The 103,858-nt window shown below is 44.4% G+C and overlaps 2 protein-coding genes and 2 pseudogenes across 19 annotated transcripts; 3 read left to right on the top strand and 1 right to left on the bottom strand.

Annotated features, from left to right (window-relative positions):
- Positions 1 to 11,512: 11,512 nt before the first annotated feature.
- On the bottom strand, positions 11,513 to 44,566 carry ANKRD13A (ankyrin repeat domain 13A). The gene is made up of 15 exons (XM_047827438.1): positions 44,228 to 44,566; positions 34,034 to 34,166; positions 33,084 to 33,208; positions 29,635 to 29,680; positions 28,338 to 28,481; positions 26,839 to 27,028; positions 22,953 to 23,019; positions 21,497 to 21,578; positions 20,593 to 20,654; positions 19,772 to 19,902; positions 19,105 to 19,262; positions 18,280 to 18,393; positions 15,920 to 16,080; positions 14,299 to 14,366; positions 11,513 to 13,579 (listed from the first exon to the last, which is right to left on the bottom strand). Exons 1-15 carry the CDS (start codon positions 44,321 to 44,323, stop codon positions 13,384 to 13,386), a joined length of 1,773 nt encoding a protein of 590 aa, XP_047683394.1. The 5' UTR covers positions 44,324 to 44,566; the 3' UTR covers positions 11,513 to 13,383.
- On the top strand, positions 27,534 to 27,602 carry LOC125149733 (uncharacterized; annotated as a pseudogene).
- A 2,606-nt stretch (positions 44,567 to 47,172) lies between the features above and the next one.
- GIT2 (GIT ArfGAP 2) lies at positions 47,173 to 99,275 on the top strand. 18 transcript variants are annotated; one of them, XR_007145827.1, is made up of 21 exons: positions 47,173 to 47,363; positions 51,552 to 51,685; positions 53,200 to 53,312; positions 54,179 to 54,284; positions 56,280 to 56,366; positions 56,480 to 56,610; positions 58,775 to 58,869; positions 67,168 to 67,213; positions 68,339 to 68,390; positions 71,720 to 71,792; positions 72,045 to 72,142; positions 73,169 to 73,280; positions 77,625 to 77,767; positions 79,842 to 79,991; positions 83,678 to 83,926; positions 85,522 to 85,611; positions 89,583 to 89,665; positions 90,251 to 90,439; positions 95,157 to 95,220; positions 95,934 to 97,162; positions 98,434 to 99,275. XR_007145827.1 is itself a non-coding variant. In XM_047827964.1 (20 exons), the coding sequence occupies exons 1-20, from the start codon at positions 47,312 to 47,314 to the stop codon at positions 96,144 to 96,146; spliced, it is 2,277 nt and encodes a 758-aa protein (XP_047683920.1). In that variant the 5' UTR covers positions 47,173 to 47,311; the 3' UTR covers positions 96,147 to 99,275. The 18 variants fall into 18 exon arrangements, 17 of the variants coding, with proteins under 17 accessions (XP_047683920.1, XP_047683922.1, XP_047683919.1 ...); XM_047827964.1 differs by having other exon boundaries at positions 68,342 to 68,390; positions 95,934 to 99,275; XM_047827966.1 differs by having other exon boundaries at positions 79,842 to 79,946; positions 95,934 to 99,275.
- On the top strand, positions 73,503 to 73,560 carry LOC125149732 (uncharacterized; annotated as a pseudogene).
- Positions 99,276 to 103,858: the final 4,583 nt, after the last annotated feature.

Raw genomic sequence — 103,858 nt, 5'->3', positions numbered from 1 at the left:
TAAGATGTTCACAAATCACCAGAGTATAAAGTACAATGAGCCGAGCATCAGAAAGTCAAGGGTGTGGGAATTTGGAGGTAGAAATTACTACATTTAATTGTAAATGGTCTGCTGTTTTAGTACTGTACAAATATATGTAATGTTACTAAGTGGAGAAAACAGGCTATTTTCAATATTTTTATTGTTTTTCTTCCTCCTCTCGCCTTTTTGCTTACTCAACATTCAACTGGGGCATTTGGGTAGCTCAGTTGGTTAAGTGACAGACTTCAGCTCAGGCCCAGATCTCGTGGTTCGTTAGTTCAAGCCCTGTGTCAGGCTCTGTGCTAACAGCTCAGAGCCTGGAGCCTGTTTCAGATTCTGTCTCCCTCTCTCACTGCCCCTCCCCCTAATAGTGCGCTCTCTCTCTCTCTCTTTCAAAAATAAATAAATAAACATTAAAAAAAAAGATAGTGATGACAACTATACAGAAGAGAAGATGGGCTTGAAGAAGAGTGAGTGTGGAGGCTGTGTCGGGGGCTCCAGAGAGGGCACTCTGAGGAATGCATATCTGGGCAGAAGACTCAATGGTGGACAGTTGCCTGCCATGCACATATCTCAGGGAAGAGCAGTACAGGCAAAGGGAACAGTAAAAATCCTGATGCAGGAACAAAAAGAAGGTCAAAGTGCCTGGGGCGTAATTACACACAATATATTCTCATTAAACAATTGCTTATTCTCTTGTTTTTCTCATTCTTTTTTTTGAAGGGAGTGTAAGTTCAAATTGAAATGGTTAAATGATAGGCAGCCAAGAAAGATGAAGCTAGGCATCCAATAACCCACAAACTGTTAGACTACAATGACTTTCAGGGTTCATTTAATTTTTTAAATAATTTTTAAGTGTATTTATTTATTTTGAGAGAGAGAAAGTATGAGTGGGAAAGGGACAGAGAGAGGGAGAGAGAGAGAATCCCAAGCAGGCTCCGTGCTGTCAACCTCTGTGTCTATATAACCGTGAGATCATGACCCGAGCTGAAACCAAGAGTCAGATGCTTAACCAACTGAGCCACCCAGGCGCCCCAGGGTCCATTTTAAACCCACTTTTCCAAGACGTATTTTCGAGAATAGTAACAGTCAACATCTCAATCACTTATAATGTATGATGTCAGTTGCATGTATTATCTCATTCAGTCCTCTAGCAACTCAGAAGCAAACTCTCTTATAGATCATCCCTATTATCTCAGACACTGAGATCCACAGAGGTAATCTAGTGGTCAGCAAGACAGAAATTGGAAGTCTTGTCACTATGCCGTACTACCTCTTTCTACTTTTAAAGACATCAGGAACCCATGGATATTAGGATGGGCTGATTGACTTTCCATGAAAAATGAGTTAGGTCCCTGATCTTGGCTAAAGAGAAGCTTTTTCCTTCCTTCTTTCAGGCAGAGATTTGTTGCATACCCTACATTCCAGCAGTTCCCAGGGCAGATATCTACAAAGGAAATCTACCAGCCTACTGGCAATATGCTTAGCTGATGCCTAAACTCAAAATTGTTATTATTATTGTCATTATTTTTTTCTTCTTATGGTATCTGTCACAATTTTGAATTATATAAGCCTCCGTGTGATTGGTGAATATCTGTCTTTTTAACTAACGTGAAAGCTATGAGGTCAGGTGAGTGAGAGGCATGTACTATTTTTTGTTTTGTTTTGTTTTTTTAATAATGAAGACACTCCCCTTTGGGATCTCCTGAGTTTGGATTGTTAAGCTTAAGAAAAAAATAATCAGATATTTTACCAGCAAAAATGAGTTTATTTGGGATTAAAAGAGAATGGAAATTCAGGATATGCAAGCTATGGCAAAACCATAGACAAGTCCAACAAACAAAGGAGGGAAACTTATGGCCAAGAGGAACAAAGTTGGGAGGGGTTATTTTGAAGGAAATTCCATTGGAGAAAAGCAAGAATTCAGGGCAATGACAGTTTCTCATTGTCTGGGTTGCATGGGCTAGTCAATTTATTGTAGGAGATGCAATGTATATCTTTTCCTACAGGGGCCTGGAATTGATGATTCTTTCCTCTGGAGGATTCTTCTGTTGGGTCTGTAATTGACAGTTCTTCCTATAAGTGACATTAAGTGGTGTGCCTCTCCCTTTCTAGAAGCTAGAAGCTTCCCCTTCTAGCATGCTAAGTCCGTTTTAACAAGGTTTCTCTTTATTAATTTTCACAGGATAGGACTACAGAGAGTTGACAGAATGCTTTTCCATCTCTTTGCATTGTGAGGTAAACAATGGTAAACTGCAAATCAAGCCTTAAAAATGAGGCCAGGCAGTGCCTGCAGTGGTAAAGCCTCCAGATTCAGAACTATATATGGGTCAAAGTCTAGCTCTGCGACTTACAAAACCAAACACTTAACTAAGCTCTGTTTCCTCATTTATTCAGCAAACATTCAGAGAACGTACTATGTTACTAGTCTAGGCTCTGGGACAGAGCAGCGAGCAAGAATGAAATCTCTGCCTTCAGGGACCTGACATTCTAGGAGGGATAGCAGGTACTCAGAAAATAATAAAATGTACATTGAACGCATTAATGTAAATGGGGATGAGTTAAGAGGGATGCGGGAGAGAGAGGGAACAAAGGGAGGGAGAGTGTATGTATGTTGAGTGAGTGGGAGAGTTGCAATTTTAGAAAAGGATGTCCAGGTAAGGGCTTCTTGAGAAGGTGGCATTTGTCAGATGGCAATACAGTGTCTATTTCTTGGGCCTGTGGCGAAGATCGAAAAAGAAAATGCACAGAGTCGTTAAAACAAACAAACGAACGAACAAAAACCAAAACAAACCAAAAAACCTTCGATAGACCCAAAATGGACACAGCAGACTCCTACGTAACCCGCGTGGGGCTCACAAAAAGGGGAACGTTGGTCACAGCGGAATGGTGATCGAGGTGGACGCTGCCCCAGACGGACCGGTGATCCCGCAGAAAATTGGCCCCGGGCGGAAACGCTCGCCAAACGGGAATGCTAATCCCGTAGGAACCACTTGCGACAGGGCTACACTGGGCCAGGGATTTATGGTTACCCTGGTAACGGCGTGCGCCGAGTGGCCGGAAGCAGCGGCGGAAGGAGGCGCGAGGGCGGGGACGGAGGCGAGGCTTTCGGCGGAAGTGAGCTCCGCCGCTTCGAGCCTGGGAAGATGCTGCATCGTGTGTGGCGGTGGCTGTGCTTCGGCCTGGGCAGCCTCCTGGCCGGGCAGGCGGAGGCCCCGAGCCCCGTGGAGCCGCCGGAGCGGAGCAGGCCGTATGCCGTGCTGCGTGGGCAGAACCTGGGTGAGCGACCGCGGGCTGGCGGGCGGCGGGGGCGGGGTGTGAAGGTGCAGCTCTTTTCCGAAGGCTCCGCGCCCGGGCTGGTACCCAGTGGGCTCTCCCTGTGTGCTGGTTGCATGAATGACCTGGGAGTCGAGCCCCCACTTTTCTGGCTGCGCGGGCCCAGGCTAGACAACAAGGGTGACTTAATGAGAAAGGTAAGGAGGAGTGCAGCCCTGTTTTACGGATCAAAGTGAAATTCAAAGAGATGAAGTTAATTGCCTACGTTTACACAGCTAGAATAGTGGTATTGGAAGACAGTGTATCCCCCTCCCCTCCCGTCCTGCTTTTCGAGCGTTTTCGTTATGCCCCTTCACTCTGAAGAGCCAAATTAGTACCTGTTTTCGCTAACCTAAAGAAACCCGAAGAGGATTAAAGGCAAAAAGTGGAAATAGCGTTGGGCAGGTTTTCTGCAGTGCACACCTCCGAGCAGCGGGAGTGGCACCACCAAACTCCTTCCCTGGAGCTACGCTCGGCATCTTAGCATCAAGCCGTTATAGCTTTGAGATGTGTCTTAAGGAATCGGAAAAGTCTAAGACAGGTTGTTTGGGGGTCTGGGAAGCTCAGACGTGATTCCGTGTAAATTAATGGTAATTGCTTTTTCCCTTCCCACTATTTCTGCTTACTAAAGATTTCATAGGCACACTACCTTCAGAGAGCAGGAGAAACTTGTACTAGAACCTCGGTTTTGTGGAGCTTGAAACCTACCTTTTGGGAGGAGCTCTAAAAGACACACACACACACACACACACACACACACACACACACACACACAAACATACATAAATACATGTGGCTGGCTTTGAAAGGGGTCCTGAAGCTTAAAGCTTGGCCGACTTCTGCCAAGGTCAAAGTCCTTCCTTTCCCACTGTACCTCATGGATACATCTGTATCTCTATGCCACAGAGAATCATTTTGGGTTATCTTGACTCCTCATGAATTCATATTGAATATATGTATCGACCACTTACTGTATTGATACATTCAGCATTCTGTCACTCAGCATTCTCCTGAGTGGGTTCCACGTGCTCTGTGGCTTAATCCTTTAGAACAGAGTTTCTCCACCTGGGTACTACTGACATTTTGGACCAGATGGTTTTTGGTGGGGTTTGGGGGAGGCGAGGCCCACTGTCCTGAGCACCATTAGGGGCGCCTGGGTGGCTCAGTCAGTTAAGCATCTGACTTTGGCTCAGGTCATGATCTCATGGTTCATGAGTTCGAGCCCCATGTAGGGCTCTGTGCTGACAGTGCAGAACCTGCCTGGGATCCTCTGTTTCCACCCCCCTCTCTTGGCCCCTCCCCCACTTGCACACTTGCTATCTTTTTCACTCTGTCTCAAAATAAATAAACTTAAAAATATTAAAAATTAAACAACATTAAAAAAAAAAAGACGTTGAGTGGCATCCCTAGCCTTTACCCACTAGATGCCAGTTGCACACCTGGCTCCTAATGAGGATAATCAGAATATCTCTGGACATTACCAGATGTCTACTGGAGGCCAGATCCCCCTGGTTGAGAAGCAATGCTGTAGAACAATACTGTTCATGGAGTGGTCTGCAGACCAGTGGGTCCCCAAACCACTTATCTGCAAAGAGAGGACTACAGAAATTAAGCGTTTAGAAATTTAAAAATTTGACATTGTTGCAACGTCCAAGCAAGTAGAGACCAGTCCCAGGTGTCCCTGGACTGTAATGCTTTGCAGGCAGAGGGAGCTGCTAAATAGTCATGCACATAGTAATGACCTGGGACAGGCTAAAAGTTATAAAATCTAGTCCTTTACCACAGATGGTTTGAGAAACACTTCCCTAACAGTCCTGTGCAGTGGGTATTTTTGTTCCCCATCTTTTCAGAGGAGGGAACAAACACAGAGAGATTGTATAACTTACATTAAGATCACACAGCCTATGATCTACATTGGGATTCCCAATCTGGGAACCCAGTCTGACCCCAAACCCTGAATTCTTGACCACTGTGCTATGTTGCCTATTCAGGGCATAATAATGGCTTTCAATTATAATATGCATGTTATATGTCCACACTGTTGCTGAGTGCTTTTCATAGGTTAGCATAGGTAGGTTTCAAGAACCCTGGTGGGGTGGGTTTTATTTGCCACGTTTGATAGATGTAGGAAATGAAGCTGACCGATGGGAAGTAACCGTAAGGAAGGACCTAAATAGTCTTAGGTTCTGCCTGCACCTGCCTGTGTTCGGGCAGCTAATACCATGTGCAAAGTGTGAGAGAGGTAAAAAGATGAAGAATAGAATTTGTCAGGCCCCAAATGGATCGCTGTCCAAACGGATATTGTGTAGCTAACAATTCATTATTTTAAAACAGTTTTGAGATTCCATTCTCCACTTCCAGTCACCTGCATTCCTGCTTTTGGAGTTTGTTTTTTTTCCAGAGCGCTTCCAAAATGTAAAATGCAAGAAAATGGTTTAAATAGAATAAGGCAACCTAGGTTCAGTTTCAGTCAAATTCATGGAATTCAAGACTTTGAAAATAAGGGCAGGTATTTAGGTAACGAGGCCTGTTTTTGAGATATGACTTTTAGCTTGTATAAGTTGTAGGTTGTCTTTGTCACCTGTGTCTTTTCTTCCCCTTCCCCCCCTTGCATAAATATATATATATATATATAGAGAGAGAGTCAGCTTTTAAATAATAACTGGGTTCAGTGTGGGGGCATTTTTGTAGGGATCACAAATACCCCCACATTACTGACTTAAATAAAACTGTGGTCAAATCTTATTTTTTCAGTAGCCACAGTGGAGAACAACCATGGTTAGGCTCCAACTGGAACCTGGCATGGGCCCACATATTTAAAAACAAATGTACATTTGCTTGGTGAAGGTAACATTTTGAACTCTCCAAAGAGCTCTGAGGTAGTCACACAAATGGGATTGCCCTTTCTTTCGCTGGGTTGCTGGTTACGTTAATTATTTTTAAAATTTTTCTTTATTTATTTTGAGAGAGAGCAAGAGCATGATGGAGAGGCAGAGAGAGGGGGAGAGAGAGAATCCCAAGCAGACTCTGCATCGTCAGCACGGAGCCCGACACAGGACAAACCGTGAGATGGTGACCTGAGCTGAAATCAAGAGTCAGACACTTAACCAACTGAGCCACCCAGGTGCCCTGGGTTATGTTAGTTTAAAGCCCTGGTTCTTATGTCTAGTACTGTACCGGGGCTCAACCCAAGTGATGAGTTGGAGGCCCTATTTCTCACTGGAGCTCCTGGAGATTTTAGATGTGAAATTTGCTCTCCAAAATGTAATAGGTTTGTGAACTTAGTTCATTGCTTCTTGGCTCAGAAGGCCTTTGTCAAGACTCATCTAGAGATTGAAATGCTTCACTCTTTTTCATCTCAGTTTTTACGAATGACTTTCACGTAGTTGGGCGCCTGGCTGGCTTAGTTGGTTAAGCGTCAACTTCAGCTCAGGTCATGATCTCACGGTTTGTGATTTCGAGCCCCACATTGGGCTCTCTGCTGTCAGCACTGAGCCTGCTTGAGAACTTCTGTCCCCCTCTCTCTTTGTGCCTTCCCCACTCATGCTATCTCTCTCAAAACTAAATAAACGTTAAAAAAAAAAATGAGGGGCACCTGGGTGGCTTAGTCGGTTAAGTATCTGACTTCAGGTCATGATCTCATGGTTCGTGAGTTTGAGCCCCATGTTGGGCTCTGTGCTGGCAGCTCAGAGCCTGAAGCCTGCTTCGGATTCTGTGTCTCCCTCTCTGTCTGCCTGTCCCCTGCTCGTGCTCTGTCTCTGTTAAAAATAAATAAACATTAAAAAATTTTTTTAAACTTAAAAATGTGGTTGGGCTCTCTGCTTCTGTTCTTATGCCCTATAATCAGATGGTTCTCCGTATAGCAGCCAGAGGGATCTGTTTTCCCTGCTGAACCAGATCATGTCATTCTTTACGTAAGGTCCTCAAAGTCATCTTAAATCCCATGTTGCCTTCATGGTCTACAAAGCCCTGCGTGAACTGGCTCCAGCCTTCCTCTCACTTCATTTCCTGCCTTTCTTCCTTCCCCTTCAGCCATGCTTGCCTCGTTCCATTCATTGGCTTTCTGGGCTTGTGTGGCCCTCAGGGCCTTCCCTTGCTGGCCCTCGGGGCCGCAGTGCTCTCCCTGCAGGTCTTTGGGTGGCCAGCTCCTTCCTTCATCGTGGTCTGCCATTTGTGTGTCACCTTCTCAGGTCCTCTCTCCACCTCCCTCCCTGCTGTTACCCAGCCTCTACCCGTCACTGTCGCATTCCTTTGAGCCACGTGAGATGCTCTTATTTACGTTTTCTCTCCCACATACGTGGAAACATCCCCAGAGAGAATCTGTTTGTGTCCGTCTCCCACACACCCGGCACAGTGCCTGGCACCAAGTGGCATTTGATAAATCATCGTCCGTGAACGGATGAGCTACAGAAGCTGGAGCTGCCGCTAGGAGGTAACCTGTCTTCCTTTTGCAGTGTTGATGGGAACCATTTTCAGCATCCTGCTGGTGACCGTGATCCTGCTGGCATTTTGTGTCTATAAACCCATTCGGCGTCGGTGACAGCCGAGCAAACCAGTTCTTCCACGAGTATTTGAGAAAAGAATAAATTGTGTTGCACGTGGGTCATTGGAGAAGTTGGAATCAGCACCTTCCTGCTTGGAGATGACCTTCAGTCTGGACTGTTGTCAAATGTGAAATGATTTAGAAAAAACTGGCAGTTATTTTTTCCTAACACTGTAATGCAAATAATTGGGTCTGCTTCTCAGTGTTTCTTTTTGTACCTGGCTGCACTTACACTTGTTAACAAGGAAGACCTGAAGCTCCAGGTTTCCTGTAGAGATGAGAAGACAGTAACTATGTGAGCAGTGTTAAAACCACACTGGGAAGGTCTGAATGTTTGAAAATACTCATTAGAAGTAGACTTAACACGTAGACATTCCCTTCTTAGAAGAACCATCTGGTCACAGTGGGGTTAAGAATCGCATATGTTTTTAATCACACTGAGTTGGCCTAGAATGCTCCGGTTGCAGAGCAGTGTCAGCTGTGGGGAACTTAGGCCGTCACTCCTCACGCTGCATCGACTCTGCACTCAAATGCCCCCGTTCAGGTCAGGGTCACGTCACGTAGGCCTGTGACCGCACGCACCTTCGGCTGGAAGGTTCTGAGTTAGACTGGAAACGTTACTGGTTGGTCTATCTGAAAAAGAGCTCCATCCCACCGAAACACATTGATCTCCCTTGGGCTGCGCTTAAGTCTTTCTAGGTGGTGGCCTAAAACTTGTGGCAGCTTTGCAGATTTGGAACCTAAAAGAAACTCAGCAGGAACTCTTTTTAGCCCAGGGTGAGGGGGTTCTCAACCAACAGCGTGTGTTCATTGTAGGAGGCAAAGTGGCAGGTGGGTGTGTGTTTGCACAGATTTAATTTCAACCTCGAAAACGCTGCTATTTTGCACTGTTAGACTGGATTTTTTTTCCTATTGAAATGATACAAAGTGGTTATCAGTATTTATTTTAAGGGTGCTAAGTTTAATTTTTTTATTAAATTGAAATGCTTACCTTGTACTTCAGTCACAGCACTGATTTTTTTTTTTAATCTGCACTAAATGTGAAATAACTAATGTGGGATACTGTAACTGTTTGACTTAAGGATTTTGTTTGTAACCCTGACATTGAGCCATTGAATGTTCACTGTTGAGCAAAGTGTCAATTAAACTAAACCTTAACATGCTGTTTTCCTCCTAGTAATTATTTCCCAAGCGTCTAAATTGCTGCTGTGCATTTGAATCCGATCTACTCAGGGAAGCACCGTGAAGTTGAATTTTAAGTTTATGTGTAAAATAAGACAGCTGCCCCAAGCCAAGGTATCATTTCAGAAGACTGGGCCGTAAGTAATCTCTCAGGCTGGGTTAGGGGTCAGAAGACCTGGATTCTGGTCCCAGCTCTAATTACAGACAGGCTTAACTTCTCTAGAGCCTTGGTTTTTTCATCTGTAAAGTGATGTGTACACACTTTATCTTTCTTAATTGTGGTGAAGATCAAATGCTGTGAAACCAATATAAATAAGGAGGGGTCACCACTTTGGCCTGTCCTATAAAAGACCGTGGTTATTGACTGACTGCAGTGGGGAGGAGTAGGTGGGATTCTGAGACTGGCATTGACAGTTAAGTCCCAGAAGTGCACACCCCCACCTCATCTGGAGCGCCGTTTTGATATGCTGCCTAAAAATGTGTAACAATTTTTTGGATTTTAAAGGGAAACAGTAAAAACTTGGTAGGCCCAGGGTGCCTGGGTGGCTCCGTTGGTTAAGCATCCGACTCTTGATCTTGGCTCCAGCCCCACATTGGGCACTGCACTGGTGACTCAGAGCCTGCTTGGGATTCTGTCCCTCTTTCTACCCCTTCCCTGCTTGCACATTCTGTCTCTAAATAAATAAAACTAAACAAACAAAAAAAGAACTTGGTAGGCCCATAAACCTTGTAGCCTGCTGTTTGTTTGCTCAGTGATCACTAGGCAGGTTACAGTAGGATCATGTTCCGGTTTTCTGAAACAATCTTGCAATAGTTCTTCCACATACAAACCCAAACCTAGCCTACACCTTCATTCCAACATTACCATCTGTTCAGTATGAGACTGCAAGCTAAAGTTAGAGGGTAATCTTTATCGAAAGAGGCTTATTACAGAGTAAGGATACAAATCTCAATTCTGGGGGAGAGCGAGTTTTACCCAAAACATTCATGCACGAGAGACTGACCACTAGTCCTTTACGTGGAATTATTTTACCTTCATCTCTGGTTATACAGGGTGGGGAGGTAGCCCAGACCTCCCAAACTGAACAGTGCCCTGAATACCTACCGTATACCCAGATGAGCAATGTTCACTTCCTTTATACCAATCATAAAAATGATTTCTCTTAGTAAACAGTAGTTTTATTAAAAAAAAAAATTTTAACGTTTGTTTATTTTTGAGAGAGAGAGAGAGAGAGGAGACACAGAATCCAAAGCAGGCTCCAGCTCTGAGCTGTCAGCACAGAGCCCGATGCAGAGCTCAAACCCACGAACCGTGAGATGATGACCTGAGCCGAAGTCAGACACTTAACTGAGCCACCCAGGCGCCCCTCATCTCAACTTCCTTTAAAATGGAGATTACTAAATCTGCAAAGCGCTGCTCGGGATTTAGGGACTCTGGAAGATTTAGGAGTATATTACATTTTTTCCAGCTGGACCTCAATCTTAAATCCACACATTTCCAGGCACAGGCCTCGTGTGGATTCTGAAGCCCTTCACGGCACTGCACATAGTCCCGTGGGGCTGCTGTCATGCACTTTGTCTTTGAGGTCTTCCACGTTCAGCAGGAAAGTGGTGGTTTGGCAGGTCTCTGTCCCCTGGTGTCACGTACACACTTAGCTTCCTCGACAGATCCCTCACGTTACGCGTGCTCTGGGAACAGAGTGTCGAGCACTTTGTTGTACTTAGCTCCTAGCACTGTCTTACGTGCAGAAGTTGCTCGGCCGGGCCCCCTAAGCTTTAATGAACCTAAAGGTAAACAAACCATTAGTCTTTTAATTAAATAATCCAGCTACTACCTCTCATGACTGACAACTAAGTTTTCTTCATGGTGTCCCTCCCCCCACAACCCCCCCCCCTCCCCCTTGGCTCAGTGTTATTTTACCCCCAGAAGCAGAGCAGCTCCTTCACATCTTCTGGGAAACACCAAGGCCTCGTTTCTGGAACCCAAACATTTTTTGCCGGTCACCGCCCTTTTTTTGTTTTAATCGCAACATAATTAGGTGTAGGATAAACCTGGAAGCCCCCACCCTCACCGCAACTTGTGAGGACAGCCTCATGAAGCATTTCAGCTTCAGAGGGGAGAGCGGATTCATTCGGTCACATGAGCGATCTGATGTCAGCCTGGCTCCCCGCGCTCCTGGAGGGCCGGCCATCTCCGGCAGGCGGACTGGGGTCTGGCAGCAGCCCCGGCACCAGCTGGCTTTTTAGTTTCCTTCTGAAACGAGTAGCACTCGGTGTGTGGACCGTACGACCCGGGTGGGAAGGCTGGGAGGGGCAGGTCACCTTTGTCACATACTCTTGAGTATCGCGAGGCATCCTCGTGCTCCGGTCACGTACGTAACAGGAAGTGGGAGCGACCAGAGAAACCGTATGAAAAGGAAAAAAAAAAAAAGACTCCAAGGCGGTCTAGGATATCGTACGAGCACCCTCTTGGGAAGCAATCTTTATTTGCATTTTACGAGAGTGGGCACGTAAATGAAACACGCTGCAACGGTGGACACACGCTCAGTCCCTTTTTAACTGACTTCCTGGGGAGCCCAAGACCTCAGGAAGCACAACAATGGAATGCAAACACAGAAATTACTGATGATTCACCGCAGTGAGTAAACGAGTAGCTATTCCCAAGAAGCGTCTTCACGCAGGGAAAACGCTAGGTGAACGGGAGTGCCAAGCTGGGTCTTTGAAACGAATGTGACACTGCAGTACACTGGCCTTGTGTGCAGACAAAGAATCTTGGCCGGACCGTGACAGACAAGGCAGATGGTTATGTGGAATCAAAAGCACGGTTCTTTGTGGCTAAGAACGTTTTACTGGCAACGCTCACTGTAGGATACAGACGTTCACTCTAACAGTAGTCTATGTCTCCCTTCCGATCCCTAAAGGAGCGCAACAGATAGGAAATAGATGCAGAACGAAGGGGGCTGTTGTTTACCAGGGCATTTCAGTGCAGCCTGTGGGGACGAAGAGGCGGGCCAGAGGGACGGTGCCCTCATCTCTGTTCCCCTGGCTTCTTCCGTTGTGTTGTGCGATGGTTATTTACAGAAGGGTCAGATAAAATCGTTAACTACTAAAGGTATCCAAAAAAGGCCTGAGAAAAATCTGGTTAAAATGTATAACCTTGTATTGCTACTGATGGGAGGAGTTGTTTTTACATCTTTAAAAATAATAAAAAGATTCTGTTAAAAAATATATTTATCCAGAAAGATGCTGACCTGAACTCTAAAAAGCGATGCGGAGTCATCATTTTCCCTTTGGAACACAGAGCTACTCTTCTAACTGCAAGTCTACCCCTTCCTCTGTAGTGAGCCCAGGCCCGCGGGGGGCCGTCCTAGGCCTCGACGTGGAAATCTTTCACGAGGGAGGGCGTGGAACACACCTGGTTTTGGTTCTGGGCTGTCCCGCTGTGTTGGCCAGCCTGCCCCATTCAACAACAAGCCTCAGGCTCTCCTAGCTGCTCCTTCAGGGCCAGGATTAGCTGCCTTGGATTTAGCCTGGAAGATCCTGCTCTCAAAGGAACCGCCTTTATAAATTCAACTCAGACCCCTCAGTAAGTGGAGTGAGGTGGTTTGAAACTATTGGTAATTTTTAAGGCTAAGGCAACATCCGTGGTCATTTGTATATCCTAATGTGATGCAAATAGCCCTAATCTAAAACCTGTCCTGTACATGTCTCCTCTTTAACTTTAGCTGGGGGTGGAAGGAATGGACAAAGGTGGAGAAGGAGGAGGAACAGTGATAGTGTCCTAGAAACCCTGTATAAAGGTAAAAACAAAAGAGTAGATCGGCACAGATTATCCATTTCTTTGGTGAACTGTAAAGAAGCGTCTCATAAATTCTCATAAACCACGCTCTAAAAAGGCTGCTGCTCTCATATATAAAAGCACCCTGACTCTGCAATAACTTGTTTTGTTATCACTCCTTGGTAAAAAGTAATCTACAAACTCGCGGGGATTGGGGTTTTTGTCTAAAGCTGGTAGTAAAAACGTGACCTGCAAGCCAATACAGCTAATGGAAAGTGACGATGCTCTCCTCCCCTTAGCCTGGAGATGGGGCCTGCCGGTCCCCAGCCCCTTTCCAGGGGGAGGGTCGTGGGTGGGCCCGGGAGCCCCTGGTCTTGCACCTCTGAGTAAAGAAAGGGCAGCTGCTGTCTGCCACATACGTGCGAGGCTGCGAGGCGCAGGCCCTCGGCCCCGGGGCACTGGTGACGCAGCACTGGCGCGCAGCTCGCGCGCAGCTCGCGTGCAGCCCAGAACCTCCGCTGGGCGTGGCCGTGGGCACAAAGGTCTATTTGTCAGTCAGAGACAGCTGTAAGACCTGCTGGAGCTCCGCCTCCTCCTCCCGCAGCCGGAGCTCCCGCTCCTCCAGCTCTTTGGCAGAAAGCTCCATGGCCAGCTGCAAGTCGCTGTCAAAACGGCTTGTCTCGCTCATAGCACCAGGGCACAGGCCTTCCGTGCTGGTGAGGAGGCTCTCCTGGATGGCCCTGCGGTAGAAGGAAGAGGGGGAGGAAGACCGATCAGCAGCAGCATCTACAGTTGACCGCTCACCGAGAGCACCCCACGCCAAGCATCTGATCGGCACTGCACGTGCACCGTGCCATTCAATCCCACAGAACCCTGGAGGCGTGGGTGCCGTGTACAGGGGAGAAGCCTGAGGCGCAGAGAGGTAAAGAAACCTGCCCGAGATCACCCAGCTACTAAGTGATGGGGTGAGGAATGGCACTTGCTCTCTTTTAAATCAAAACCCAAGTTCTTCAACAGGCTTTCGTTTCTGCCTGGAGTATGTGAAAATACTTACAGAATAAAGGTTTCCAGTGTCTACCACCCCCTCCTTTAAAAAGATAATCTACTTGTCTCTGTAGCTGTTCCCCAAAGCCTCATCGTTTTTAAAATCGTATAAACTTCCCACTGAGGGTTTCTCAGACCCTGTGTAATCATACATTCTTTGTAGAAGATCAGACCGATCAAAAAGCCATTAACTAGGCACCTTTCTGCCAATGGCACTGGCCTGGGACTAGTCCACAAACAACTCTATCAATGGTTCCTGGAAACAAGGCTACCAAGCGTTTAGAAGTACTTCAGCGAGTAACTGCTACAAGAAGAAGCAGAAGAGCCAACTCTCAAGTCTCTCCTGCCAGGCAGGATGCTGGCACCAAGTGCCTATGTCCACCTGGGTGTAATTACTAAGAGTCATGCCAGTCACCTCTCATACTGGGCGTCATAGGCATGTGTCTGGTTGATACCTCCATTCGAAGCTGGTCCTGAAAGTTCCTACAAAAAACAAACGTGATGGACATGAATACCTCCTAGAAGGAACAGGTGTCGTACCGATTAGGAAATGGAAGTGGCAAGAACAAAACTGGAAATGTTGACATGCCCATTATTGGTGGCACTGTGCGAAAAACGAAACAGGGACTTGGGTCATCTCAAAAACGACACCTAACTGTCAGGTGGCATATGGTATGCTGCTGTGATTAACACCCACAGCCTCTCATACTTGACCCAGAACAGTCTATCAGAACAGCTTTGGGCAAAGTTTAAATGAACAAAGCAGACAACTCCTTTAAGCAAGGTGACACTACCTAATTCAATATTTGTCATCTTTGACTCTGGCTGCTCCCCTTTGCAAAATTTATGCTCAACAAAGGTTTATGCAGGTATTAGGGGGAAAAATAAGCTCACTATTTGAGGGGAAGGAGAGCGTACTGGACTGACCGTGATGTCCAGGCACTGAGTCTTCTCCCAGGAGGCCCCACAAAGGGAATATGCTGGCCGTGGGTGTGGTCCTTGGCCCAGCAGCAACTGAATGGTTCTAAGAATGGAGCCATGGGAAATGGACGTGGGTAGGGCTCACACTGCCCAGTCTCTGAGTCTCCAGAATAAAACCAGAATGCCAAAAATCTGAGCTTGGACACTGGAGCGTTGAGAGGGTGCCCCTCTCAAAGCTTAGCCGACCTGTGAGTGCGGGGGCTGGGGCCGCTTCACCACGGAATTTCCACTCTGCAAACATGCTGGACAAATGATGGAAGGAAACAAGAAACCAACGAACAGACAGGCTCCAGGAGCCCAGGACACGCCAAAAGGTGGTGGAAACAGAAGCAGTCTGGACCCCAGCAGTGTCAAGGAGAGCCACGGGGGGCAGGGATGGAAGGACTTGATGTTGGGCGAGGGGACCACACTGTCGGGATGGAAGGACTGATGTTGGGCGAGGAGACCTGGGGAAAGACTCACCTGAAAAGACAGAGGGCAAGTGTTCTTATGCTGGTCTGCCCTATCCTTAGCTCCACCCTTAGCTAGGCACTCTGCCACAGTTTGGGATTATGCCCCTTACGATGCAATAAAACATTTGAGCAAAAAACAAAATTTAACAAAGAATCAGCCACTGTTTTCATCACACACTTACTGAGCGGCCACAACAGTGTGACTGGTCTGCCATGGGGAGAAAGCTGGGATTTAAATCCACATGCAGTCTTATGAGACCTACCAACACATGGACGATATTCCAGAAAAAGTACAATGATGTGAACTGGCATGGACTTACGGTTTCAGTACTAGAAAATTAGCACACTCCATCTGACAAATACATGGTTATTGGCTGCATGGGTGAACCTGGAAGGAAAGTCTATCGGGAGACATCCTGTGAATGCTCCTAACGGGGGCTGTGCAGATGGTGTCATGTAAGATGCTTTTGTGGAAGACCAGGTGCAGAAAATATCTCTGTAAATACCGTGACTACACCAAACTCTCGTTATGTAGGGTGAGTCTTCCGAGTTAGCTAAAACTGGAAACCTCCCCTTCCCTGCCATTTGTTCTGATAAAGGCACCTGGCTCCTGCTGGACTCCAGTAAACTCTGCTGGATGGCAAACTGCATTATCTCGTAATCTTCGTCTTGTAAATGCACATTTCTGCCATTGTCTTGAACGTGATAAGATTCCGGGATTTCAAAAACAGACTGATCAACCTCAAAGTTTGTGACCTGGGAAGCTGAAACACAAGGGGTGACAGTCCGGTGCCTGAATCAGTAAAATGAAGTTCCATTTTACGTTTATAATTTAAAATTTAAAAAAAATTGTTTTTAATGTTTATTCACCCTTGAGAGACAGAAACAGAGCGTGAGTGGGGGAAGGGCAGAGAGAGAGAGGGAGACACCGAATCTGAAGCAGGCTCCAGGCTCTGAGCTGTCAGCACAGAGGCCGACGCGGTGCTTGAACCCACAGACTGTGAGATCATGACCTGAGCTGAAGTCGGACTCAACCGACTGAGCCACCTAGGCACCCCCGTTTATAATTTAAAATTTATAAAAACATTTTCAGTTAAAAAAAATGAGAGAATTAAAATGATTAAAATCAAGGCTTGCTACTATGAGAGATTTTGAGGAAGAAAAACCTTGACAGAGAAAAGTACCAAAATACCGCCTTTTTGTTTTTGTTTTTATTTTAGTAATAAAATTAACTCATAGTCAAGAAAAATAAAGATTTCTCTCTCTCTCTCTCCACCCACTTTCTCTTATTTCCAAAGTCCAGAGGTAACCAGTGTTTACTTGTATGTCTTTTGAGGAATGCAGTGCGTATATGTGTATACTCAGTCACATCAAGATCTCTTTGTATTTTTTCCTTTTTATGAAATATGGTAAACACATGAAAAAAGTATAGGTCTGTAAACTAAAATAAAAAGATAATAACATGTCTATGTATCCCTCAACTAGCCCAAGACACAGAACACTATTTTTTTTTTTTTTTTTTTTTTTTTATGAAATTTATTGACAAATTGGTTTCCATACAACACCCAGTGCTCATCCCAAAAAGTGCCCTCCTCAATACCCATCACCCACCCTCTCCTCCCTCCCACCCCCCATCAACCCTCAGTTTGTTCTCAGTTTTTAAGTCTCTTATGCTTTGGCTCTCTCCCATTCTAACCTCTTTTTTTTTTTTTTTTTCCTTCCCCTCCCCCATGGGTTCCTGTGAAGTTTCTCAGGATCCACATAAGAGTGAAACCATATGGTATCTGTCTTTCTCTGTATGGCTTATTTCACTTAGCATAACACTATTTTTTACACAGTGAAAAAAACCAAAAACAAATTGTTATGTTTCTATAAACTATCAATGAGTAACTAGAAAATAAAATTGAGTAAATAATCCATTTACAGTAGCATCCAATGGGGCGCCTGGGTGGCGCAGTCGGTTAAGTGTCCGACTTCAGCCAGGTCACGATCTCGCGGTCCGGGAGTTCGAGCCCCGCGTCAGGCTCTGGGCTGATGGCTCAGAGCCTGGAGCCTGTTTCTGATTCTGTGTCTCCCTCTCTCTCTGCCCCTCCCCCGTTCATGCTCTGTCTCTCTCTGTCCCAAAAATAAACGTTGAAAAAAAAAAAAAAATTTACAGTAGCATCCAAAAGAATTTGGATGGAAGGTAAGGGAGCCTAAGGAAATTTTGGGGGGTAACAGAATTATTCTACATCTTGATTGTGGTGGTGGTTACATGGGTACACACGTTTGTTAAAATGAACTGGGGGCACTGAACTAGGGGCACCTGGGTGGCTAGTTGAGCTTCCACCTCTTGATTTTGGCTCAGGTCATGATCCCAGGGTTGTTGAGGTTGTGCCCCTCATCAGGCTCTGCACTGACAGCACAGAACCTGACTGGGATTCTCTCTACCCCTCCCCAACTCACTTTCCCTCAAAATAAGTAAATAAACTGTAAAATACATAAACTAAGGGCAGCTGGGTGGCTCAGTCAGTTAAGCGTTGACTTTGGCTCAGGTCATGATCTTGAAGTTCTTGAGTTTGAGCCCCGCATCGGGCTTTCTGCTGTCAGCACAGAGCCAACTTTGGATCTGCCCCTCTCTCTCCACCCCTCTCCCGCTTATGCTCTCTCTCTCTCAAAAATAAAATAAAATATACATTTTTAAAAAATGCACTGAACTGTCACACTTAAAGTGGGAGCATTCATACACCTCAATAAAGTTGGGTCTTAGGACTATGCTGTCTTTTTAATACAAGTGGGGTCATATTCTACAAGTTGTTTTTTCACGGACTCTAAATGAAATCTAAACTTTTCTCTCATTCAGAGCAGAGATCTACTTCATAAGATACTCCAATGTCAAAGTGAATAATTAGTTTATAATAACTGAATGTGTGTGTGTGTGTGTGTGTGTGTGTGTGTTTTAAATCACAAAGCCCCAACTTTACCTGAATCCACCTGGGTCCCCTCCACATTCTGAGATCCAGTTTCTTCAGCAGTGCTACAGCCATTGACGTTTCCAAATGTAATCCGTGCATTTAAGACATGAAACAAAGGAATTTCTAACAAAATAAAAGCTTTTATAAATAAACTTTACGCAAATAATAACAGTAGCCATCATTTCCTGAGTGCTTACAGTGCTAGTAAATACTTTTTATAAGTCAATGTCAAATACTTTTTATAAGGAGGACTTCCCTAACATGACAACCCTCCCCGATATACAGATGGGGAAACTGAGATTCAGAGAGGTTAAGCAACTTTTCCTAGATCACAGTGAATAAGTGATTGAGCCGGCATTGAACAATGTGTCACAAATACGCAACTGTCCAAAATTTAAGTTCCTTACAAGTTGTATGTGTTATATATGGTGTTAGGCATTCCAGTGCGGGCCCTAAAACATACTGATGGTGTCCACGGTCTTCCTCAAGAAACTATCTGATCTGATGCTTAACTTAAGTAAGGTTTGACATGAAAACAATAAAGGTGTCACATTTTTGTGCCTTTTTACATCTGTTAGCATCATCGGTAAATAGAACTGGTGGCTGGGGGATCTAATTCTGACATGCAAAAGAACCAAGAACCATGACACTTCTCCAGCCGTGGTAAGCGAGAGGGTAACTGTGTCCTGCTCCATCAGGTCTGCTACCTTTGCCTGATCATCTGATCAGCTGCCGCCTGCCACCTTTGCCTCAAATGCTCCGAAGCCCGGAAGCACATCCTGTCACCCACAAAAGCCTACAGATGCTCCGGGGTTTCCAGATGGTAGACGGTACCTATCTTGACAGGAAATCCAGGTGGGAACTCGAGCTTGATGAAATCTCTGAGCCGCGCAAAGTGAGCGCTGGTTCGGGCCATGAGGTCAATGATGGGGACGACCTGCTCCACGAGGGACAACGGAAAGTCCTCGCACATCCACAGCATCGCTTTAAACCTGCGGGACCGACCGACACAAGGCTGAGGCCGTCGTCCCCAGAGAAATGGGACCGCTTCTACGCAGCCAGCTAGACAACACCAGCTTCCTCACTGCCCCGTCTGCCCAGTCACCGTACTTCTCTTAATGCGGAGCAGGGAAGGGGCGAGACCCGTGAAGAATGCAGATCACCGTGCAATCTGGCAATCAGGAGAAACGGCCTGCCCTGTGACCTCCCCCTGCAGTAGTCTGAATTGACTGAAGAAGCTGATAGCTGGTGCGATCATTTCATTTGATCAGCTGAAGCTTGTTGGCAGCAAAAAACACAAGGAATTCTTACATCCCATCTCTATTCTATTTGGAGAAGGGCTTAATAAGAAGATGGGCAATCTACTGTTAGCTTTTATCAGGTGAAGTAACTTCAAATTATGTTTAAAGGAAGGGGACACAAAAATGACAACAGGACACCAGGAAACAGCAGAACTTCTGAGACAAGAATCTGTAAGCTGAAAATGGCTGCTGAGTCTTACTTTTGCGTTCTAATCGTGAGCTCCTTCGGCCTTCCAATGTCCCGGTCTTTCAGATCAAACTCTTCATTAAAGTATTCATCCGGCGTGATGGCCGTGGGGTTGTTGGCGGTGGCACACTCTGTGGTGAGGTCCTGCCGAGCCAGAACTCGGGGGAATTAGAAATGCCAAATGGTGCTCACAAGTGGAGGCCTACAGCACTCAGCCTCTGAGGCGGACACGTTAACCAACTACGGATCAGGAAGTTCTAGTCATTTCCTCTCCCCTTTTCTTTCAGTTACTGCGCTGAAAATCTATAAAGGCATTATGTAGCAAGCCTAATGGGTTTCCCCGTGTCAAAACATTTCTCCACTCTCCTTTGCATTTTTATCTCCTGATTATAGAAACAGAGAGAGAAATATCTGACAGCATGGAAGATCTGGAAGGCATGGGAGTTTAAGTTCCAAATCTGTCATGCTCTCGCTCAGGACACTGGAAAGGGAATCTCATTTCTCTGACCCTCTGCGATCAACTGTACCAACTTCATGTAGTTAGAAAGGATCAAGTCAGAAAATGTCTGTGAAGGCACTCGGTTGAAATAAAAAGTCCTGAATCCTGTTTAAGTTTACAGATGAGAAGGCACCTTCTACAGTCACGACCCTCCTCTAAAATTTTTACCTGCAAGATTCATCTAATTCTCTTCTAAAAGAGTATCTCGAGTTCTGGCTTGGGAGCGCTCTTCAGCATTGCAGCCAGAGTGGCCTGTTCAGGATTCAGTAAATGCCATCGCGGCACAGAAAAGTCATGTCCTTTGTTGAACCTGAGAACTCGCTGCTTCCACTTACCCCTTGAGCACCAAACTGGTGTTCCACGGTTCCCAGCAAAGACTCCAGGGGGTTCCTGTCCGCTACAGAAGGGGGGAAAGGTTTAATGTCTAATATTATACCTTACTTGTGACTACAGAAAGAGATTCTCATGCTATCTTAAAGTTTTGGATCCCAGCTACCTACATCAGGAAGTCCATTTATGGATAGGGTGGCAAAATCATCCACAGTCAACCATCGGCTAATTTATCCCTTATAGGACATACTTTTTATCAGGGTCTCTAACCTAGATGAACAACAGCTACAAGAAGTAAAGCAGAAAAGCAGCAAGAGTTTGGATTCAGGAGTGAGGCTGACTGGGCCGCAGGGTCCTCATCTGTCAAACCAGAGTCCTGGTGGCAGTGGGGGCGGCGAACAGTAACTGAGCACTGGCCTCACTGAGGGAAGGTCTCAAAGGTTTGCGTGAGGGAGCTCATCTCATCCTCCCAAGCACCGCCGTTTCACTGCTGAGGGACCTGAGCCACAGAGGGTGCAGGTAACTTCACAAGGCCACAAGACTGGCCACCGGTGGGGCTGTGCGAGAACAACCACGTATTGGCAATGCTTTGGCTCACAGCCCCGGTTCTGTCCAAATCTTTCACGGTGAGAGTTTGGACTAAATCACTCATTCTGGTGAGAACTAGTCTCCGATATCCTTAACTACCTTCCCTGCCTTCTTGTTTCTTCGGAAACGATTCGCCTGAATGGCTTTAACTCCCCTTGAAGCTAACTACAGGTAATACCTTCAAGAACAGGTCAGTCTAAAGGAGATTTTTGTAAAAAGGAAGTTAGGGCTAGGATTAGCCTGACCTGATCATGTTAACCCCTAAAATGAACGAAACCAACAAAGGCTCTCTCTAGCCTAAGGAAAAGCGGGGAGAATTACCTTTGTATCTCTTTTTTTCTTCCTCGGTCAGGTGTTCCGTCCGGATTTTGGTTATCACACTCACATTGTTTACTGTGTAAACCTTGGGAGACGTGTGCAAAAGAAAACAGTGACACAGGGAATCAAAACTCAAAAAATAAGCATAGCAAGAGCAAGAATGCTGAAGCCAAAAAATAAAGAAAGAAAAGAAAAGAAAAAAAAAATTCCAGCAAAATAAAAATGAGAAATGGTTGACAATCATTAGGATCCCTCCGAGAAAATATACAAGCTAATCAACTTAGAAATGCATCAGCAACTACTTGGCATCTCTGACAGTTTTAAAGACCGAGGAGTAAACGGGGCAGGGACGGGCTGCATCTCCCTGCCTGCCCTTTGTGTTGCTAATCGCTCTCAAACAAATGTCCCGATACTGAGGCCTCCCGGCTGGATTTCTAGCGCTAAGGCACCCAAACTGGCCCCACGTACTTCTCTGCTGATTTGTGGCGATCTTATAATAGGACGGACTTAGACAGCCATCTGCTGGGCAGAAGGAAAACGGAATGAACACAAGGTTCTCTCTACCTGTGAGGCTTCAGAGGAAACCAGCGAGTCACTACTTAAAAGGGATTCCATCGATGGACAAAAAATTATTTTCACCGCCAGAGTGAATGCTCTGTTGTCAAGGTTGACTGAGAAATTTGGGGGTCTGGAAGATCAAATCTCACGGTAAACAGAGAATTAGCTGTATGCCATACGTGGATTCCCAACGTTCAAAGACTGAGGAAGCAGCGGAACGACTGTGTCTAAATGTGTCTCGCTGAGCATGACGTAAGCCTCTTTGCCCCCTCCGAGGTCACCAGAGGATCCTGCGGCACCGCACTCCGGCATGGGAGCCATCAGTCCCTGCTGTACTGCAGGGCTAACGGAAGGCCAGGACACAGAGGCGTCCCAGCTAACAAGATGCCAGATGACTCGACTGACAGTTGTCTGCACTATGACAACTACGTTCTTAACGCACTGATGTCATGTAAGTGGGTGTCAGGCCACTGGTTCCAATTAGGCTGACTAGGAAAATGGAGGCTCATTAAAGCTACTTTACTTTTTTTTTTTTTTTTTAACCCACTCAGGTTATTAAAAAAAAAAAAGAAAAAGATCAACATGCAGGTTTCAGTCTAATCCTTTCTTTTTCTGCTTAAAGAATTAAAGCAACAGTCACTCCTCTGGGGACAACTGGCACCCGTGTTCATTTCTCTACGACATAGTTTCTCTTTTGGCATACCTAGGGACCTCCTCAGGACATGCGAGCCCATTTTCTGCACATCAGATCAGATACAAATCCAAGTGAGAGACACTAAGCAGCATTTTTTCCCCCAGAGCATCTCCACGGCACAGATGCATGAAAAAATCTGAACAGACTCCTCATTTGCATAGAAGCTAAATAGCTATATTAAATCTTATTTTAAGAGTTTCCTTTTACCTTTGCTTCGTAACCATTAACAACTTCTGCTTTATCTGTCCTCCAGCCCCAGAATCCGGATTTAGTTCTGATAAAAAGTGAACACCACAAATTTCTACATGTACAATATGCCATTCAGATTTATCCCTGCAGCCTTTACAGTTTATTTCCCCCAGCTTAAGTTGGTGAAGGACACTTGGAGATTACGGTCCTATTGTCCACAAAAGGATGCTCTCAGTGACAGATGGCTTAAGTAGCCCCACCCCCTCCCACTGTTACTAATCAGCTCGCCTCACCCCTGGCATAGAAAGCCTCCATTCTTGGCGTCTTTACAAAAACTGCCAGCACAGGCGACAAAGGTGGTGACATTGACTGGACAGCTGTCCTAAAGAAATGAGTGAAGATGACCAGCGTCGAAGGGCTTGCCACGAGGTGGTATCTGGGTCAGAGCATTTATCCAGATCACCTTAACTGTGGATATGGACATCAGTGGCTCTGTCCCCATGAGCAGCCGCATCTCAACTGAGGAATTCTTAGAACAACGAGGCACAGACCATCCTGCTCCTCAGGAGAGAGCGGGTGGGGCAGGAACTCCTCACTGTGGCGAGCTGCTTGGAGAAGCCATTAATGCCTGCGAAACGGCTTGGGAGTCACACGTTTTACCAGGTTTGGTGCAGCAGGGGAAAGGATGTTAAAAGCAGTTTTCCAGCCCAGACAATGACTCCAGGTCTGTAGGACTGCTATTAAAGTAGCCTAGCATCCCAGCAGCAACGACAGCACTGCTAAAGTGCCTGAAAACCCAGTTATTCGACTCAACATACTCCTGGGGAAAAATGCATTTAGGAACCAAGAGCAGCCAAGAGGTTCTGGTTCTTTTTCAAAGCAGCGCGTCCTAGGAAATACTACCACTCACAGGGAAGCCCTGACAAGCCTGGTCTGCCCTTTTGTCTAGGACATCACATCCTAGCTCCACTGTGACTGCTGCACTTGGCCCTGTGTAGGACAACTGCCTGCCTTCCACCCTGACCCCAGAGGAAAGTGGGGACATCACGCAGGAAGCTCCGGGAGCCAGCAGATTGGCCAACTCACAAAGATCCGTGTGATTTACGTCTTGTGTTTCCAGTTTCATTAGTCCAGACAGGGCATACAGAATTTTATGTGTATGTTACAGCTCATCAGAGAAAGGAAGGACCAGGGCTTTAATTTTCCAAGTAGTTGTCCACAATTAGTGCAGCATGACCCACGGAGGGAGAGAGGGAAACCCCAAAGGGATTACACCAAATGCTAGCTTATCTCCACTTTACACTTCAGAAACAAAACCACAATCCTGGGGGCGGGGGGCAGGGTCCACACTGATTAACAAACCAGAGTCCCCTCTTAGCTTCAATAATTGAAAATCAAGATCGTCCTTTTATAGTTAACAAAGTCAGTCCTCGGTTCCTTGCCTTTCACCTAGTCACTTGATATTCTGGCCTGGGAAAGGACTGCTTTCTGGCACACGGTCTGCCGAGGTACCAAAGGATGACTCCATCTGCCCCGCTTCATCCCGTGAGCATGCTGGGGAGACGGAGCCGCCCCCTCTCCCTGGAGACCACTAGGCTGCTCACTCCTTTGCATCCGCTCAACTGGCAATCCTGGCTGCTCTGCCTCCCTTTCCATCCCCACGCTGACAGCTTGGTTATTAAATTCGGCATCCTATTTTAAGCCCAAAATTCTAATAACTCCTCAACCCTTGATTAACTTTATGCACAGAGGCATCTGAAGATGACAGGGCAAGACCCAGCTCCCCCTCTGCATTTTTACCTCTGCCCTTCTCCGCTGAGGCTGCCACACCAAAAGCCGCTGAGCAAGCCCTGTGGCTTGGAGGCTGCTATGCAATTCAGAGAGAGGCTCTGAGGGTAGCAGAGAATGTTCTGTTTTAGGTTGCCAGAGCATACTCTTTCAGAGAAGAGAAAAACCCAGACTGCAGCCAGAGGGGACATACTGGCAGGCCAAAAACTCATGCAGGAAGCAAGCATCAAGCTCTCAGCAACAGATCAGAAGAAAGAAATGGATGAAAACGACTCTCCTAAGAGAGCACACCTTCCGAAGTCAATCAAGCGCATGCTCCCACCTCCAGTAAGAAGGAGGTGTGCACTTTCTCTACCAGCAAATCTCACACTCAAGTGGCTCAAACCCTTGCTCGATGCATAAGCAGCTCACTGACTGCATATACTGAGTTCTGAGCACCACAGAAAAAAAGCAGCTGTTTTCCAGAAATCCTCTCTCAGAGACCCACTGTCAGTTGCCAAAGGAGGTTAACCCGAACCGTCTGAAGAACTCGTGACCATACAAATCCCAGAGGTGCCTCAGCCCTCAGTAAAAATGGGAAGTGCCACCGTTTCCCATTTGCCCTCCGTGGGGTAGCCGCCAGTAATCGGCACACGCTTTGTAAGTTACATGTCAGAACAGTGACTCTAGCAACTCTGCCGATGACCCAGAGGGAACGGCGGCTCTCCTCATGGCATCGTAGAGTCGTGGGGGCTTTAGCAACATCATCTCGAGATTCACTCCTTTCTTTCTTTCAGGTAAGGAAGCAGAAACGTGGAGAGACAGAGCCACCTCCCCAAAGCTACATGGTTACTTAGCAGCCCTGCCAATGGCATTCAGTCCTTCCAACTTCCACCTCCGCAGCCGGGCCGTGGCACTGAGGACGGGCCCTGCTATTTCCCAGCTTTACGAACAGAGCCCTTTGCTGCAGGGGCCCTCCCTGTCTACAGAGGGGTGTGCCGAAGCCTGAAGGAGTCTTCCCGAGATGCTACCAGGTAAAGCCACGGCCTATTCCTGACAGACAGCTGTCACCTGGCAAGGCTGGGGTGCCAGGAGCCTGCCTCCCAGGGCTACCGCTGCCAACACAGCAGCAGTACTGGGACACCACGTGGGCTGGCATTTGGCTTTCTCTTCTACTGCTAACAGATGCCCTAATTCCACAGCTCCATCTAAATCAGAAGAAAAAGGGCACTTGAGTCTTATGTTTGACTCAACAGAAAAGTTTGTCTCACTAACATATTTTATGGAAACAAAGAAGAAAAGAAAAAGAAAAAAAAGAGGAGAGTTAGTATATTCATTAAGAGTAAAGAAAACCTAGATCCAGGATAATATGTGTCCACGTTAGCTCAGGTTATGCTGCTTTGGTTTACAGAGAGCTGGATGTGACATCCTAGGCAAACACTCAGGGCTCTTACAGATTCCCTCAGCTCAGTGCGTTCTGTGGGGAAATCACTCAGGCTAATAGCTCTGACAGCTTCCGCTTCCCTTACATTCCGAACCTCTTCATGCCTCTGCAGGGCTCAGAGGCAGATGACCAGAGACAGTGTTCTCATCCAGGTGAACCAAGGCACAAACCTCTCCAGAAGCTTCTTCTGGTGGAGTCTGGAATAGAACTGCAATCCCTCCAGACTCTTGGCTCTAAACTATTAGGCCTCACAGGGGAAGAGAACCACATTTAACTATATGGTAAGTGTGGATCTGACTAGTATCAGTACAACCACAATCAATACTGGGTCAATTCTAGCTTCCAGAGACTCGCAAAGCTCCATGGTCTGGGACTAGGGGGTCTTGTGGGTCCCCAAACACCAAAACAAAAATAAAATTCAAGTAAAATCCATTAGAAAGGGCCCATAAAAGAGTACGAAGATGTTTCTCCAAGACTTAACCAACGTTAATGTCTATAAAATGATCTATGAAAGAGGATGTCAGCTATGGCTTCTTTTTGGTTAGAACAGAGAGCAACTTGAAAATCTACTAGTGCTTATTATGCCATATTAGAGAAATCCCAATCCACCCATAATTTCCAATTCATATCTACATGCCACCAAAGATGGCAGTAAAGGGATCGGACATTAAAATGCAGAACCGAAATGCGTACCTTTCAAAAGCAATATTTTTAGTATCGAGGCTGGTGTTAATGACTGGGCTTGTGAGCCGTCTCTCAACTTCCCTACTTTTTGGCTTCATCAAGTCCAGGGTGAGGCGCTCCATTTCTTGGGACAGGTCAAAGTGCTCGGTGGTGACCACCCTGTCATCATGGTTGACTTCCATCAGCTCCGCCCGGTTGTCTGTTAATGGAAACAAGAGCGTAACTAAGGGCCATGCCAGCAAGATGCAAAAACAAGGAAGCCTCAAAAGTTAAAATGCATTGTCTTTCACATTTGCCCCCCACCAAGGGCCACCTACCAGATAAAACCTGAATACTATGATTACTGACCACCTACTTACATGGGGATTATCCGGCCAGTTTGCCACAACCCACAGGAGGCTCGGGGCCGTCTTCCCCAAAGTTGCAGACATTTACAACAATATGCATTATTTGTTAGCAATACATCTGTGTACTTTTTAAAATATACCATTTACACAATTAACATAAATCATTTATGCACAACATTGGGCTGGCAATGCCACTTTTCTCACCCTTTGATAGGAGGATCATGCCTGCTTACAGAGGGGATATAAAGAGATACAAGACAGAGTCTCAAATTCTGGGCTCAGGAATGTGGGACATTCCAAATGGTGACAGTGTTTGGTGGTAAATGATTGGGGCTAGAGAATGAACAGAACTATCCAAAGTGTTACAGCTCCTTTAGAATTTGTCTAGCGGGGCGCCTGGGTGGCACAGTCGGTTAAGCGTCCGACTTCAGCCAGGTCACGATCTTGCGGTCCGTGAGTTCGAGCCCCGTGTCGGGCTCTGGGCTGATGGCTCAGAGCCTGGAGCCTGTTTCCGATTCTGTGTCTCCCTCTCTCTCTGCCCCTCCCCCGTTCATGCTCTGTCTCTCTCTGTCCCAAAAATAAATAAACGTTGAAAAAAAAAAATTAAAAAAAAAAAAAAATAGAATTTGTCTAGCAGGCTTTCCGGTCCTTACCAGAAGACCCCTTAAAAACAAACAAACAAACAAACAAACAAACAAACAAAACCCCAGAGAAACAGAGAGAGAGAGAGAACTATCCAAAAAAGAAATAGAGGAATTGAGAGTTGAATAATTAACAAGAATAACCAACAAAAACAAAAAACACAAAACACATGCCCCAGACAGTATCACATAAGGTATAGGAATGCAAACACATTTTGATGGTTAAAAATCACTCTTGTCGGGGTGCCTGGGTAGCTCAGTCAGTTAAGCGTCTGACTTCAGCTCAGGTCATGATCCCACAGTTTGTGGGTTCGAGCCCCGTGTCTGGCTCTGTGCTGACAGCTAAGAGCCTGGAGCCTGCTTCGGATTCTGTGTCTCCCTCTCTCCCTTTCTCTGCCCCTCCCCTGCTCAAGCTCTGTTTCTCTCTCTCTCTCAAAAAGTAAATAAACAAAAAAAAATTAAAAATCATTCTGTCACTTAGTGTGAACAGTGATTATGAAAACTGAATAGAATCACTCACCTTCTCCCTTAAATATAAAACTGCGCCTCCCTCTTATCCAGCTCATGTTCTCAAATCCCAGCAACGTGATATCCACACGCAGTTTGGCACCACTTTTCCAAATGCGACAGACATCATTCGGGCATATTCTGGAAACCAAGGGCACTGGAGAAGAGAAGTATACTACTGAGGAAAAACTCGAGGGCCAAGCAGAGCACACAGGCCCAAGGAATCAGGATTCCAGCTTTAATAATAAAAAGACAGGAGCGGCACGCATGACGGTGACCCTCAGAACTGGGTGTGGCTCCCCCACTTACAATAGGGAAGCCACTTTTCAAAACTAAAAATGGACCTTTTGTTCTGTAGCTCTTTATGGAGGTGCAGATGTGTCTTTGTCCACACACGTGAATTTCCCAAGGACATCCCTGATCCCAACACGGACCTGTCTTTTTGACCATCATCAGGGCTACCGAATGTGTCCATCTGGCCTTCTTGCTCACATATGCTGCTCCTACCACGTCGCTGTGCCCTAACACACTGGCATATCCGCCCCTCAAAATATCAAACCTAAAATATCTGAAAAATGCAGATATTTGCATGAGAGAAGAACTTGTAAGTTTTCCAGAAGAACCTGAAGTTCTCTTCTTTCCCATACTTTTTTACTTCATTTAAATGTTTCATTACGAATGTGACTTCTTGCCTGGAAGGGAAGTCAGAGTGAAATGGCTGGCAGCCTGGGAGTTAGGAGCTGTTATTAACTGATCTACAAAGAATAAAAGTGGAACATCTATGAAAATTACTGTCAGTCACTTTGCCTTACATAAGATTTTGGAGCAATACATCCACTTTGTGAAAAATCAAGCTATTCCAACATCCATCTCCTCCTCTTCTTTCTAATAACAAGTTTAAAAGAAGCAAGTTGAACCACATAAGGAAATGAGTAATAAATTAGGGTAAATCTTCTAACTAAAATTGTAGCCATTTAAAGTGACATCTTGAAAAACTAATAATATGGGCAAGTGTCTCCTATTAAGTGACAAAAAGTGGAGAAAAAACTGTCTCTATATTATATTTACAGATACTTGGGAGAAAAATCTCTGTGCGTAGGGGCAAAAACGAGAAGGAAAACATCCAAAGCATTAACAGCTTAAGTTGTGCTTAAGTGAGACTATAGGTGACGGTTTTTCTTTATTTTTTTACCATGCATTTCTTAGACTTAAAAATATATACACATTAAAATCTTAGAAAGGAAAAATAAACTTCTATTCAGGGTCAATACATCTGGAAACAAATAAATTTTAAGCCCAGAGCCACTCACCCCAGCTGGTGAATTCCCATTTCATCTGCACATAGAAATCCGGAGCCTGAAGGACAAAGGTTTAAAGTAAATGACCCTTGGCGCTATAAACTAAACGCAAACATGGTAAGGGTTAATGAGGTTTTAGAGGGGGAGGAGGAGAGAACCGAGAAAATAAGAAGAAACATAAAATGCAAACCCGTCAAAAATAAGTGCTTATTTTATACGCAGGCTGATATTTTACCTCGATATAAAATATGTCTAGACAGTCAATAAAGTTAACTGAAGGCAACAAGGTTAGAGGGGGATAAAATCAAATCTGATTTAGGAGAGTGGTTCCTAACAGTAGCAGAAAGATGAGCCTGGAAGATGGGCTTACGCACTGCCAGGCAGTGTGGGTAACAGACTGTCCTGGGCAGCGAGAAAGGAATGTCAAGTCCGTCTATTCTACAGGGAACTTGACTGTAAAAGTTTGTGTGCTGGCAAGTGCTTCATATTCACTGGACCTCGAAACCAGAAGAGGCTGCCAGACATCACTTCCCCAGGAAATTGATTTTCCCTCCAGTTAAGAGACTTCTGCCCTCATTTTCCTCTTAAACTTTTAGTACTCGGCTTTATAAAATTTTACACCACCAGAGCAGCGCTGTTTAGGATGACTTTCTGACCTACCATGAATTCTGTAATTTTCTTTTAATGTTTATTTATTTTTGACATAGAAAGAGTGTGCACACATAGGGGGTTAGGGGGTTGGGGGTGGGGAGGAGGAGAGAGAAAGGAAGACAGAGAATCCAAAGCAGGTTCGGTCAGCACAGAGCCCGATGTGGGGCTCGAACCCACCAATGAGATCATGACCTGAGCCAAAGTCGGATGCTCAACCAACTGAGCCACCCAGGCGCCCCTGACCTGCCAGGAATTTTTACAGAAGGTTCTTGGAGAGCTCTTAAGAAGTCCAGCAGTTACCATCCAAGAAGAGAATGCTAGAAATCCCAGATGTTGTTCTGTTCCTTCCCACCCCCGTGGTTTGTCACAGTTTTTACAGGACAGGACAGGAAGGGCAAGGATCTAGCCTAGAGTAAAACCAGAATTCCAGTGATGGGCAAAGGCCCTCTGAGGGGCAGCACACAAGAAAAGGTGGGCTTGTTTTAAGGAGACTGTTGAAAGACAAAATGTCAACCACAGCATCTGGTGCCACTGAGCAGACAGGTCATTCACAGGCTGTCTACACCTTCAAGCAGAGAACACAGTACAATGCAGTTTACTGCTATGGATCAATACAGGTAAGAAAAGAAAGTCCTTTACACTGAATTTTTTAAAAGAGGGTGAGTCCACATTAAGTCATTTGCTGTTTTGCTGAGCGGGCAGATGTGGCTTTAGTTCCTCCTCTGGTACATTAGATAAGAAAACAATAAACCCACTTGGTCTTTGCACACCAGACACAACTATTTAAAAACAATGCATACAACCATTTCGTATTTCATGGAAGGATTCATGCAGCCCATGAAAAAGGAGTATCTCTAGGAATGCTTTTGCTTGAGTGTCATACAAATATGTCTTTAAAAAAGAGTGCTCACAGCAAAGGAAACAATCAGTAAAACTAAAAGGCAACCAACAGAATGGGAGAAGATATTTGCAAACAACATATCAGACAAAGGGTTAGTATCCAAAATCTATAGAGAACTTATCAAACTCAACACCCAAAAAACAAATAATCCAGTGAAGAAATGGGCAAAAGACATGAATAGACACTTCTCCAAAGAAGACATCCAGATGGCCCAACTGACACATGAAAAAATGCTCAATGTCACTCATCATCAGGGAAATACAAATCAAAACCATGAGATACCACCTCACACCTGTCAGAATGGCTAACGTTAACAACTCAGGCAACAACAGATGTTGGTGGGGATGCAGAGAAAGAGGATCTCTTTTGCACTGCAAACTGGTGGGAATGCAAGCTGGTGCAGCCACTGTGGAAAACAGTGTGGAGGTTCCTCAAAAAACTAAAAATAGAACTACCCTACAACCCAGCAATTGCACTACTATGTATTTATCCAAGGGATACAGGTATGCTGTTTCAAAGGGGCACGTGCACCCCCATGTTTCTAGCAGCACTATCAACAATAGCCAGAGTATGCAAAGAGCCCAAATGTCCATCGATGGATGAATGGATAAAGAAGATGTGGTATATATATACAATGGAGTATTACTCGGCAATCAAAAAGAATGAAATCTTGCCATTTGCAACTACATGGATGGAACTGGAGGGTATTATGCTAAGTGAAATTAGTCAGTCAGAGAAAGAAAAATCATGACTTCACTCATAGGAGGACTTTAAGAGACAAAACAGGGGAACATAAGGAAAAGGAAACAAAAATAATATAAAAACAGGGAGGGGGACACAACAGAAGAGACTCATAAATATGGAGAACAAAATGAGGGTTCCTGGAGGGGTTGTGGGAAGGGGGATGGGCTAAACGGGTAAGGGGCATTAAGGAATTTACTCCGGAAATCATTGTTGCAGTATATGCTAACTAATTTGGATGTAAATTGAAAAAAATTAAAATTAAAATTAAAAAAAAAAAAAGAGTGCTCAGATAACGGGCAGTGATTGGCTTACTCATTGCAAAACTGTTCCTTTCCTCAACAGAGCTGTTAATTTTTCTCAAGAAAAATTTTTCTCAAGAAATATTGACTAAAGCTGTGCAGCGGACTTATCTGGCAAATATCTTTGGAGATATTTTGGGAAGCTCACTCATGTGCTTAAATGGAGAATAAATGACAGGAAGATTGAGGCACAGGTCCTTTCTTGTCTCCTGTTGCCCTGAGAATATTGCACAACTGACTCCTAAGAACGTTGCTGCAGGTAACAAAGACTGTCTGAAAAATGGCAGCCATCATGCAAAATGGTCGATGAGCCTGGAGGCAAACTGCTATAAAAATGACCCTCGAGTATCACAGAGCCCATAAACCTTAATTCACAGATAACTGTCATTACTGGCCAAAAGCCACTGGGCTGTCAACAAACGAAGCCAACAGATTTGAAGTCAAAAAATGCTAATGGCTGGAGTCAACAGGTGTGGCAAGGAGAAGGTGCACACAGACATCGGAGCTCACGGGCCCTGGAAACCCCGGTACAGTAACCAATGCTCATCACAATTTCCTCAAGATGACCTGTGCTCAGAAGGCCACTGTTAAGAAGACGAGCACCCAGACAAATTAGTTGATGTATATTTGTCTTAAGCTATCATGTTTAAATAGCACTTAAAAGGGTAGGTCTAGTGACCCAGAAACGTAATTTGTGAAAGACCTCATACATTTAGTAGAAAAGCAACAATACTATTTGGTATTAAACAGAGCATGTTTATGACTGAAAAACTCTCATGAAGGTACACGTGGGTGTCCAATTGTGTCTCCGGCTACGCTGTCAGCAATTGACCCACATCATGGCATCGTCAGATTTTTATGGATACCTCGAGAATCTTCTGGAGCAGCTCAGGCACCCCTTCCAGGGCCATGGACGTGTTGTGGTAGTCCCGGTGCTGCAGAACGGCGCACACCATCTCGGGGTCACCAGTGCTCACAGCCTCGTGTAAAACTGGAAACCAAAATGGTGAAACGTCATCACCCAGTAGTCTCATGCCCTCTGACAAATTCCTCAGCCAGTCTGAAAAGAATCTACAGATCAAAGACTAACATTTTCTTCAGAGACACAGAGGCTACAGTCCCACCTCACTTTTATGACCATGGCTGCTTATAGCTAGCTCTTAACAGTGAAAAGAAAATACAGCACTTGTAGCCTCTTGATCAAACCAACTTCGATCCTCCCCCCCACCCCCTTTCTTCCCACTGTTTCTGAAATCCTGAGTGTTTTCAGAGAGCTGAGCTGGCTTTATCTGTGTGATCGCACAACTGTGGTCACGTGGGGATCGGGCGGGTAGCGCTTATGCATCTCCTTGTTCAGCCAACATAAAATCACTCTGACCGACAGTATGATAGATAGCTTGCAGTCAAGTGAAATGCCAGAGTTGCACTGGAAAAGGCTACTTTTAGCCATAATTTCTTTTTGATTTTGCCTATGCTGACAGATTCACTGGAGCTAACATCACATTCCTCAGAGGGAGTCCGGCCTCCATACTCGTGTATGGTACAAGGGTTTGTACTCAGAGCTGCTTTCTGGATAGGAGTCACCCTCTACTGAGGGCTTCTGGCCCAGGACACAATTCTGACCATCGTGCTGCAGGCCAGCCAGCAAGCCTCCAAGGCCCTCATCAACTCACCCCGGTCCCTGGTCCCAAGAGAGAAAGAGTCTTAAGGTAAAGATAACCTGAGGACAATTATAATTGGGACTGGCCTTTATTCAGTTTGGTTTCAGAGGAAGCAAAACAAAAGGTTTTCAATTTGATTTTAAAAGTATACTTGCCTGTCCATCCCTCACGATTTTCTTTTGTAACATCTGCTTTATGTCGGAGCAAGACTCTAGCAGATTCCAAATGTCCCAGAGAAACAGCAAGGTGCAGTAAGGTTCGACCTCGTGGATCCAGAGCCTCCACATTCTGTGAAGTAAACACTAGTGTTTACAGGATCGTATACTGTATATTATATCAAAACATGGAAATGTGTTTAAGAGATAAAATTTAGTATAAAAATCGGGGCGCCTGGGTGGCTCGGTCAGTTAAGTGTCCGACTCTTGATTTCAGCTCAGGTCATGATCTCACGGTTCGTGAGTTCAAGTCCCGGGTCAGACTCTGAGCTGGCAGTGCAGAGCCTGCTTGAGATTCTCTCTCTCCCTCTCTCTGCCCCTCCTGCTCACGCTCTCTCTCAAAATAAATAAATAAGCTTAAAAAAATTTTAATTTAGTATAAAAATAGAAAATAGTATTTACACATTAACTACAGAAATATGTAGGAAAATTAATGCTTGCACATGGGCGTGGTTGAAATATTAATTTGGCTATAAATAAAGATGATAACTACTGAGTTCCTTTTTCTATAAAGTTAAATGCCTAATAAATAAACGTTGGCTATAAGCCTCAGATAATGAAACACATCTTTTGCTCTCAACGGCACTCAAAGTAAGACTAAGTAAAGGCTAGGAGCTTTCATGAAATGCAGCCACCCTGCGACACAGAACATGGGGGATTTCTCAAGCATATGTCAGCACTCAGGTCTAGAACAGGAAGTGTAGGACTTCAAGCAAAACTGAAAGTTCAGAAGATAATTTGGGTCAGAATAAAATTACATTCTCTAGCTGGGTTCCCACCAAAACGCCACTCTTGTTGCTCTGAATGGATTTCCAAGCGCCCTAACGTAGCAGCATCCACGGGTCCTGTGACACACATGACCTGCCAGGCGTGCATGTGGACATATTTATAGGTAAATGTGAAAACAAGCACATGCCGTTTTGGTCCATTTCCCCTTGAAGGTTTTCTTCCCCATGCCAGACACAGCGGTTTGGCTTTCGCTCTTTATGCCTATTCTGGCCCGCCCTCTGCCACCTGCGTTGGGTGGCCAGAGCCAAGTGGCAGTTTCTCTGGCGGGAGCTCAGTCTGAACGCTGAATGCTGCCTTCCAAAGATGACACTGAACATTCTTTCAAGGACACAGTAAACTGCCATGGGACTTTTGGGATATAAAAGTGCCATCTACTTCTTAGAAGATGTGCTTTCTCTTGATTTGAGATGCCGGTTGCTACGCAGCCTCCACAGATACCCAGAACATGCCACATACTGGCCATAGGGGAGGAAGGCAAACAGAACGAGGGAACTGCTGTCCACCAGCTACTGAACTTCCCTGCTTTGCTAATTGCATCATGGCTACTCTGCAGTGAAGACAGGAACTGTTATCGAGGAATAACAGCAGTGGCGGAAGGCATTCTGCTGAGTGAACACACGTCCTCCTGGACCAATCCCAGGCCTCAGTGTTCTCTCAGGCACTGGAATACCAACACATCTCCTGGCATGGGGCCCAGGGCACCTCCCAGGATTCCCTGGCTTTTCCCAAGGGTATGGCTTGTCTATCTCACCAAAGACTGAGAATTCCAAAGGGCCAGATCCAAGTGTTATATTTCTTAGCTTCCTCCACCACCCTAGTCTCTACTCTGCAGTAAATCATTGTTTTTAAAAAAGTAATACAGCTAAGACTTTTAACTGAGTTGAAGTTTAGCAGGAAAGAAATAATTAGCAAATTCATTATTTCCTTACACGTCTGTTATATAGACTGTTTTCTCACCGAACAAGTTCAGTCTACAGGAAAGGTGTTGGGTTTAGGACACGGCCTGACAGACAGGAAATGCTTAACAATATTTATCACAGAAATGGGGAAATTCTACCTAATGCAGGTCACACCCCAGAACAAAACTAACATCTCAGACTAAGGATTGACACCCAAGCTCCTGGGCAACCACTAGATATGATGTGTAAAATCAAAGCCAAATACACTAAGTTGTTGGCTCTTTCCTATTTCGAACCACAGGTAAAACCACATGTATGAGATGGACAGCAGCACATTGTGTATTTTGCTAATTGTAGCTCTGAAGGGCCTCATGTGTCTCTTTCTCCTTTGAAAGGAGAGAAGGAAAGAAGAATACTATATGATGGTGACTGTTATTAAAAACAGTGGATGACTGTGCCAGGGGCACCTGGGTGGGCTCAGTCGATGAAGCATCCAACTCTTGATTTCAGCTCAGGTCATGAACCCACGGTTCGTGGGTTCGAGCCTCGTGCCTGGCTCTGCAATGACACTGTGGAGCCTGCTTGAGATTCCCTCTCTCTCAATCTCTCAACCTCTCTCTCTCTCTCTCTCTCTCTCTCTCTGCCCCTCCCTGACTCATGCTCTCTTTCTCCTTCAAAATAAATAAACTTTGAACTTTTTTTTTTTTTAAACAGTGGATGATTAAAGTAGAAATTAGCAAAACAGGATAGCAAATAAACACAGAAAAATCAACAAAACTAAAAATTGGTTCTTGGTAAATATCAACAAAATTGACAAACTTTCAGCTAGTTTGACCAAGAAATGAAAGAGAAAAGACTCCAGTTACTGAAAGGAGGAATGAAAGAGGGGATATCACTACCAACTCTACAGAAACACAAAATATTTCAAAGGAATACTATGAACAACTGTATGCCAACTGAGTAACAGAACTTAAATGAAAGGCACATATTCCTAGACAGATACAAACTAGCAGAACTGACTGAAGAAAAAACAGAAAATCTTAACAATTTCTAACAAGTGACTGAATCAGTAATTTTTAAACTTCCCAGGAAAAAAAGTCTCAGGCCCAGATCACTTCACTGGTGGATTCTACCAAACATTCAAAGAATTAATATCAATTCTTCACAAACTCTTCCAAAAAAATGGAAGATAAAGGAAAACTTCCCACCTCACTGTACGAGCCCGGTATTATCCTGATGACAAACGCACCACCAAAAAAGAAAACCACAGCCCACTACCTCTGACATAGATGCAAAATCCTCAACAATATATTAGCAAAACAAATTTAGCAACACATAAAAAGAGCTGTTCAACACCAGGACCAAGTGAGATTTATCCTGAATGCAAAGGTGGATTAACATCTGATGATTAGTGTAATATATCATATCAATAGAATAAGATAAAATAAAAAACGCATTATCATCTCAGTAGATGCATGTGAATGTGCTCTGAAATACTAACCTTCAAAGATGATGGTATTAGAAGTGGGGCCTCTGGGAGGTGCTTAGGTCATGAGAGTGGGGCCCTCATGAGTGGAATTAGTGTCTTAGCAAAAGAGACCCCAGAGAGCTTGCCAGCCCCCCTCCCACCATGTGAGGACACAGTGAGAAAGCTACTGCTAGGAACCAGGAAGAGAGCCCTCTCCAGCCACCACACCTAATCTGCTGCACCATTTTCTTGGACTTAGAGCCTCCTGAACTGTAAGAAATTAATTTCCATTGTTTATAAACTATGCCGTCTATGGTATTTTGTTACAGCAGCCCAAACAAGACTAAGCTCTAAACTGATCATAAGCCCAGAGCACCTGGCTGGCTCAGGCAGTTAAGCATCCGACTCTTCAGCTCAGGTCATGATCTCACGGTTCGTGAGCACACAGCCTGCTTGGGATTCTCTTTCTCTCCCTCTCTCTCTGCCTCTCCCCGGCTGGTGCTTGCTTGCTCGCTCTCTCTCTCTCTCTCTCAAAACAAATAAATAAACTTAAAAAAAAATAAATTGAGGGGCGCCTGAGTGGCTCAGTTTAAGTGTCAAACTTCAGCTCAGGTCTTGATCTGGCAGTTCATGAGTTCAAGCCCTACATGGGGCTTTGTGCTGACAGTTCAGAGCCTGGACCCTGCTTCACATTCTGTGTCTCCCTCACTCTCTGCGTCTCCCCAGCTCATGCTCTGTCTCTCTCTCTTTCTCAAAAATAAATAAAGATTTAAAAAGTTAAATTAAAAAAAATAAGTTGATCATAAACCCAAATGTAAGAGCTAAAACAACAGAACTCTTAGAAGAAAAATAGGAGTACGTCTTTGTGACCTTGGGTTAGGTAAAATCTAATCAGATACAAAACCAAAAGCATAAGAGACCAAAGAAAATACAGACAAACTGCACTTCACCAGAATTGAACACTTTTGTACCTCACATGATATCATAAAAAAGGAAAGAACAAAAAACAAAAAAACATTCCACAGAATGGGAAAAAAATAGTTTCAAGTCATTTATCTGATAAGGGGCTAGTATCCAGAATATATGAAGAACCTTAACTTCTCAAGAATACAAAAGACAAATAACCCAATGTTTAAATGAAAATAGAATTGGAATAGACATTTCTTCAAAGAAGATATGCCAGTGCAAAGAAGTACGTGAAAAGAGATTCAATTTCACTAACCACTAGGGGAATGTCCATCAAAACTGCAGTTAGGTAGCACTGCACACCCACTAGGATGACTGCAGTCATAAAGACTAGCAAGTGTTGACATGAACGTGGAGCAACTGGAACCCTCATCCACTGCTGGTGGGAATGTAAAATGGGTGCAGCCAATTTGGAAAAACAATTGGCAGTTCCTCAAAATGTCAAATATAGGGGCGGCTGGGTGGCTCAGTTGGTTAATCACCCCATTTCAGCTCAGGTCATGATCTCGCAGCTCGTGAATTTGAGCCCCGCGTTGGGCTCTGCGCTGACAGCTCCAGACCCTGGAGCCTGCGTCAGACTCTGTGTCCCCTCCATCTCTCTCTGCCCCTCTCCTGATCTCTCTTTCTCTCTCAAAAATAAACAAACGTTAAAAAAAAATTTTACTAAAAAAAAAAAAAATAACTCAAGTGTGGATTAAAAGAAAAAAAAAGTCAAACATACAGTGACCATATGACCCCACAATTCCTCTCGTATTTACCCAAGAAAAAGAAAAACACACTCATATGAAAACTTATACACAAATGTGCACATCAGCATTATTCATATAGCAAATAGTGGCAAGGGGGAACAAAAATATCCATCAGCTGGTAAATGGATAAACAAAATGTGGTACACCCAGACAATGGAATATTATTCGGCCATAGAAAAGAATGAAGTACTGATAAATACCACACGTGGATGAACCTCCAAAACGTGCTACATGAAAGAAGCCAGACACAAAAGGCCACACACTGTATGATTCCATTTGTAGGAAGCATCCAGAATAGGCAATCTATAGAGGCAGCAAGTAGATTCGAGGTCGCCTGGGGCTGAAGAAGTTGAGGGGAAATCGGGAGTGATTCAGGGGGATGGGGTTTCTTTTTGGGGTAATGAAGATGTTCTGGAATTTGATAGTGCTGATGGTGACACAACTCAGTTAATATGCTAAAAACCACTGAATGATACACTTTAATGGGTGAATTATATCTCAACAAAGATGTTTAAACAAAAACCTACGTAAAAAAAAAAAAATCCTACGTATGTATGTGCTTTATGTAATACGTACAACTAACCTATTATCTATATACTGTTTAACGAATTGCTTAATTTCGGTTGGACTTCAGTTTGCTCCCTTGTAAACTGGGAACAATAAAAAACACCTACCTTACAGAGTTCTTACAAGAGTTAGGGCACAATACTTAACCCCGTAGAAACACTAAGAATTAGCTCTTATTATCATACACCCACATATGGAGTTTCATATAAGCTGAAACTTTCTCCCTAACAGGGATCTGTTCAAATTTCATTACAGTTAATATAAGGGTCTCCAACCAACGACATTAGCTCGGTGGGCGAGAGCTTTTGGAATTAAACTGGAATTCACATTGGAAGCTGATCACTTTGGTTTTTCCTTTAGCTTTCTTCAATCATGAACTGTACCAAATTAAAAATGCTCACCTCTTTAAATTATAACAGTTCCCCCAAAGAGGAACAGGAATGAGAGTTCTGCACATCTCCTTCCTATGTGCTAATTTAAGCCCACTAACTTTACTTGCTCCAAGCCTTGTTTACATCCTGCCGCCCTCCGGAGGCAGGAAGAGGCCAAGCTTTGAGTGTAGGCTGCAGAGCCAGATGACAGGCCCGCTTCCAGGACCTGACCGGCCTCAGGTGAATTTCTCAAACCTTCTGGGTCTCCCCACCGCACCTAGCACCTAGCACCTCGCATGAAGCAAGTGCTTCATAAACTTTCACTGTGACCTCTTGCAGGGCCTCCGGGAAGAGGCTGCTAACTGGCCTTCCATTCTCTCAAGAGTCAACCACCCTCATTCCTGTGCATCTCAGACTGCCCTGGTCCTCTGCGGCTGTGGCCCACACTGACTCCCCCACCCCAAATCAGGCAGGAAATGGTATCCATGGATGTAGTTCCCTCCGGTGAGCCTGAGCCCCCAGGGCCACGGGAGAGCACCCGAGAGCAGGCTAGCTCTTCATCTTGGATGCCTGGCTCCTGGCAGGATGCCAGCCAACAGGCGCCAACCTGAATGTGCACCCAGTGCCCGACTTGGCCTGCCGTAGACTGGGGCGAGAACCCCGGGGTGGCTCCCTGTTCAGCTCTGAGTACTGCTGCTGCCTAGAACATCCTCTTCCTCTTGCCCTGATGGTGGTGGGCTTTCACCTGCTGGCTTCCCAACTGGGGGCTGGTCCTCGAGTTAGGCCTCATCTGCCACCCTCCACCCTACTGGGTCCTGGGTACCCCCCCCCCCCGCCCCACCACACATATAAGGTACATTGCTGACCTTTACATATGTCCCTGTTAAGTGTTCGCTCATTCTCCCAGCATCTGTAAGAAGGCTGGAGATGTTTCACAGACCTCTCTACCTAAATGACAAACATCATAACCATGACACAAATCATCTCCACTGCACAACTTCAAGGCCCCACTGAATATTAAAGACCAGAGAGCTGATGCGTTAAGAGGCACTTAATAAAGTGCTTCTGCTGAGCCAACATGGAAAGCCTAAAACTACTGCAGAGTTGGCAAACTCCACACTCCAGCTTGCAGCAAGACCTCGGGGTGGGGGCTGACTCACACACACTCACAAACGTGCCTGTCCTCTTCCTCTGGATGAACTTGATTCTTTCTGTGCTGCTGCTCTTAGAACAAAACACAATTCTTACAGCCACCCGTGTGCCTGCTTCAAGTCTCACTCGTGGGATGGAAGGAATGAAGGACCGGCCAGCAGAGGCTTTCTGGCAAACGAAACGCCAAGTGAAACAGCTGCTTGTACTGCTGGGCGACAGGAACTTTTTGTTTTTAATTATGCACCCAGTATAGGTTCCTTGCAGAAAAACTGGAGCATACAGAAAAGAAACAGAATCACAGCAGCAATGATGACACAGGAGGTTACTCCCATTTACTACGTGGCCGCACTCTCCGATCTGTTCTCTGCCTTATTGTCCACAACCGTGAAATGGAGGTACTTTTATGGAAAGAAGTAGAATGGAAGGGTTAAGAATACAGCACTAGGGCAGAGTCCAGCTTTCTGAGTCCACACCCTGGTGCAGCCACTGGCTAAGCATGCAACTGAGCCTCTCCACCTCATCTGGTCTCCTTCTCTGTAAAATGGGGATCGTGATAGCGTTCACTCCAGGCGATTCGGTGTGAGAAGCAAATCTAAAAGTGCATGTAAAGCACTTTGCCACAGTGCCTGGCAAAAGAGTAGGCTTGGAGTGCTACTCTCCCTGTTTTTACAGATGAAACAATCCAGCAAGGGTGAATAACTAGCCCAGGCTCACAACGTAATCAGCATTTAACAGAACTGCCTTTAAGTCACAGAAGTAGGAAGCTGTTGCATCATCAAGAGATCTTGACAAATAAGAAAGCAACGAAGTATCTCCTGTCACATATTTTAATGATGGCCACGTTCAACTTCTTAACCCTGAACCGGTTACATAATTTGCAGGGCCTAGCAGAAAATGAACACGCAAGGCTCCTTTTCCAAAAAAAAAATAATGAGGAATTTCATAACAGTGACAGCAGAGCATTAAACCAAGCACAGGCCCTTGCTGACCACAGGTAGCACACACACCCTTGAAGCCAGCCAGCCCCATCTCGACCCCTTCAGTGGCCAAGTTTCAGGACTGAGATTAGATGATGTGGTCATGACAGTCAAGCTTTCAGGGGGAAGATGTTCTTTATGAATACACTTAACTACCTCTTATCCAGAGGAAACTGGTATACTGGGAAATGGTCTACAGTGATAACTGGTAACAGAGACAAAACCAAATAATTAGCAAGAATGAGTATTGTTCCTTTGACTCCCTTGACATTACAAGTTCACTCCAGGAAAATCTGCTGCAAAATTATAATTCTCTCATCACGAATATGCTTAACATTTCTCAAGGGAAGAAGCACAGAGAACTTTCAACGGACATTTTTTTTTTTTTTACACAGCTTACAGAATGAGGAGATAACTATGCCACATTTTTTTAAACGTTTATTTATTTTTGAGAGAGAGACACACACAGACAGAGCATGAGCGGGGGAAGGGCACAGAGAGAGGGAGACGCAGAATCCAAAGCAGGCTCCAAGCTCTGAGCGGCCAGCACAGAGCCCAATGCAGGGCTCGAGCTCATGAACCTGAGCCGAAGTCAAGCGCTCAACCAACTGAGCCACCCGGGCGCCCCTGCCACATTTTAGACTATAACCGAGACTGTGTTCTTATCAAACAAGTTTTTCTATAGAGAAAAACTGCACGGCACTCAAACTCTTTTCTTCATCTCCAATGAATAGAAAGCCTGCTGTTTTCAGGAATCAGTGTTGAAAAAGTATGTGGTTTAATGATGATGACGAAATTGTCTAGCAAAAGGGAGCTTAGTTCTAGGACTTTCTCTGTACTTTATCTCACTATTTCACAAGAAACTGGGGGTAGCCCCAATACTGAGGAAGTGCAGATGCAAAACACAGCAGGATTGCCTGGGTCATTTTTCAACTGTCCAAGGTGAGACACTTTCAGCTGAGAGCAAAGTGATGGAGGATTCCCTCTGGGCCACGTCCAGTAACAGAAAGGGAATTAAATCACCAGGTATACCGGGACACCTAATGGTGAGTCATTTACTCTGGGGGCATGATCTAATTAAGACCAATGACTCTTCCAATAAAAGTTTATTCTGTCTGGACAGAGGGTTTAAATGAAAAAAGAGCAATTTTTGACTTCCAGTGGGTGCTCAACAGATTTTTTAAGCAACACACTGGATAAAATGAAGTCAACAAGAGTTACACCAAAGTACAAATCCTTACCCTAACTGCTAAGTACGTGAGCTTGTAACTTGACTGCACCAATAACTCCCAGAATTGTTGAGGTGCCTTTAACATCCGGGTTCCTCAAGCAAAACACTACTGACATTTTGGGCCAGATAATTCTGTTGCGGGGAGCTGTCCTGTGCAGCGTAGGACGGTGGGCAGCGCCCTTGACCCTACCTCTAAGATCCCAGTAGCTCCCATTCCCTACTTGTAACACAAAAATGTCTCCATGCATTACCATTGGGAGTCAGGAGGTGCGTGTTCAAATCACCTCCAATTGAGAACCACTGCTTTAAAGAGAAGGCAATAAATAAAAGACGAGGAATCAAAGCACTTTAGGACCAGAAGGGATTTTAAGAACCCTGTGCACCAGAGATTCTCAAACTTTGGTGTGTATCATCAGCCTCCCTTGGCCAGCGAGGGAACGTGCCTTGCCCAAGGTCACAGGGCGAGTTAGAACCTGGACTCCAAACCCCAACCAAGCCCTTTCATACAAAAAGGGTTGGGAGGAGGGGGGTGGGGGTAAGCGGTGCGTGCTGCTCTCACCTCTTTGGGAGAGGCAGTGGAGCCTAATTTGTTACGACCGTGCACTCTGGAGCCAGTCGGCCGGAGTTAAAATCTCCACTTGGTATTTATTAGGTGGGCGACCTTACGCAAGGCGCAGAAGCTCTGAGAGCCTCAGTTTCCTTCTATGGCAAATGTAATAAAGGTACCTACCTCCTAGGACGGTTGGAAAGGCAGTATAGATGGTTTATAAAGCCCTCGGCACAGGGCCTGGCACACAGTAAGCACTCCGATACACGTCCTACTATTACTGTCCCACGGCTGCAGAGGTGAAGAAGGGGTCTGCGGGGCCCCGAAGGCAGAGGACTAGAGATGGGCTCAGGGGCTCGAAGCGACCCCTGACTCCCCCCACCCCTCACCGTGGGCGGACCCCCGCCCCGCCCCTCACCTGGCCCCGCAGCTCCTTCTCCAGCTGCCGGTAGTCGTTGTTCCAGACCAGGAGGTGCAAGGGGAAGTGGCCGCTGTTGTCGCGGGTCGAGGACATGGCGAGAAGGCCGCAGCCGGGCCCTCACCGCCCGCTTGACAAGCCTCAGCCTCGGCGGGGTCTCCGGTGCCCGCCCGGCGGCCGGCGAGAGAGAGAGAGAAAACGCAGCAAGCGAGCGGCACGGTACGCGGCGGGGCGGCCTACGGGCCCGGTGCGGGGCGCGCGGGAGGTCGGGGGTCGCGGGCCGGGTCGGGGACGGGGGTCGGCCGCGCCCACCCCGCGCCCCGCCGCGCTCCCGCCCGCGCTGACAGCTCCCGAACCGACTTCTGCGGGCCGAACTGCCCCAAACTGGGAAGTGCGCGGGGCGAACCACCGCACACCGAGGCGGGGGGAAGCGAGGCCAGCCACCCGGCCCTTGGTCGGCCCGATCCCCCCTACCCCCAGCTGCGCACCGGGAAACACAGTGCAATCCCAAAACAGAGAGGAAACTCTCTTCCTTAGCCCATGATCTCGACGTGGAAAACTCGGCCTACCCGTCACCAGCCCCTTTCCCCCTGCTCCAGCAAGCTCACATGGTTCGGCCCACAACTGGGCCTCTTCCATCGGCTCTGAGTTCAGGGGGTGACAGCGGAGGCCTGGACCAAACCATTCCAGTAACTGACTCCCTTGCAGCCTTTTTGGAACTGGGCAGTGCGTGCATGATTGGCCAGAAGCCATTTTGGAAGTGGGCAACACCAAAGAAATTTAAAGGAAGGATTCTAAACTCTGGAGAAGTGGCGTTGAAGATTTGCATAACAAGGAGACAATTCTTTGTCAGGGTTTCTCAACATCTGAAGGTTTTAAAGTGAGCAATTTTCTTTCTGTGGGGTTGTCCCGTGCTTTGTAGGATGCCTTTCTATCCACGAGATGCCACTAGCACTCCCCGCCCCAAATGTCTCCAGACACTGCCAAATGACCCCTGGAAGAGAACCATCATTCCCAGTTGAGAACCACTGTTCCCATCTGAACTCCGAACTGGGTTAAGATTCAAAGTTACCTATGGCAGTGGTTTATCCCACATATGAGGCTCATCTATTTTTGAAGCTAGCCAGTTGAATTTTGGATTATGGCAGAAAAGGCCATACTTGGGTAGATACTACCCAAACGTGACCACAGCTTGCAAATATTAAGTTCATTCTTTGGATTTTAACCTAAGGCACTACAGCTCTTTGATTCACTGAAGAGCCAAGTCAACTTGACAGCTACTCACCAGCGTAAGCTATTTGCACAGTTGTCTACAACGAGACCACAGAGCTGGGCAAAGTTATTTAATGCATCCTGAAAGCATACCCTCCACCTCCCCTGCTTGTGCACATCCAGCTTTTCAGATGCCTGCAACAGCAGCTGTTCAAGAAGCCTGGCCTAATCCATTGTCCACACGTGTTGAGTCCAGAGATTTGTGAGTCTGTGAACCAAAACAGGATGCAGGAGCATCAGGATGGCACCCAGAGGCTCTCACTCTGGAATGTGTGGGAATTATGCAGCTATTCCTACACCACACATTTATCAAAATAGAGAGGTGGCTGGGGGCGCCAGTGTGGCTCAGTTGGTTAAGGTTTGACTCGATGTAGGCTCAAGTCGTGATCTCACAGTCATGAGATCAAGCCCCACCAACAGGCTGCCCGGGATTCTCTCTCTTCCCTCTTCCTCACACTCTCTTTCTCTCAAAATAAATAAATAAACATTGAAAAAAAACAAAAACAAAAACGGAGAGATGGACCAAAACCAGGGCTTCTTTGATCTCTTCCAAGACTTCCTATCTTTTCAGATGCTTTGTGCAATTTAATCTTTAATCTTTCTGTTCATCGTTCCATGTTTATTAAACATCTCTCCTATTCATAAGTTGAAAAACTCCACAGAATATCTAAAGTCAAAACAGTGCCTGACCCTTAAAAGGCATCCAGGATTTGCGGAATGGAGATCACGGTTGCATTTACATACAAGATATACAATAAATATTCATTAGCATAGGGTCACATCTCTTCTCTCATGCCGATTAATCTCCCCTCACTGTGTTCATTTCACACCATCCCATAAATCATTGTAGGTTATTATTCTTCTCAAAAACAAAAAAAATTGAGATTAGAAAAGAATAATAATACCAAATATCAATAATAGTGGGAGCTACTATTATTGAGTGCTTACTATGAGGCAGGCACACCACATTTTTCTGTTAAGTGATTCCATTTGTCTTTAGCCGCACAATAAATATTTAGCTCTGCAGGCCATATATGAGTTTCATGGAATATTCTTCATCCACTTCATCTTCTTTTTTTCTTTACAACACTTTAAAAATGTAAGAATCCTTCTTATGTGGCATAACATGCAAAAAAACAAAACAAAACAAAACAAAACAACTGGTCCCATCAGCTCCATTTTGCAGATGAGACTAAAATTGCATTCAAAGACACATCTAACGTTCCTTATTTTACATATTTTATTGTAGATCTACCACAACATAATATACGCTCCATAAAGACAGGAAATTTTGTCTTCTTTGCTCATTTTTTTCTCTGGGAACAGCGCTGGAAACAGTGTGTGGCATATAGATGCTCCATAAGTATTTATTGACCAAAAGAATGAATAAGTGAGTGAACTTGACCAGTTATATTAAGTGACTTAACTATTGATTGCCTCAGGAAGGCTGTGGCTGCAGAGCTCTGGCCACTAGAATTTGCTGTTTCCCTTGGTATTAATCAGTGCGGGGACAAAGAATCTCCTCCAGAAAGGGAAACCCAAATTGAAGAAAACTTGTAAGCAGGGCAGAAGATGCTGCCCTCACTCAAGATGGCGACAAGGCAGCGTGCCCCTTCCTGTCACGTGATCTGCCCGTCAACGAAGGGCCCCTCCCCGCGCGTGCGTGCTGCGCCGCGGCTGCGAGGCGCTGAGGGGAGAGGCGCCGCCGCCAGCGCCGCCGCCGCCGCGGGGACCCGTTAGAGCGGAAGCGCTGCCGCCGCCGCCTTCGCTGTCCCCGGGACCCTGATTCCCGGCAGGTGGGAGGCGGGAGCCATGTCGAAGCGGCTTCGGAGCAGCGAGGTGTGCGCGGACTGTAGCGGGCCGGGTGAGTCGCACCGGCCAGGCCCGCTCTGCTCAGCTTACTCAGAGGGACCCCTGCCCCGGGGCCGCCCCCTCGGGTCGGGCGGGTCCCGGCGGCCGAACCCCACACTTGGGGTCGCGGGGAGGAAGAGGCGGGGAGGCCTCGGAACGGGACCCGTCCCGGGCCTGTCAGAGCCGGGCGGGAAAGGGGGCCGCCGCCCTCCCGTCCCTCCCTCCCCTCTCATCCCCACTCATCCCCTCTCGTCTCCTCTGTCCCAGGCCGGGCGGGGAGGCTGCGGGGTCGGGGCCGCTTCCCCAACAGGAAGGGGCTTGGGCAATCCACAGGAAGGCCAATTACAGAAGTAAAATGCGAGCGTTCTCCCGGCTGCGGCCCCCAGAGGCTGCAGGTGTTCCCTCCCTCCCCTCACAGTCCCCCCCCCCGGACCCCCGCCCTGCGAGGGGGCCCTGCCCAGGGTGGGCGCACTCGTCGCTTCCGTCCACCGATACTCTCCAGGGGACTCCCGTAGATGATTTCCCTGCTCCTAACATCCCGGTTCCCACTCCACCTCCACCGGGGAGAATCTCCAGGACTTCGGGGTCTTGGAAACACATCCAGCACTTCAGTGCGTGTCTTGAGTTTTGGGATCTGGACGGCCTGGGTTCAAACTAGGTTTGCCTGTGGGTGACCTTGGGCTGGTGATTTCATTTGGCCCGGCCTTAATTAATTTCCTTATTTTTCCGATGGAGATAATTGGGAGAACCACATTCAGTGGTAAGAGTCAATGAATATTCTTAGGATTATCTCATCAAAGTTTGTTTCTTTTTTGTATTGTGGTGTTTGGTACAGAACCTTTGCAGTCTCTTAAAGCTAGAGTTGAGTTTCTGAATCTTACATTAATTACAACCTACAAAACAAACAAAATCACTGGCAAATAGACACACTTGGGGGCATTCGGGCAGGATAGGCCTATGGGTGCGCTGAAAGGCCAAAACCATTCTTCCCTGTGTAATTTTCAGATTTAGAGTTCAGATCCCTCTTAGCAATTGGAACTGAATTGACAGGTCTCTATGCTATTTTCTGTGCTTGGATTTTGAGTGCTTTGAAATTTGAAGTCATTCAAAGGTAAGATGGCTTTCTTTGGTATGTTAGTGTCCAATTAACAACCATAACGTAATCATTGCACAGCAGTGTTTTTGCAACTGCTCTGAACTTCATCTTGTCATATGGAAGTGGAGACTGATTTTAAATAGTACTGTGATAACTCAAACCTTATGTGGTTATTTCATGGCCTGTGTAGTGCAAGTGGGGTTACCAGTTTCCTTTGAAGATGGGGAGGAGGGTGGAGAGCTGAAAAAGAGGACCTCAAGTTAGTGTGGGTTATACAGACTCCATCGTATTCTCTAAAAAAGTTATTTGTTCCACTTCCTTATTTTCTTGTTTGCAGTTGAACTTTCTGTGATGTGTTTGATTCACATGAGTCTAGATTCAGACTTCCTCTTGGAACGTGTGTTCTTGACTCCCCACTAGATGGTAGGGGACAAAGGAAAGCTGAGTTCTCCATTGCCATGCTTATGACTATCTTGCCCTTGTGCAGCATTTTGTGCGTATTTCAGAACATTTTCTCTTCCATTGTATCGTTTTAGTTGTCTCAAATGCCTAATCTACAGAGACTTGAGTCATTTCCTTCCTGTTTTGAATATAATTAGGCTACCTTGAAATGTTGTGTGAACTTGAGCAGCTAGGAATTTGCGCTGCCTTTTCTACAGAGCCCTAGTCAGAGTCACCTCTTTCTCTTAGGGGTCCCTTTAAAAATTCTGATGACTGCGAAGCCCTTCTCTCTGGAAAATGCACATTTAGTCACTCTTTCACACGGGATTCATGTTATAATTCCTTCATGGGGTCCCAGACATTTCTGAAGCTCATTTGTGTTGTTCTTGGAGTCCTGGTCAGGAAGCCCCAGCACAGAACATTTAGGTAAACTGGGAAGGTTCTACCCAACGTCATAAGAACTCGATTTTGATTTTACTCTGTTGTGAACATTCTAACATTTTTTTCCATGGGATTCTGATCCATGATGTTGAAGTGATGGAGAACCTTGCTTACTGGGTGTTAAATCCTTGTTGTCTTGTTCCTGTTTAGTTTTCTCCAAGAACACTGTGAATCCTCTGAATGATGTTTGAAAACCAAAGCTAGGTTTCAAACTAGTCTCCCCCCACCATAGTAGTAGCATGAGTACTGTACTACAAAAAGAAGGGTTCTTATGTATCTTTGTAGGTATCTTTCACTTTGATATTTTCAATTTTTGTTTTTCAGGATTCTATAGTCGTACTGACAGAGTACGACTTCATTCTACTTCATTGAATGATTTTGTTTCTGTTTTATTTCATGGCAAACACTTGACCATGATCACATCTTGGCAAATATTTTACTTTTTTTTTTTTTAAGTGAATCTAGTTCATTTTAAATAGCTCCTCCTCTGCACCCACCTACCCAGAAACCCCACTTGAGTCTTTTTGCTATAGTTGTGTTCGTCTGACACATTTGATGTTTTAAGTATTGACAAAACCTTTTTCCAGTTGTCATGAATTTCAGTGGCCTCTTGAAAATATCTGAACGTTACTTAGAAAATAATTTAGAAAAGTTAGAACTGTTGATATTACTAAGTACTTACTATATACAAGGCACTTTACCCTTTCTGGCCACCCTCGCCTGAGGTATGCTATTATTCCCATTTTTTTTTTTTAAAGTTTTTTTTTTTATGATTGTTACATCCATTACAACCCCTCATAGGTTTCAACGTTTATTTATTTTTGGGACAGAGAGAGACAGAGCAAGAACGGGGGAGGGGCAGAGAGAGAGGGAGACACAGAATCGGAAACAGGCTCCAGGCTCTGAGCCATCAGCCCAGAGCCTGATGCGGGGCTCGAACTCACGGACTGCGAGATTGTGACCTGGCTGAAGTCGGACGCTTAACCGACTGCGCCACCCAGGCGCCCCCTATTATTCCCATTTGATCCATGATGAGGATGCTCAAAGAAATTACTTGCCTGAGATCATTGTGCAGGAAGTGGCAGAGTTGGGGGTTCCAACCCGGACTGCTTGTCTGCAGAACCACCGTCTCAACCACCACACCCTCTGACTCCCAGGATTTGTCTCTGATTGAAATCATAACTTTTCACTGTACGGTCGGGAAGGGTTTGAATAAACTGTTAAACGTGGTAAAGATGGTGTACATGCATTTCAGAGATTTTTGTGGACATTGAAGAATTCTTAAATATAATTCTTAGCTCAGGCAGCTTGAGTGGCACCTATTGTCACCCCATTGTGAGTCTGACGACATGGAGAAAGTCTGTTTTTATCTGGGGTTTCTAAGTATGTGTTCAGTTTACTTGCCCGGTGTGGATTATTCTTACTGCCTACCAAGTGCGAATTATTCCTGTCTCAGAGGATGTCTGCTGAAGTTCTGTGGGATTTCGTGGGAAAAAAGTATTGTACCCGCACCAAAAATACTACTTGTTTTTATTTTACATCTTTGCCTCTGTGAAGCTGCTGCCATTACAGCTTCTGTTCCTTCAGATCAATTGTAAGGTGGGGAGGGGGGCGGGGGGACTCGGCCGTTTATTTGAAATGAGTAATGGATGTCATAGAACATTTCCTAACAAAGGCCAGGTTCCTCAGTCCGTCCTTTGAGCCACATAGCCAAGCAGGTCTGTTGTCGTGTTTCTTGCAGCTTTCTGCTAAGCATGGAGCCGTGTGGAGGTATGGCAGTAGATTAGTAGATTTGCTTCAGATAATGCTTCAGATAATGTGGATTATTCACTGACATGATTAAGTTCTCTTGCCCTTTGTGGAGATGGGTTTGAGATGATTCATGCGTACCCTCTCAGTTTGCTTGTCTTACGTGGAATGAAGGAGCGAGCATCTGAGATGGTAGATCCCATCAGGGCTACAGACTGTGGCCCTGGACCGGAAAGGGGACAGCTGCTTATTTAGGGCTTCAACTCGTGTTTAGTCTCATTTCACGTTGTGCCGAGTCAAGCCAACATAGGTGGCACCATCAGACAGGCTCACCAGCTTGGTATGTCCACTAGCATTCTAGAGCAGCAGAAAGGTCTAGTTTTTCTGAAAAACCAAACCTCGGTCACCTGGGCCTGTCTGGCAGCATAGCAGCCCCCGGTGTCCCCGCCACTGAGATGTCATTCTTCCTTCCAGACCCTTCCTGGGCATCAGTAAACCGGGGGACTTTTATCTGTGACGAGTGCTGCAGCGTCCACCGGAGCCTGGGGCGCCACGTCTCCCAAGTAAGGCACCTGAAGCACGCGCCGTGGCCTCCCACGCTGCTGCAGGTAAAGAGTAAGGACTCACCCAGCATGTAATTGGAGCTTTCAGGGCTCTTGCTTTTAGCAACTAACATTTCTTCCACTGTGCTTCTTAAATTTTAACAGCAGTGTTTGAATCATAACTGAATAGAGGTGCCGTGCCTATCAGTGCTGTGTGTGAGAACTGAATTCGTTGTTTACGATTGTTTTTTTCCCCCTCTCCTAACAAATAAATCTGGCCCCAAAAGCTCAATTATAGATAGATAAATAATTGTTAAAGTTTTTTTGGTAATTTCACTGCTGACTTCTAGACTGTCACCAGAAATTGTTGTTAAATGGCCCATCTTTTCCCTATGCTATGATAAATGTTTCTGAAGGCTGCAGTCTCAGAAACTTTTTATTACGTTTCCTGCTTTGTTGGAAGCATGGACTGAGATTCCTCAGAAATTTCCGAAACATGTGATTTAAGCTTTCTTGAAGTTTTTCTTAACCAGTTAGAGACCAAATTAAGTTAACATGTGTCAGTTGAATGCCCAACACCCTGCTAAGTGTTAAGTGAGCTCTTTGTTTTATTTGGGGTTGAATGTCATGTCACCTGTACTTCTATTTTGGGGTACACATTCTTCAAGTTCCATTGGAACTCAGAATTAAGCATGTGTTTTGCCTTCATTTGTCTTGAGTACATATTTTACTAGATCTGTGGCAGCTGTACAACGTGTCCCTTAAACTTACCCATATAAACCAAGGAGCCAAAACAAGTGGGTTTGGGTCTCTGATGTGATGGTATCTGCACCAATACAAAGCACAGATGGGGCTGTGTCAGGAGCGTGCTTTGAAATGAAATTGGAAGTATGGTTTATTAATAACTTACGCTGAGAAGTTTCTAACAGCTCCATCTCATGTGAAAGTAGGTGTTTACTGCTCTCAGGTCTTTGTTTACAGATTTCATTATAGGGCCTGAAGAAAGTCCAGAGATGAGTAGTTTAAAATGCCAGGCTTGACCCTAAAAGATCAATTCTGAAAGTATGGCACATGAACCACCAGTGGTACTCAAGACAGATGTAGGTAATACTCGAGTATTTATTTTAATGGTTGCATTATTTTAATGTGTATAAGAGAACTTTAACTAGCACATCAAGCCACAATTGCTAGTACAAGTTTTAAAAAATGGGTGGATTTAAAGAAAAATATTAGGTGGATAGTCTAGACAGTATGTGGGTTGTTAGGAATCTTGAAAATAGTATTTGGATGATCAGGCTTGGGAAATACTGCACTAAAATGCCAAAGTACTCTTCCTCCATAATCTATAAAAACAATTTAATCAAACCCTCTTAGGTCTTTAGCTGTCCTCCTGGTCAAACCTGAATCCTGCATGCAGGTTCATTGTTCTCATTCTAGAATCAGAAAGCAGTGATTTGTGGGATATCCCCATCATGCTAGTATTTGTAATGGGGCTTGGTTTTCCCAGTTCAGTTACTACAATTCCCAGGGAATGTTTGTGGAAAGAAATTAAAATATGATTTTACACTGCTTGGTTTTAGATGGTTGAAACCTTGTATAATAATGGTGCTAATTCTATATGGGAGCATTCATTGCTGGACCCTGCCTCTGTTATGAGTGGAAGACGTAAAGCTAATCCACAGGATAAAGTACAGTGAGTGGAATGTTTAATACTTTTATTTCTTTGTGACACACGGGGCCCACTTAAAGGTGCACAGCTACTTTTGACCAGCTTTCACAGGGCAGCACAGGAGGTGGGTACACCTCAGTTGTGCATTGAGCCTTTTGCTTTTAGAAACGCAGAAGACCGGGCACAGGACCATCTCTTCTGCATGGTTGCATAGCACAAGTCAGTGGCTTCTCCAGTTCGAGACAAAGGCTCAGAGGCTGTTCATGTAATCAGATTTAAGCTTAGGTGCTCAAACAAGAGGCAGTCAGACCAGAAATCTCGGTTCTGGGCTCCAGTCTGCCTGATGGTTCACCTAAAGGATGGGATGAAACGCCCCTTCCTTGCAAGGCCACTAGGTCAATTACTAAAATTATAAAGAGGGGCCCCTGGGTGGCTCAGTCAGTTAAATGTCCCACTCTTGATCTCGGCTTAGGTCACGATCTCACGATTCATGAGTTTGAGCCCCACATTGGGTTCTGCGCACTGTCAGTGCAGACGGAGACTGCTTAGGATTCTTTCTCTCCCTGTCTCTGCCCCACCCCCTCTTGTGCACTCTCTCTCATTCTCTCAGAATACGTAAATAAACTTAAAAAAAAGTTTTAAAAAAGAGAATTACAAAGAGAGGAGAGGTGCTATAAAAGGCAAGTCCTCTGCAGTCCTGGCCATGAGAATGACTACTCGATGTTTTGAGACTGCACGTCTTAAACTCCTGCTGGAATTTATTTCTCTATTGTTCATTTTCTTCTTGAGTGGGAGATACGGGTCACTTCCTCTTCTTTTTACAACCTGAAGAATGGGGAACGTTGCATCTGCATTGCAAGTGAGCTGTTTTCCTTTTTGTTTTCGAACAGTCCTAATAAAGCAGAATTCATCAGAGCCAAGTATCAGATGTTGGCGTTTGTGCATCGCTTGCCTTGCCGGGATGACGACAGTGTGACTGCCAAAGACCTTAGCAAGGTGGGCCGCACCTTTTAAAATCCCTACTGTTGCTGGATGAAACAGTGTATTGTTTTGCTTGAAAAAAAACTTAAAGAGGAAGAAGGGAAAAACAACACAAAAACTCCTTTCTGTATTCTAAATAATTAATAACATCCTTTTTTGGAATTGGTTTCATCTTTAATCTTAATTGAAATGGCAGCCATTCATCTTAGTGGAGGTACAAGGGCAAAGAGAAAAAGTAAGTATGTATCTAGAAAACAATTTGTGTTTTTCAGATACAGTTTTAAAGTTGTATTTCTAGGAGCACCTGGGTGGCTCAGTTGGTCAAGCATCTGGGACTCTTGACTTTGGCTCAGGCCATGGATTTCATGGTTCATGGGTTTGAGCCCCACGCTGTCGGTGTGGAGCCTGCTTGGATTTTCTCTCTCTGTCCCTCCCCTGCTCATACTCTCTCTTTCTCAAAATAAATAAATAAAACTTAAAAAAATATTTTTTAATAAAACAATACAATTATATTTCTATAAGTTTTTTGATTAACTTTGAAATAGGAACCATCCTTGAGTTGTTTCTAGAAGGGACTGGAAAGCTTGAGGGACTTCTTTAGGCATCCGGGTTGTATACTGAGTAGGGTCTTCAGGAAGCAGGATGACTCAAAGCTGTAGTGCTCAGGATTCTTTATCATACTTGCAAAACGAGTAGACGGCTTTCTTTATGTGGGCCTTTGCATGTTTTTGAGAGATGCCCTGAGAAATACGTATCTTTATTTTCAAAGCATTGCCTTTAGGAAATGTTCATGCAGAGCATGGGCACTCACAAGTCAGATTTTTTAAAGCTTGCATAGAAGTACATGTAATTGGGGGGCGCCTGTGTGGCTCAGTCAGTTGAGCGTCTGACTTCGTCTCAGGTCATGATCTTGCGGCTTGTGAGTTCGAGCCCCGCGTTGGGCTCTGTGCTGACAGCTCAGAGCCTGGAGCCTGCCTCAGATTCTGTGTCTCCCTCTCTCTCTGTCCCTCCCTGGCTCATGCTCTGTCCCTCTCTCTCAAAAATAAATAAACATTCCAAAAAAAAGAAGTACATGTAATTGTTTCTGTTAATTAATAAGGCTTGGCATGGGTTTTTTTTACCAATTGAAAATTATTAAATAAGTTAATTTTAAAAATAAGGCATGGATATAGTTGCTGCAGTAGGTTTCTGCATTCTTAGATTAAGAGATACGGCATTTTGGACAATTTTAGGTTGGACTTGAAGGAAAGCAGCTCATCTTCTGCATGTGTAAAAGCTTTTCTGCAGTGGTACAGAATTTGGTATACACAGGCCTATTTCAATAGACCCTGAAAGACTTGGTTAAAGTATTGTATACAGCGCCAAGAGTGGTGTTGTGGAGAGGGTGTGCTATAAGGCAGAATCCTGTAGTTTATGCGGTGTGGGATATGCAGTATATGGAGTGGGCCAATAACAACAGCGGATGATAACAACGGTTATAAAAACAACAGCAGCTGTATTCTTTGAGCATTTCCTGTGTACCAGGCTCCATGCAAAGCACTTTGTTATATCATTGACTCCTTACAGTAACCCTGTGAATAATAGGTGGCATCGTTATCACCATTTTAGAGATGAGAAAACGAAGGCTCGGATTGCTTAAAGAACTTCCGCAAGGTCACACAACTTGAAGGGTGTATGGTTTGAAATTTTGGTCTTTGAGACTTCAGAACCATGTTCAACCCCCTTCTCATACTGCCTGTCACTCCAGGTCTGGCTGTGCCCCCTAGACAGATCATGTATCTGGGCCTGTCGGCTTTCCCAGCCCTTGTTTCCTTCTCAGTAAAGTGCACCTGGCCCCACCTGAGAGCCCAGAGGTGGTTGTGCCCAGCAAGGGAGAGACTGCTTCATCCATCTTACTGAGCTAAATGAAGATTGTTACTCACGTAATTTATGTTAAAATGATCTGCCAGTTGCTCTAGTACACCGTTCTTTACGCTTTTAGTAAACATTTTTTTGGTTTGTGTTTTTCAGCAACTCCATTCAAGCGTGAGAACAGGGAATCTCGAAACCTGTTTGAGGCTGTTATCTTTAGGAGCACAAGCCAACTTCTTTCACCCTGTGAGAAAAGCATGAATTGATTCAGATATTAAATTGAAACTAAGTGGGTTGTGTTTGTGTAGCCTTTAGTTTTATTTAATTTGCTTGTTTGCCTACTTTTTATTAATACTCAGGAAAAAGGAAACACCCCACTCCATGTTGCCTCCAAAGCAGGGCAGATTTTACAGGCGGAATTATTGGCAGTATATGGAGCAGACCCGGGCACACAGGATTCTAGTGGAAAAACTCCTGTTGATTATGCAAGGTAAGAGACCTAGATTCTGGTCGCTCCCTTGGTTAGGGATTATTTATATTGGGTATGATTCATTGTTAGGTGGCTAAATTGCATATGGTTAACATTTAACCCCTTGAAGTTAAGGATTTGCGTCCTATTATTTTGCAGATACAAACGAGCGCAGAGGCTGGCAAAGTCACAGAGGGTAGAGCCATTAACCAGTTAGCTTTCAGTCTTTCACGTGACTTAAAATGCAATGGTATTTGAGCCAAATCAAGTATCAAGAATTGCAGACCCCACCCCTCAGTTTTTTAGCATGTTTAGTTATTGCTTGAACTTAAGAACAGATCTGTATGGATAGATATATGATTAAACAAGTACAGGGTAAAATGTTAATTGTAGGTTTTAGGTAGCCGACATATGAGTGCTTGCTATAAAATTCTTCTTGGTTTAAAAACTTTGACTCTGAAATGCTGGAAGAATAAACAAATCCATAAATTAGTCTTGAATATCCTTTAAATGATAGAAGGTGGCTTATCTTTCTTCTTCTTGCAAATTAACTTTATTAACTGCAAGGCACTGTACTCTTTTCTGCAGAGGATAAAATGGGTGAGATGACAAAACTGTGCCTTCCCAGAATTTATTATCTCATAGAGGAGATGATTCAAAAATGCATGAAAGAGTTAAATGAAGCAAGATAACGTGGAATTCATTGCCAGAATGGACAACTCATCTTAAAAGGCATATATAGGGTTTTTTCATTGTGGCCTAAATCATTAAGAAATTTCTTTAGTTGGACTTTGAAAAACAGGTTGGATTTGGGGGTGTGAAAGAGAAGCTAAGTAAGACATTCCAGGTGAAAAAGAAAGGCCTGAGTCAAGTTCAGGAGGGAGGGATGGATAGGGCATGTTCAGCACAGCAAAGTGCTTCACTGGATAGAGCAGGGTGAGCTGAGATACTGAGGAATATAGTATTTCATCAGATCTGAGACTCCACCGATTATACGGGTCATAATTATCTCATATACCACTAAAAAATGAGAAAAAACTCGGACAATTTAATGATGGATGGGGGCACCTGAGTCGCTCAGTTGGTAAACATCTGACTCTTGAGTTTGGTTCAGGTCACAGTCTTGCAGTTTGTGGGTTAGAGTCCTGCATTGGGCTCTGTGCTGATAGCGTGGAGCCTGCTTGGGATTCTCTCTCTGCTCCTCCCCTGCTCTTTCTCTTAAAATAAATAAATAAACTTTAAAAAAATAATGATGGATGTACCATCAATTGTCACATACTTCCTGATTTCACAGCTGTTTAAAAAAATGAGGAAAAAAAGATGCGTATCTCAGAAATCAAACGTGTAGTATGTTGGAGGAATATTCTGTAGTGTCTTGAATGGTGGGAAGAGAAACTGACAGAAACTAGGCTTTATCTTTTAAGAGGAAGTGAGCCCTAGGTACATGGTACTATCACTTACATTGGAATTTCCTCATATGTACCTTGCATATATAATAGTCTCTCAATGTAATAACTTATTTATGTGCCGTGTTACCAGAAGGATTTCAAACAGTTTAAATACTTACTTCATAAGACACTAAAGGCAAACCTATTGTTTTCTGTTATGGAAATTGAAGTTAAGGATGTAAAATAGTTACAGGTGTGAGCTGTGTGTTCTTTTTGGTCTCTCCCTGAATTAAAGACCTTGAAGTGGTTACTGAACTCATCCAGAGTCAGACTGGCTGCAAGAGCCTCTAGGGGAAGGACCTTCTTCATAATACTGATGTTCACACTCATCCCATCCTGACTGGTTCAGAATTTCCGAGGTTGGGGCCTGGATATCTGTATGTTTTCTAAAGCATTCTAATTCAATTTTGAGAACCTGTACTCTAGACCATTTATTAGTTTTATGTTGTACCTCCTTAGATGAAGTTATTCTTAATCCCTCCCAGAAGTCCATGATTTCCTTATTAAGTATTCTGTTTTGTAAATTAAAGGAAAGGGAGTAGTTCAGATTACAAAAAGTTTATAGAGGTGGGAATAAGAGTAGACCTTGGAAGTTTACCTCACACAAAAGGTTGATTATTCTGAGAAGTTGCATTTGGTAAATTGCTCAGGTGTCTTGGAAGACATCTCTGTCCTTTTTTATTCTAGAGCCAGTGGCTGGTGAGGAATATAACTGGTACTTTGTTTTCTCTTGATAGGCAAGGAGGGCACCATGAGCTGGCAGAGCGTCTTGTAGAAATACAGTATGAGCTGACTGACAGACTAGCCTTCTATCTCTGCGGCAGGAAACCAGGTGAGTGAAAGGCTAGTGGCCTCTCCACACCTTCAGTCAGTCAGCTTCTGGAAAAACAAGTTGGGACGCTGTTACCCAAGACCACTGCTTTAACATATCCTCAAGAAAAGTACAAATAAATAAGGATTTTTACTTGAAATAACTATAGCATTTTCAGTTCCATGCAAAGGATATAAGGGTAGTCAAATCTCCTTGAATTTTAGTCTCTAAGACTTTATTTTAGCTCCAGAGGAGTGACTGTTTCAAGAATCAGCACAATTGAACCAAAATTGAATGTACGCCATAGTTCTTGCACACAATGGAACTGGGATCGGAAGAGCAGAGCAGTAACTTGTGTAGTTATTTGAAGAATTCTGCTATAAAAGGAATGGAAAAGGGGTGCCTGGATGGCTCGGTTGGGTGTCTGACTATGACTCAGGTCGTGATCTCACGGTTCATGAGTTTGAGCCCCGCGTCAGGCTCTGTGCTGACAGCTCAGAGCCTGGAGCCTGCTTCAGATTCTGTGCCTCCCTCTCTCTCTGCCCCTCCCCCGCTAACTCACTTTCTCTCTGTCTCTCTCTCTCTCTCTCTCTCTCTCTTCTCAAAAATGAATAAACTTAAAAAAAAAAAAAGGAATGGAAAAGAGGTCAAAAGTAAACTTTGCCATTAGCCAACTTTATGAAGTAGAACTAGGGTCAGCAAACCATGGTCTATGGGCCAAATCTAGCCTGTCACCTGTTTGTTTAAATAAAGTTTTGTTGTAAGATAGCCCTGCCTATTCATTTACATATTGTCTGCAGCTGCTTTCACACTACTACAGCAGAACTGAGTAGGTTGAGGGGAGCCTGGCTGGCTCAGTTGGCACAGCATGTGACTCTTGATCTTGGGGTCACGAGTTTCAGCTCCCCATTGAGTGCAGAGATTACGTAATTAAAGAAGGAAAGAAAGGAATAGGTTGAGTATTTGCAAGAGCGATCATATGGCTGCAAAGCCAAAAATATTACTGTCTGGTCCCTTACAGAAAGTTTGCCAGTTCCTGATTAGGATATCTTCGTGCACATATACAGCACTTCCCTAACCTGGCTGTATTACAGAGTTAAGAGCCCCTGGTGTGTTCTACTTCCCAGTGAGATGGGGTGAGCATACCCCACCGTTTCTTTCCTGCTAATACGATAAAAACCCTGGACCAAATGCGTGGACTAGCTATCTGAGGACTCTGGCTGGTGGTTTAGGAAGTCAAAGTACCACGGAGCTAGTGGTGAGTGTCCTGTCTGTTTTACTTTTGAGATGGCCTTGGAGATGGCCTGAAACCTGGAAGTGCGGAGCAGGTGCAAGAAGCCTTCTCTCTCTGGTCTAAGGAGCAGTAAATGAGATTCCTACAGGACAGAGAGGTGGGGGATTCCCCTGGGTTTTTTTTTCTCCTCCTCCTTTTCCTCCCACCCTAGACCCTAGGCACTCCTGTGGCTGCAGCAATGGCAGCACAGCTGCCTGAGTCTCTGACCAAGAGCCTGAGAGGAATTCTGATTGCTTTTATTTTTCTCTGTGTTCTCTCACCACTTGGCCCAGGAAGCAGAGCCTAACCTGGTCTGTTGTCTGCTAAAACAAAAATGTTAACATTCTCCATAGAATTTTTTTTTTTTAATTTTTTTTTTCAACGTTTATTTATTTTTGGGACAGAGAGAGACAGAGCATGAACGGGGGAAGGGCAGAGAGAGAGGGAGACACAGAATCGGAAACAGGCTCCAGGCTCTGAGCCATCAGCCCAGAGCCCGATGCGGGGCTCGAACTCATGGACCGCAAGATCGTGACCTGGCTGAAGTCGGACGCTTAACCGACTGTGCCACCCAGGCGCCCCTCCACAGAATTTAAAGAAGACTCAGAGTCTCACAATATAATATTCAAAACGTTCAGGATATCAACCGTAATTACTTGACATACAAAGAACCAGGAAAATCCCAAAAGACTTGCAGGGGAAAATGTAGTCAACAAAGGCCATCCCCAGATGACACAGATGTTGGAATTAACAGTCTAAAGCAATAGGAACATCATGGTTAAAGAAGTAAGTGTGAATGTTCTTGAATCACATAGAAATATAGAAGGTCTTAGTAGAAAAACAGAAGATATAGAAATGAACCAGATAGAAACGTTGAACTGTGGGACACCTGGGTGGCTCAGTCAGTTGAGTATCCCCTGCTGGAGTTTGGCTCAGCATGATTTCGCTGTCGTGAGATTGAGCCCCACATTGGGCTCTGCTCTGGCGGTGGAGAGCCTGTTTGGGATTCTCCTGTCTCCGCCCCAATCCCTACCCCTGCCCACACCATCTCTCAATCTCTCTCTCTCTAAAAAATAAATAAACATTAAAAAAAAATGTTGAACTGAAAAATACAGTAACTAAAAATTTAAAACTCATGGATGGGCTTAAGAGATTGGAGATGGCAAAGAAAAAACTCAATGAATTGAAATACATCACTAGAAATTACCCAGTTTGAGCAACAGAGAAAATAAAAAAGTGGGAGGAAAAAGAAACTGAACACAGAACCCCAGGGATGTAGGGGACAATATCAGAAAGTTATGTTTTTATCTTCAGACTCCCAGAAAGAGATCAGAAAGCGTGGTGCAGAAAAAATATTGAAGAAACATGGGTTCACAACAACTCTAAATTTGGCAAAAGACAGACTTGCAGATTCAAGAAAGCTCAGAGAATCCCAAACAGGATAAACTCAATGAAATCCTCATTCAGACACATCAAAATCAAACTGCTGAAAACTAAAGACAAAACATTTGAAAGCAGCCAAGGAAAAAAACTGACATATAACATATAAAAGGACAGTTATTTGAATGACTATGGATTTTAATTGGAAACCATGGAGACAAGTACTGAAAAAAAGAAAAGAACTGTCAGCTCAGAATTCCATTTCCAGTGAAAAGAACCTTCAAGAACGAAGGCAAAATATATTTTAAGATGAAGGTAAGAGAACTAGTTGCTCTAACAGAAATGCTAAAGAAAGTCTTTTGGGTAGAAGGGAAATGATACCAGAGGGAATCTGGAACTTCAGGAGTAAACAAGAACAACTGAAGTGATAAATATCTGGATAAATATAAGAGATTATATTTTCCTCTTAAGTTCTTTGAGATAGGAGTGAGTTTAATGCAGAAGTTACAGTATTGGCTAGTGGGATTTTCAGCCTGTGTCACTGGAATACATTTGATAGCTACGACATAAAAAGGGAGCAGGTAAAAGAAATACAGAGATAAGGTTTCTGCATTCATCTTAAAATGGCAAAATATTATTTCTAAGTAGACTAAAAGGTTATGTGTACTGTAATGCCTAGCACAATCACTAAAATTGGACTATACAGTGATATGTAGTCAAAACATCTAGAGATAAAATTGAATGTTAAAAATTACTCAAATATTATCAAAAGATACTTTAATTCAAAACAATCCAGAAAAGAGAGAAAAGGGGAGAGATAGGCACAAAAAACTGAGGCCCAAACAGAAACTAAATAATAAAATCATAGACTTAAATCCAAACATATGAATAATTACATTAAATGTTAATGATCTAAATGTACCAGCTAATAAGATTGTCAGAATGGATTTAAGACAGTAAGCTCTAACTATGTGCTATCTACAAGAAACCCACTTTAAATATAATTATAGAGGTAATTTAAAAGCAGAAAGGTATAAAAAGATACACCATGCAAACACTAAGTGAAAGAAATCTAGAGGGGTTGTGTTAACATCAAAGTAGACTTTGAGAGCAAGGAAAATTAGCAGGGATAGAGAGGGACATAACTTGGTGATGCAGTCAATTCACCAAGAAGATGTAACAGTTCTGAATGTGTATACACCCAGCAACAGAGTTTCAAAATCCATGAAGCAAATTTTGATAGAACTGAAAGGAGAAATCCACAATTCTTGGATATTCATTCAGCAGTCTTCATTTAGTAACAGAACTGGTGGATAGAAAATCAGCAAAGATACGGGGCACCTGGCAGGCTCATTCAGTAGAGCATGCAACTTTTGAACTTGGGATCATGAGTTCAAGTCCCATGTTGGGCATGGAGCCTATTTAAAATAAATAAATTAATTTAATTAAAATCAGCAAAGATAGCAAGCTGAAACCCGTCAACCAACTGCATCTAGTTGACATTTATAGCATGCTCTGCCTAACATTTTCAGAATAAAATGAATTCTCGTGCTCACGTGAGTACTCACTCTCAAAATAAATAAACTTAAAAATAAATAAAAGAATTAAAATTCTACAGAGTATATTCTCTGACCATAATGGAATTAAGCTAGTAATAAATAATAAAAATATAACTTGGAAATAACCAGGTGCTTAGAAATGAACAACACAGTTCTTTTTTTTTATTATTATTATTTTTTATTTTTAGAGAGAGGGAAAGCACAAGTTAGAGAAGGGCAGGGGAGAGAGAATTCCCAAGCAGCCTCCACACAGAGTGCAGAGCCCAATGCTGGGCTCGATTCCACCACCTTGGATCATGACCTGAGCCAAAATCAAGAGTGAGATGCTCAACCAACTGAGCGATCCAGGTGCCCAACAACACAGTTCTAAATATAAGTCTAAGAGGAACTCTTAAGGGAAATTAGAAAATACTTTCAGATGAATGAAAGTACAACATGCCGAAATTTAAGGGATGCTGCTAACGCAATGCTTAGAGGAAATTTTATAGTATTAAATTCTTACATTAGAACACAAGAAAGGTCCTCAACCTAAGCTTTCCCCTGAAGAAACTATGAGTTTCTTACTGCTTACTCATCTGAGAAGATGAGTAAAATAAACTCTAAGCAAGTAGGAGGTGGGAAATAATAGATAAGAGTGGAAATCAATGAAATTGAAAAAGGAAAGCAGTAGAGAGAAATTAATGAAACCAGAAGCTGATTCTTTGAAAATTTCAATGAAATTGATAAAGGTCTACCCATATTATAAATAATTCTATGCACACAAATTGGACAACTTAGATAAAATTAACCAATTCCTGGGGCACCTGGGTGGCTCGGTCGATTAAGTGTCAGACTCTCGATTTTGGCCTAAGTCATGATCTCACGGTTCATGAGCTCAAGCCCTGTGTCAGGCTCTGCACTGACAACGAGGTGTCTTTCTCTGCCCCTTCCCTGCTCGCTCATGCGTGTGAACTCACTGTCTCTCTCTCTCTCCCTTCCTCCCACTCTCAAAATAAACTTAAAAAAAAAGTAACCATTCCTTGAAAACCACAAACTACCAACCACCACCCAATAAGACAGAGATCATGTAAATCCATAATCTTACATTTTAAAGAATTTGAATTTGTACTTTAAAATCTTCCATTTAAGAAAACCCCAACCCAGATGATTTCACTGTTAAGTACTGTGAACTAGCTGAAGTGGTGTTGCCATATAACTATACAACAGATATGCTTGATGACTCCTGTGATTTGCTAGCTTTGCAATTATGATACTTAATGGGTATTTTTAAGTGTTAGGAATTCACTTTTCAGGTTTTGCACATTAAATGAAACTATTCTACCAAGTATTTGAAGAAGAAATAACATTAATTCTGCATGATATTTAGAAAATAAAAGGTAGGAAACACCTCTGAAGTCATTTTGTGAAGCCACCGTTACCCTGGTACCAAACCCAGCAAAAACAGCACAAAAAAATAGCCCTCGTGAACATGGACACCAAAATCCTCAACAAAGTGTTAGCAGATCAAATCCGACTATATATAGATAGATAGATAGATAAATAGATAGATAGATCTATCTCATAACCAAGTGAGGTTTCTAAATGCCAAAACTGATTAAATATTTGAAAATCCTTTAATGTGATTTATCACATTAACAGACTGAAAAAAAGGCATCAATCTTATCAGTTGATGCAGAAAAATATGTAACAGAATTCAACATTCTTTCATGATAAGAAGAGAGCAAACTTAGAATAGAAAGGACTTCCTTAACCTGATAAAGAGTATCAGTAGAGACCCACAGCTAACATCTTCCTTAATGACGAAAGATTGAATGTTTTTGCTTGACTATCAGAAACAAGGCCAAGATGTCTACTCTTACCACTCTTATTCAACATTGCTCTGGAAATCCTAACCAGTGCCATAAGGCAAGAAAAACAAAAGGCATATAGATTGGAATGAAACAGATACAATTCATCATAAATGAGATGGTTTCTATGTTGAAAATCCCAAGGAATCTACAGTTCTTAGAACAAATAAGTGAGTTTAGCAAGGTTGCAGAATGAATACAAGGGAAGCAATCAAAAATCAATCATACTTCTGTAGATTAGCATTGGATAATTGGAGACTGAACCTAGAAAAACAGTTAACATTTATAATAGCTCCACATTGGAAGTTTAGGTAGAAATCTGGCAAAATATTTGTGGGATCTGCATGCTGAAAACTACCAAATGCTGAAAGCAATCCAGGAAGACCTGAATAAGTGGAAAGAGAACTGTTCATGGGTTGGAACACTCAATAGAGTTAACGTCGTTTCTCTACAAATTAATTTGTAAAGTTAGTGTAATTCAAGGATTTTCTTGCATACTTGGATGTGCTGATTCTAAAATTTACATGGAAAGGCAGAGGAACTAGAATAGCCAAGAGACCATTTTGCAAAAGGAGGAGAATGTGGGCAGAATCACACCATCCAATTTTAACTCTTGCTGTCAAGTTTTGCTGTACTCAGACAGTGAAGAGACAGACATACAAGTCTTGAAATAGTAGACAGCATCCAGAAGTAGACACACAAATATGTTCAGTTGATTTTGGATAGTTGCAAAGGCAATCCAGTGGAGGAAGATAGTCTTTTCAGTGTTGGAGGAACTGGACATCCATGTGCAGAAGTAGAAACTTCAGTACCTCCCACACTGGCGTAAAAACTAAAAATAGATCATAGATCTAAATGTAAAACTATAAAATGTCTAGAAGAAAATCTGTGATCTTGCATTAGGTGAAGTGTTTAGATGTAACATAAAAGCACAATCCATAAAACAAAATACTGATGAATTGGACTTTGTCAAAATTGAAAGCTTTTGCTCTGCAAAAACTGTAATTAAGAGAGTGAAAAACACGGGGCGCCTGGGTGGCGCAGTTGGTTAAGCCAGGTCACGATCTCGCAGTCCGTGAGTTCGAGCCCCGCATCAGGCTCTGGGCTGATGGCTCAGGGCCTGGAGCCTGCTTCCGATTCTGTGTCTCCCTCTCTCTCTGCCCCTCCCCCGTTCATGCTCTGTCTCTCTCTGTCCCAAAAATAAAAAAAAAAAAAAAAAAAAAAAGAGTGAAAAACAAGCCACAGCCTGGGAGAAAATACTAGGAAATCACATGTCCAACAAAGAACTTGGATCCAGAATATTTATACCTAAATATATAAAATTCAAATGTAAGAAAACAAACAGCCCGATAAAAACCGGGCAAAGACCATATCCAGATGACAAATGAGCACATGAAGTGAGGCGCTCAGCATCATCAGCCATTAGGGAAATGCAAATTAAAAGCACAGTGAGGTACCCCTACACGCCTTTTAGAATGACTGAAATTTAAAAACCCCTAAGAAACTGGCAATCTGAATGGGAAGATGTGAAGCAACTGTAACTCTCATACACTGCTGGTTGGAAAACAAAATGATAGAGCTACTCTGTCAAAAAGTCTAGCAGTTTCTTACCAAGTTGTGCACACATTGACCTAATACCTCCACAACCTAGCAGCCCCACTGCTAGCTATTTATCCAAGAGAAATAAAGACTGATAGTTACACAAAAACCTATATGTGAATGCATAGAGTGGCTTTTTATTCATTGGCATGTGATCAGTGCCCTCCAAAAGCTAGGTGAGGACTAGGTCATTAAGCCCTGCCTGGATCTGCCAAGACCGCCTGCCTCAGCCCTGATGGTTTTATGCTAATTGATTAATTTGAAGGTGAGCCACAAGACCCCAAGGGTGCTCCCCCATCCCACATGGAGAGCTGATGGAAGCTTGCTCTGAGCTAATTCCGCTCCCCACAAGTTCTGTCCATAACTAAAGGTCATCAGTTATACTGGGGATGGATGAAGTGTAGGATTAACGTGAACATAACCTTTCTGCCTAATGGTGTCTGGACCTTTGTATCAGTTGAAAATGGGACTGTGATTCTTGCTACTGGCCAGGCCTTAGGGAGTTTGTAGCCAAACTGGCAACCTCTGCCCCTCCCACATAATTCCTAATTATGAGAAAATGCTAATTGCAAAATGTAAATTGAAAAAATAATTATGGTGTTCCTTTATAGATCCTATCAGTGTTTGTATGACCAAAACTTTGGCTTGATTTCTCTTTCAGATCACAAAAATGGACAGCACTTTATAATACCTCAAATGGCAGACAGGTAAGGCTGTTGAAATACCAATCAATTTTATCTGTCACTGTTATTTCCTTGGTTGTATAGTGTTTAAGTGTATTATATTTTGTATTTAACAAAGCCCATACATTTTTCTCTTTTATGGCTATACAATTTGGAAATAAGACGGCTGTAAGTAAACCACCATGTAAAACTTAAGCTTGAAAGAGTACACGTAACAAATTTACTAGTAGGAAAATTGGAGTTAGGGATGTCCCAATTTTAGCCAGTTGGGACAGTGTATTGTGTCTATAGATATCTCAGAATATTTCTGTATTGTAATAGAAGATACTCTTTGTCTATAACCATGACTGACAAAATTTTTAAGGGCTGAATAATAAATATTTTAGGCTTTGTGGGCCACACAGCCTCTGTCACAACTATTCTGCCAATTGTAGATGCACGCATCCGTGAATGTTATGTAAATGAAGGGCATATCAGTTGCAAGAAGATTTTATTTCTGGACACTGAAATGTGGATGTCATAGAATTCTTCACATTATGAAATATTTTTCTTTTGTTTTGGGATTTTTTTTTTTCCCAAACCATGTAAGAATGTAAAAACATTTAGCTCGGGAACCGAACAAAAAAATGGGCTATAATCTGCCTACCCCTGGTCTGTGAGGTTAGATGAGTTCACAGCTGCAGGAATGAACTTGAAATTCTTATTTAACCAATTACCTTTGCACAAATACTGTCAAGAGTTTATGAAATGATTAGCTGCTGTTCTAGATGTAATCTTGCCCTTCTGGTTTTTCTCATTCTGCTCTTTTCGTATTGTGCTTTTTTTTTTTTTTTTTTTTAAATACTTTAAGAATTGTGACTTCTCACATAAAGGGGTTGGCGACTAGCCTGGCAGTAGTTTTTGTCTTTTAGTTATCCGGTGATTATTTTTCCCTTTACTATGTTACCTGAGCATGATATTTCTAAAAGGAGTTACAAGTTTTTGTGTTCAGAGTTTTCTCACTAACTCTAATGGGCTGTAGAATTTTTGTTTCTGACCATGTCCATGAACTGTAATTAATGTCTTGATGCCTTGACTATCTTAATCTTCTGCCAAGCTCACAAAAATGGTTTTTATTTATGTGCTTATTAGTTTTGTACATTTTCTTAGCAGCCTGGATTTGTCTGAATTGGCAAAAGCTGCTAAGAAGAAGCTTCAATCTGTGAGTATCTCTGTTTCCTAGTGAAGTTCAGTGTGGAGTTCAGTTCATGCATCCTGCTAATTCCTATCCTTAGCCTGTTACCTGTTACATCAGATGACTTTTCATACTCTCAGATGTTGTTAAATCAGAAGCAGAGCACTGAGTATGTAGAGAAGAAGATGGGAAGTACTATTAAGTTTAGTAGATCCAATTTATTGGCTCTGCTTCAAGTAATGGCATTTTTTCTCTGTCATTTTCAAAGTGAAGACTGTGCCTTTGACATTAGGAAGCTGTTTCTTTTCGTAAGAGTTCCTTAGTTTCTCTCCCTGTAAAACAGTAAGCGGGACACACTTCGTAGGATTCCTTCCGGTAGCCTTATAGCACACTAGGGAATGGCACAATTTGGTACTGGAATGGTGAGTACCGCAGCTCCACCCGCTGCCATCTGGGGTCCAGCCGCCAGTATCATGGTCTTGCTTAGCCCGCTTCATTCATCAGAGCTTTGTAAGTGCATGCTGTCGAGGGCTGGTGGCCCTGCCCCGGGTGTGCACTCAGAGCTCACCCAGCTCCCTTCGGTCTGCATACTTCTTTCCAGCCTGCCCACCTCAGCCCTAGTCAGGACCCTGACCAGCCAGCTTCTCTGGGAGTGCTTTCCCTTTGTTGGGCCCCCCCCCAGTTGAAGCCTCACCAGGGTGCTTCCCCAACCACTGTAACCACCAGATTTCCCGCCTCTGGCTGTCCTCACAGCCCTCTGGATCTGAACCAAGATTCCTAACTTCTTTTCTTCACCTCAAAAAGTGTCATCCAGTTCTCACCATTCAGTTTTTGCCCTGCTTTCCATCTGATTCCTGCTGCGTACCTGCGCACATGCATGTGTGTGTTTGTGTGTGTGTGTGCATGCACACATGTGTGCAAGCGCAAGTGTTTGTTTCTTTTTGGGTTTACACTCTCTAAGGCCACCTTCAGGTCCTCTCGGGAATCCTGTCTTTCTGCAGTCTTCTCCTTCCCCAGCTTCCAGCCCTTTTGTCGTTTAAGTAACTGAAATCTGACCACCTTGACAGTATAGGTGGAAGTTTCCCCAAGCCTGACTCTGAAGCTGCACCTCTCCCCTAATGTAGGACTTTCTCCTCGTTCCTCTTCACTAGCGCTCCAAATAATACTAAGTACTGAATATGACATACAAGTGAGTCTATCGTTACTAGTATTTGTGATATGAAATAAATGTATTTTATGCAATCTGGTGTCTCTGTGTTCTGTATCTGTGGTTTTGTGTGTCTGTGTGTTTTATCACCTTTCTTAAATTAAGGCGGTCATATGGTAGCATGATTAAGATGATAACCTTTGGAATCAGATAGCACCAAATAGTCTGTGATTTCATTTTAATTACTTAAGAGTATATAAGCCAATTTTTATTTTAAATAATTCAGACGTTATAGATAATACTCAGGCTCCCTTAACTAACCTACATTTGCTAGACTGAAAACCGCATAAAGGTGGGGTTATGTCTGTAATATCTCTAGCATGTGGCAGGCACTAGACAAATATGTGGAACAAAGTTGAGTACAGATCCCAAGAACCTGGGCTGTGGTCAGACTGGTCAGTTAGAGAGCTCATCTCTGACAAGCTCCTTAGCCTTTGTGCGCTGTGGTGTCCTCTCCTGGAAAGAGGACTTACGATCCATCAGTGGCTGCAGATCTGAACTGCTCAGTGAGACCGGCTGCTGTCAATACCTATTGACCCCACCCAGTGGTCTCCTCACAAGGGACAGCTTGATCAGTGCCACTTCAGTGGTTGTCCCACAGTATCTCCCTCCCTGATAAGAAACTGAGAAAAATATAATTAGACTAATGTGTTTGTTGAATTAGTTAAGCGTTAACATTTGGAGAGACTTAAACTTGGATCTCAGGTCCATTACTTGCTGGCTCTGTGGCTTTAGGCAAGCTGCTAATTTCTGGGCCTCAATTTCCTTGTCTCTAGGGTGGGATGATCATAGTTTCTATCTGCACAGAAGTGTCATGAGTATTAATATGATGACAGTAGCACAGTACCTGAGGTGTGAGCCCTCAGTATTGCTGTTGTAGTTACTGTCAGTAATAATAATCTTAGCTTGTAGCCCCTTATTGGAAAGAGACTGATATTTGTGATGCAAGTTTAGGTCTCCAGTCGCTCGTCACCTTATCCAGGAAGGTGGATACGTCAGCGTATCCAGGAAAACGCTATCAGAGCTTATTTTCAATTACAAATATAAGTTAACCACACTAGAGAAAATTTGGAAAATGGACAAGGGGAATCCTTTTCATTCACTGTATTCTTAATGGATTCAGGCACAGTATTTTGATATGTTTCTTCTAATTCTCGTTTCATATGCCTATCATTTTTTTTTAATGGAAGCTCAATCATAATTATAGGATTTTATATCCTGCTTCTTTCATCCAGCAATTGTATTCATTTTAGCAAGCTCTCACAAGGTCTGTGTAGCCAGCATTTTAAATTGCCACATAAAATACCTTCTGGTCAGCGTGTGCTGGATATTTCCTGGGCCCCATCTCTGTGCCAGGTACTGTGGGTGGACGTAAGGAATACGGTCAGGAATAAAAGACATTCAGTGTCAGCTAAAAAGTGACTGCCACCAAACATCTGGGTGTTTTTTATGAGGGGAAAAGTGCAGAGAACTAGAGCCACCTGGTGGACGCTTAGCCTCAGGTGGCTTGAGGAAGACCCTGAGTGTCTTGTTTATCCCAGTGGCCGCCAGGCAGGCGTTCCAGGCAGTGTGGAGATTGTTTTGTTGGCCAACACTGCACAATGTACTGAGTATAGACAGGTGTTTTTTGCTGGGGACACTTGGTTTGGGGGATTGGAAGCCTGCTTACTGAAGAATATAGCAGAGACTTGCCGAAGTCTGGGTGGTAGCTTGTGCGGTGGCATGTTTTATCTTTTCAGAATGGCATGTTTTGGCGTCTCTGTCCCATCAAGGGTTTAGGATTCTTTATATTCAGAGTCACTGGCAGTTGCTCACGAGCAGAAGAGGGGGACTTTAAAGGGTGATGTCACGCAAAGAGTGGAGAACTGGACCCTACTTTTGAGATTGTGCACTTCAGATGCCTCTTACTCCTTCATAGCACACCCCTGTCTACGTATTACAAAGGAGTGAGGCTGCTGTGGGAGGCAGAAATTTCTAGAGGAGCTGTACTGTTCTGGAAATGTTATTGTCTGTTTAACAGTCGGCATTTTACTAAGCACTGGCTTTGGATAATACATTGGAGATCAAAGGGTGAATAAGTCACAATGCCCACTCATTCTGCTAGTGTTAATCCTTGTCCCTTGTGTTCCTGATATTTTTTTACTTGCAGCTAAGTAATCATTTGTTTGAAGAACTTGCCATGGATGTGTACGATGAAGTTGACAGGCGAGAGACTGATGCAGGTGACTGAACACGTGGCTTTTTCTAATAAGCTTCTCTTGTCAGTGGGCAGTGACAAGCTGCCCACCTCAGTGTTTTACTTGCCTGATTTCTCCTGTCCTGATGATGCGTGTGTCGACATTTACTTTTGTGTATGTTGGTTTCGGAGTGTGCTTCCCCGAGTCTCCCTCATGACATGGGAGCCGCGGCTGTCAGAGGGGCGGTGGCGCACCCATGGTGATAAGATTCTATCTCTGGCTCTTTCCTCTGGCTAGTCTGGCTTGCCACGCAAAACCACAGCACCCTGGTAACCGAGACAACTGTCGTCCCCTTCCTTCCGGTCAATCCTGAGTACTCTTCAACACGGAATCAGGCAAGTGGCCGAATCTGAGAAGGAACTGGTAGTGTTATTTGGAGAATGGCTGATAATATGGTATTTCCTTTTCCCAGGACAGGTATTTTACATTTTTGTTTGATTAAAATGTTAACTGTCCTTTATATATATACACACACGCGCGCGCACAAAAAACTCAAGAAATTGGTAAGAAAAGCAACAAATGTAAACAGAAGCCTGTCAAAGAATATGAAACAGTTCACGGAGGAAATATAAATGGCTTACAAATGTGAAGAAATGTTTAACCTTATTAGTGATCCAAGAAAGCATTAGTGGAAAAGGCATTAACGAAAATTTCATCAACCCAATTAATAAAGAATGTAATAAAGGATACTTGAAGCTGGTAGGGGTATGGTGAAATGGGCCTTCTGATGCTGCAGGTAAGAGTTTCTGTTGCTGTAGACTTCAGAAAGTCAGTTTGTTAACTGATTTTAAAAGCCTCAAAATTAAGTCCATCCTTTCACACCAGAAATCTTTAGTTGGGAATATATGCTAGTAAAATAAAAATACAAAGAATTATGCATGGTGATTTTCCTCAAAGCACTGTATAAAATAATAGAGCATTCAAAACAGCCTAAGCACCCATAATGAGGAGAAAAGTTGAGTAAATTGGGAAGGGTTTTTAATGTTTATTGATTAATGGCAATGGCAGTTCCCAGCATTTTTAACTTTACCTTGAAGTTTTACAGTTTTCTTCCAAATTTTTCATTATTGGGTCTACTCTAAAATTGAATTGTAATGGAAAAAAGCATCAGGTAGAAACATTTTGTTTTTTTTTTCAGAAATGTGCACTGTGAGAATTTAAATGGTATCTAGTTCTCTTATGTAGATGGTTCTAGACTATTTGCAAGGAAAACATTGATGTGTGACTCCATTAACCTGCGGTGGTACTTTGATCATGTTTGGAAGTCTGCTGAAATCTGACGATAGTGTAACTGGTTTTATGTGAATATTGACGCATATGTTTTCACATGTGGAAATATTTCCAATTATTTTCTCACTCAGGGCAGACAGAAACTAGCTCGGTTTAACGCCCATGAGTTTGCCACACTGGTCATCGACATTCTCAGTGATGCCAAGAGGAGACAGCAAGGCAGTCCTCTTTCTGGTTCAAAAGGTAACTGTTTCAAACCACTAAATGTTTGCTTCTTTGGTCTTCTAAACTTGACACACGTGTTAAGTTTAAAATGACAAACTAATTAAAGCAGTCATAATGAAAAGTTTACCTTTTTTGAGCCCTGATGAATGATAAATATTTCAGTGTTACTAACTGCTATTCAAATTTACCTTATATGTTTCTTCCTCTTAGATCACCTATCTTCCTATAGAATTGCATCCGGAGTGTTACAGCTCTTTTAGAATTTGTCAGGTTTTCCAGTCCTTACTGGAAACCCCGCAACTCCTCCCAGTTAAAAAAACAAAAAATGCATCCTGAAATTAACCCAAAAGTCTGACTTAGATCTTATTAAAGGGCATAAGAAAATCAACCCTCTTTTTTTTTTTTTATTTTTATTTTTTTATTTTTATTTTATTTTTTTTTCAACGTTTATTTATTTTTGGGACAGAGAGAGACAGAGCATGAACGGGGGAGGGGCAGAGAGAGAGGGAGACACAGAATCGGAAACAGGCTCCAGGCTCTGAGCCATCAGCCCAAAGCCTGACGTGGGGCTCGAACTCATGGACCGCGAGATCGTGACCCGGCTGAAGTCAGACGCTTAACCGACTGCGCCACCCAGGCGCCCCAAATCAACCCTCTTAATTGATATTACAGCTTACCTGCTGTTGCTTACATACAAAACTGAGTTCTAAATAATTAAAACTTGTTACTATAAACTTTAGATGTCTTCAGTAAGAATTGTTGTGGTTTAAAATTGTAGAGAGCACCAAGCCCCATTTCCAAGGTGCCCTGTTGCATCTAGTTCAGTAGCTCAGCGTCCTGAGTTTGTGCTTAGGAACACACTTTTCCCCATCTCCCGTTACTCTATACTTACTGGTTTTTTTCTAATTATATATAATACATTTTTTCCTAAGTTTACTTATTTTGAGAGAGAGAGAAGGTGTGTGCACACAAGTGGGGGGGTGGGGGCAGAGAGAGAAGGGGAGAGAGAATCCCAAGCATGTTCAATGCTGTCAGTACAGAGCCTGCCTGATGTGGGGCTCAATCCCACGAACTGAGATCATGACCTGAGCCGAGATCAAGAGTAGACTCAACTGACTGAGCCCCCAAGGTGCCCGTAGAATATGTTTTTTATTATAAAGCATTTAAATTTTTTTAATGTTTATTTATATTTTAGAGAGAGAGAGAGAAAGAGAGAGCGTGAGTGGGGGAGGGGCAGAGAGAGAGGGAGACATAGAATCCGAAGCAGGCTCTAGGCTCTGAGCTGTCAGCACAGAACCTGACACAGGGCTCAAGCCCACGAACCGGGAGATCATGACCTGAGCCAAAGTCAGATGCTTTAACTGACTCAGCCACCCAGGTGCCCCTATTATTAAAGCATTTAAACGGAAGAAGTACAGACTATAAAAATTAAGTTTTCAGTTAGCATCGTATTCCCCAAAGACAGTAATCATCAACTGACATCAGTTTTTGATTTTACTAGTTCAACAGGAATAAGCAGATTCTAAGGAAATTTACTAAATTTTGGCAAAGGTGTAGTGGTAAAGGTCCTTACGTAAATTTGAAATGTCAAAATGTACATACTCTTTGATTTGGTGGTTCCATTTCTAGCTAACTTGAGGGTAAATAATCAAAGATGTTACACATATATGTAACACTGAAAACATTAGAAACAGGTAACAGTTTGCAACAGGTAAGCAGTGAGAATTTGAATATATTTGAGTAGTGCAACCTTTTTTTCCCAAAGAATATAGAGTGATATAAAGTAATAAATCAGTTTTTCTAAAAAAGGTTTAGTGTAATCGCAGTTTTGTAAGGAGACCATTTATACACATACATATGTGCAAGTGAATATATCACCTGGAAGTACTGTGTAAATACATAATCAGCCGTCGTTATTTGCAGATCCCATATTTGCAAATTCATCTGTTAACTGAAATTTATCTGTAACCTCAACATCAGTACTCCCCATGGAAACTCGTGGACATGTGCAGAGTGGCAAAATATTTGAGTCACCCAAAACACACATTCCCAGCTGAAACTGAACTAGGCCGTGCTCTGCCTTTTTGTCTCAATTCTCATATTGTTAATAAGTGTCCTTTTTAGGTCTACTTAGTACCACATTTTTACATTTTTGTGCCTTTTGTTGATGATTTTGCTGCTTAAAATGGGCCCGCGGCATTGTACTCAAGTGCTCTCTGGGGCTCCTAAGCACAAGGAGGCTGTGATGTGCCTTATGGAGAAAATACCTGTGTGAGATAAGGTTCGTTCGCACATGAATTGGATAGTGCTGTTCGCTGTCAGTTCAATGTTAATGAATCGACAATGTATATTAAAGGTGTTTTTATGGGGCGCCTGGGTGGCTCAGTTGATTAAGTGTCCGACTTTGGCTCTGCAGGTCATCATCTCACAGTTCATGAGTTCAAGCCCCATGTCAGGCTCTGTGCTGACAGCTCAGAGCCTGGAGCCTGCTTTGGATTCTGTGTGTCTCTCTTTGTTCCTCCCTCGCCCTCTCTCTCTCGAAAATAAACATTAAAAACAAAAAAAAATTTTAAGGTGTTTTTAGGGGCACCTCAGTAGCTCAGTCTCAGTTTAAGTGTCTGACTCTTGATTTTGGCTCAGGTCATGATCTCATGGTTCATGAGTTTGAGCCCCACATTGGGCTTTTCGCTGACAGCACAGAGCCTGCTTGGGATTCTCTCAGTCTCCCTCTCTCTGCCCCTCTGCATGTGCATGCTCTCTCTCAAAATAAATAAATAAACATTAAATATAAATATATATTATATTAAACAAATATAAATAAACACATATGTATATATTCAGTGTTTATTTATTTTAGGGAGAGAGAGAGAAAGAGCATAAGTGAGGTGGGGGAGGGACGAGGGCAGAGGAGCTGAAGCGGGCTTTACGCTGACCGCAGAGCCGATGTGTTGCTCAAACTCACAAACTGTGAGATCATAACCTGAGCCAAAGTCAGATGGTTAACTCACTGAGCCACCCAGGCACTCATAAAAATATATAGATATATATTCTAAAGGTGCCTTTAAACAGAAACACACATAAAGTAAGGTTCTATATTGATTGGTTGACAGAAATGATGTGACCAGAGGCTGGCAGGAACCCAACCCTGTGTTTCCACAGAAACGATGGTCACTGGTTCAGGATTTGCTAATTTAGTCTTCACAGCAACTTTCTATACCATACCAACTGCTATTGATGAAATTGGCTCTTTATATGTATATGTTTAGGGAAAACTCTGGAAGGGTATAGACCAACATAGATCAATAGCTAGGAGTGATTACCATTATTCTATATGGAGTATTGCCTCTTTTCTATTATTATTATTATTATTATTATTATTATATATATTTTTAGCTAGAGTGAGTGGGGTAGAGGGGCAAGGGGGTGGGGAGAGAGAGAGCGAGAGAGAAAGAGAGAGACAGAGAGAATCCTAAGCAGGCTCCACACTCAGCACAGAGCCCAACGCAGGACCATGGGATCATGACCTGAGCTGAAATTAGGAGTCAGACGCTCAACTGACTGAGCGACCCAGGCACCCCAGCATTGAGTATTATTTCTGTAGTCAGATGATACATATATTTTAAATATTAATTTGAAAACTTAAAATTCCTTTTGAGTAACCATAATTTGTCACCCAGATACAAACCAGAAATAACACTGGAAATCAGAGGTCAGCTTGAGTTGACTGAGAGAAGTTGGAGAGGCTTAGATAATTTGTGAAATGTTTTATTCAAAGCATGTTAGAGCCTGTGGAATCATCCCTGCTCCCCTGTAGGCCATACCTTCCTGGCATGGGTATGTGTGTCCACTGAGTTGTTTTCTCCTCTCTGGCAGTCAGCTGACTAAATGCCAGGAGCCTGTTCTTTGAGCACCAAGTTCACTAGGCTCCATTTTAACAGTTTCTTTTCCATGTCATTACCTTGTAAACAAGTTACAATTAAAATAGAATCCCAGTTAATCTTATAGTAGTTACAGTGTTATTTCCATGAGTTGGAACTAAGCTCTGTGCTCTGTCTCCTGGAATAATGAGAAACATGGGAGCCTGCCTTCTCAATCTGAGCAGCACTTTCCTAAACCATCTAATTAATTTGCCCACATTTGCTAAGTGGCCTGCAGGGATGCTTAAATACCTCCATGCAGTTGATAGTAAGGCCCTTTCTGGTTGATAACCTCTGTGATTCCTGTTTTGGTGCGAATATAACATTGCTATTTCTGTCATTTTCTTTTAGTCTTTAAATGGCTAAACCCAAAAATCCTCCCAGTGGATTTTGGGGATAAAAGTTTTTTTAGGCCTGAAGAAAAGTTGTTTGTTTCTGTTGATAGACAACGTGGAGCTCATACTGAAAACAATCAGTAACCAGCACAGTGTCGAGAGTCAAGACAATGACCAGCCGGACTATGACAGTGTGGCCTCAGATGAAGACACGGATCTGGAACCTACTGCAAGCAAGGCAAATAGGCAGAAGGTGAGGTGACATGTTGCACACAGAAAGGAAGAACATGTTTCTTTCTGAAATCTTTCCTCCTGCAAAATCGCCTTATTTATCAACCACTGTGAAAAGTGCTCTGGAGGTACTGTTTGGCTTACTACCAGCTTAGACCAGTGAGGTCAACAGGGGGTCCGTGTCTCTAAGTCCGTTGCCAAATCACAGCTTTAGTTGTGACTTTATAAAACTTGTGAGTAGGGACCAGTGCATTTTATTCTTCCGACAAATGTTTACTGAGTGACTTCTCTGGATAATACTCTCCCGAATGAGGCCTGGTCCCTTTCCTGTGAGGCTCTCCCTGCCTAGTTGCCTAGTAGGAGAGAGAACTGCTCTCAATGGTTCAAAGTGTCATAAGAAGCACAAACGGAAGCTGGGGGGTAGGGGTGTGTGAGGAGATGGAGCTTGTTGCTGAGGACAGGTGTCAGGGGAGGCTGTGTAAGTGGGGTAGCAGTTAATATATGCCTTAAAGGATGCACAGGGTTAGGCATGTGGAGAGGCAGACAAGGGTGGTCTAGGCAGAGGGAAGGTGAAAGAGGGCATCTGGAGGAACCCGCTCATGTGTAGAGACAGCCAAAAACGAGTGGAACTCAGAGCTGCAGCAGAGGGCAGGGCTCATACCACAGAGGAATGTGACACCAGGCTGAAGAGTCCATACCTTGGTGGACAGCACAGAGCCCGAGAAGCTCTTAGGCAGGTGAGGAGAGCTAAGGTCAGCAGTTTGGGTTCCTCTCTTTTGGGAGTACTGTTCTCGGCGGGTCAGAGAGTGGAGGAAGATAAGAAACCCAGGTGGGGTAGTGCTGGAGGTCCAGACAAGAGCTGACACGGGCCACCACAGGCCCCGTGCTGAGAGAGTCTAGGTGGAAGGGAAGTCTTGGTAGCAGAGTAAACATGGGCCCAGGGAGAAGCAGTAGAGGCCTGGCCAGTTCACCCACTGCTGAGTCACCAGGACCTTACCCCAGATCTGGCCCACAGAGGGGCTCAGCAAACGTTTGAGAACAGGTGGACAGGAAGACAAATAAACAGTGATAAGTTGGATGTGTGCAGTGGGGGTATGGACTTAAAAAGGATGTGTCCAGAGCTATCCAGCTCACACGACTGTAAGAAGGGTGGAGCCCCTGGCAGATGCAGGGGATGCGGAGGGGACAGCAGAGGTCACTTGCCCCATCTTATCCGCCTCTGTCCAGTGTCCCTGAAGCACCAGATTCAGTCAGAGCAAAAGCCAAAGTCATGACCAGATCCTACCAACTGGCTTCTTCCTCTCTGCCTTGCACACCCACGCCCTCTAGCTGAGCTCTGCTGCTGGCTAGAACGTTCCTCCTCCGGACAGTCACTCAACTACTGTCCTTCCACTTGACTAATGTCCTTCTGGCTGTTACTCATGTCTCACCTACCCAAAGGCTTATCTCACCTGCCTTATTAAAACGCACCCACTTCACCCCTACTTCTCTCCCCGGCCCCTTACCCTGCTCCATATTCTCTTTTCCACAGCACTTGTCATCTTCTGTCTCTCTCCCACTCTGCTGGGGTGCAAACACTGTGGAGGGATCTTTGTTTTCCCTTTTTACATATCCCAAGTCCCTAGAACACTGCCTGATGCTCAATACAGATTGGAATGAAGGAATTACTGAAAGAACGAATTTTTAAAAAGAAAAGGAGGGTACCTGGCTGGTTCAGTTGCCTGTGACTCTTGATCTTGGGGTTGTGAGTTCGAGCCCCACATAGGGTGCAGAGATTACTTAAAACCTTTAAAGAAAAAGGAATGGGCAAGAGAAAGTCAGGCAATACCAGAAAAATGCACTGAGAGAGTCATCGTCAGACTGGATTTAGGGCTGCACCTCCTGTTCTGTTAGAAAATATCGACTCTAGTATTTTTCAAGTATTACAGTAATTCTACCTTTATGTTTTATTTTTGCATTACTCCCTGAAGGCTTGATTTGGTTTGATTAACTTTGCAGTCCAGCTGGCATGGTCAGACTTTAGAAATTCTTTAGCTGTGAGTCTTGAATGTTATCATCATCTCCGATTGTGAACATTTTCCCCAATTTATTTTTAGAGCCTAGATTCAGATTTATCAGATGGACCAGTCACTGTGCAGGAATTTATGGAGGTCAAAAACGCTCTAGTGGCTTCTGAGGCCAAGATACAACAGCTAATGAAGGTGAATAACAACTTGAGTGACGAGCTGAGAATTATGCAGAAAAAGGTAACATGTCAATAAATGCCAGGATGATTGACTCTTTAACCCTGTAGCATAAGGAAGAATCCCAGGCACGATGCTTGTGGGCAGAGGGGGAGAAAAGCAGTTATTGTAACAGACCTAAGACCCTTTGGCCAAGCTGTCTTTGTGGAAGCAGTGTGTATTTGGAGTTCAGACGAAGTGGTTTTGATGGGAAATAAATCCAGAGTGAATTTCCCAAGTAGTTGACACGTAATAACCTAGTTGCGGCCACCTTTGCACTACTCCGTGCTCCCTGGGAATCTGCATGCCCTTCCAGGGATGCAGTCCTTGCTGTTTATTGCTCCTTCTAAAGACTAATCACACCGTGAAGACAGAGTGGACAAAAGCCCTGGACAGGTGTCTGTGCTGACCAGCACTCCGTGCAGGGGCTGTCATCCCTGCTCACTCTTAGTCTCAGTTGTTACCCACCAGCTCCAGCAGCCCCATCCCACACCCCCGCTCTGTTTTCCACCGGTACTTCTAATTTATGATATCCTCAGAGCCTACAGCAGGGCCTGCCACAGAGTAGGCACTCAGTAAATACAAGAAAACATTTTTCATGTGCATGAGTGAGAGCTGTACAAATCCCATTTGTCTGGCATTTTCTCATTCACTCCTTTTTGGGAGAGTGAGAAATATATGAACATATTAATCTCTAAAAGGAGTGTGGCTAATAGTAGCAAGGAATATGCTTAAGAGGGGGGTTATGGACATAACTCTTTACGAGAAGGCTAAGAAAAGGAAGTTTTAAAAATTCTCAATTCTGTCCAAGACTTTGTGGGTGCTATTACCATCATTCAATTCTCTACAAGATGAGATTTTGTACGCTTCCCTTAAGCAGAAACAAAACAAAGTATGTGTCTGTGCCTTAATTCTGTCATTGGAAGAGTAGTGTTTCAGAATCATTATCAAGAACAGAGGACAAGGTTCGCTCCCTTTGTGACTGGGCCCTTTCCAGTGACGCTCCCTAAAGGAAGGCCAAAGAACTAAAAAGTCTGTCCCCTCTGCCTGTCAAGGACAGGCACCGCAGTGCACTCTCACCTGGGGCTTGGTCTAGAATTCTTTTGATGTTGAGATCTAGACCTTTTTTTTTTTTAGAAAAATGTTCCAAACCTACAATACTGCCTCAAGATCAACCAGATTTCTATCCAACACCTGTTCTGTGCCAGCCTGGCCCTGTCTAGGGCTGGTGTGCAGCCATGAACAAGGCAGACCAAGAGCCCTTTTGCTGTGTAATCATAGAGGGCTTACACTTCCTCTGTCTTTTCTGAAGTAGCTTCTATTTAATGAATTATAGTTTGTCCCATTAACTGAACTAATAAATTTGTTGAGGTGACTCTTTCTGAAACATGACGACTTTGCCAGTATAAATCAGTCTGCTAAGCATCACCTTTTTTTCATTTTCATTTTTTTTTCTAAAATACTCTTTTAGTATTTATAGAAGTCACCAGAGATAACCTCGTATCTTTGAAAACAAATGTCTTGAACCTTGAGAAATGCAGAATGAAATTATTTGCCATTGCTCATGGATTATCTCCTCAATTCTTAGAAATGCTCTTGATTTCTGGAACTATTGAATTATCTGTAAGTTTTCATTACCTGTTACACTCCTTCCAAACAAAAAGTATGATCTGATTCTTATTAAGATTGGCATCAATCAAATTTATTCTAGAACATCTCTAAATACAGAGGACTAAAATTTTTTGAAATCAAGACAAGGAACTTGTGCTCATCAAAACACATTCAAGTAAAATCCACGCTGGTTGTTTTAGAGGCATGAAAAGCGTTAAGATGAAGTTCCACGTTTCAAGACCTTGTCTAAAAAACCCTAAGGGAAGGTTTTTACACAGACACATGACCAGACACCCCAGTTGCTCATCCAGAGGCATGTGTCTGTTCTCCTCACTCCCTGCACTGCGTCCGTTTCACTTTAGGATGGGGGCTCTCTAATAAATAGTTTGACAGGCACCTTATGCCTGCCTCTGTCCTGGAATGTAGGAATTTTCAGTGGCTGCTTATCACTTTGCAGCTGTTCTTTCTTTGGAAAGCAAGTCGCAGATAGAAATTATACCCTGAAAGCCTTTGTGGTATAGAAGCAATCTGTCTGCCATTCTTTAGTGGATCACATATAGAAAAAAAACAAGAAATGAGGGGATTTCTGTGGCAGAAGCAGTAAGTCAGACTGTCACAAAAATTTGGCACTATGACTATAAAGTATGTAGAATTTGCTTATTTTGCAAAGATGTGTTGGTTTTGTTTCAAAGTTAGGTAAACGTTCTTGTATATTTATAGTTGACAAAGTAGCATGATTTGTATCTGATCTTTCATATTTAACAGTTGCTTGGAAAAGATGCTAATTAATGAAGAGGAGCAGCCACTATTGGTGTATTTTTCACAGATCGGTGCTTTCTAAATAAAAATTGAAAGTAACTCGTAACCCTGAGTGGGCTTGCTATTGAGAAAGTAATGATCTTCTGGTGCAAATACATTTGCTTGCGGACTTAAGCCTTGGCCCTGGTGGGGAATTTGGTCAGAGTTTACAGTCTCTGTCAAAGAGTAGACAGCTGAACTTACACCACCCCCAGCTTATAAATTGTCATGGAAGATGAAGGAGCACCAGAGAGGAAGGACACTGTGCAGGACTGGACTCAGTTAATTGTGTTTGAAATGCCAGACGCTAAGGAGTGACACGATTCCTTGCTGACCCCCTAACTCTAATTCATCAAACACCATGAAGCAGCCTGCATGTGAGGAATGGAAAGAGCAATCAGGGTCTCCAAGTGACAGCCTCTAACTAAAGTAGGGTGGTGCCAGGCACATTAGAGTGTTTAAAGCTGACACTGCCATGGTCGCGTTTTTGAGTGACAAAAGCCAAAGGAGAGCGAAGCCAGGTATCCCGGCCCTGGCGGAAAGATGACCGATCACCAGAGGGAAGCACGCGTGCTACGTGGAGCATTCAGACGAAGATGTTAACGTAGTTCGATAGGCCTCCAGTTTTCTTCGTGATATGTTAATATAGCAAACGTACCGTGATTCAGTTCCCTCTCTTTTTTAAAAGTGCTAAATTGTTTGGAATATCAAGAGTATTCTGCAATAAAAATTTATTGATCCTAATTTTCCTTGTTGGCTTTTTGGGAAGCAGTAGCTCATCTGATTTTTCATAAGCTGAACTTCACTGTCTTTCTTGCTTTGCAAAGCAACCCTGGTTATCTCTGTGCTGCTTCCATGGTGTCTGCTGGCATTTTTGGCATTTGCAAATCGCTCAGGAATCATTTGAAAAGCGAGTTACCTAAGTGACGTCTTAATGATCTCAAACTCTTGCTTGAAACAGCCTAAGAACACTCCAGAATACAGCTTGCCCACAAACATTTCCCAGGCCCACCATGACCAGTTTTTAAGTAGTTAGACATTTCGTTTTTAACAAGTCCAAACTGCAACTTTGCCACAATGAGAAACTAAGCTGTTTAATTTGCTGAAGTGATGAAGTGAGTTGATTGCGTGTCGCTCATTCTAGGAGAAAGAGTTCTCGTTTGTAGTTGCTGTAACTTTCGACCCAGCTAGCCGTTACTGTTCTTACTGTTTAAAGCTGGTAGTTGTATGCGTTTACTTGGTGTTTGCTTTTTCTGCTTGCTGTAGAAAAACACCGTCCCACTGCCAAACATTTCTTTCAGCTTCAAACACTCCAGAGTGAAAATTCGAACCTCAGGAAACAGGCCACAACCAATATATATCAGGTGCAAACTGGTTCTGAGTACACAGACACTTCCAACCACTCTTCCTTAAAGCGACGTCCGTCTGCCCGGGGCAGTAGGCCCATGTCCATGTACGAGACGGGATCAGGTCAGAAACCATATCTCCCAATGGGAGAAGTGAACCACCCCGAAGAGAGCAGGACGAGACTCCAGCCTTTCCCCGCGCACGTAAGTAACACCACTGGCGCTTCTGCTGTTCACTCTCTGTCCATCCTGACCGTTGCTTTCTCTCTTCTGAACCAGCACATCCCCGTGTCTCTGCTTTGCCAAACTAGGCTAGGAGAGTTATCCTTGTGTTTGCTGTATTAACATGTCAACAGATGCTTGTATTCCCACAAGCAGATAGGGCCGTTGGCTGAAAGTTTCCCAACAAAGTTTGGGACTCTGGCTCTTGTTCAGCTCCTCTCCCTCTGCTCTCCCTCATATCCATAATACCTTTCCCAGCCAGCCAGTACTGGAATGTTCTTTGTAACAAGCTTCCTTCCCCACTTCTAAAAACAAAAACAAATTATGAAGGTCACCAGCAAAAGTGCTGTCTTCTTTGAGGTAGACAGGCACTTGCCCCTTTATGAAATGGAGCCCTTAGAATTCAAGGTGCTTCCCTGCTCCTCCCGGTGGGCAGGTCTGGAAGCCTCTGGGCCTCCGCAGCCTCTCCGCGTGTGGTCAGCCTGCCTGCTTAACTTCTGTACCCCCTTGTCCCCTTGGTGGAGAAAATGTGGCTTTGTCATTTCACACAAATGAAATGTAAAAACTCTACACTGGTTTTACAAGGATTGTATTCCAAAGATTGTGTTCCGTAACAGGCTGCTAACAATCTTATTTTACAGTGGGATGAGTATTGTGTTGTGAGGTTTTCAAATATTACATCTGTCTTGGATTATTTTTTAAAAACCCATGTTTTGACAGGACGCTATAGACATTGGGAACTTCTGTTTTTTCAGAGAGTAGTCTTTATCGTTTCAAATGTGAAAGTTACTATTTCTTCAAATTTTATAGGAGTTTTCAAAAAATTCTCAGAGTAAATGCAGAGTAAAGGATATGGTCTAGTAAATTAAACCCTAGTTTAATTTTGTCAAGCTTTAGTGTGGTAAAATTTCAGTGATGTTATATTGTGATTAGGTCTCCTTTATTTCAAGTTTTTAAGTTGTTTGGACCAAAACATTCTAAGGCAATTGATTTGATACATTTGGTGTCATGGAAATGCCATTGAACTAACGGAAGAATCTTATATTTGTTTAGCTAAAAACAAAAGTTAGGAAAAGCCACTTTGTCAGTTTTCATAGTATACTTTTTTACTTTAGAAACACTTAGAATGTGATGTCACTTTATTGCAAAAGTTCTGTATCTGTATTGAAGAGTAGATTTATAACATAAACCAACTTAACCATTTATATAGTTTCTCATTTCCTGTATGTCCTGATTAAAAAACAAATACTTGTTTAGGCTATCCATTAAAAAAAACTATTGACAAAATTCATAAATTATGCTAGGTGTTCTCTTTTCTCTTATAGAAAAGTAGCTTTATAAATTCTGAGTAATTTCTGGGAGGTATCTCACTAAAGGAGTAAACATTTCTGGGGACCTGTCATCAGCTAACATGGCAGTCAGCCTGCCTGTCACAGAAATTTCAGCACTGATCTCACGTAGTGAGTTGCTGTTTAGGATTCTTTGACCAGGAAACCCCAGGCTGAAGCCAGGGTAGGTGGTAGGGATTTTTGTTTGTTTTGTATTTTCCCCGAGCGTGTTTCTTTTTCCCCTTCCAGATCGGGAGGAGTGCGCTTGTGACCTCCTCTTCGTCTCTGCCTTCCTTCCCCTCCACACTTTCCTGGTCGAGGGATGAAAGCGCCCGAAGGGTTAAGTACACTCTGACCTGTCTGCTCTCTGGAGGAGGGGCAGTGCTCCTGGGCGCTTTGTGCTTCCCCTGGCCCTCCTGTCCCTCCACTAACTGCCCTTCTGTCCTGCATGAGGCAGTGCTCACCCTGGTGTCTCAGCACAGTGGCGCGCAGGCACACGCACACGCGCATGTCTGTCCGAAGCGGTCTCCCTTTGGTCTAACCCAACGTTGCTCAGTTTCCCTTAATATTTAACAGTGTTTGCAGTTCACCCTATAACATTTATTTGAAACACACGGTCTTTTTAAACCTTCAGAAAATTAGCTGGGCTGCTGGTTAAATATTGTAGCAAGGCAAACATGTCAAATTTGTCCAGAGCAACAGTTATCAGATATTTGGACCAACTGAAACACTAAGACATCATCATGCTTTTTTTTTTTTTTTAACCTGTTGCATTTTTTATGTGAATGCCATACCTGACGTACCCAGGTGTTGCAGTCCCTGTGTCCTACATCAGGATTGCAACATGTGGCAGCATTGGAGGTGTAGGCGGCTGTTAGTATGAAGCTGTTCACTTGATGAGTTGGTCAAGGCCAGCTTGCTGATGTGTAATTTACATTCTCAGTAACCACACATGATTCAGGTAAGCTCTTTTAGAGTAGGCAGACAGCAGTGTCTGTTAAGCACCTCCTCCACACCCAGCCTCTTGGTAAGTCAAAGGGTCCTAGGGACTCCCTGCTCCCAAAGGCACCGTCAGTTTAAAAAATCCTTTCCTGGGCCACCTGACTGGCTCAGTTGGAAAAGCGTGGGACTCTTGATCTCAAGAGTCCTGAATTTGAGCCCCACGTTGGGTGTAGAGACTACTTAAATTTAAAAGAAAAAAAAAAACTTAAAAAAAAAATCCCTTTCCTGCACAGAGTGCATGATGGTAAGCTGGGATCATGGTGGAGAGAGCATATGCTTTGATGGCCTGAGTTCAGGTCATGGCTCACTCTTTCTTTAATAGAAGGATAGTGTAACCAATCCTAGAGGAGGGAAGGTGGCTGTGCGTGAGGAGCTACCCTCACAGATAGGGTGGGGTTTGCACTGGGCCTTTTTCCATTCCCTCCACATCAGTAGGAATGACAGAGTGGTTCTTTCCCACTGCAGGTGCCATATGGCTCATCGGGGCCCTTTGGGGCTCTCTTCCGCACTTGGAGGTAGTCTGTTGAAAAGCAATCTTGATGTACAATACTGAGTCTTGGCAGTTCTGAACTGCGATGTTTTTATTATGGTTTTTTTCGGTTAAACTAAGGGACAGTTAAATAGAAATGAAACCTCTCCTTTGAAATTTTGTTAATAAGAGTCAAGTAGACCTCTTTTGCCCACTGGGAGATTTGTCTTTTAAAAAGTCTGTCGTCTTTGGTAGTTTTGAGAATCCTTGCAAGGACTGCTTGCTGAGACAGTGTTTTATACAAGATTAACAGTTACATCATTGAAACTGATAATCTTGATTATTCCTGACTGCTTCTTTATGAGTTTAGGTATTTATGGCATGTCTGTATTCAGAGACAACTGCACATCTGTTCAGTAAACTGAACCAGCACCAGCTAGAAGGTAACTTTTCTACTAACAGCTTTGAGAGAGCAGCACTTTGAACTAATAGGTCTTGATCTTAGCTCTGCATGTGTACAGTAATTTTCATAAAATTAAATGCTGGCTAATTTGAAATCCTGTCCTGTGCTTTTGTTTGACAACGATGAAAGACTGAATCCGTAAGTAACTGATTTCCTGGATGGTTACTGCCATATGTTGTTTTCTGTGCTTGAGGAACGTTTCCTGAGTACTTTCATTAGATATATGAGTTGTTACTCTTCTAAAATGTTTAAATGAGACCTGGTGCTTTTGTTAATCGTGGGGTAATGCATTTGATTTGTAATTATCACATTTACCTCAAGGAAAGCAAAAAGATTGATTATAAAAATGTGAGATTCTCTGGGTTTAATTCTGTTTTCTAGATATTTCCACTGGAGCAGCTCTGGATGAATTTTCTAGAATAATTATTTAAGTGCAAGTTTTTTACATTTCATTTATGTATGTGTGTGCATGTGTGTGTGTACGGACACACTCACGCACATACATACACTCATCCTTGTATGTGCATATATAAAAACTAAAGGAAAAGAAATTTAAAGATTAAGCATTCCCTGTGAAAGGTAAGATGGGGTATTTTTGTTTGCTTGTTTTGGGGGAGCTTTTTTTAGATCACCTCTGGAAGAGCCAGCTGTCCCCATTCCCTGCACTAGGTACAGTGCCTAGCTTTGGTCTTCCAGCTACACTTGTAGTGGTCAGTAACTCACTGATAGATTCATAAGGCCAGGTCAGAATAAGGCAGCGGTTGAAGTAGAACTGCTTACTGATAGTAAACACAGGGATCTGGAAGGTTGTAGATTTTATAGAACTCAGCTTTACAGACTCTCCTATGGCACCAAGCCAGTATTTTAAATCATTTGCCAGATGCGTTTGAGTGGGAGAAATATGAGTTCACGTTGAATTTTAGGAGCCTAGCAAGTACCTTATCTTAGAGTGGCTAGGACCAAATAGAGCCCTCAGAAAAGTGGAAAAACCTCAGCCCACAGAAGAAAGGAGCCCTTGCCCTGGGAGGAGGAAGAGAGGCTATGGGGAGAGTAAAGCAAAATGTGGTGTGAATAAGGAGTCTTTCTCCACTCTGGGGCTGACGGTCTTGCCTGTCTGCATCCGGCCTTCAGAGGGCCAAGCAGCATTACCAGCAAGGAGCAAATAATTGGACCTTATATAGACTCTTAAAACTGGCCAATTCTGTGGTAGCCATTTTTTTTGGGATGAAGCTACAAGGTCTCCATAGGTTTAAACAAGGGTCTTAGTTTACAGCTGTATCTTTAGCCACATTTTATTGCATCATTGATAAAATTCCTTAGTCACATGATTAACTTGGATTAAATTCAGGTATAAAGGTGGAAATCGCTCATATTTGTATTTTGCAAGGTAATCAGGTTAGGTTTTGAATCAGCTTCCACTGATACCTGTTCTAGATGAAGAAATTCTCAAGCACTATGGATAAAATAAATACTGAGGGGAAATTATGTTTATTAAACACTCCAGAACTAACATAGTCTCCTTCAGAGAAAGGTGTTCCCCTTCAAATTCTGTCACCCTGGAAGGCCCTGTACTTTGCCATGCTGCCATTTGCCCAAAATATTTTTAGGATCCCTCTTTTGAATCTGTGCACCATTTCTTTGATCTCCACAGTTGCATCAGATATTTATATTCTAAGAGATAGATTTTTTTGGGAAACATAAAAGTGGTTGGAGACCAAGTGTCGTGCCGGGTTAACCCATTTTGGTTCACAAACGACATGTAGCAGTAAGTTAATAGTGCTAGTTTTCTTGTGTGGCTCGTATAAACTGTCTCTGAGGGCAGTTCTTAGAGAGCCCTAAATGTTTGGAATGGTGACAGTCGTCAGGGCGCAAGGCATGGAATAGTGGAGGTGGTAGGAGACAGGACCTAGGTTCTCGCTGCTGGGTTTCTGCTGACTCTGTGGCACTGGCTTTGTCCCCCAGCTCTTTGGCCCTTCATTTTCTCATCTGGTATTAGAGTAGATAATCTACAGCTGGCTTCCAGTGCTGGCGGTCTCTGGATATGTAAGTGGTGGCCTGTGCATTATATTATAGTTAAACTCCATATTCCTTAGAGAACCAAACACGGGTGTTGCCTTGCATGTCTGTGTTAGTTTATACCAAGGATCTGTTTATGGAGTTGCCACTGAGCTAAGAAGAAAATGGTGCCAAGAAAAAGAGAAACCATTTCTGGGTCTACTATTCATCTTTTACTAAATTTTCAATAAAGGGTTGGCTCCTGGCCCAAGTGAGATCTGGGCCACAAAGGCCCCGTGGCCTAACAGGTAATGATTCCTAGGCAAAGCTCCCAGATGTCTTGTACTCAAAACTAACGGGTGTTGCCTTTTTCTCTCTCAGGCATCCAGGCTGGAGAAGCAGAACAGCACGCCTGAAAGTGACTATGACAACACCCCCAATGACACAGACCCGGACGACACAGGGTACTGTGTGGGAGGACTGCCCTGGGGCGGGCTCTCAAACCTGAGACCTAGTGGCCATGCTTAGGGGATACAATTCATCCCCCACGTGTCTCCACTCTGTGTTCAGACCCATAAGGTCATGAAATATGGACGCATAAATTCATAGTCCAACCTCTTATTCCATATTTACCCTAGGGGCCTGTTCTTTTACCGGCCGGTCACAGACCGTCTCTGAGTGTCTATAGTGTGCTTAAAATCGGTATCTTAAGTCAACATCAGGTCGCATTCTATGCTTATACCCCAAGGGATGAGCTGGATTAGGGATGGCTTAATGACAGCACCTCCTCCCTGCTGCCATCTTTACCCTTTCTCCGGGAGTCATAATTTCCAGCCCCGTGGTAGAATGAAACAGCCGCCCCGTGAGCTGTGGCCGCCTGTTGTTGACACAGCCTCACCGTGAGTCCCCTGCAAGACAGGATAAAGGAAACCACAAGACACAAGAGCAGCCAGCTCATGCAGCAGCAGATGCACATGCAGTGGCTCCTAGAAGCAGAGCAGCAGCTCATGAGCACCTGTCACAGCAGGCCACTTCTTTAATGTTGGCAGGTCAGGCAGAAAAGGAAGGCAGAGGAGTGTGGTGTGGCAAGGCGATGGCTCAGTACCAGATACGGCAGAACCCCACGCAGCCCCAAGCCCCATCCTCCCCAGCACGGAAGACGTCATCCGGAAAACTGAACAGATCACCAAAAATATACAGGAGCTCCTACGAGCAGCTCAAGAAAATAAACATGACAGGTAAGGAGGTTTGAAAATCCTGCCCGGAAAAATGGACATGCTTTGCAAGAGAGGCTGCTCCATTAGGAACAGGGATTTTTTTTTTTTTTCCCAATATACTGATTTTTTTTTTTTTTTTTTTAAGATTTTTTGAAAATTCAGGTTTACACAATAGGCTTAAGAACAGATTTGTAGATTTGGGTGGTGAGTTTTTTTTAACATGATGTTTTCAATTTTCTGCATTCTTATGAAGGGCTCTGGAAGCAGATGCCTCTAGAAGTAAAATTGCAGCATGGTTTGGGTAGTGATATTGCTGGTGCTGGATGGTGAGGGGCAAGAAGCTGCTCCTTAGGGCTTGCCGTTGATTCTTCCAGCCACTGTGCTCCCTGTGTGTGCCCTTGCTAGAGTTGAGTTGGCTGGCATAAAAGGTATCTTTTTTTTTTTTTCTTAGTGTTTATTTTTGAGAGAGAGAGAGAAAGAGCATGAGTGGGGGAGGGGCAGAGAGAGAGGGAGACACAGAAGCTGAAGCAGGTTCCAGGCTCTGAGCTGCCAGCACAGAGCCCGACGTGGGGCTTGAACTCACAAACCGTGAGATCGTGACCTAAGCCGAAGCCAGACACTTAACCGACTGAGCCACCCGGGCGCCCCTGGCATAAAAGGTATCTTGGCATGAACTTGATTTCTTAGGCCTCCCTTGTGTGCATGTATGTGTGTTCATGCGTGTACGCGTGCATAAACATCTAAGAAACAAGTGGTTTACAAATAACAATTGACCTAATCGTCACCTGCGCTCCTGAAATGAGATTCATCTTACTCTGAGCAGAACCATATCCTGCAAAGTTATTTCTTCCGGTGGAGAAGGGACTGGCTCTTGTTCCAGCTCATCTTTTTGTTCCCTGAGCACAGGTTCTCTGAGAACTAGTGGTGGGTCGTTAACTGTCCTGAGCAGTGTCCTAGTTTCACATGGCCAGCCGCATCTGGACACACTCATGAAGCATTTAACATCCTCCCATTGGGTTTAAGAAAGCAGCAGAGGTCCGTCGAAACCCCAGAACGATCTCACTGTTTTCCGTAGGTCAGTAAAGTTTAGTGCTCGGGTGAAGAGGTCCTTTGCGTGCAGTGCAGTAACAGAAGTTGTTCAGGGGACACGGGTACTGCTCCTCCTTGGTCCTCTCTGTTCTCTCCTTCCACATAAAGATGGGCCAGAATCTTTTGCCTTCTCTGTGTTCCCGGTATCGCCAGGCTAGACTGCCCTGCTCTCCCCTTTCCCTTTTTTCTCTGCAGTTCTGACTTTCCCTAATGTCACTGTTTCCTACTTGGTGAGAAAGGAGCAGTCTGTGTTCAGTGAAGGATGAGCGTTTGTCCTCCTGGATGGACTGCTGGAGGGTCCTCAGAGGTCCATGGGAATTAGGCGGCTGTTTATCTCCCTCCTTCTCAGGCAGCCTCTTTATCACACACTGCTCCTCCCCATCCCCCGCACTCCACAAGCTGCCGGTGCTTACCAGTTGACAACAGATTTACTTTAGTTCACAAGTACCATGCTTGTATTTCAGACAAACAAAAAAAATATGTTTACGTTGCATTGTCAAAAATAGAAACATCTGCCTGGAGGCCATTTCTGTCCTCAACCGAAAGAAATACGGTGCTTGGCACAATTGGGGAAGTTCCACCCCCCACACCTTTTTTTTTTTTTTAAGACGTATAAATCCATGCAAAAACATGAAGATCTGATTTTCTTAAGACCCTGAGAGGATGATGCAGAGTTTAATCATTAGTTCACTCTTTTTAGTTTAAATCAGAATTGACCTAGAGAATTTATGTTTTACGAATTGCCCACTGCTTTACTGAAGTCTGTGGTTACTTAACATGTGCGAGACACTTTCATTTATAACTCTGAGTTGTACTGATTAAACCCACGCCTTTTCCTCCTATTTTCTCCTCTTGTTTATCTGTCACCTGTGCTCACTCTGAGTAAACCAGCAGCCCATGCGGGCACACTCAGGCTTTGCCCCTGTCCCTTGAGCCTAGCAAGCTGCCCACAGCTTTCTCTGAGTCTGGTGTCCACCCTGAGCTTACAGCCCCACTCCTGGTCCGTCTCTGTCTCTTTCGCATACACACACATGCACACACTATTAGACCTCACAGTATGCACACAAGCCTTCTTTGAGGAAAGATAAGAGCTGGAAGTTGTGAACATGAACTTTCTCCTTACTCTGTGCATGCTTGCTTTTGTGGTTCATTGAGGACATCCTAAAGTATTTCATACTGAGTGAGTTTTGGGGAGGTATCCTTAGGAAAAGCAAGGCGTCCCTGCTTCTGTGCAGCAAGGGGAAGGTTGAATTCTATTTTGGAGTCAAAATGAAGATGTTAACCAGTGTTAATGTAATGGGCATGTTGGTTTAAGTAACATTTAGGCCTGAATCAGTGGCTGCTATAAGAGGGTCTTTTTCTGAGCATTTGTGTGACCAGATGGGTCGTTGCCCCTTCATATTTACAAGTGAAATAACCCCTTCTGTGTGGGCCATTTTGTTACTATGTGGTGTGTGGTTCTAATTGCTTGCAAAGGTAAAAGTCAGGATTTCCCATTTGAAAGTATTTTGGGATAATATAAACCACTTTCTGGAAATGTAATGATTTAACTAAAACATAGCCAGTCTTAGTTAAAACAGTTTTTTTTTTTCAATTTTTTTAAACGTTTATTTGTTTTTGAGAGACAGAGAGAACAGAGTGTAAGCTGGGGAGGGGCAGAGAAAGAGGGAGACAGAATCCATAGCAGGCTCCAGGCTCCGAGCTGTCAGCACAGAGCCTGACACGGGGCTCAAACTCAACTGACCTCGAGATCATGACCTGAGCCCAAGTTGGATTCTCAACCGACTGAGCCACCCAGATGCCCCAGTCTTAAAATAGTTTTGAGACTAGATTTCTTACAAAGATGAAGTACAGAGGTGCTTATGACAGTCTTTAAGCAGAAGCTAACTTCATGACTTAAAAAATGGGGAAAGAATGTTAGTTGTTAGGCTGGATGCTGAACAGGATTTGGTTCCATCTTGGAAGGGAAATTTTTAAACAGCCACATGGGTGCTTGTGGAAGGCCAAACCTGAATATTTGCACTGTATTTCCTAACATGCCACCAACAGGCTACCAAAGAGCTTTTCCCATATCGCATTTCCCTTTTGGGCTCTGTGGGTCAGCTCTCCCAGAAACAAAACCCAAGCCTGGGTGGCAGTGTGCTGTCTCAGAACTGTTGTTCAGTCTCATCTTCAGTCTGTCTTTTCTCTGCAGTAGTAGTTTGTAAAACATACTACTCAGGGCAGAAGCCTAACGTTTTTAAGGTGCAGGAAACTAGCCTCATATGTCGCATATTACAATATCAAGAATAAGAATCCTGAATGAAACCGAAGTCTCCATTCTTCCAGTTCCCATCACCTGAGAAGTCAGAATCATTAGTCACGAGTGGAAAGAGGCTTGCTATAAAGAAAGACGTAAATCTGTTGTGTCTCTGATCCCAAGAGAGGACTGTGATGTGTCAGTGAGAGGCCCAGGCCCAGGTGCTGGACAGCCGGGTTTGAGCTCAGCTGTCTCTCACCAGTGGTGGGACCTTGGGCAAGTTCTCTCCTTCTCCAGGCCTCAGTTTGCTCATTTGAAAAATGGGTGTGTTAATAATACCAGCCTCATAGGGCCATTGGGAGGAGCACATGAGTCTCCACGAAGTGCTGAGAACAGAGTTGGCACTCCATCAGTGTTCCTGAAGCCTCAGCTCTCAGACTGTCATCTAGGGGGTCCCTAGGAGGCCAGGCGGCCTGGTGGAAAGGATGAGGACAGGCAGAGCCAATGCGCTTTGTCTTCTTAGAGCTCATGAAGCGAGCAGAGAGAGTGCCGGCTGTGTTCATGGCTGCCTGTTACAAACAGTCATGGCAGCTTCATGAGAAAGTAGGTAAGTGTCTGATCCAGTATAAGAGCTGACTCAGTGTTTTCTCTTTACCCAAAGTAAAGCTTTCAATTCCCTAATGGTTGAGATGCATTTGAATAGAAGGAATTTAGAAGTGTCCTTCAGTTTTAACCAACATGTGGGTGTTGAGGTATAGGCTCTGGCTGTAATTTAAAAAAAAAATTTTTTTTTTAAATTAGTTCTCTTTATTTTTGAGAGGCAGAGAGAGACAGAGCATGTGTGGGGGAGGAGCAGAGAGAGAGGGAGACACAGAATCCGAAGCAGGCTCCAGGCTCCCAGCTGTCAGCACAGAGCCCAACACAGGGCTCGAACCCATAAACTGTGAGATCATGACCTGAGCCGAAGTTGGACACCAATTGAGCCATCCAGGTGCCCCAAGCTCCAGATGTAATTTTGAGAAATGTTTTCCAGTCCTTTATTTTTAAGTTCTGTGGCCTGTGCATGGGAATCCTTGTTTGTCTTTCAAGAAATTAGGGAGATGAAGCACCTGAAAAACAAATGACCTACTGGAGGAAGTGTGAATATCTTTATAGACTGTTCTGTGGCTTCCCCTAACTAGTCGTGTATGTCACCTACGTCCCATGTGTGGAGACTTTTTATCAGAATGAATGAACTTTGGAGAAAAGGTGTGGACCCTGCTTCTTTTGGGGTGACATCCACAGTGGGCTGTCTGCGGCCTCAGCCCCTTCGTGGGGGACATATAAATGGAACCCATTCTAGCCCCCTGGTACTCTCTGTCTCTGCGTTATTTCTGCTGTCTTTGAATAACCTCTTCAATATTCTTGCAGTTATATTCCCTGCTCAGAGAGGATACACGTAGCTGTTACTGAAATGGCAGCATTATTCCCCAAAGTAAGTCACTTCCTACTTGGTTCAGATCCCTTTTTCTTTTCATGTTTATTTATTTTGAGAGAGAGAGAGAGTGGGTGAGCAGGGGAGGGACAGAGAGAGGGAGAGAGAGAATCCCAGGCAGGCTCTGCGCTGTCATTGCAGAGCCTGACGTGGGGCTCAGTCTCCTGAACCACGAGATCATGAACCGAACCGAAATCAAGAGCTGGATGCTTAACCGACTGAGCCACCCAGGCACCCCAGTCGGTTCAGACCCTCTTAAATGAACTGAAAGAAATTTTCTCAGGACCTTTTATATTAACCTCTTTGTAGCATACGTTTTAAATATGCAAACATGGGAATAATTTTGTCCTACACGGATCTTGGTTTTAATAAGAATGTGTGAGCACCGTGCTAAAGGCAAAGCACTAATAGGTTAAAATGGTGTCTGGAATATTTCATCCAAGTGGATTAACATTGTCAAAAACCACCTCCGAATAGGATATCCTACTAAATTGACACTGCATGCACTTTGACCTTTGAGTGCAAGCACGTGGGCATCTCGCACACTGTGGGCCGGGCAGCTTGCCGTGTCCCGTGCGCTGCCTCTGGGGAAGGGCGTGACAGAACCGCCGTTTGCTGTGGAACAGCTTGAGCTGTCTTCACAAGAAGGCTCGTCCCCGCTCTTGGGCGTCCAGCCTGCAGTTCACGGCAGATGACTGTGTTCTTCCGTTTAGAAACCCAAGTCTGACACGGTGAGGACTTCCCTGCGCTTGCTGACGTCCAGCGCCTACCGACTTCAGTCAGAGTGCAAGAAGACCCTCCCGGGGGACGCCGGCCCACCCACGGACATCCAGCTGGTCACACAGCAAGTCATCCAGTGCGCGTACGACATTGCCAAGGCCGCCAAGCAGCTGGTCACCATCACCACCAAAGAGAACAACAACTGAGCAGCTTGGCACCAGCCCTCCTATTTTCTAGGCTTTTTAAAAGTCCAGTTTCAAATGCAGACGTGGAATTCTGGCAGTTTTTACAGAAACAGACATTCAATGAAAGTTTAAAACTGTTTTTAAGAAACTCAGTATTATTTTTGCATGTTTTCTAACAAAATTTTTGACTATTAATTTAACCCACTTGCCTTATTTTGTGCCTGTCTGCCAGTTTCCTCTCCAGTGTTCTGTTGTGCTGTCCGTGACTGTTGTTGAGTTGATGGTCATAGTCATTCAAAAGCATAGTTTCATTGTTTCAAGTTTGTTAGAACTTTTCCATCCCTTTAAAACTGCCCGTCTAGGGTTAAAACTATAAATGAGATATTTAGTGAAACATTTTCTGGAGAGAATTGGGTTAAAAAAAAAAAAATTCCACCTCATCTGTTCCCTACCAAGCATTGTGCAATAAGCGAGTTTTTCCACCCTAGTGCAGGAATCTTTAAGTTTAGGGTGTTTCCAAACATGGATGTAGAGAAAGGACTTTGCCACTCTCTAAAAGTAGCGTAACAGTCTAACTTGGAAACAATGGACTGCTCCATTTGTTTTACCTATTCTGTCTTGGTAGACGTTCTTTTATTTGATGTTTCTGTCTTGATCTTCTGTCTCTATTTTGCTATCATCCTGAAGTCTCCGTGGTGCCAGATAAGTACTCATCCCCCACGTCACGTGTCCTGTGGCCCTGTCCAGGTGGGAGTGCTGCCACATCATCACGCGTGGTTCAGGGTTCTGCCTTCTCACGGGAAACCAGATGTGTCATTCCAGATGTGCGGCAAGGAGGAGCCACGTCCCACAAGCCATAACTTACTCTGTGCCACCCCATTCAGATACCACTGCCATAAACCATGGGAAGAGAAATTAGCCGCTCCCTGACGTGGTAACATATGTCTTCCCCAGAACTCGATTACTCCTTTAACCACGAAAGCTTCGTCACATGGCCTGTTTGGTAAATCTCGTCACCTTTAAGGACTTCTCGTAAGGTAAGGTGTCTGCGGTCATCTGAGTTTGTTTCTCCTCCATTGTCTCGCTGGTACTTAAAAATGAGACATCCTCTTTCATGAATTCCTTAGAGAGTGTGCTCTAGCTGACCACCGGCTATCCCAAAGCTACAAAAGCACAGGTTTAGGTTCTGGAACATACTGACGTTGGTTTTTAAGCTACTGAAGAAAAGACCTTTCTTGTTCTGAATGCTAAAGCATGTTCCTGCCCCCGCTTATTGCGGCAGTTGCGTGGGTGTGGCTCAGACCCTGACCTAGACCAGAGGGGCCAGGCAGCATTGATGGAGATGAATGAAGTGAGCCAGGTGTAGAGCAGGGGCGGAGGACAGTCAGGGAGCAACGGTGCACCTGATGGGGACAGCAGCTCCCCGGCCTCACCCAGGCTGCCCTGTGGAAAAGTGGGCCCGAGCTGGCCGGAGCTTTGATTTTTTAAGAGACCCCAAAAACATGGATATTATTTGTGTCATTCCTCTGTTTATAAATGTTGGTGACTAAACATTCTCAGAGCACACGTGTGGGGGAACTGTGACCTCTGGGCTGCCAGCTCACAGCCTCTGCCCAGGGGTCCTGTCAGCTGCAGTATGAGGTCGCACCTGGTTTACCTCCGAGCCTTACCTGTAACGTGGCCACCCCTACCCTGTGTTAAGTTGCTTTGAGTCCTCATCTTACCCATGTATTCTGTCCCATAGTGCTCATACACGTGAAGAAGTCAAAGTAATCACAGTTGCCTAAATACGTGCTAAATAAGCCTGTGTTTTCACAGAACTGTTTGATTCACAAACATCTTTATAGCTTGACCGTATGCTGTCATGAAGGAAGCACCGTGATGGTGTTTGGTTTACTAAGGCCCAGCGTGTGGATGCTTTTGCCAGATTTTGCTACACTGAGTAGTGCGGGGAAAGGGTCCACATCTCCAAAAGACTCATCCACTTTTCTGCACAATCCTAAGTGCCATGTTCCTGTTGGATGCTGAGGGGATGCCTTCTACCTTAAATTAAGTTTGAGCCCCATCTGATAACCTTTGCTGCGTGCTGCACATACTTAGCTGTCCCTTCTCTTTCTTGCACACACCTGCCCTCATGTTGGGCCCATGCAGGGGCCTCGGGGAAGCCCGGTGGCAGTCCTGAGCTGGTGCCTCGGCCTCCCAGGGAGGGCGGGCTTCTAAATAATGAGTTGTCTGCGGTGGGTGCGGTGGCGTCTTCACTGGAACACTCAAGGACTGGTGACGGAGGACCTTGTCTCTGTGCCCCTAGACAAAGTCCAAGAGTGTGGGACCCAGAGAGCATCTCTGATTGTAAGAGCGGTGCAGACGTTTGCTCTGTCAACCCACAGTGCCAACGCCCCGAAGGAAGTTCTAGGTGGAGTGACGTGCATGACAGAGGGGCTGCCAGCCTCCCTTTGGTGCCCTGAACACTTCCTCACCTCTTCTGAGACCCAGTTCTGTTGTCTGAACGGCTGTTCACCATCTTTTGCACGTGTGTCCCGTAGCCTTGCACTAACGTCTGCGTTCTCTAAGGTCACTCGTCACTCTTAGTTCTCAAATCTTCCTCCCGCCCGAGCCGAGAGGACGGAGGTGCACTTTATGAAACTGGCGCTTGCTGAAGAGGAGACCGCTCCGCCCCGAAGCTCCTTTAGCTGAAGTCCTCCTCTGCCTCAGAACGCAAATAGTTCTTATTTGCCAAAGAACAGGGAATCGGGCCCAAAGATCAAATGCGGCATTTCATAAAATTGGAAGTGTAGACGCGCACCTCGGGAGCTGTTACCCCATGCCTCCAGGGATTGATGCTGCGGAACCAAGAGTGAGGCCAGCATGTGTCTGTCCACAGCGGCTGTGAGCTCCCCAATCATAGAATGTTCCTTCTTTCCTTGTCCCGGTGAAAGGCACCCTTTTTTTTTTTTTTACAAAAGAAAATGCTGCATAGGAAAAACGAAATGCCTTTTGTTCAGATGTGTTTTATCCATGTCACTCGTTATTCTGTACTTTTTGTGTTTATTGTACATTCTATTCCTGTAATTATTGTACAACCCTGTAAGCGTTGTAAAATCGTTTTGGAATTTGTGCCTGCTAGTTATGCAATAAACAGGCTCTATAGTGTCTTTGTGGTAATTCTGTTCACGTCAATGAGGTGATGTTTCCAGGTACTCTGTCAAAGTTTCAAGAAAGTTCTCCCATAACCTAATCTTTAATGAGACAGTAGTGAATATTTTTCTACCCCGGGGGACTCTTGTGAGTTTACAGGAATTACGACCTCTTTCCTCCTTGTGCTTAGCAGGTAGCTTTTTTTTTTTTCAATTTTTTTTTTTTAATGTTTATTTATTTTTGAGACAATGCGAGACACAGAGTGCAAGCAACGGAGGGGCACACAGAGGGAGACACAGAATCTGAAGCGGGCTCCAGGCTCTGAGCTGTCAGCCCGGAGCCCAACGCGAGGCTGGAATTCACGAACCGTGAGATCATGACCTGAGCTGAAGTTGGACGCTCAACCGACTGAGCCACTCAGGCGCCCCTTAGCAGGTAGCTTTCTTAAAAGAAATTGTGCATCAGGATTATCTGCTCCATTGATCTTACCATGATGTGTTCAGTCCTAAAGTTTAATTTTTCAAATTCAGCAAAAGCCAGCCGGGCACAGTAGCCCTCACCTCCTTTACCAGGTGAAGGAGTTGTGGGGTTATTTCGGTCTCTTAAGGCAGGTTCCCACAGGGACGATGGGATGTACCTGGGTTCAATCAGGGCCACCCTTAGTCCCCAACAGTTGTCCTCTGGGGAGGTGACTCGGGTCTCTTCTCTCAAACAGAAGAAGGGGCGGGGCCTGGCCATCACAGTGCCTTTCCAAGCAACAAGGCTGGGGAAAATGGAGCATTCTCTCTCTGTGAGCCGGTTTGAGGCCCCAGACCCAGCAGCTCACACCCGGGAGGCTCTCACAGGCACCAGCGTCATGGCCCCCGGGAGGGCTTGCTGGAACACAGCCTCCGACTCGGACCATAGCTGGGGAGTTGGCATTTCTGACAGGTTCCCAGGAGGTGCTGCGCCCGCCGGTCTGGACCCACACTAGAGAAGCACTGCTGTAGACCGTCTACAGCCCCCCACCACACACCTCCTTGCCTTCTGCTATTAGACATGTCTTCATAAGAATTCTAATGACCGCTAGCTTCTATCAGCTGTTGGCCCTGCGAGGCGCTGTGCTGGGGTCTTCCCACGTGTTCACGCATTTAATCCCCCCGCACCCCATGAGGCAGGAGCTGTTCCATTGTGCGGTGGGGAAGATCACTCCCTGGGGAGTTGAGGCCCCACATTGGGGAGCGTGTGACTTATCCTTAGTCCGGTTGCTCTTCCTCTTAATCGGCCCAGTTGGGTTTTCCTGACCCTGGCCCATTACCGCAGTCTCAGAAAATGGAGAAGCCAGGGGGTGGCCCTGTTCCCCCAGGGTCGAGATCGGAGATCAGAGGGGGACCGGTGTGTGACGTGAGATTGTGGACAAGTGGGGCACAGTCGGCTTGTGACCCGTAAGATGGGACCCCTCCAGCGTTTGCCAGATGACCCGTGAAGACTGTCCACTGGCTCCCAAGTACTGTGAGCAGCGCTTTCTCACCTGTGCGGCTGCACGGTGGCAGCCTCACCACAGGGACAACTTGGCAACCACCCGACGGTGACCCGCTGCCCAACACACTCGCGTGCAGGAATGTCTGGGAGCCGGGCCCCGTGGCCCACAGACGCCAGGCAGGGGACACTGTGGTCCATGCCTCTGCCAGCCAGCCACCCCGCCAAAAGCCAGGGCCACACGAGGTGGGACAGACTCCCTCCTCACTGCTTTATAGGGACTCGGTCAGCCCACCACGGAGCAGGTCCCCAGGGGAGGGGCTGCCGGGGACAAGGAGAGGTGTGTGCGAACCTTGCTGCTTCCCTCCTCCCTGCCATCTTTGCTCCCACCCAGGCTCTTGCTGCACAGCTTCCCGACTGTACTCCCTTCCCAGGCCCCCAAAACTGCCTCAACACACCGAGAACGTCTGCCCCGTTTCCCCCAAATGTAGCTTCTCTCCTAGGACCCACCTTTCCTCCTCCAAAATCCCTCTTCTCACCCCTTCCAGCACCTTCCCTCCCTAGGGACTCCTCTTCCCCTTCTCTTCCCTCTCAGCACCCCTCCCCCGTTCTTATAGTAGGGATCCGGATCCGTGTCCTGCCCTCCCCTTGGCCAGCTCTGTACCCATCCCCCTCAGAGCTCCTCCCTGGCCATGGCCTTTCCCCATTGCTCTGTCCCACAGGCCCTGTCTGGCCCATGGGCCCGGAACACCTTAAGGACAGGGAACTTTTGAAGTCTAACTTGGACCCCCTTCGGACCTCAGATCTAAGATTGGCCTGGGCCTCCCCTTGCACCACACTTGTTATCTGCTTCCCTCTTCCAGCCCTCCCCTTCCCAGGCCCTGACCCTTTCAACACTTCCCCCCAACACCTACCCCCTTCCTGCACACAGGGGCTGAGTGAATACTAGCACATACTGTGGGTACCATTTCGTAAAGTAGGAACTGAAACTACCCCCATTTTGCAGATGAGGAAACCGAGGCTCAGACCTCAAAGCCCAGTTGGTGGCGGTGCAGGAAGTTAGAGCATGGGGCCTGTGCTCTTAATTACGGGGCTCTGCTGGTGCAGTGGACCATCTGAGGAAGGCGGCTGGAGGAACAGGCAGGCGGCAGAGCCTCTGGAAGCAGAAGAAGGTGAAGACCAGCCTAGACCTTGGCAGAGGTAAGGTGGGAAGGAGACGTGGAGCAGGCTCCGTGGCCCCCATCTCCAAACATTCCGCTTGCCTGGGAGTGTCAGAACAGAAAGACCGATGCTGGTCTCTGTGTGGTCCTCTGCCCGCCTGGCAGGCCTGGAGGAATGGAGTCTGGGTGGCCGCGTTTGTGTTGAGTCTTTCCATTCCTTACTATTGCCACAAATATTTCCAATCATTTTGGTCTGCTTCAAATTGAGACACTCGGGAACCGCTGCTCAAGTGAGACTGATCTGTGAGTGGAGGACATTGCCCGTTTCACCAGTTTCAGTGATTGGGGGACCTCACAGATTCCACATGGCATGTTGACTGCCCCAAGTCAGCCCTTCTGGAAGGAGAAGCCCTGTACCTGCTGCTAGAAGCAGGAGGACTCTATTCACAGCGCGGCACAGGGTAGAGGGGTGTCCACCCAGCCCTAGAACAGGGGGACAACTCCCCATTGAGGGTGGAAGCCTGAATCTGACCTGCTTCTTCCAATTAAAACAAGATGAAAATCCTGCCCAAGTCCAACGACAGAGACAAGGGTGATTCCGCCATAGGCAGGTTGTTTCCTAGGGGCAGGGAGGTACCCACTTGGCAGGAAAACAGGTCCACTTGTCCTTTGCGCATTGTTTCTCTTACCACACACACACGTTGCTGTTCTCCACATTTCACAGATGAAGAACTGGGCCCAAAGAGGGGTCACCTGGCCTCTGTGTGGTGGACCGTCAGGACAAGAGCCCAGGCCAGTCAGGGCCATGCTCTCTGCTCTTCACCCATACACTTTGCCACCACCCCCATATGAATCTAAATACAGAAATATGTCTGCCACATCCTCATCAAATTATAAAGTGACCACCTAGGAGTCCCCGTGGGCCCCTCCTTCCCCTAGACTTTCGTGCACACTGCTTCCTCATTTTTTGGTTCCACGCCGTGTGTGTGCCCAGCCCTAAGTAAGAGCTTTGTTTCGCCGGTTTTCAATATGTGAATGGAACCCTACGGATGTATTCTCTTCTTTCCCTCAACATTGTGAGTTAACTAGGTCAAAGTGCATGCCTCTGCTTAGATTTTCCATGCTGTGTAGCATTCGTGGAAAGTATACACACGATTTATCTAGTATTTTATTGACAGACATTTGAGTTATTTTTAATTGTTGGCTCTTAAGAAAATGCTTTGAAAGGTATGTCTTTTGGTACATATAGGACTCTACTTCTCTAGGGGATACATATATGCCTGGGTGTGGAGCCTCCCGGGTCATTGAGAATGTGCATCTCCAAAAGTAATGCTGTTTTTATTCCTTTTCCCAAAGTGTTGTACCAGCAGAATATGAGATTCCCCATTGTTCTGCATCTTCATGAGCAGTGGTATAAAAAGCTCTACTAATTTTGTCAATCCAGGGGCACACAGCTGGCTCAGTCAGTGGAGTGTGTGACTCTTGATCTCAGTGTTGTAAATTCAAGCCCCACATTGTGGATAGACATTACTAAAAAATAAAATCTTAAAATGTTTTTTATCAATTCAGTGGGCTTGTGGTAGTATCTCCTGGTTTCAATGTGCATTTCTGTGATTATAATATGGTTGTGTGTTTTTCCGTGTTATTTGCCATTTAGATTTCTTTTGTGCAGTGCCTATTTGAGTGTTTACCCATTTTTCCATTAGATTCTATTTATTGTTTTTATTATTATTATTCATAGGAATTTTCCTTCTAAGTTTATTTACTTATTTTGAGAGAGAGAGAGCAAGCATAGGCAGGGGAGGGGCAGAGAGAGAGAATCCCAAGGAGGCTCCCCCTCTGTCAGCACAGAGCCCAACGTGGGGCTCAATCCCACCACCCTGGAATCATGACCTTGAGCCAAAATCAAGAGTCAGACGCTCAACCAACTGAGCCACGCAGGCACCCCTGCCTTTTTCATTTTTTAAAAAAGTTTCCCCT

Source organism: Prionailurus viverrinus, chromosome D3 (genome assembly GCF_022837055.1).
Source record: "Prionailurus viverrinus isolate Anna chromosome D3, UM_Priviv_1.0, whole genome shotgun sequence".
In the NCBI taxonomy this organism is placed as follows: domain Eukaryota; kingdom Metazoa; phylum Chordata; class Mammalia; order Carnivora; family Felidae; genus Prionailurus; species Prionailurus viverrinus.
This window is presented reverse-complemented; position numbering and strand designations above follow the sequence as displayed.

Bases quoted from the DNA above. Each gene is read 5' to 3' on its own strand.
- GIT2 (XM_047827963.1), top strand. From the start codon at position 47,312: ATGTCGAAGCGGCTTCGGAGCAGCGAGGTGTGCGCGGACTGTAGCGGG. The intron at 47,364-51,551 runs GTGAGTCGCACC...TCTTCCTTCCAG, and splicing joins CGCGGACTGTAGCGGGCCGG to ACCCTTCCTGGGCATCAGTA. The intron at 67,214-68,338 runs GTAAGGCTGTTG...ACATTTTCTTAG, and splicing joins ATACCTCAAATGGCAGACAG to CAGCCTGGATTTGTCTGAAT.
- ANKRD13A (XM_047827438.1), bottom strand. From the start codon at position 44,323: ATGTCCTCGACCCGCGACAACAGCGGCCACTTCCCCTTGCACCTCCTG. The intron at 23,020-26,838 runs GTACGCATTTCG...ACTTTTTATCAG, and splicing joins AAAAATATTGCTTTTGAAAG to AACTAAATCCGGATTCTGGG. The intron at 20,655-21,496 runs GTAATTCTCCCC...CCCCTTCTGTAG, and splicing joins AGAAAAAAAGAGATACAAAG to CGGACAGGAACCCCCTGGAG.